This window comes from Cuculus canorus, chromosome 2, assembly GCF_017976375.1.
Source record: "Cuculus canorus isolate bCucCan1 chromosome 2, bCucCan1.pri, whole genome shotgun sequence".
In the NCBI taxonomy this organism is placed as follows: domain Eukaryota; kingdom Metazoa; phylum Chordata; class Aves; order Cuculiformes; family Cuculidae; genus Cuculus; species Cuculus canorus.
This window is the reverse complement of record NC_071402.1, coordinates 19,608,783-19,752,961: the sequence shown is the minus strand read 5'-3', so window position 1 is coordinate 19,752,961 and position 144,179 is coordinate 19,608,783. Positions and strand designations below refer to the sequence as shown.

Here is a 144,179-nt window from a genome sequence, read left to right as displayed (position 1 = left end):
TTGTCAGGAGGAAGATCCAAGCTTGGTGGTATTCAGTTCACTGATGCCATTCAACATGTCGGCTTCATGCCACTGCCTTTCTATACATTTATACTGGAGCTAACATCCCCTACTTTATAATAATTAACAAGCTGAAACTCTACACTTCTAATTTGATCTGGGCAAACTTTGCAGAATCAATATTGTCAAGTTCTATCATAAGAGATCTGTTGTCAGAAGAGAGATAGATTCCTGCAGAGGTCAATATACGAAGTATGTGGAGTACTTTCATACAACTAGAAGTAGTTTGCAAATTCCTAGTGCTGAAATTTTTTTAGAAAGTAAAAAATATTACCTGGAATAATAAAATGGTCATTATCTACTGTTTCTAAATGTCAGTGGTGATACTATTTGCTTTTTAAGAGACGTAAGTTTGACCATTGGAGTCTCACTAATCTGCTCACAGTTTTAAAGTGACTTCACCTTGGCTGTGAACTTGGGTTGTGTTATTCTTGTCGGTTCAGTAATGCAAATTTCATCGGGTCAAAACCCACTTGTATGCTGAAAAGGCATTATTTACAAGACACGTTTTTTTCAGACAGACTTGTATGTTAAAGGTTACTTGGGTTAATTTTTTCTCCTAATTAGACAACTTCATTACTATGTCAACAATGTTGTAGTGTTTTGCTGAGAACTCATGCAAATTTATCTTTAGTAAATTTGTGAATCACTCAAAGTCCTTTCAATTAACGGGTGCTTGCAAACAAAAGCATCCTTCATATAGCCTTTCTCTGCAATTTCCTTACAAAATTCCCAAACACAATGAATCCTCCTTGAATCCTGGGGTTCAACTGTAAAAATCTTAACTTCCAGAGACTCAGTGACTCTGAAGCTACATACAAGAAAACATTCTTTCAGATCTTTCCTCCCCTGTTTCTCATTTTGAGTGGCTCAGGTTTCACTCTCAGTTGTTCACCCTCATGCTTGGAAATGAAAATCCACCACGGACCAGTCAGACTTACCTCCATCCCCAGAAAGGTGATGGAACCTGGAACCTCATCCTGGATGAGGTCAAGGGAGGTTGTCCTTCACCTCTACTCTGCCCTAGCAAGGCTGTGTCTGGAGTACTGCATTCAGTTCTGGGCTCCTCAACTCGCAAAAGACAAGGAACTACTGGAAAGAGTCCAGTGGAGGGCCACGAAGATGATCAGGGGACTGGAGCATCTCTTTTATGAGGAGAGGCTGAGTGCGTTCAGTCCATTTAGCCTGGCAAAGAGAAGACTAAGAGGGGCTTTATCAATGTTTATAAATATCTAAGGGGCAGATGTCAAGAGGATGGAGCCAGACTCTTCTCAACAGTGCCCAGTGACAGGAAAAGGGGCAGTGGACACAAACTGGAACACAGGAAGTTCCACCTTAACATAAGAAAAAGTTCTTTACTGTAAGGGTGATGGAGCATTGGAACAGGCTGCCCAGAGTCTTGATGGAGTCTTCTTCTCTGGAGATATTCAAAACCTGCCTGGACAAGTTCCTGCTCTAGGTGAACCTGCTTTGGGAGGGGGATGTGGATTAGGTGATCTCCAGAGGTCTCTTCCAATCCCTACCATCCTGTGATTCTGTGGTGAAACACTGGAACGGGTTGCTGAGAGAGGTTGTAGATGCCCATCCCTGGAAACATTCAAGGTTGTGTTGGATGAGGCTCTGAGCAGCCTGATCTAGTTGAAGATGTCCTTGCTTACTGTAGAGTGGTTGAACTAGATGACCTTTAGAGGTCCCTTCCAACCCAAACCATTCTACTGTATTGGTGGAGTCGACAGAGCTAAGTTAAGGTTTGGACTTAATGATCTTGAATGTCTTTTCCAACCTAAATGATTCTCTGATTCTTGTTTTATAATTCTTGGAAAAAAGGATATACGTAGGACAGGAATAAGGCTGAATGCGGGAATACAGCTAAATACGGGAATGGGGCTGAATGTGAGGAGAAATGGGACTGGATACTTCTCCCCCCACGCCCCCATCCCCCTTCCCATGGGCTGAGTACAAGACTTATATCAGTATCTGTGGTACAGGATGAGATGTCTGGAAGTAGGCATAGCACCTCCTGCTTATCAGCAAGGCCCTTGCAAGGACAGGAGCCTAATTATTTTCTAAGATGGATTGCAGCCACTGCTCTGACAATCCAACCCTGCAGCTGACCTGTACTCATCATTGTAATATAACTATAATGCTAAAACACACCTCCACACTTCATGCTGCCTGCCTTCTCCCTGCCTCTGAGGCAAACCACTCCCAGAACCATGCCTCTTGGGTATGTGCCGCTAAGTTTTGGCACGCGAAGAGAGAATTCTTTCTCCCCCAGCCAGCAGGGCCTGATGTAGTGACTTCAGTCACTCGAACTCCACCAGAACTCCACCCCAAAGCTGCAAGTCACTATATTTTAGAAAAAAGAGAAAAGCTGGTGAAGGGGAAAATGTGATTGAAACTTTTGGGATCAGCTGACAAGCTGGACCCCATCTTCCTCCCTTATCCCTGGATTCTATCAGGGTAAGAACTTTTTGTTAAGCATGCTAAATATACCTCTTAACATCAAGCTAATTAACATCAAGCCATTTATTAGTATATCTCTCTGTATTTTAAGATATATATATATATATTCTATCTACATGTTATCTCTACTTACATCTCGATGTTATTGCTACACATATGTCATTTCTTGTTGTGTTCTTGTCTGCACTTGGTCATATACAGGGTTTCTAAATGTATTTTCACACACAGTATCTTCTCCGCAGCTCCTACCAAACCTTACTAAGTCACAAACTGTTAGTCTTATTAAAATTGACTTGTTCGTATATATACAAGTCTCAGAAATTTTATTGAGAGATTTAAAGGGATTTTCATACTACAACAAGCTAGACTAGATTGATTTTCTTCGTGATATTATTGAATCTATAAGTGAAACCGTAAGTATAGCAAGCTGGATTATGTTATATTGATTATACTGGCATTATCGCTCATGAATTACTGTGTGTGGAGCAAGAAGGATAACAGTGATTTGTCTTGCATCATTGCTCATTAATTATTCTGACAGGCTGGACAATATATACATTTTCGTTCCTCATCGCACTGTCAGTTAAAAGGTTAAACAGAACAGTAAACTCTCCTTTTGAAGTCTCTCGCATACTCTCAAATTTTCCAGCTTGCAATGTCCATCAATGTGTCACAGTAGGAAGGGAGGATAGATCGAAATTTTAAAAAATTGTTTTAAAAAATGAGTTCTTATTTTCCTGAAATACATTGGATTTGTAATATTATTTCCAGGAAAATATGAAGTTACAAAGCTAATTATGTCTTTACAACCACAAAGGCTGAATCCCTTGGCTAACTTCTGCTCATGTGTCATGAGTGAGTTTCTTCATTACAGGAACTTTGCAAATGTAATTACTCGGAACTGTTCTTCCCATTTCTTCAAACATGTAATTTTACATGTAATTTTTAGTGCAGTTCAATTTAGAAAGAAATACTTTAGTTCTGTTTTCTAAAATACAATAAAAGAAATCTGGCTCACAGTATCTGAGTAAATTTCAAATTGTCCACAATGCGTTTCCTCCCTGGAGGCAATTATGGTGCTGAACCTATAGCTAAAATTGTTTTGTTTTCCACAATGGTTCAGGAAGTAATTGCTTCAATTCTCACATCAAGCTGACATGTCATGTAGAAAAATATCTCCAGTAGCTTAAAATCCTGTATTATTCCTTACTCTCCTTTGAAGATCTTGTGTAATTCACATTTTTCTTTGAGGGAAAATGTGAGGTTTATGGATGCACAAACAGAAAGTCTGATATTGTTGCACTTTTAGCCAGAAAGACTTTTATTCTATTTTAGGAAAATAACAAACTAAGAACTGTCACCAATGACTCTGCTTAAGGGCCTCCTGATCCTTATGAGATCAGGATCAATGTGTTTCATCAATAACTGGTGACAGCTGTATACCATTAGATTTGGATATAGAAATGGCAGCTTCCAGTACAGCAATAAGAAGCTGTTACCCTTTGTTAAGGGGTAATACATGATAGAACTTAATGAAAAATATTGTTTATCTCCAGTTTAAAATTTAGAGACTCCTCTGATTGGTTCCATTTCCCTGCATAAGTGAACTGCTGGCAGCAAGATCTGCTTCTCCTCAAAGCTAAGCAGACCAGAAACCAAAACCCTGGGATTTTAGGGAAATGGCAGAACCTAGTGTTAAAATTGGTGAGCTAAGAAGACACAGTAAGCAGAAAGTTGGTGGGTCAGTCTTCCTAGGGCTACATTTTTAGTAAGAACTGCTGTAGTTCACCTAGCCCATATGGTAATTCAGGTCTCTGTGAGGCGGCTGAGTCCAGCTGTCCAACAAGAGCCCCCATTGCTTCCTTCCAGTCTTCCAGTACATTTTCACATAATTTTTTTGTTTAGAAGAAATAACCATTTTCTGACTGATGGAAGCATCAGTGAAGTGTTTCCAAACACATTTAATACATAGCAAAAAAGTCACAACAGCTACCAATTACATTTTCACAGGTTTCTTATTTTTCTGGTAGACTGCACTTCTTCCATAAAACAAAAAGCATTTTAGAGGGGCATCTCCTCAGCTGTGATCCATTCTGCACAGCAATATCTTTGTTGACTTGAGGTCAGTAAAATATTTCTATTTTCCTTTCCTGTATTTCCATAGCTCCTAAATTTGACTCTGGGGCTTTCTTCCTTTTCAGAACTTTTTTTTCTAAAATACTCTAAAACTCTAATTTGTTGTTTGGGATTTTTTTGTCTTGATGTGGAAACTGCTGTCTGTTCAATAACTCTGTCTCTTTCCTCTCCTGCATTTTTGAACTAAAATCTTGAGTGTGAAAGCATAGAGGATGTCTACTGTAGACTCTTTACTTTGCCTTGACCCTGATTTTTGTCTTTTCCCTATTTGATCTGAGTGAATCACAAGCACCTGTATTTCCTCAGTAACAGATGTTGATGTAGATGGACAAGAAGAAAACTGCAAGGTATATTCTGGAGACTTCTCTGGAGTTACTTTCAATTTATTCAAATACCTCCTTTTTGTATCCAAACAACCTATTACCCTAATCCACTTGTTGCTGCATGATAAGCAGCATGAAATAAACTTGCTGGGAACTTTAAGTAGCAACTGAAATTTCTCTGAAAGTAATAGATCACTTCTGTCTGAAATTACTCTTCTCAGATCATTTATTCTGTAAAGTTAATGATATGTGTGCTGTAACTGGCTCACTAAGTAAGTTTTGAGTTCCCTATGATTAGTGTGCTTATTCTCATTGGCAGAATGAAGTTATACAAGGGATATACAAGTTATACAATTTCTAGAGCATTCTGGAAACTTCTTGGTGCAGCCATGACCTGCTGAGAGATTCACCCTGGTTCCTCCTTTTCCCGATGCAAGCAATGGTATTTGCGGTTCTGAGTTAGGTAACATTCACGAGAGCACTCTTGTGCCAGGACTGATGGCCTCTTCAGAGCCCTTGTCTCGACTGATGGACACGTTGGTCTTGGCGAATTCATTGTGAGTTAGGACAAGGACTCTTGGAACATTACAGATGCTGAAAGGAACCCACACACACCCTTCTTGCCAAAGCCTTCACAGGGCCAGCCTGCTTATTCACCACAATTTCATGTCCCAAGCAACCCTGGGACAGCTCTAATGAAAAAGTGCAGGGAGATTTGACAATAAAAAAAGCTCAAGACCATTCCTACTCCATCACTACAGACTCCCAGCAAAGCTGAAGATTCACAGAAATTCATATGTGTGAAGGTTACTGGCTCTGCTCCATCTCTGTGCAGCTTTTCAGGAAGCCATGGCACGGCAGCACTGTGCCCAGCTGCACATCTACACATAGCTGTATCTTTATTTTAAAAACTTTAATCCTGGACTTTTAAATCTTTTTTGTAGCTCCCATAGTTTTTGTCTGCTGTTTGGTGTTCAAATACCAGATAAACAGGTCTGCTTCCAGTTTTTGCTTTAACTTCAAACATAATAAAAACGGAACGTAAAATAAAATGGTTATTTCTTTTGTCCAGGGACTGGGAAAACTGACACTTCCTGTGAGAGACAGTGCCTTTCCCAAACTGATTCATTCATTGTGAGTGAGGAAACCTTCCCAGCCCTGCAGGGACAAGTGGGACATCCTTGGTCTGCAGCACCATCAGCAGGGAGAGGGGAAGTCTGACAGATACCTACTGCACTTTTATTTTTGAAAGATGAGAGATGTGATACCTAAATCTACTGTATCTCTATTCACACGCATTTTTTATCTCAGCCTTGAATAAATTGCCTCAGAGCCTCCTGGATTTATGGGTCTGCTTCTATGAAGCTGTCGTGTGAAGCAAGATTAAACCTTCGGGAACCTCCTGCATTTCACGCCCATACAAATTGCAGAGGATGCATGTTTCAATGGGTTACAGGTACTTAGAAAACGTGCACAGCCTCCATGAGTCTTAGCTGTATGTATTGCACACTTTAAAATTATTTCGACTGTGATAAAATGATCTGACCATTAATGCTGTGTTGTCAAGGAGATTATTTGCCCTTTCTTGGAGGGAGTTTACTGTGTGAAAGCAAAAACCTGGGGATAACAATTCATTCTAAAGGAGAGCCCACGCATAATCATTGATACCATACAAAGAGCAGCATACAATTCCTTGTTTCTACCTTCATGGAAATCAGTTATCCTAGTCAGTATGTTTTCCAGTGCTCAAACCAGATGGAGTTTGAACTCTGACAAAATGCTCTATTTATGGCTGTCAGGGAGCAAAAGAAAGGGAAGAAAATTCCAACTGTATATTACTGCAGTGGCAATAGCAGAGACCAATTTATGAGAATTATGTGTTATGAGAGGAGATCAGCTAGAAAAAAAATATATTTCTGATACCTATGAGTAACAGGACAGGAATTATTTCTTGTATCTCTTTGCATAGTCAGTCTGATCCAATGTCTGTTGGTTCAATAGCGAAAAAGGTGTGATAATCCTGGCAACAGTCAACTTTCCCAGTTTCTATATATTCTGGTCCACTGGCTGGATCCCTGTATACTGAGAGTCTGGCTAACTACAAGTGTGTGCTTCACAGTGGAGATATGTTCATATGAAACAAGATGCATCATCATGGCCCTACTGTGAAATATTATCATTTATCATCCATGTCAGGGGATTTCGTACTTTCTTCTCTGACTTGTCTTTTTAGTCTCACATAGCCACTACATTGCCATTTCTCAGTCTATTCGTGGTGATGACCTTCCTTCATTCAAAGTAAAATCTCTTAAAAGTGCCCTCAACATTTACTGTAGAAGTAAAAACAAAAATATAGCTATGATAGTATAGATCGAAATAATAATCCATTTCATTTATTTCAGTATTATCTCAAGAGTCTGACAGACAGTGTGACCCTGAGGGGCAAGAAAACAGAGAGGAGAAGTGAAGTGGACAGCCACCCATAAGCTCAGTATCCTCACCTTGTCTTGGTGGGAGTTTGCACCCTCCAGCAGAGAAACAGTTTGTAGGAGTGCCCATTCTGCCCTGCTGTTCATGTGGGACACATGGGCCCCTCCGAATTTTTAACTGCCGCAGCTAGTGGGCCGGGGAATGTGAGCCCTCTCAGGTAAAGCTAGGCTGGGAGTATCTCAGCTTTGCCTTGTGGCAGCCACTGTTTTGGCATAGTTCACTGGCAGGTGTCACTGCTCATCGCAGGTGTGTTGGAACTAGATGATCTGTAAGGTTCCCTTCCAACTATTCTATGATTCTATGATAGTTATCTACTGCTTGCTTCAGCTGATGCGTAAGGAGATGAGAAAGTGATTCTGAGATACAGATTGCTCTTTCCACTGAAATTGTGGATTGCTATATCAAGGATGTAAACACGCATTGCAGGCAGGTGAAACAGGCACACGAGGCTTAAAGACACAAGACGTGGCCTCTAAATCAGAAGCAGGCATTCATTTTGAAAGACAGATATTCCACTGGAATGATATAAAACTAATTGAAATAATTGACAATCATATTAGAGCTCTCCAATCAACAAATGTCGTCCAGCAGTCTCTTTTTTCAGAAAAGCCGCTCTTTTGTTACTTCACCAAGAGTAAACACCACGGAGTTGGTCTTCACAGGTGCTTGTCGATACAAAGGGCTGTTGCTGCATGTCCACGTCTTGTCACACCAACTGTGTAACAAAGCTCTGAAATGGCCTGTAATTTAAAAAATATTTCTGAAATTATTCCATACACATAATAATTGCTATCCTAGAAAAGAGCATGACTGAAAAATGGTGCTCAACCAGAAATGCACCTGTACAGCTTGCTGCACTGGGAACACTCACTGAGATCAGCTGTCATCTTCAGATGGTTGTTTCCATCCACTGACTATACCTAGGGTTCATGTTTCAGGCTAAATCACAGAATTCATTTGCCACCCTTCTTTTGCCAAGCTGCTAAGCAGAAAACTTATTTTAAATGCAGGGCTTTGTTTTTAAGTGTTGGTTTCCTATGATATATTACAGTTAATAATATCTAATGCTAAGTTTTTTCAACTAAAAATACTTTATACAGGACTTGGACTTGCTGTTATTGCCTCAGGAGTATTTGAGGGATGTAAAATGTGATCCATCTGATCTGATGGAGTTCATGCTTTTTTGCTTTTATGCACAGGTCACACACCTACTCTTAATAATAGTCTCAAATAATAATGATTCCCAAATGATACCCAGCATGCACTCACACAGGCACACAGGCACGAAGAAGCACTCTATTCACTGCATATTGTTAATGCTCATCCTTCTGTTCTGAATTCGTTTTGTTTTCACACATTTTCTGATATATATGTCACAGCCAAATAGCTTATTTGTATTGAAAGAGTTCATAAAGTGCCTGTTGCTAGGGTAACTGTACCTTTTTCAGCTAAATTTGCAAGGACAGATGCTTCCTGCCTCCTTGGTTCTTCATAAGCAGTTTAAAAATGAGGACTCGCCTCCACTGCCCACAAAGGTATCTGCATGGCATTGAATTATATCTTCATTGCATCAAAGTATATATTCAGCCAGCCTAATTTTTAAAGTTAATTTTAAATATATGGGGCTTCAGGACATTAGATATTCAATTGATATTGCTTTTATGCTCATTCTGTGTTTTATATTGTTGTGGTCTGTGTGCTTTCACGCTGTTCCCTCCACACAGCTGTATGATCCTTCCCCTGGCCACCATTTTATCACAAGTTGTATATACCGTATCTCCTCCAATTCACATGCAATTCTAGGTCATGTGGCGGCTTTCCGAGGCTTCCTACAATTTCGATAAGCCAATTTCATCAAAAAAGTTAAGAGTGAATTAAAGGACTATATATCTTTACTTAATGACCATAGCAATGGTGTGAAATGCAAAGAAAGGCCGTCTTGGACAAACACTTTCTGTGGTTGCAAATGGACAAACACCTTCTGTGTATTCCAATGGCCATGGCAGCTAATAGACTGACTGAAAAACTGAACACCTGAAAGGTGAAAAATAAAAACTATTTTAATCTATTATGGTTTTGTGTCTTTGTGCTGCCCAGGTTTGTGGGTGTGAGGTGGCTAAATAAAGTTTGTGAAAGGTCTTTGAAACTGGCTATAATAGCTTTGTTTCTTTATACGTTGAACGTAGAAACATATGCCCAACTCATGCTCCACCACTGCATTTTTGCTACTGCTTCATCTCATGTGCTGTCTGAGCAAGCAGTGGAGCCACAAATTCTCACCTTTTCATAGCAACGCTTATTCTGAGATGATACTTTGTATTTGTTGAGTTTAAGTCCTGAATTCTGAATGTATGAACTGTGTTTCACATTTTATGTTGTATTAGGTAAAGGTAGATTTTCTCTGGCAAGTTGAATGTAATTTTCCATGACACTTACATCTTATTATCAATATCTTTAACAACTACTTGGATGAGGGGATCGAGTGCACCCTTAGGAAGTTTGTGGATGACACTAGACTGTGTCCATGCTTTGGACCAGCCACCATGTGGCAGCAGGCTGTCTCATTCTTGAGAGTGAGCAGCCCTGCAGGTCTTTCTCTGTAATCATCTGTGGTGAGACATGCACATGGGGAGATGGAAATAGCAACCAGCACCTGATCTGGAAGGTCTTATTGGCTTTGTTCTGCACAGCAGACTGTTCAGCAGATGCTCTTTTCTTTGGTTCATCCACAACCTCATCTCCTCCTCCCAGGGTTGCTGTCAAACCCCACTCTCAAGTCCAAGTTGGTTTGCTTGTCTCGACCCCACCAGCCTTGTTTCTTTAGTTTCTGGCTTATGTGGCTTTCTTAATCCTCCCAATTCCCTAAAATATGCCCATTGACCATATCTCCTTCCTTGTTGCTTGTCCCCCACATCTTTTCCTCTCAGGTTTCTTTTGTGGTTGTCATCCTTTCCTGCTGCAGCTCAAAGGCTTGCACAGGAGGCAGCAAGGATCTTCCCGAATAGCCAGGCTGTCTCTTATAGCCACGTTAGTGGCTGATGTCTGAGTGACAGCGTCCGTGGCTGAGCAAGGTTACAGGAGTGGGTGCTGCTGGGTTACACCTCTGGAACAGCTGGGCACCATGCCTAGCAAACCCCTGGGGTTGCATGCTGCTAGCCGTGCCTGTACAGATGCACTGTCAGACTTTTATGGATTCTACTGCTCAGCCTGGACTACAGGCACAGGATTAACATTTCTTTCAAACTGTAACAACCTTTCCCACAGATACCTGTGTCCTTGCTCATTGTTTCTTGTTTCCTGCTTCCATATTTTACTCCACTCCTGTTTTTCTCCCTCTCCTCAAGAATAATATTAAGCCTGTTAGACTCCATGTGTGAAGTAAGGATCTGCAGTGTGAAGCATCCATTCTGTGTTATGTCATGCATTCCAAACCTGTTCTTGATGACTGCTTATTTCCCAGTAAAGCCATTTATTTTCCCATGTTATTGGCCAATAACAGAAATGGTTATTTATATTCCCTCATGGCTTAGTTCATTGTACATACTCACTATGCGAATATGAAGCAATGTCAGGGAGACAGAGTTAATGATTCTCTGTTACAGCTCAGTTTGTATTTATGGGGAGTTGATTTTAGCCTGTGGTGCTAACATAAATTTTTCTGGTAACAAGTCATTACTAATACACGACAACTGAGCCTGGCAGTTCACCTGGAAAATAAAATCAAAAGATTACAAGAGACAAAAGAAGAACAGCCCCGCCATACTCTTAAATCTACATACACTGTAAAATTACTGGAACAGCGGCTGGGGACTGTGGTGCACTCTTTCATTTCAATGACTGAGCATTGGATCATACAGCCCAACTTCACTTTCTGTCCAGTTTAGAGTGTCTTATTTCCTTGTACTTATCTTCTCTGTTGATAGGTTAAGAGAAAGCTGCATCTGAGCCACAGCCACCCCACTGCGCTACTGATCCTTTGAAAAAAAAAAGAAGGTAGAGCACTATAATCAGCTAAACCTCCACAGGGGATGATATTATGCTGAAGTCAATCCAGCAGGTCTTTCCTTTCCACTGTTTTCACTTTCTTAAGTTTTGTAACTGAATAGGTAACAACTCCGTGTATGTAGATCGTGTCATATCTCAGGGGGGATGGAACATGACAGACCTTTCCCTTCCCTTTCCTGATCCGTCCTGCGGTGCAGATTGCAGCTGGAGGAGCAGAAGCACGTCTCTGGCTTGATGCACACTGCTGTGAATCTGACTTTGACAACGAAGCCTATGATCTTCCCTGTTAAGATGGTTGTGAAAGATGTCCGCAAAATCTAACAGGCCTTTAGAGCTAAGGGCAAGGGAAAAATACAGGGAAGGATGTGTATTGTACCACAGACAATCTTAGATGGGTTTACAGAAGAAGAAGGATGAGCAGGGAAATCAGTGGGAAGGAACGTTAAAATCGTGCTATGCATTAAAAAAATGTGGGTTTAAATTCTTTTAAAATAATGTTTCAACTCTTAATTATTAATTCCATAATAATAATATGTAGAAATGCATCTAATAAATCTAAATAATGTGGTCTTGCATATCTCTCAATTGAGTTTTTCCTTTGGTTAAAGGATAAGAATATTGCCGTGATGTTATACAGTGAATTAAAGCTATTTTCAGATGTAAGCTACATTCTCGCTGCTCATTCACAATACAATTAAATCAGAAACGAATGAAGCTCAGAAGGAGCAAACTTACTATTTTTTTGTACCTTTGCGTTCTATGCAACAGAAGAATAAAAGAAAACCAAATAGAATCTCCAGGAAGGAAGCAACAATTGTTCAGCTTTGTCTCACAGGATTACTGTTTGCACAGATTTTATTTGATTCAGACCCATTTGCTTATCTCTATTTAATAACATAAGTGATTTGTTCCTCCGATTGTCTGTTATTGTTGTGCTTTTTTTAATTAGCTGTTTCAGATGGATAAGTTATTGCATTGTCCTTAAGACTGCATGTCTCATTGTATTTACCAAAGCTACACTTATGAAATCAAGTGAGCAGTTCTCTGAACAGCAGAAATAAAGTAGCCGGTTCGTTGCAGAAATGCATCTTTTAGTTAAATTCTCTGGTGTCTAACAAGGCACAAATTCTCATCCAAATTTCTCCCCTATGTTATGGTATGTATAATTGTTCTCTACTTCATGGGCTTTCTGATACCCTTGTTCAGAATTCACTCAGCTCCAGACACATCTTTTACACCAGGCTTCTGTCTATTATGACTCACTTGTTTTAGTATTTGTCAGCCTTGACATGTTTGAGACTGCTAATATTTCTGTCAAATTTATTTGAAATCCATTAAAGCTTCTAAGAGGTACTCAGGCTGAACAAAGAAAGAGTCGAAAAGGCACGAGCTTCACTCCTTTCTCATACCAGAATGAAAATCAGTGGGCCAGAGTCTGAACTGTTCCACTTCAGTACAGGCCCAAGACGAGGCAAAAGAAAGCACCATACTGTCACTTCTTGCTTCTTTTGCCATGGATTCACCCTATTTCTGTAAACAACTGCTCTCTGGCACTGCTCTCCTGCATTTCCAAATCTACTGTTTGCTCTGCTTATTAAATATAGAAGAGTAAGTGATTTTCTGATTACTGTTGCGTTAAAGATCAAATATGCACAGAGAGATTAACTGGAATGAAAACAAACAGTTGGTTTCAAAATTTTCAAGAAGCTCAGAAGTTATGAAGAAATAGATTTACATTTTCAACGATGGAACATTACTCTTTTTAGAATTATTAGAAATACTTCCACATTTTGAAATTACAAAATACAACATTTTTTTCTTCCCAACAAAAGTACTTTACTAGGATTGAAATTAATTTGAAAGTTGTTTTACTGATCCTGGCTGTATTTGCTTCTACACAAAATGTTTTAAAAGATGTCTTTACTCAGCTATGGCAGTAGCTCTGTGGTCTTCCAGCAATGTCCTCATTGTTATTCAGTGTCATGTCCAAGAATCACAGGATCATGGAATAACAGGATGTTGAGGCTTTGGAGCGTGTCCAGAGAAGAGCAACGAATCTGGTGAGGGGGCTGGAGAACAAGTCTTATGAGGAGTGGCTGAGAGAGCTGGGATTGTTTAGCCTGGGGAAGAGGAGGCTGAGGGGAGACCTTATTTCTCGCTACAACTACCTGAAAGGAGATCGTAGAGAGGAAAGTGTTGGCCTCTTCTCCCAAGTGACAGCGGACAGGACAAGGGGAATGGCCTCAAGCTCCACCAGGGAAGGTTCAAGCTGGACATCAAGAAAATCTTTTTCACGGAAAGGGTCATTGGGCACTGGCAGAGGCTGCCCAGGGAGGTGGTTGAGTCACCTTCCCTGTAGATGTTTCAGGGACAGGTGGATGAGGTGCTCAGGGGCATGGTTTAGGGATTGTTAGGAATGGTTGGACTAGATGATCCAGTGGGTCCTTTCCAATCTACTGATTCTATGATTCTATGTTGTTCAGCTATTTTTTCAGCAAGGCTTGTCAACTGCTTTGCAAAACCAAATGAGTAAACCTCGATGAAGGATTGACCCTGGCTAGAGTCCAGACACCCATCAAAGCCTATCTCAGCACAGTCTTCACTGTGGGTTGCAGGGGAACCCCTTCTCCAGTGCCTGGAGCTCCTTCTCTCCCTCCTCCTTCAGCAGTTTTGGTGTCTGCAGAGTTTTCTCTCACATCTCTGTTCTGACTACTGTTTTGGCTGTGCAGCAAATTTTCCCTTCTCTTAAATATGCTATCTCAGACATGCTACCACCATTGCTGATTGGCTCAACCTTGGCTACCAGTCGGTCTGTCTTGGAGCCATCTGGCATTGATTCTATCAGACACAGAGGAAGCTTCTAGCATCTTCTCGCTGAAGTCACCCCTGTAGCCACTACACATCAAAAACTTGCCATGCAAACCCAATGCAGCCTCCTTCCCAACTACCAGATTAGCATTTTAAACCTGCTGAGCATTTCAGTATGGATGTGCCAAACTGTCTGTTTGAAAATCCTTGAAATCATGCAGATTAGGGGTGAGCTATATTTTGTTATGTCAAAATGGAGAATTTTTTACTTTTTCGTGAAAAAATCTCTGACTTTTATACAACAAACTAAGCTGTGCTATAAGTGCTTTTGAAAGGTTAGGTTGTTCAGCTGGGGTACAGGAACAATGATGCATGACTCCATTTGGATGGTTTCAAGGAGCACAATCTGTGTGCATGGATCAGCATGGTTATAATTTATAGGATTTTCAATTCATGTCGCTTTTTTGGTTCTAACACCATTAAGTTGTGTCTGATGGAAGCCCAGTGTTGGGAGGTTCTCATCCAAGCTGACTGAACTGCAACAGGAGCTTTCTTGTAATCCAGCCTCTTCCTAAGGACACATTGTCTGGGACAGGACACAGTAGACTGTTTTTTCAACACTGATTTTGTATAGAAAGCAGTTCTTCAGATCTCTCTGTGTTACCATGCAAAATTTGGGTTAGAAGGAAACTTTAGCACTCACCTAATACAAGCTCCTTCTGAAAAGCAGTCTGATTTCAAAATTAGATCTAGTTGTTCAGGAGGCCAGATGAGTTTTTCAGCCCTTCTAGGTTGGAGGTGCCAGACTTCCTCCATTCTCTGTCCCCATCCTCAGCCTCTCCCAGGGTAAACAATCGTTTCCTATGTTCAGCTGGACTTTCACATGCTGCAAGCTATGACTTTTGCTTTGTCTCCTTGTTCTGCATGTCCGTGACAGCTGTCTACCTCTCTATAGCACCTCTCCCACTGGGTAACTGAAAGCTCCAGCTAGTCTCCCATATGAGCCTTCTCTTCCAGCCTGAGCATTCCTTTTAGTTTCTCCTCATAGCCCACATGCACTCATCTGCAAACCATCTTGGTGATTTTCTGCTGGACATCCTTCAGTTTACCTCTCTTGTAGTGGAGGCTCAAACCAGGACACTGTTACTCACATGGGTACATGTGTGTTGAAGAGAAGAAAATAACTGCCTTCAGTTGGTACCTATGATCTCCTTAGTACCCAGCTCAGTACTCAGAACTCTCATGTAGGGAAACTTGGGGATAAAGTACTGCTCCTCTGCTCGCATTTGTTTCTCTTTTTCCTTCCTTCACCATTTCCATCTACAAGATTTACAGAGATCAGAGAAAAATAGTAAAATAGACTGGTGTTTTCACACATGCTTTGCAAACTGTGTATAAATGTACAGGACTGTTCCTCCAGATTCAGCTGTCAAGGGTAGTGGGCCTCCGTTTGTTAGGTGTCTGTGTTTAAGACAAGAGGATCATGACATACTTAGAATTTCTGGACTCATTTGCCACTGATGAGGAATTTCCAATGTTCGACTAACATCAGATGATTCTAACCCAATTGCCCAGCTACTCTTTGTGTTCAAGCATAATTTTAGTAAATTGACTCATCCTTTTCCTTTCAAGGCTTGCCATAATGACTTGAAACATTTACCTGATCCAGTTATGCATGTGCTGTGTGCCCATAAAGCAGTTTTAGGACCCAATAAATTTTTGCAGGAATGTACACTTGGAATAAATCATCCCAAGAATCATTGGTATTCTTCCTTGGTTAATGCAGTTGTTTGGGTATCAGTAAATCCTTCATCCTAAACCTAGATATTCCTACTGACTTCTATTGTGTGCTGAGTTTGGACATCTAATCTCCTTATTTCTCTTTACAGGGAAGTATAAAGATGAGCTATTACTTGCAAAACCTTCCAAAGATAAAATGCTTCGGAAGGCATTTGTCACACCATTACTGTATTGTTACTATGAGAAGTGCCGCTGGATCTTGAGCTTGGGCTGAACATGAAGACAAGAATGACATACTGGGGCAAAATCCTTTGAGCTCTTCTCCAAATAGGGATCCTAAGTGTGATGTCTGGAATGCCCCGAAAACACTCTACTGGCAGACATACAGTGAGAGAGGAGAGAGATATAAATGCATTGATACTTAATTCTTGGTTGTTTTTTTCAAGCCCCTTTAGATGTGCCTAAAAAAAGATTTCCAGATTCTCTCCTAACTGTGTTTTTAAAATTCAGATTTTTAGCCTTTTGTTTTCCTTCAGTTATGTCCTTTCTGTCACCATCTTATCACTGGTTTTCTTTTTCAAATCCTTTGGTGTTTTTTTTCTACCATAAATCTGATGCACTGCTGAAAATGTAAAATAAAAAAGGATCCGTCAAGCTTTTTTCTTCAAAACCAACAGGTGCTTTCTTCTTTATTTTTCTTTCTGTGACTTTCTGTTCTCAAAGGTATGTGTCTTTAGTTTTTATTTTGTCTTTTCTCCCATTTTATTGAAAGGTGTGAGTTAAAATTTAAAACCACAGTGTTGTTTTGCAAGAGGTGGGTGAGTACTGTTGGTTTTCCCGCTCTGTATCCTGATTTTCAGATGCATATGAATACATATGAAGGAAAATGGAACTTAATTTTACAAGCAGATAAGACATTATTCAAAACATAAACATTATGACTTACCTCCTTGGGCCTTAAAAAGACAATCTTACTACGCCACGTGTATACAGTGTTTACTGATTTCTGAAGGAACTATTAAAAAAGGACGACCAGCTGCTTATCTATGCAACAATGAACTTTAAGGACATGTTGAATTAAGCTTAAATTTCATTGGTGGCTACTAACCTCGTCTCAGTTGTAATAAAAGAAATTAGATCCCCCCCAAAGAGCATAAAATGGCACAAATAGAGTGCTTTGCTACCATATTTGACGAGTGCATATTTTAGACATCATAAGTCATGCCTTGTTCTTAGTGTGGCTCATTAGTGTCCGATTAATCCCTTCAACAAATTGCTCCTGACTAAAAAGATTTTTCTTGCATAAAGATGCTTCTCTTGTCAACTGTGCAAAGCATTTATTGAAATGTAGTATGATACAATGCTTTCAGTGTAAAAGCTATAAAATCCAAATTAATAAGCAACTTTCATGCTCTCTTTGTACATCATTAGAGTGTTAAAGACTATGACCACCTTCCATAAAATGCTTGTAACTTACTTGCAGAAATATCCCTTTGTTTTAGTGACCAATACTATTATGTAATGCTGAGGTCAGCTGAATGCTAGAGTCAAATGTACAGGCATCATTTAGTAGTGCTAGAACCCTTTTTTTAAGCATTTGGTACGGTAGGACTACATAACTAATAGCTCTTTTAATTGCCTCTAGCAAATATGAGTATATTACTGAAATTCTAAGCATCTTCTTTAGTCTAAAAGAGTGTTAAATGACCATAGGAGCTCACAGCATTTATTTCCACACAAAGCACAACCGAACACATTTATAGAAATGTTATCAATTAGCTGGTTTTCTGGTGAAAAAATACAATCTATATATTACTCAGTACATTAAAGATATTAAAAGGAAATATTTTCTGTTACATTTTAAGGTAGTTCTTTATATAATTGATGTCCTGGGGCAGGTTTTTTCGTTTTTTTCACAGTCATAAAATGACTGCTTCTTTATGTTTCTAATATACTTGTTATTGGGAATCACAATATCATTTTGATACCAACTGTCTGTCTTTTTTTTTTGTTGATTAAAAACACTGTTCAAATGAACATAGCCCTATTAAGATCAACTGATGGATGGTCTTTGTGCTTTAAATTTTCTCCTGTAACTGAAAGGCCAGTGTTCAAGCAAATGTTAGAAGTACTTTTGAATATATTGATTGCATTCTTAGACAGCAAGTCTTTTAATGACCATATTGAGACAACACACTTGGGCTGGAAGAGGTGGGGTAAGAAATGTGATCTACAAAATACCAGTTAGTCTTGATTATAAACTTCATATATAACTTGCATAGATGTCCATCCCATGGTGCTGTGGTAGAGCAGAGTGCTCAGTAAAGGTCCTGTGGTATTTGCAGAGATCTTTCTGAACTTCCCTTTTTGGATGCTTTCCAGCTGACTGGGAAAGGGATTGAATTTCTCAAGAATGAAACTCACAGCCCAGGGAACCTCAGTTTTTAGAGTAACATACTAGTAATTTCCCATGATTAGCAGAGTTTAGGGATTTGTTCTTGATTTGAACAGTAAGGCACAAATGTTATGACTGGACTTTTCACCAGATAACAAGCACATTTTTCCAGTTACTGGAGTCATGAGGGTAGTCAATCTTTCCTTTCACCTGAGGATTTCAAATCCCATTAAAAGCCTGAGTCTGTGTGTCCCACTTTTCTGCTTTAGGAAAGCACATGGCAAATGAACACAAGTATACGCAGGGATGACAGTCACGGAATCAGAGGACATCCAGACCATCCTACTGCTCCTAGACAAAATCCATCACCTCTGTGACAGGTTGCTTTTTACTTGTCCCCAGTGCTGAAGCCTCTAGCTTCCCCAGGCAGCCTATTCTAAAGCCTCTTGATTTACTGAATGATTATTCACAATTGCATGATATTTACTGGTAAATTACACAATATTTACTGGTAAAAGATTTTTCTACCCTGAATCTTCCATGTTGCTGTTTCAGATGGATGTGGAAAATAGATTATTCAATTTTATTTTACAGCCTCAGTCTTCTCTTCTGAAGGGCAGATGACTTATATTTTTTTGTTATTTTCTCAAAGGTCCTCCTGTAATAGATCTTTCCTCTAGCTCTTCTCTGAGTTGTATCTTCATCTTAGAAGGTGCCACAAAGGCACAGCCCAGTGAGGGATGAGTTCATATATCACATTGGATATGCTCCTGCTGATACACTCCAGGTGAAAGTTTGATTTTGCTAGATTCTTACTAGCCATTTGTGCTGATGGATGTATGGCTTGAGATCAGATAAGCTGCTTCTACAGAATTATCCTTCTGCCAATCATTCCACATTGATTTTCTGTACCTGGTTGCTCCTGTCAAAGTGCACGACTTTGTATTTCTCCCTATTGAACTGCACACCCTCTTTCTTCAGGTCACTTTATTGTGATGATTTTTACTTAGCTGATAGTGCCTTAAGAAGTAAAGTCCAAGTAAATGTAGATCATTCAGTAAATCAAAAAGCTCAATGAAAACAGTCTTCCTCATTCATTCTTTTACGTGATCTCTACACTTACTCTGGAAAAGCTCCTTTCTCTTCATCAGGTTCTTGTAGCAGTTTCTCTCTGCCCAAGTTGATAGAGATTAGTGAAGAAGAGTAGACCCCTTTAAAGTCCTTGCTGTCTCCTTTGCCACATGATCCCAGATTTGTCTCAACACATCATGTTATCCAGTGACCTTGTTGACAGACAAGAGATAAATCAAGTTTCCTGTGTAAAACAACTGATTGCTTAAATCCATTTATCTTACTTTTTTGTGGCAGTTGTCTTTTGTGAAAAATTAAGTTAAAATTTCTGTATTATTTCCCTTGAGTCAACAGCCAACATCAGTCCAACACAAAGATTAAATGAAAACAAAGATGATACAAAACCCCTTGCCTTTGAAACAGGATTTGCACTCTCATGCAGACTAAAAGCCTGTAAATCAAATAGATTTTTTTAGATACATGTAGGAATCCCCAAGTTGTCATTAGTCTTAAATTCCTAAGGTGTTGAAGAAAAGACTCCTAGGATTTTAGCAGTATTTCACTGGAGGTATTTTTTAGTGTCAGGCAGCCAAAACTTAGTTGGAAAGAAGGATCTTTGCCTTGGATAATGAGACTTCTCTCACAGATGAAGTGTCTGGTCCCCTCATAATCTTTACTCATAAAAGGCTTTTCCAAGTGCAGATTTGTCCAACAAATCAAATGCTTTACCACAAGCTCACTATATTAGCATAAAACCACAGCTATGTGATGCAGCAGATGCAGAAGAATAAATTATAGTTGACTACAGTCCTTACAATAGTTAACCATGTCAAGTGTGAATCCAAACCAAATTTGGAGCTGATTGTGCCAGTAGTTATTATAGTTACAAACTTTGAAAGCCACCTTTGGATGGTACTGAAGTTACATCACTAATGGTGACTTTTTTTTCTCTACAAACTGCAGCCTTGGAGACATTTGTACAGTGCTCAGTGCTTTCTCAGAGGTGGATACAGAGTAAAGAATACGAGTCACTTATGACTTTTTATGAACCCTGAGTACAGACAGGTAATAGAGTATGAAATTGCCATTTCTACAGAGCTGTTTTTCAGAACAGAAACAGCCAGATAGGGAACCAATCAGAGTTAGGGAAACAGAAGTAAGAATAATTTATAACTAGTGGGGTAAAGTGTTTATAATGATTCATTGTTTCATGTCAGCATGTGCTAATATCATGTGCTAACATTATGAGACAGTTTTTTAAGAGATTTGTTGTGGCTCAAGTGAGCAGAGATGCATTTTAATTGAGACAAATGGGAAAAAAATATTGGACAAGAATATTGTTTGCTAAGCGGTATACAGCACAGGATGTATCAACATGATGCCTCTCCCTCTCCCTCCTACTCAATGGCTATACTGACAGAAATGTATTAGCAAAAGTCAGCACATTTCAGGGGCTTGTTTTTCTACCTATTGTTGTTGACTTGCTAACTGCTTCTGTCCTCATTTGTACATGTAATGTCAATTGATGCCTGGACCAACAGGTATGTGTATAAAATGGAGTAACAGATACGCACTAAAAGTTTCACAGTAATCTCTGGTCCATCTGCTCTGAAAATTTCTCCGGCACAGCTGCTGGGCTTGCATGTATTAATGCTGAACTGCTTTTGAAACTAGCCAATGTATTTTGACGGCTGCATTAACACATCATTGACTGGGAGAAAAAGCTGGTCTTTTCACTGATTCCCAGATTCAGTATCTCATCTCTGACTGATGATCGCATTAAAAGGATAATTTGAATGTATCAGGTAATGTACATCATATGATATTTGAGCAAAATCCATGACACCAGATGCTTTAATTACATAGAACATATGTTTACAGTCTTGAAATCCCTTCTGCAATTACTGCAGAATTTACAGAAGCATTGTAGGTTGGGGAAGTAGTATATGGAAAGAAGAGGGAAGCGTTTGATGTAAGATCTCAATGAATACTATCAAAATCCTCTGAATGCCTCCTGTAGATATACTTCCCTATAGCCATACAGTGACACCTCTATAGTTTATTAGAATGCAACACTTGGCAAAAATCCATAAAAAGTAAACTACTGGTTGAGACAAGAGGGTCTATCGCATCTCTGGTACAGACCAAGACCAGGTGCAGAGGAATGGGGCAAGCATCAAATAATACTTTTCTTCTACATCTTCCTCACTTCCCATGTTCACTTCAAAGTCATGCGAGCTTGTCAATATTCTCCAGCTTCTTTTCATCCTATATCCCCATCCTTTACCTCTCACATTGCAAACACACATATTCTCAGATGCAAGAGTTCCTCAGCCCCAACTCGGACCGTCCACTCCGCCTACATAAGCTAGCAGAATACATGGAAACATGAGGAACATGACTTCATGGTGGGATGGTGTCGCTGAAAGGCATTAGTCACTCCAAAAGAGAAATCAGTCTATGCAGATGCCGAAAACTTCTGATTCAGCTCAAGACACTGAAGGGTTTATCCAGGCTATCAACTGACTTAGTTTCCTGGTTTGAACTCTAGTTCAAGGTCCTGCTGGGTTTGATCCCTGCTGATCTAAATTGGTGATATTTCATTCCCGGGTTTCTGGTGTGTTTTTATGCTTTAAGGTTTAGCACCTGGGGCTATTTCCACTGTAGCCACATAGCTTTTAAAGCATAGATTGCTAAGGGGGAATCTGTCCAGTGTGAGGGATAAAATGATGTGGAGTGTGAAGGGGGCCGGAAGGAATACTTTTTATGACACCCACGCATTATACTAGCTCTGGCTGCCTTCTCCTTTCAGCTGTGTCCACAATAACAGGATCAGATCAAAAGCAGAATCTCAATGAGACCCATTTACAATTCTATTCATATGCTGCTGGTCAGGTAACCAGTAACCTGAATTTTCCCAGAGGCCACTGCTAGGCCACTGGCAACAAATCCTATTCTTTTCACCCCTATTTCTTCATCTGTTAAACAGGAATAATGGCATTTGCTGTACTTCATTAAGTATTTTGAGGTCTACAGATGAAAAGCATCTGATCACAATTGAGGCGTGAACAGGCAAATGGAAAAAAACGACTGGAAAACTTAACTGAGTGGCTTCAAACCTCTGAAATATTTTGTGTCTAATTTCCAGATATGATTTAGGTGGTATTCTCTTTTTGTCACCACCTGTTGTTTCAGCATGTTTAAAATCCCAGTTTCGCAAACATTACACTGTGTGCCTATGCTAATCTGTCTCTCTTTAAAACTAAAATTGGGTTTGGAATCAAACCTGCCTTTCCCCAGTTGTGCAACATTTTATATTTGTTTTAACCCATCCTGAGCAAAGAGCAAAACCAATTTCTCTAAATTAAGAAAAAAGGGATTTTTAAAGCACATTCAATCATCAACCTTTTAACGCACTAGTACAATGGGAAACAGTGGGTTGAAAGACTGTGGTGGGGAGTTTACAAGGGCTCTTCACAGACCGCTGCAGAAGAATTTGCTATCATTTCTCTCACTGAGCCATTAAGATTGCCTGCTACTGAGACAGTGAAGCTTTGCACCCGTCTCCAGGTGGGCTCGTGAATACTGCTATTGCATCTATAGGGCTTTGGTCAGCACATCTCAAAGCAGTTATTTCCACCAGCCTTTGATTTTTTTTGTGTTTTTACACAAGGTGACTGAAGAAGGAAGAGTTTCTTCAGCCAGAGGAGACTCTTCATTGAGGAAATGGTGGTGGATTAGTTACATATTGTGTGTGTGCATGCGTGTGTGACTAATCTCATTAAGAAGCAATTTGTGCTCTGATGTTTTTATTGTTGCTGTGCTACAATTCAGAAAAGAGCTCAAAGGACTCAATAGTCATGACAGCAATAGCAATAGAGGTTTTGAACAGAATTGTCTATAAAGTAAAGAAACCCTGTCTTTCCTGCTGTTTTGAAAAGCTGGAATATGTTTCTTTCTGTAAATTCTGAAGGGACTCATGGCTCCCTGCAAAGCTGGAGGCAAATGTAAATTATCCTCCCTTGCAGGAGGACAGGAACAAGGGAGAAGTCAGAATTTTAGAAATTGGTGTATTTTTGTTGCCAGTCTATCTTCTCTGCATTTACCAGAGTGGGTCAATATAATCGATACAAGAGAGCTGTCTGAGAGCAAAGAAGGAAAGCAGCGTGAAGCAGAAAACCCGTAGGGCTTTACAAATCCCTCTTTCACCTCCTGCTGCTGTCTCCACGCTCAACACATTGTAACTCCTCCTGGAAAGCGATGATGCTGAAGTCTGCCTGGACTAGACCAGCGTGGTCCTGTGAAGTGCCTTAGCCAGCTGGCAGTGCAGGAGGGCTTTGCTTTCCCCGCCGCTACTGCCTCCTCCTTCTCTGTAGCGGGGAAAGCTCTTGTCTCCACATGATGTGTTTTTATGAATGCCTCAAACCAGCTATGAGAAAACAGCTTTTTAACCTGTGCGGATGAGCTGGAGCCTTAGAGGGATTAACTGAATTTACAAAGAAGTGCTTTCAAGGGAGTGGAGGACTATTCAGGAATGGGATTGTGACTACGTGGAGAATGTGTTCTGGAGCTACAGCTCACCCACGCTCTGCTCCACTCACTCTTTTGTAGGAGACAGTGACAAACATGTGCTGAGACTGAGTGCTGGGCAGAAGAAACGGTGGGCTTGTGAAGATGGAGAATGGCACAGGGGACCAGCAAAATCAAACCGGACTGCCAGTATCAAGCCAGGAGATCGTTACAGTTGAATACCAAGTGGTTACCATCCTCTTGGTCCTCCTCATCTGTGGACTGGGCATCGTGGGCAACGTCATGGTGATTTTGGTAGTCCTCAGAACCAAACACATGAGAACTCCCACTAACTGCTATCTGGTGAGTCTGGCTGTGGCAGACCTCATGGTCCTTGTCGCTGCAGGACTACCCAATATCACGGAAAGTCTGTATAGATCCTGGGTGTATGGCTACGTGGGGTGTCTCTGCATCACTTATCTCCAGTACCTAGGGATCAATGCTTCCTCTTTTTCCATCACTGCCTTCACCGTTGAGAGATACATAGCCATCTGCCACCCAATCAAAGCTCAATTCCTATGCACTTTTTCAAGAGCCAAAAAGATCATTATTTTTGTCTGGGCTTTCACCTCTATATACTGTATGCTCTGGTTTTTCTTGCTAGACCTTAATACGGTAGTCTACAAAGACACTACTGTAGTGTCCTGTGGCTACAAGGTGTCCAGGAGCTATTACTCTCCTATCTACATGATGGACTTCAGTATATTTTATGTTGTGCCAATGGTATTGGCAACGGTCCTCTATGGCCTGATTGCTAGAATACTGTTCCTGAATCCCATCCCTTCGGACCCAAAAGAAAACTCTAAGACACGGAGGAACGATGTGCCTCACCAAAGCAAGCCTGTGAATTCCAAGATGACTAACAGGAGTTTCAATAGCACTATTGCATCTCGAAGGCAGGTAGGAACAGCAGTTTAAACTTTCAGAAACCTAAAAGCCACTTGTTTTAGAGATCATTTGTCTAAACCTGTAGAAGAAGGTAAAATGTATTCTCTTTTTGCTAAGTAGTCAAGCTAAAATTCTGGGATACATATGCACATAGATATAAATATGGTTTTGTTCTTGCCTATCCTTTTTACCTACTGCAATAAAACAGTATTGCATTTCCTATATAATAAAGAAATTAGGAAATTTCAATGAAGAACAAAACATTCTTAGCTATTGTTCCTTTATTTTTTATTAGTAATCATGCCAAATATACAAGTGACTGGAGTTCTTTTTTGAGATCTGAAAAGAAAGAATTAGCCTGCAGCTTTAGGAGACTTGAAGTTCTGTCCTGACTAAGGCACTGCGCCACTTTGCAAATGCAGTCAAGTTGTTACTTTTCCTGTCTCTAATTCTCCTGTGACAAGCTTCCTTAAGAAAGTCTGTATTTAAATGTTTTGTAAATGCTAAGTGTCTTTGTTATTCTGTGTCTCATGAAATATTTTTTCATGTTGATGGCTAAAAGATGAGGCATAGGTTTAACTAACTTCTTTTTATATTTCTAAATATGTATGCTGCAATGTGTAATTATACCAGTAGAATACAGTTAGTAAATTAAATTATGGCTGGTTGCAATGAATGATGCTGTCTCATACTCGCACAGCATGCAGCAGATAGCACAGGGAGGTGAGGGCTGAGAAAAGCAGGGTACATCACTTCTCAGCTGGCTCTTGGGAGCAGGCTCCAGTTGAGTTGGGCAGCTGGATGTGAGTGTTGGGAAGCAATGCTCCATATTGATCAACTCGGCTCATACCCCTTGGCAGCCACTATATGGCACCCTGGAGGGCCACTTCGCCAAGTGGGATGCTTCTACCTCCCTGCACTGCATGGTTCCCTCAGGAAGCAAAGCTGAGCTGTGCACCTTCTCAAACAAGCCCAGTGCCCCTCTTGGGTGACGAGTTGAGCTCTGTATTCTTCTTACTTTATGTAGATAGCTGCTGTTTTAATGAGATGGACTGTTTTCCCTTATTACAGAGATGGCAATGGCTGCAAAGCTTAACTGAACTGCCTGCTAAAGTGCCGAGTGCTCACAGAACGCTAGAACCATACTTTGAAATGCCTGACTGAAACAAGTAGACTAGATTATATTTAATTATGTGTCTCCAATTACAGTTAATAGTCAGATTAAAGTGTTTAATTTTATTTTTCTTTGTCCATGAATTAGTAGAAGAAGATAATCTGTTTTTCAAGTTCTCACTCAGAATATACGCTTACGTGTGCACAGTATCACTTGGAGATAATACAAATCTTACACTGAGCATTGCTGAATGTGAATTCTATTAAGTTGTAGAACCAACGAGTGAGGATTATAATGGGATGTCTTTTATGTCTTGTAATGCCAGCCAGACTTTTTCTAAAAGCCTAGGTAACCTGATTGTTTAAAGTAGCATCATCATAAGTTAAGCTAGCATTTGCATATAGTAAAACATAGGAAGGAAAGTAAGGATAGCGTGGCATTACTAGTAATATTTTTCATATAATGTCAACATGCAAAATATAGCCAGTGGTGTAAAATGTGAAAATGTAAGTCCATATTTAAAAAAAAAAAAAAAACAAACCAAAACTCAACAGTTAGTAAGACATACAAGTGAAAATTTCCTGCTATGCTGGCAAAGGTAGGTATAGCTGAGGGTACAGTTTGCCCTCATAGTGAGTTCTGCTATCAAGTAAAACTGTCTGTATACCTTCACAGAACTGTGCCTGCACTACAGTGAAAGTGTTGCACACTGTGTCTAGCATGTGATCTATAGAAAAACTGACTGTGAATGTGGTGTACAATTCATACTGCTGTGGCAGTTATCGTATTTATCCAAGAACATTTCTACAAAGTAAAACTTGTGCATGTTCCTGTGGTGGATTGGTTAATGCTGGCAGTCTAACACCCACTTAGCTGATTGCTCATTGCCCCCTCAGCACGACAGGGTGGAAAATGGCAAGAACAGGAGAAAGAAGGCTCATGGGTCAAGATCAGGAAGATAACTTATCAGTCATTGTCATGGGCAATGCAGACTCAGCTTGGGGAAAATTAACTTCATTTAGTGCCAATATATTGCCCCTTGTTATAGCTACAAGCTAAACTCAGTCCTTTCTGTAAGACAACTGGCAGCGCAGGGCCAAGGAGAGTCACAGTCAGGTTGCAGAGGTTTGTCTACGTCAGTCCTTCCATCTTATTCTTCTCCTTTGTTTTAGTGTGGGTCCTCCATGAGCTGCAGTCCCTTCGGCTAGTGCCTGCTTTGCCAGGGAACAACTCCTTCCTAGCTTTGGTGTTCCCTGTGCTATTTCTCAGTCTTTTGTTCTCTTCTCCCCTTTCTCTCTTTCTTTCCAGTGTTTTTGGCTTGTCTGAAACATATTCTCACAAAGGCACCACCAGCTTGGCTGATGGACTCAGCTGTGTCCTCTTCTGTGAACAAACACAGACAGAATGCAGGAACAACCACAAAGCACTGATGAAATGCAAACAGTGAATTTATTTTAATTACCCTCCAAACTGGAGAATTTCTGAAAAAAAAAACCAAAAACAGGGCAGAAGGATGTAAGTGAGGACACAGGCACCACAGAGCTCAGTCATTGCTAGACAGTGTGGTTTTGAACCTGCTGTTTTCGCCTGTATATTAAGGATTCACACAGGTGTATTTCTCTACTGTGCTTTGATCTTTCCCGGAGCAGGACAGGATTCTCAAGAATGTTTGATAGGGTTGCCTCTGAGTTTATCATAGGCAGATGTTATCTAAATACAAAGGATCTACGTGTCAAGCATATGAGACTTAACAATGATTAGTATGATATATGTCACTCCGATGCAAGTGATGGGAATGTGTTTAGAATCCTCCTCACGAATCTTCTGTTGTAGTCCTACACTGTGGTGGGTTTTTTGGAGCTGTATGGAACTGTTTGTGTTCAGCACAGGGCAGCTCTAGGACTCTTCTCATGTTTTTATAATGCACCAGAATGAAACAGTAAGTTAGACAGGTTTCTTTAACCTTTATGAAGGCTTAACTCAGGCATTTCATAACCAGTTTTATGATGATTAATTCAACGTGGCAGTACGTGAATCCATTTCCCCACTTAGTCTGACCTGGATTGCTTTACCAATCTGCATTTAGCTTGACCCAGACTGCTAGGTCTTTAATTTTTGTGGGACTTACCACTATCTCATCTATACTTGGAAAGCCTTCCATTCTTAAACGAGTTCAAAACATACTTTTTAGCTGAGTAAGAAAGCAATTTCTCCTCTGCCTTGTCATACAGTGGTTGTGTTTTAGTTGAAAAGCACTATTTGAAGCTGTTTCGTATTCATGCAAGAAATAGACTATATCATCTGGTTGTTTTTTAGACTTTTTTTTAATCTATATTATTGTGTAGCTGTATATATATAGCTGTATATGTACTGTCAGCTCTGTGTTTCTATGTCTGCTTCCAAGAATTAGTCTTCTACATACAATCAATATTTTCTATTGTGAGTCATACAGTTATGCAATTTCAATTGTTTTCTTCAAAAATGGCAATATATAACACAGGTTACTGGTGTGAGAGTCAGCACAGAATTAGAAGCTGGTGGACTGAAAATGCAAAGACCAACTCGGAAACTATCCTGAATTCAAAAGCTAGGATGCTTCCTCACACCTGGCACCAATGGAAAGAGCAGGGCAGGAGGGAGTCAACCCTGATATAGCATCTAGAATAACTCTGTGCTCAGGAAGGAAGGAAATATACAGTGAAATAAGAGTTTCCTTACAACTATGGAAGACAGATACTTAAGAAGAGAAAACATGGCTGGGGGAAAGCTCAGCAGTGAGATAAACAGGAGACGGGGCAGATAGCTACTGCTGAAAGACAGTAATGAACCATGTTCAGTTTCATTAGAACAGATATTTTCAGCCTCTGATGTAAACAGCACTGAAGGGGGAAAAGTGGTCAGGTGGTCAGAGGACTTCTGTTTTCTTTACAAAACAGAACAGCAATTTAAAACATTCTATGATTTAGAAAGAAGGCTTGAAATACATTTTAGAACAGTAAGTCAAGCCTATTTAAAATGCTTTTCATGTTAGATGCCTGGGGGTGAGTTACAGTACATCTCCAATGAACAAAAATCAGGTCTTCCAGGTAGAAAGTGGTCCTCTGCTTACTCATTCCATTCTCTGCCTTCACCCTCCCACCCACACAATTTAGAAGTCACTGAACTGTGTTAGTTCTAGGAAATATTTTTTCATTCCAATGTTTGGAAAGTTATAGCAACAAAATCTGTTTACTAAAGGATCAATACCGCCATATTGACAACCACCAACAGACAAAGCCTTCAAATTACTCTTCAAATTACTCCCTGAAGTTCTCATTCAAAGCACTGTGAGACAAAAAAACCAAACCAAAACAAAAAAAAATGAAACAAAAAAAACCCCAGACCACAGAGAGTCAAAAAAAAAAAGGCAAACCAACAAAATAAGCTTTCTTTTCTCATAGACTATCTCCATTTCCAACAGTTTTCTGTTTTGCTGAACAACATCTGTTACCACTGGACAACAACTGATATTGTGATGTGTTTGTTTACATTGCAAACTTAAGTTCTACCAAGGAAAGGAGAAAGGAGCACCAACACATACCCATAGGATGTGTCGAACTCCATTATTACATCCACTTCTGAAGAGCTATATCAATCCCACCTGTGCACGGTTTGTTCTGGTTTACAGAACTGTATTGGAGAGCAGGCTGAAACAGCTGCATTTTAAAGGTTTTCAAGAAGCAAGCTAGTTTTATTTGACAGTCAGGCACTCCTTCATACAAGGGGGTACACTTCCATCTCACTTTGTGCTTTCCATCAGGCTAGTGGTGTCCCAGAAGGAACAGAAATCAGTTCATTCTGCTTCTTTGTCAGAGGCTGACTGCAGAGCTTTTGATCAGCCACTACAAGTCAGCAGACAACACCTGACTTTCTCCTGAGGAAAGATCTCTTCCAGAAGGCAGCAAGATCTCAGTACACTCCATGTTCAGACTAAACAATTTGTGCTTAAGGCTGTGTGTTGTTAAGCCCTAAGGAATTAACTAATGTTACACTCGGTTTTAGTAAAACATGCAGGTAAACCTTCAAGTATGTGTTTAGTTTGTGACCAAAGAAAAATCTTAAACATCTATTAGGTCTGATGGCACTGATGATAACTGTGTCGAATATGCTTTCAGCTATGCTTTGCAAAAGAAAATAACCTCGCCAGACTGAAGTTCATATATTGCTGAACAATACTGTTGGAAAGCATTTGACTGACAATAGAGGGGCTCAGACATAAATAGTGATGAGTCCTCTGGCCACGGTGGGAACAAAGTCAGCAGTGCCAGAGTATCTTCTAAGAGCTGCTGGCATTTGCACATAAGCCATGCTCTGAGATAGGTGAAAAGACACTGCCTTCAGAGACAACTTTGGGAGGTTTTACCAACAAGCAAATATCTGAACTCAGGGCCTCACAGTGGGTCTCAAAGGCTCAGTCTCTACTGGTGAGATGGATCAGGCAACTGAATTTATGCCTGATAATAGAGACCTTGTGCAAGATTTGTGATTTTTGGTAGCTTTGGAAGGATATGCACTGCAGCTCGTTTAAGATTATGGTGAATTCTCTTCATTGTCCTGCACTGAGTGAACCATCAAGAGGTGCCACCAAAGAGATACCATCCACGGCCACATGATTCTCCCTCTTCTCTTGCACTAACTGTAGTCTTTGTGGAAGCCTATGTGTACTTGTGTTGAATAATTGATCTGAGCAAACCAAAGAACAACTCTACAGAGAAATGTTTAGTTTTCAGTTGGAGCAGCAGTCTGACCTGACCCACAGCCTCGTATCTGTGGCCAGCACAGATTTTTTAAACACTTTCAAACTTACAGACTGAATGATCTCAGGTCAGGACACTTTGTGCTGTGACCATGGTATTTTTTATTGGTGTTAAGAGCCAGTCCTATTGTCAGATCACAACCTCAGTAAATCGAACATGGCAATAGTACAAGCTAATGGTATTAGAAGGAAAATGTATATGAAGCTGCCAGTATGCATAAATTGAGCTACTACTTTGCACACTGTATACATATATGTCTTTGAGGAATATAGGAAGCAGTCACTTGATGAGCAGCAGCCTTTTTTTCACCTCTGTAAAGTATTGATTGTGTGACTCCAAGATATCCCCTTCCAGACAGTAAGATGAATTTACTCCTAGTTCAACCAAGGGTTTTCAGACTGACAGTTGCACCGTGGTAAGTAATTCTCTGAGCAATTGTTCATTAAAGACATGCTCAGAAGAAATGTAAGTTTCTGATCTTCTGGTAGCAAAGTATTTTGATGCCTGTATAGACAATTATCCTGTCACACACTGACTACCTGAGATGATGCAACACACATGTTAGTTGGGCTCAGTTACATTGTTAACCAAAGATCCATAAATCGTTACTTTCCTCCTTTGAATGTGGATTATTTTCAATGATGAACAATTATTCTCAGTTGAATGGATTTCCTCTGTTTGGAGGCACAGGCTGGAGTCAAGCTGGAGGGAGGAGAGGCAGCAGGTGAGGAGTCTTGAGTGTTCCTCAGCAAGAGCAGGTCAGTACATGGTCACCTCACTCTTTGCAGCTGTGTTCATAAAACTGCTCCTTTTAGAAGTGGTGTGGAAATAAGGAAAAAACAACCTTTTAGACACTTGAGGTATTCAGATTTGCATTTTGCTCTATTGTAATGATTGTTTGTGCACAGGGAATGAGAAAAGCAGTCTAGAATCACAAGGAAATGTATCAGTTGAGACAAAAAAAGGAGATAATATTTCTCAGTCTCATTTTCTAATTCTACTGATCATAGCTACAGGGAAATAAAGAGTTGAGGGTGAAGGCAGGAGAATCATAGGCTAAAATTGTAGCCTTTGAATATGATAGATAGATAGATAGATAGATAGATAGATAGATAGATAGATAGACATCAATTTGTAAAGTAACTTTGCTCTTTATCCCATTCTTTATCATAATATCTATAACAAAACAACAAATTCGGTTATATGTCTGTGTGACTTTCTAGATACAAGAAAATACAAGCAATGAGAATGTAGGCTTTCTATGCAATGAAATATTAATCAGAAGACTCACAATTTCAAACTAAAACACACATCTAAAACTAGCACGTATTTATGAGTTATTTCAGTGGAGTTATCTGTCTGTCCACCTGGAAACAACTGAAGATTTTATCAATCTACATCTATTCTTCAAGCAATGAAACTAAAAACCACGCAGCCAGACTATAACCTGTGGTTACAGAAGCTGCTGTTTCATTGAAGTATAACTTTAGGTACCCAGAAAGGAATAAAGCAACCGTAAAAAAAAGTTATTTAAACTAATTTGTCGATGTGCAACAACAACTATTATTTACAAATAGATAAAAAAACACAATCAAAAAGAAACAGTTGTAGCTCACAAAAATCGGTACTGATGGTTTCCAGTTCATGCAGGCACGGTTAACCAGGTCATCGCCTGATTTACATGAAGCTATGCCACTGTATACTGTTCCACTGTCACATCTCACTGTACGTTCTATATTGGTTATTAACATCTTTCAAACTTCTTTTAATGTGGAGACTAGGGGACAAGCTATGTCGTAGAATTATTTACAAAAGAAAGACTCTTTCTAGAGTTGAGGGCTTTTTCCTAATTTTTAGTTATTTCTTGTTCACTTCTTTTCAGTTATCCTGTCATCACCAAAAGTTGTTTTTTATTTTATTCAAAAAAACATACACATTACATGAAATTTCTTATCATAAACATGTTTTATTGATAATTTCTTTTTTCCTGGCTTTCTAAACTTTATTTGATGTTTCAGAATAAACATCAAATAATAAAGATTTAATTAAATATTAAGGATTTGAGGAACAGGAATAAATCTAATTTCTAATTATTTTTTTTGTGTTACTCTTGGCTTTTGAAAATGCTTTTAGGGTGGCTGTTAAAGCATATAACCTAGATAGGCTTCAAGTTTGATTACTCAGCAGACTATACTAGTCTAAAGGATAAGATCTTATATGGTTGGAAAAAATGGCTTTCAACACCTTTTTTTTTCCCATTTGACTTGAAACCTCCTTCCAGCTTGAGAAGCTGCAAATTCTCAGGTCTGTAACAATTAGCTACTGCTATGTCACCAAGAAAAAGTCAATTAGCAAAACCTAGGAGGAATTTGTAGCTATTTTTTTTCTTTTTTTTTCTCTTTTTTTCTTTTTCTTTTTTTTTCTTCTAATCGTAGATAACTTTTCTGAAATAAATATTGATCAGAAATTCCAAGCTCAAGAACCTATCTGTAGTTTAGCTTTGGCCCTACAGATGTAGGAATGTACATGTTCCTTGCAAGATGACTACTAACCTTCTGCCCTTCTTCCATCTACCTCTGTGTCCCCCCAGGTTACCAAGATGCTGGCCGTGGTGGTAGTCCTATTTGCGTTTCTGTGGATGCCCTACCGCACACTTGTGGTGGTCAATTCCTTTCTCTCCAGTCCCTTCCAGGAAAACTGGTTCCTGCTGTTTTGCAGAATCTGTATTTATTTAAACAGTGCCATCAATCCTGTAATCTACAATCTCATGTCTCAGAAATTCAGAGCATCCTTTAGGAAACTCTGCAACTGCCAGCAGAAAGAGGATAAGAAACCGGTCAACTACAGCATGGCCCTGAATTATAATGTCATCAAAGAGTCTGATCATTTCAGCACTGAACTAGAAGATATTACTGTCACCAACACTTATCTGTCCTCTGCAAAATTGTCCCTTGGTGATACCTGCTTGTCATCTGAGGTAACGGTGCATTTTAATGTTTGGTGTATAGTCCTCATGATCCAGAGCATATTCACTTGTACGGGTGTGTGATGGGGTAGCTTTCAGCTGGAGCAATGCAATGAAGGACCAGGAAAGGTTGGAGATGACAGATCATGCACCACCAAGAAGAGCAGTGTCGCATTATGGCAGGAAGGGAATACTGCCTGGCTCTAGAAAGTGATGCTCTCAAAGTGCCTTGTGCCAGGCATGGTGTGACTGGGAGGATCTTGGGTCTGGAGATGGATAAGGAGAAACTTGCAGAGTAAGCCTTACTCCTTGAGTAGTAGAAGGCAACGGTAGACCATCACAGAGTGGCACTTGGGCACAGTGCTTCACATACATGTCTAGCAGGAGGGTAGGCATTAGTGTCTGAACTCAATGATTCCTCCTGGGCCATGATCTGGTTGCCTGTGGGAATGCAATGGGGCATTTTCTTATGCCTCAGACCCCAGCTCCAGCTTGGGGTTAGTTAGCCCACTGTCACCATGTGGCTGGAGTGAAGAGAAGATATGGGTCTCCCCCACACCAGCACTCTGTTCTTACAGTTCTAAAATCCACTTTCATTTCCATGCTATCTGCATAATCTCTGTATGTAGCTCAACTTTCTACTCAGCTGTATTCTACATGATGATGCATGTTACTCTTTTCACCATGCTTTTTTACCTAATACCACCCAAATACTGTTCATAAGCTTGTGTACCTTAGATCTTACAATCTGGGAGACAATGTTTTTTTCTTTTGCTTCTCTCCTTACTTCAGGCCTGAAGCCCACCTTGTTCTGAGTATGAAGTCACACAAAACCTTTGGATGGTCTGTTCCCACCAACCTGTATGAAACGAAAAGGCATGTCTGCTCACAGAATTGCAGGTGTTACCATATCTGTCCACACATCTGCCTGCATCCTACAAGAAAAAGCAGCCTTTTTGTGAGTGAAAAGAACATACTACTGCGTCTAACTGAATGAAGCATTTAATACAACATAACTTTAAGCAGGTGAGTTAGCTGCAGTGGAATACCTAAATGCTCTGCCTCATGCATTGGCCAAAGAATGGTCTGCTCTCTCAGAAAGAGCAAGGCTGCCCAGGACATCTCCATGGACGCAGACTGGGGCAGTGGATGATGCTCCAGTGAAGGTTGGAGGCAAGAAGAGGAGCTGCCCTCCTGCATGGCTGCTGTGTGTCCCAAGAACATTCACAATGCACTGGGCAGTGCCAGCGGAGCCTGTAAGGCAGCAGCCAGAACCACTGCTGATTACGGCAATTACCTGTCATTTTCTCCCTCAGCCCAAAGCGGTGCAAATCCAATTGCAGCCATCATAGCACTCTTCAGTAAGTAGGTATCTGATGGCAAAGAGCATAACACCTTTTTTTTTTTTTTTTTTTTCACTTTTTAGCCTTGAATAGCATGAAATAGGAAGACCAGTCAATGAATTCACAGCAGGGAATAAACAAATTTAAATGTCAATAGGAAACGTTATAAAAATCTAAGCTCTCACAGTAAGCTAGTTTATAGATGTACAGCTTTACACATAAACCTCAGCTAATACTGAATCCTGTCTGAACTTGACAGGTATTGAAGAGTACTGGACAGGCTTTTAGTAGTTATTTTTATGTTAGTTCAATGGTAATTGTGCCTGAGACCGCTACAAGGAGTTTATAGCTTCAGTATATATTATGTCTAGGGTAAAGAGGAGAATTCAGTGAAAAATGTAACTTCTTTCAGTTTTTGGCTCAAAAGACATCCATTAGAATACTTCAGGACATTACAAAGTGTTTTGAAAGACTGATTGGTTTTATATTTGACTGAAAAGAGAAAATACTGCGAAAGCTTTGCTACTCCTTCTTGTTTTTTCTAGTTCATTGTAATGTTCCCTTTACATTGTGACCTTCAGCACTGGTTTTGATAACCTGAAGCCAGAGACAAAAAAAAAATATGTTACAAAAAGGCAGTTTCTAGTCTGTACTCACCCTGCTTGCTCTGGCCACAGCTGAGGTTAACCATGCCCATGGCTCATCCTTGTTCCTGTACAAAGTCACCATGGCTTCTCATTTGCTAACACAGCTGCTTGCATGCTCTTCCTGCACAACTGGTGACAAGCAGCCTAGGGACACAGTCTCTCAGAATTCCAGCTGCAGTACAAACCCAGTGTATCACTTTGGCTTTGCTCTAGACCAGCTTATGCTCTTGCTAGAATTATATTTTCCCATTCTTGTTCAGCAGTAACAGAAACTTGTGAAGATGCCTATACATTGTTTTCTGTTATGAAATTTTTTGCTCAGCTTTTGTACTTTAAAAAGCTGTAAAAACTCTAATGGTTCTCGTGTAAGTCCTATCCAGTGTGGGATAAAAGAGTTGGCTTCACTAGAATTGTAAGGCTTTCCTATCTAGTGTTTCTTTGCATGTACAGCTGCTTTGCCATTTTAAAACACTTTCCCTTACATTCAGCGATATCTGCAAATTTAGAGAACCAAAAATACTCTGATAGCTCCTAGATTTAAATTTCAATGCAAACCTATGTGTGCTGAATAAAAAAACCTATTTCCATAGAATCATAGAATGGTTTGGGTTGAAAGGGTCCTTAAAGATTATCTTGTTCCAACTCCCCTGCCATGGGCAGGGACACGTCCCACTAGATCAGGTCTCTCAAGTTCCCATCCAACCTGGCCTTGAACACTTCCAGGGATGAGGCATCCACAACTTCCCTGGGCAGCCTGTTCTACTGCCTCACCACTCTGATCATGAAGAATTTGTCCCTAATGTCTAATGTAAATCTTCCCCCTTCCAATTTAAAGCCATCAGCACTTTCTTTTTCATTTTGGCAAGCAGAAGGAGTGACATCATGGAGGTATCCGTCTTCTTGAGACTTTTACCTCAGATTATGGGGAGTCCATGTTAAAAGCAGGCAAAGCACCACACTGGAGCCAGGCTGTGCTTTGGAGCCTCCGCTCTGATGCACAGGAGCTGGCAGAGCTTTGACTGGAGCAGAGCTGGCAGCTAAACCCACGCAGACTGTTTTGCAATATTTTCTATATCTTCTGCATGTGACCCCACACAACTGGCAGGGAAATGTCCAAACTCTGCTGCTTTCATAATAATAATAAGGAAAAAAAATGAAATTACAAAGTCACATGGCATTCAAGCAGGCAAAGCTGACCAAGGTTCAAGAGTCAAAAGAGAGGAAAACCTATATTATTCTAGAGGGAATACCTAGCAGTCATATCTCATAAATACAATACTATAGCAGTGACATACACTTTAAATAAACCTTTCCTTTATAGAGCTTGATATGAAGTTACAGAGTTCTGTGGCATTTTGCTGCCCACACTTACTTAAAGATAGAGTTTGCCACCGTAAGGGGAAGTCAAGGAGAAGTACCACAACCTGTGTAACCCTGCCTCCAAAGTAACTGTCACAGTAAAACGAAGCCACCAGGGTCATCTTATGCAGGCATTTATATTTACTTAGATAAGAAACCTGTTCAAAATAAATGTAGATTCCTGTATCTGACTGAGCAAAACCTTTGTATGCAGTCAGCCAGCATCTCTTGCAGCTGATCAGAATAGATCCCTGTATGGATAATGGGGGGAGAGGGTGCAGAGGTGACTGCTGGTGGAGCCACCATGTGGAAATCATTTTGCTCTTCAAATGTTGCCATCGGTTAGGCATATATACAGCTCTTTCAAACTAGCCTTACCTCTCAGACTTTCTAAAGCACTGCCAGAACTAGGTCCTTTTCTTACTTAAAAAGCGAGTAGACTTCCAGGACAAGGAGCAGGCAAAGAGAGTGCACTCCACTAAAACCTGGTTATGCTGTTTGGAGCACAACTGGGTGGGCTAAGAACTGAGCCAAGTATTTGTGTAATAACGGTAACACAAACATGCATTTTTATCTTTAACCTTTTCACAGTACAGACTGAACTATAGCTCTTATAGACTGACAATATAAGAACTCATTCTCTCCTTTTATTGCCTTTTTGCTCAAAAAGTAACTTTCTGCTTTCTCAGCCTCTGTCTCCATACCTTTCTGTTTTTTTCTGGATGCTCAGGTGAGGTATTTGAGCCCATATTCTTGGCGAGTTTTCATCAAGGGCTAAAATTCATGTAGGTGATTTTGTATGCAGCATCACTTGGAATAAAAATGAAAAGGAATGATTTCATGCTGATACTTATTTGAGCAAACAGTGATGATTATGCCTGCAAAGCTGTGTGCACAAATGCAATGTATAAAATTGCATATGTAAGCAAAGGTGTGATTTTAACTTAATTTGCCATAGTTATGTCTTTATAGTATTTATTAAATCCATGGTAATTTTATACTAATTACTACAGCTAATACCATGGAACTTTGCTAAATATCATGCTAATGTGATTTTAGATCTATTTCTGTGTTTTTCCCTCTGTTTATAGCAGCAACTAACCTTTTTTCTTGTACCTAGATGTTGTGGATTAGATATATGGGCATGTGTTTTTTAAATATTTATGTGATTTTAGGATAATAAACTCTTTTTGCCAGATGAGGAAGTGACCGGATGTCAGCTACTGAATGCAGTAATATAACTATTTATCTTGGTATACTCATTTTGTGTATAACAAACTCCTCTGCAATATTTAGTTTTAAAGAATTGTCTGTGTGGTAGTAATATTGAGATCCATGTCTCCTCATTTAATGACTTTGATGTAAGAGATTGCATTCTTATTGCATTTTTTTTGGAACATTACCCAGCATATAAGAGAAGAGATGTTGCTGTAGCATCTGACTTTGGGAGCTACACTTCCAGTGTGAAATACTTCAGTGTTGGTAAAACTCACAGCTGAGAAAGGTTAGGCGTCTTTAAAACACGCCTTGGTTCAGATTAATGCATGACCTCTTTGAGGTCAGAGTTCAGGATATATCAAAGCAGCTCCAACATGTTGTGAAGGGGGTTATGATGCTCCTGTGGGAATGAATGGCACAAGTCAAATGGTAGTGCTCTCAACAACTTCCCTTAAAAAACAATGATCCTATACAAGTGACTAAAGAACAGATCAGGAGCTGCCATAGCACGTACAAGATGAAACACTGGATTAGCCACCTGGTCTTTGCAAGTAAACAAATATTTCTTGTTGGGTTTTTTTACAAAGCTACTCTTAACAAAAAATGAGAGCTGCACATTGGTATGATTGAAAAAAATATATTGTTGCAAGACTAGTAAAAGCTAAATTGTTCTTTCAACAATGTTGCATATGCTTATTTATTTCTCTGGATTCCATTGTATATAGTTGTTTTATTTGTCACAAATTGCAGTGAAATTTCAAGATGATCTTTTGGTGTTTTGTTATCTCTTCTTTAGACAGAATTGTTTATTTAGTGTTTTGTTCCTTTCAATAAGAGATTGATTTTTCCTGATTATTTCATTACTGCTGGGATATAGTCATACAGCAAATGCCAGCTGAAGAGACTGGAACTTCAGGGTCCCTTAACTTGGGGATTGAATTCACACAAACTATTCAAGAGCAAACTATTCAAGGTTTAGAAGGAACCTCTTTTTCACTTACCCAGATAATTCTGATCTCATTCTGTAACTGCATGTTGTTTATAAATTTGTTTATTAATAAGATTGTGAAGTTGCTGATAAATATAGTCAAAAAAAATAAGAACAATTTATCTTTAAAAGAAGTATTTTGTAATTCTTTGGCACTTGTAGAGATTAATTTGTGATGGATCTTTGTTGCTACTCTAATAAAATCTCTAGCAAGGTAATGATATACAGCTTTCATTTTTTTTAACAAGTACTCGACAACCTACCTTTTGTCTTACTGTCCTTGGTAATGGACAAATAATGTAACAACATCTTATATTATCTCAAAGGAATGAGTACCCTGACAAAGCAAGCACTGTTTCCTGAAGGAAGAACAGTTTGCCAGTAGTCTAACAGTAGCACTGCTTAAATGGGAATGGTTTCATGTGAACCCTTGTCTATTTATGCCTTTTGCAATGGACAGCATTAAACAAAACAAAACAAAACAAAAAAAAAACACAAAAAAAAGGAAGAAAGAAATAATTTTGGGAGTTGTGGCAAAGACACGGAAACACTGTTCTTTGGCCTCCACTACTGATTTAGTCTCCCACTTGCTTTTCTGGTGATGGCAGCCGTTTGCACTTGGACCCAGCTTCAAGAGCATGAGAGGAAGTACTCAGTATGCTCTGGTTTTCCACCACATAATGCATAGGAAATTCCCTCCCCTGGGCATATTTCCTATAGGCTAAAGGAAAGCCAGATGCAGGTCTCTCATTTCTTGGGTAAATGCTGTATCACTAGTACTAAAGTAGATGGCTCATTCTCCCCTAAGATCTTGCTGACTTTTGTGAATCCCAGGTAGTACGTTCCTTAATCCTTTCATGCATCAACTGAAAAATGTGGTGTCTGACTAAAGTCATCTACATGGAGATGAATAACCACATATATTAGTACATGCTGAGAGTGGAACTGCTGGAGAATAGTTCTGCTGAGACATGGCACTGTGGATCCTGATGAGCAAGCTGATCACTGTGCAGCAATGAGCTCTTGCAGCAAAGATCACCAGCCTCTCAGTTTGCAGTAGGCATAGCTGGTTTTGTCATGGCATCATTTTCTCTTACAGCATTAGATTTACCACACATAATAGTTTCACCCCTGACTGGCACTGCTGTCTCAAATTAGTTACCATCAAGTGACTAGAGACCACTAGAGAAAAGGAAGCTGAGAGAAGACCTTGTCACTATCTACAACTATTAGAAAGGAGGTTGGAGAGAAGTGGGTGCTGGTCTCTTCTCCCAAGTGACAGGTGATAGGGCAAAGAGTGTCTGGAGGAACTACAGGCAGCAATTCAGGATAGCAGAGCAGTTTCATAAGCCATTGATTTACATTTGTCATACAGCAAAGGACATTTATAAGAAAATTATGGAAAGATTTATGATTTTGTGAAAGGCAGGCTATACTGTGTTTGGGTAGACATTGTCATTCAGGAGGACAGTGAGCAGAAATTACAGGGGTCAGTGAGTTATTCAACACCTAAGATGCATGTTTAGAGTTGACATGGACAAAGATAGCTCTGTTATGTGGACACCCCTTAAAAAATTGACACTTTATAGTGTAAACATTACATTTTTAAAATTGGAGCCTATCCAATTAAGAGAGCGAGCAACGCTGCCGGAAGATACAATGGACTTGTGGAAGAGGCGGGTGGCAATGTCTCCACTGCATTGAGAATAGGTTAGTCTAGTTTTTTAGAGGTCCTGTCTAGTAACAAGTTGCACATCAAAGAAACTTCAAAACCTGCCTATAACAACAACTCTCTGGACTGAGGTAGTGATCAAAATTCAGGACTGCCATTTCAGTGAGATTAATCCCCTTCCCTTTGAACCCCATAGGTCAGTCTTACAACTCCAGTTGCTGCCACTGAAAAAAGAAAAAAAAAGAAAAAAAAAAAAAGCCTACTGCTTGTATCCCGTTTTCTGCAAAGAAAACCACAGCACAACTCCTTCCTGACCAGGTATATCAGCTCTCAAGATCCTGACCTCTGCCTGAGACCCCTCACTTCATAGGGGGCATCACAGCTGCCTACAGCAAATCAGACCCTTTGCAGAGAACACAGCCCTCTTACTCCCACTCCCCCATGACAGTTGGTATCAGTACACTGCAGCATACCTGGATAAAAGAGGCGTTGCGAGCTACCAGAAATGGTAGCACCACTTGTGAGACATAGAATCATAGAATCACAGAATCATAGAATAGTTTAGGTTGGAAGGGCCCTTAAAGATTATCTGGTTCCAACACTGCAAGTAATAGTTAAGAGAGAGAAAACTCTGTTCTATGTTAAAATGTAATCCTAAACCTGGAATAGGAGGTCCTTCTCTGCTTTTTCCTTGTTAACAGAACATAGCAGACTTTTCAAGCCTGATGGGATCTTAGTCCTAAACATTAAATTCCTTCTGAGGGCAAATATCACAATAAGAGAAGATACTGGGATGAATTCTCTCTTCCCACTTAATGAGAGCTGTCAGAAGACAGATTTTTCCCAATATGGCTTTTGCAAAAAAGCTCGGCTTCTGTCAGTATTTCAGAAATCTAATCTCTAAGACTGTGCCAGAAGCAGCACGTTTCATGAATGTATTAGATACACAGCAGGAAATAAAAGACTGCATGAAAAAATGTCTCAAATGGGAAATAAGTTCTTTCAATTCCTTCTGTTTCAGTACTCAGAAGACACTCTTTGAAGTGATATCTCTCAGCAAACCCAAGTGAACAGACTGCTATGTAGGAAAACTGCTGTCAGAGAGGCAGCTAGATGCAAATTTATAATGTATATTTTGTAAGGCTAACCACTAAAACCTATGTTTATTGACAGTGGGTGTAATCTGCATAAACTGACATCCATAAGAGAAAAGAACAAGTAACCTCTGAGCTCTGCAGCAGGGATTCCGTTTCCAGACTTTAGAGTGAAGATGGGTTTTTTTTTATTTAGTCTGTTGCCAGAATGATTTTCTTCTTTATTTCTCCCACCCCCAAATGATGTTTTCCAACACAGCCATACCCTTTTGCTCCAGGCCGTTTATCTCCTAACCATGCTGTTCAAGGTGAAAAGCCAGTTAGAGGGTTTAGGGATGGGAGAGAGTTGGAGTTTGATTTTTAAGTTTCGTTGGTTTCTTTAGTCACTAATTAAAAATACTGGAACTCTCAGAGCACATAAAATCTTGTACAAGCCCCATGTCCCTTCTGCTCTCTGGAGCATCACTCCTTTGTGCAACTGCTCTTTTAAGAGACTAACCTTGTACAAGGTGGGTAGATGCCCCTGGAAAATCATATGCCTCATTTTCGTGATATATTTTACCTTCTTGATTTCATCATTAGTAAGGGTATTGCAAGGGCAGTATCCTGCTGTGTGTGCTCTCTACCAGTACAGTTGTCAGTGAGTCTTTATGGGAATCTGTGTTGTCTTTTACAGAATGACTAAGGGATTTAAAATGAATTTTTTATGACATGAAGAGAGACTGCCACATGAACTATTTCCTGCCATCATGACTAGAAGGTGTATCAATCTAATCCATCATTGCTACAGCCTTCGGAATGTCATTTTTCATATTCCGTATTTGATGAAATTAACTGAAAATTAACAGAAAATTAATTGAAAATTAGAAGCATGTTTTACTGATCAGGAATGGAAGGGTAAGGCGAAAACACCTTCTGCTTCTGCATCTGTTACAAGCAATTCCAATAATAAATATATCAAAAATTGGTTTGAGATTTTCTGAGTTTTAGAACTTGGTTGAAAGATACAGCATTAATTACTTGTGCAGAGAGCAACTATTCCTACAGTTGATCCAGCTAGTAGTGGAAATGAAAGAAAGCAGTGAAAGGTTTGTGTAGCACAGCATTCTTTCAGGATTAATAGTTTCGGAAATGCAAAGGGTTGGAACAAGGGAAACAATAAGACTGCACTATACTACGTCTCTTTCAATAATGTCACGTGAAATCAGAAGAAAAATCTTGATAAGAAGTATTTTTTAATTTGAATTTTATATCAGGAACATGGTTCAGAACTTACCATCTGCAATGCCAGAACCTGTACTTGCCTTCAGTTGCAGTGCAGTGGTGAATTCTCCCACACAACTAAATGGATGTAGGGAGTGTTACACCTGATAGTAGGTGGTTTTAGCTTCAAGACCTAAACCATTACTCGCTACTAGAGAATAACTTCCAGTGAGTAATAAAACAAGAAGAAAACTACATGAGTAGAATCATTTGAATGTGGGAAACATTAAATAAATTGGAAGAGTGGTCAAAGGCAAATCTTAAGATTTAATAAACAGAACTACTCTACTTGTAACATGCTGTCGAGGAGTGTGTTGTGGTTTGAGTTAAATTAGAGTCAGTTTTGTGACTCTAACTCAGTCTTGCCTAAGTAACTTCATTTTCTGAAAGCTACCTGCACGCTTTTCAGACAGGTTCTCTCTAGAATTGATAATGCAGGACATTGGTATGCAGAAAGCAATGCTTATACTTATTCCTATAGTAAACAAGACCATTCTCAAGCTGGTGAAAAAGCGCCACACCTGCAAGGAGGGGCAGACAAGACAGGTGACCCTAAACTGACCAACAGAGTATACCATTCCAACTACATTACACTGTGAGATATCAGAAGGGTCTCACCCTCTTCCGCGATATCCAACATCCAGTGATGACCTTGTCTGTCTGGTTGCTCCTGATCCATGCATTCCTGAATCCAGTTCCTGAGTCCAGCTCCCTCCCAGCTGTGGACCCATTCCCTTGTGTCTGCTTCACAGTATTTGTGGTGACATATAGTCATCAAGGGATGGGGCGGAGGCACGATCTCATATATTTGTATATACTTTATTACTTCCTAATGATTTGCTGTTGTTGTTGTAGTTGTTGTTGCTGTTAGTATTATTTCTTTAAAGTTGTAATTTTAGTTTTCAACCCACAGATCTTTTTCCTCTCATTTTCCTTTCCCCTTTCCTTGGGTTTGGGGGGAAGGTATCTAGGAGCCCAACTGCACAGTTTTAGCTGCTAAAATTAGCTTGATTGGGGCTAAACAATGACAGAGTGATAGTAACTATACAGGTGTAACAGCCATTTTCTCAGTGAAGGCAGTGTTCGAAGTAGTGTTCTGACAATTAATATCAATAGGCTGAAGATTTCATCCCCAAGGTCTGCCTATTTATCAGTTATTTATTTGTCCACTTTGCTGTCCTTTCAATTTTTTTATGATCACAGTTTTCTTTGTATTTATAATTTTCTTGTTCTAGAGTAAATGTTATTAAGCCTTAGAATATTATGGCACGTCATTCAGTGTAAACATAACCTGCAGCATCCTCAATCTGTCATCCCTTTAATAGCCTCACCTTGGAAGAAAGTGCCGATTAAAAATCAAGGTGGCCTCACTGATTCTCAGAGAAGACATTGAAATCCCTGAGCAATTAGGTGTATTGTATGTTACTGTAGGTAGAAGAGAAGGGTACCATAGAAAGATAACTAGTACAAAGCAGGTAAGGTACCTGCTTCATTTACTAGCTTTACAAACAGAAGATGATGTGGGGGATCCCTAACCACCCCTGAGCACTAATGGAGCTCCAGAGATCACACCCCAGATTCCCCCACAGAAAAGAAGAGTCTTCATTAGACCAAGTCCAGCCTGTATTTGAAACAAAAGCCTCTTTAAATGTGGAGTTTTGAAGGCCCTTGATGTACACAGGTCTCACTGAATGCCAACTGGAATTTCTGGTGTCCTTTCTAGAACTTTCAGCATTATGATGAGGTTTCCTGTAACAAATTCAACCTTGAGAGATGAATCTCCTACAGCAAACACTACTGTAGATTTCTCTACAATACAGTCAATATATTTAATTCTTCGTGATGTATCAAAGCGTATCAGGCCTCTTTAGAAGAGGAAATAACCCGTCAACTCTGTCATTTTCAAATCAAAATTTTGCCTTAATTGCAAAATATCATCTTACTGTGTTGGAACTAGAAACTATTCCTAACTGGATGAGTAATCAAAGCGGCAAAATGCTTGTGGTTGGGTGGCTAATCAGTGCCGCAGACTGGTTGCTTAGAGCTAGACATGCTTTCATGTTCAGCTGAATAATTAAAATTAAATGTGTTTCTGTGGAAAATGAGATACTCAAGGCCCAATTTGCAAAATATTTAAGTATGAGCAGCTTAAAGACTCTGTCAAGCTTGAGAGGAAGAATTGAAGAGCCCCAAAAGTATCTAGGCTTTGAACTAAGTTTTTCTTTCCCCCGTCAGAAGTTTAGCTTTTTCAAAGTAACCAAAATCGATCAGGTGCTCCACTCATAGTAAATAGCAAAGTAATGAAGGACTTGGTAATTTTTATCATCATTGCCTGGTACTTATTAAGTGCTTTTCAATTTTGAGCCTTTTGCAAGTACTGATTTATCATCAGAATACTCTTGGGAGTCAGGCATTAAGGTTGTGCTGTGGGCAGAGCTCTAAATGTGTCTTCCTTTTAGCATATATATAACCCTCTGATCATCCACCTTTAAGTAGAAGAACTTTAAGTAACATAGTCAGATCCAAAAATCAAGTAAAATTTAAACTCAGATGTAGATATCCAAAATGTGTGACTCCCAGGACTGAACAGGAAAATATATACATATACCATTTAACATTTCCACATAATCTAAGCAACTTCATAGGCTGTATGGAGCCAAATCATATTAGGATACAGCGCTAAAATACCCAAACTGGTGGCAAATGCCATTCAGATACAGTAATTTCAGGTAGATTCTTTTTGCAGAACTGCCTATAGACTAACATGGATGACACATCACAGATACGCCTATGGTACCTTAAATTCCAGACCTGGTTATTTGAAGTTAGCTTGCCTATCTATGCCTGGTACTTGTCTTTGTGTTTATGTCTTTGACATAAACACAGTAATATGAGTAAAAAACCCTTCCTCTCAGAATTTTAGGAGGTGATCTCCATATTCTTACTCTAATGCAGTACTAATCCCCTATTCCTTTGCTGTGTGCAGCATGCTGATGTTGAAAAAATTTCCAAGTCAGCTTGGTCAACCAAGCTAAATTAAAACACTTCCCCTTCAAATTCCCATCCCTGAGAGAAAAATGTCCCACTGATTAGTATTTCTGAAAGGCAGGAAAAGCTGACTTTAGACCAAGCATTGCCAAAGCTAAATATGTGGAGCTATAGGTACACGAAGAAACATAGATATTGGATTTATCTTCATTAAATAGAGGGAGTAAACCACCCACATATATGGCAGAATCACACAGGATTTTTCCATGGCAGTATCATTTGACTTTCAATGGAATAAGAGTGACAGGCCTTATGGGTTTATGAATGATTATCAAGGTAGCAGAATTTACAACTGGGAACGCAAACTTAAATCCAGACTAGTTATAAGGATCCCTCCATAGGGAACTGTGGTTGGTTACTTTGCAACAGTTCAGCAGTTTCAAGACACAGCTTTTTCACTGCTTTCTCTTTGTTGGTTATCTTTGACTCCTGTAAGAAGGTCCAGAAGAAATAGGAGAAACTGGATACAATGCCTATCTTTTACCAGAAGGGAAGAAGGCAGCTTTGGAAATTATAGATCTACACAGCTAACAAAACAGGAGCCAAAACGTTTTTGTTAGAAGTCAATAATGAACAAAAAGAGCTACGTTTGTATCTAAAATTCAGAAGGGTTTTTTACACTATCTGGAATGCTCTTCTGTGTGAGTGGTGTTGAAGTTGCAACATGTAGTGGGAGGGCAAACTTGGAAGAAGAAAACCACAGATTTTTCATAACTTTTGGTTTAAAATACACTCTGTTATCTGGCACTGTTATTTAGGACAATCACTTGCCTGGTAGTTTTCTTTTAAACTGGAATTTTTGTTATTAAATGTATTCTCTTTTCACTTTGAAGGGATTTATCATCCTTTCCTTCACACTACAACAGCCAGAAAACAAAACCAATTAAGAGATGTCTTTCTTCTCTTTGTAATAATGGAATAATAGAACATATGTAATTTATAATATATTGTTTATATATATCATTTGTAATATAGAATCATAGAATATTTTAGGTCCCTTCCAATCCAAACTATTCTATGATTCTATGGATAAGGGAGGGAACATCAAATAAAAGAAGCAGCTCAGCTTTAGAACTGATCTTACACAATTACTCTTAAATATAAAATCCCTTCATCTACACAGCCTTTCAGGTGCCCTACAAACACGAAATGCTATGTCATGTTGCACAACAGTTGCTTCACCCACCACTGAAGCGTAGGTCTCTTGGTGGTGGTGGCTGTGACACTGTTGTCTCAGTATGAGACTGATGCTCACAAGCGTCCCCAAGCTGCTGGGCACTACTTTTTTGGTAGCCATCAGGAGTCACACCACTGACATGCATCCCCATGTAGCAGCTGGGCACTGACTCCTTGGGATCCACTGGCTTGGGAGGCAGAGAGCTGGGGTGGTCAAGCTGGGATCCTCAAGTTTCTCCGGCCCCTGAGTGCTGACTTACATACAACAGCACTAAAATCATGCCTGTACTGATTCTATCATTGCATTTCTTCACTGGTGAGAATAAACACAAAGGAGTGACATGAGTTCAGCATTTCAAGCTGCAGTGCAGGTTTTGTTTGTCATGGTGTCCAACCTTGCACTGGACACTGGGGAAATGGTCCTAAAAAATTTCTTGTCATCTCTGGATGTGTTAAGACAGTTCTATGATTTGCAGTTGGCCTGTGACTCTTATGCACTTCAGAGCCAAAATAGGGTCACCAGGCAGGACAGAGATGCACGGGCAATGGGAGCTTCAGGGAAGACCAGGTTTAAGGCAGTTCAATGCATCATCCAAGATCTGCAGGGGAAAGCAGACAGTTTCCAGAAATGAAGTGGTAGAAAACAGATACAAGCAGCAGGGAACAGAAAACTGGGTCAGGAACTGAAAAGGCAGAGGTTTAATTCATTTCAGCCCTAGATAATTAGCCATGATAATTCAGAGTGTTATTTGTGATGTTTTCCTGTCAACACTGCTGAAAATGAGCCTGAACAAACCCATTCTCTCTCACTCAGTAAATAAAAGCAAGTCATCTAAATTAACAAAGGGTACTTGGGCACTTTGGCATGCTTTTTCATTTCATTACGTTTAGCCAAGCACTAATGAAAGCAGATATGTTCTTGTTCTCTAGTCCTTATCTCATCTGAAAATCCTACTGCATTTCAGATGTGCCAGCATATACAAAGTGGGGACAGAGTTATATCTACATGATAGCACTTCTGCCCATGTAAGTCTCCTTTACATACTCAGTGTTACAGAGCATGTGTTTATCCCTGCCCAGCTGGCTGTATTCACTCCTGTATGCGCACCAACATATGGGCACAAATGGTGCATCTAATGCAGGAAGATCCATTTCTCAGGCCAGACAGGTCCTCAGAGTGTCTTATCAGATGTTGAGTTTTTATGGTTATAGGCTGATATTCAAAGGCTGTTGTAGGTAATCTGCATCATTATCCTTTTTAAAGCTCTCCTTCAGTATAAACACATATTGTTCAGAACCTCGGTGTCCTTTCCCTCCTCACGCACTTTCATGCTGTCTCTGCAAGGCAGTCACACCCAGGACTGGACACAGACTGTGCCTCTTTGTTTTAAAGGATTTATTTAATAATATGCACAGCCTTGCAAACAAATTATTCCACCAATATTAAGAAAATCAGTCTTGTTTCCTAGCAATTTCTTTGCAGGACTTCCTAATACTGGTCTGAAAAAAAAGGTAGTTCTGACTGATGCCTTTGTCTCAGTTGTGTTATTTCTAGACTTTCTTTTCTGTTCCAAATAATTTATTTTAATGATGTTCATAGACATCTCATTTTGCAGAGTTCTTCATGTCTCTGTTGAATTGAATAAAACTCCATCAATGTAGAAAATCAGGCAAAAAATAAACTAACTTTTCATTTAGTAAGAGTATACAATCCTAAATATAACTGAAAGCATAATCAAGGTGAGAGCATCTTTAACACTTCTTGAAAAGTATTTATCTCCCAAAAATTCAATGAGCAACAATTGCAAATGGCACTGAAAAGCCATCTCATACCAAAAGATCAAAGACTTAACTCATGGAGAATGAATGGTTAGTGTGCAACATGCTAGGTGTAGTCTTTCTGTCACTGAGCATACTACAGAAAAAATGTCAATTTTCTTTTGGGGATAGAAAGATAGGAAAAGGAGGCAGAGAATAAGCTGTGTGAGATCCATCTTTTTTGATAGAGCAAGAGGAAAAATCTGTCAACTTGAGCCTTTCAAAGAGTCACAGAAAGAGAGGCAATAGGTTTTATTACTACAGTTGTGATACTTCTAGGATATCCTCTCTTTTATGCTTCTTCTTAGGTCCGTTTTTCCTTCCTTCTTCCCTCAGGTCTTTCTTGTACCCTGCCACAGGTGCAAACCTCCCCATGTAGACAAAGTTATTTGGATGAATACTGAGCTGAAATTGAGCTCTCATGAGCTGGTTTGCTGCCAGTGAAGACACGTGAAAACCACAAAAATTATGCCTTGGTTTTGGCTGTCTTCAATATTTTGTTCTGCTCTGGCAGCAGAAAAAGAAAAAAAAATCTGTCCTGCTGGAGAATTGCCTTTCTGAATAAACCCACACGTGCTCATCTTTTGGTGAGGGTGTCAGAGGGCAGGACGGAGCCAAGAGGTACGTTTCTGGCTCCACAGAATGGCAGCAGGGTCGGGTCAGACCTGTGCATGGAGCCCAGTACATTGAAAAAGAGAACTTTCCAGAAGAACTGTATTTGCAGCTTTCTAACAGAATGCAAAAAAAAAAGTTTTAAAAGCACTGTTCAACTTATCTCACAGCAGACCTTAGCTGTGAGCTTCCAAGTCTTTCTAGAACAACACTATTTTTTTTCAGCTACTTAACTGAGGAGTAATCAGAAAGAAACACCTAAACCCCAAAAGGAGAGCCAGGTGGGATGGACGTCTCCAGCTCCCATTCACGGCATAAATTTTGTACATGTTCAGTTATGGTGGAGTTAAGTATTCTCCACAAGAATAGTTGTTTCACTAAGAAATGTTTAATACTGTAAATCAAATGTCTTTTAAAATGCAATTTACTGAGAAAGCAAAATACTAATTTGCTTCCCGTGGCATTTGTCAAACAGCCCTTCGCCTTTCTTTCAACTACAGCTGTAGTGACGAGTTCCAGAGCTCATTTGTAAATACTGCTGGCCCATACCCAGTTTCTTGGCTCTCCTTTTGCCTCACCCTAGAAAGACTAAATCTGACTGTAGATGAGTAAGTCTGAATCCTTTCCAGGAAGGAGAAATCTTAACAGCTGCAAAGTGCCCTAATCTGGTATAAAACCCTGTTGCCAGGGTATTTTAGGGAAAAAGTAACTCATACCTTCATTTCTCCAGTTGACTCACTGGTCTGCTTGCTCACACAGCACCTGGAGATTGCTCATCCCAGTCAATGCCAGAGCAGGTTGAAAACCAGCAAACTTTACCATTTTCTCTTGGGATCATTTTGTAATCCTGTGTCAATAGTATCTGAGCCCAAGAGAAAATTCAGCCCAATGGAATTTAGCATGAGAAAGATGGCCAAAGAAGTACATGCCTCCTTTTCTCCCATCTCTCCATTCATGCCACCAGATAAAATTTGATATAGTTCCACATACATGTATTTAAAGCCTATAAACAAGAGAAGAAAAAAAAACAATCTCTGACAAGTGAGACACCAATTTCTTTTTTAGCAGCAAGCACCATATATAAGTGTCTCTGCATAAATAGGAACCAATCTATCCTCTAATTTGAACAACCAATTGGCAAAACTTGAATACAGTATAAATCTGTAATTCATCCTACAAATTAATCCTCAATAAGTGGTAGCTAAGTCATTTCTATTTGTAAACAGAGCTAAGTGTACAGAGGGTTTTACAAAGACACGGATCCCAAACAGCTGATGATGTGAAGGACTGAACTTGCCAATATTTACTGTCTGGCATGCAAGTGAAAACCAGACAAAAGGCCTAGCAGCAAAAAGAAGTGAGATCCATATGGAGAGTATGAATTCAATCAAGTACTTGATGATTTACGTCATAGCCTTGCCAGAAACAGCTTTCTATCCATATTGAATTTTGACCTATATTTTCACACTGCTAACCAGAAGATTTCCAATGGATTTTAAGTCTTTACAGTTTGTTGTGGAGATTACTGGATTATTCCATTCCTGGGCTTCAGGGTCAACATGGTAGCTCAAAAAAATCAGCTGGCTAGTAATGCCACAGGCAGAAAAATTAAGGTTGAGGTCTTCACAGCAGCAACAAAGAACCTCTTTCAGCATCTTTATTCCCATCTAAATTTTTATTGACTGACCAAAGCTTCTTGAATTTTGAGACATCACATCTTAATTGACTTTTTTTCCCCTGACTTGCTGCAGTCCTTGTTAGGTGATTCACAAGAAGTGTCTGCCTTCCAGGTGGAGCCATCCTGTCTTGGTAACAGTAAAATTCAGGACTCAGGAACTCAGTATAGAACGATGTCATGACACTCCACCTAATCAGGAGATGGCACCTGCACAGTGTGGATACAAAGTAGCAGACAGAGGAAAGCCAATGGATGTGATCTATCTGGACTTCTCTAAAGCCTTTGCCATGGTCTTCCACAACAACCTTCTCTCTAAATTGAAGAGGTGTGGATTTGATAGGTGGATGGTAAGGTGGATAAGAAATTGGTTAGAAGGTCATATTTAGTGGTTAATAGCTCAATGTCCAGATGGAGATCCATGACAAGTGGTGTCCCTCAGGGGTCTGTACTGGGACCGGTGCTGTTTAATATCTTTATCAATGATATTGACAGTGAGATCAAGTGCACCCTCAGCAAGCTTGCAGATGACACCAAGCTGAGTGGTGTAGTTGCCACACCAGAAGGATGGGATGTCATCCAGAGGGACCTGGGCCTGTGAGAACTTCATGAGGTTCAACAAGGCCAAGTGCAAGGTCATACAACTGGGTCGGAGCAATCACCTATTTCAATACAGAATAGAGGATGATGTGATTGAGAGCTGCCCTGCAGAGAAGGACTTTAGGGTGCTGATTGACAAGAAGCTCAACATGAGCCGGCAAAGTGCGCTTACAGGACAGAGAGCCAACTGTACTCTGGGCTGAATCAAAAGAAGCGTGGCCAGCAGGTCAAGGGAGGTAATTCTGCCCCTCTATTCCTCTCTTGCGAGACCCCATCTGGAATACTGTGTCCAGTTCTGGAATCCTCAAGGTAAGAAGGATAGGGAACTGTTGGAATGGGTCCAGAGGAGGGCTACAAAGATGATTGGAGGGCTGGAGCAACTCCCATACAAGGACAGTCTGAGAGAGTTGGGGTTGTTCAGCCTGGAGAAGAGAAGGCTCTGAGGAGACCTTATGGTGACCTTCCAGTACCTAAAGGGGGCTACAAGAAAGCTTGGGAGGGACTGTTTACAAAGACTTGTAGTGATAGGACAAGGGGGAATGGCTATAAACTGGAGAGAGGCAGATTTAGACTAGACATAAGGAGGAATTTCTTTATGGTGAGAGTGGTGAGGCACTGGAACAGGTTGCCCAGGGAAGTTGTGGATGCACCTTCCCTGGAGGTGTTCAATACCAGATTTGTTGAGGTCTTGGGCAGCCTGATCTAGTGGGACGTGTCCTTGTCCACCTCTGGGGGTGTTGGATGATGTTTCATGTCCTTCCAACCCAAACTATTCTATGATTTTATGATTTTGCAGGCAGGACAACTAAGAACCTAATGTAAAGGAATACAGGTAGAGAGGGAAGTCATGATGGATACTTGCAGCTGTTTCATCCCATATTCCCTCCCCAAGAGAGAAAAAAAAAAATTGAAACATCAGATGATATATACGTGTCAAAAAGTGCTTGTGAACACAAGTTATTGATAAGCACATCAACAATGGGTTGAAGAAACTGGTTTGGACTAGAACCCATTCCTCACATGGATATCTTCTGCTTTTTCAGGTCTGCAGGCTACAAGAGGTAATAAACAGTACCTCAACTACCAGGATTTTCCTTAGTAAACATGGACTTGTATAGGTAAAGCAAAAGGCACACACGAAGCAAAGCAAAACAAGGATTTCATTCACTACTTCCTATCAGTAGGCAGTGTTCAGCCACCTCCAGGAAAGCAGCATCTTCATTATGCATAACAGTTACTTGGGAAGACAAACGCCATCATTCCAAATGTGTCGTCCCCCTCCCCCCCACCCCTTCTTCCCCCAGCTTTTTGTTGATCAGGATGCCATATGGTATGGAATATCCCTTTGGTCAGTCAGGGTCAGCTGTCCCGGTGTCTTCTCTCAACTTCTTGTGCACCCCCAGCCTACTTACTGGCAGGGCAGTGTAAGAGGCAGAAAAGCCCTTTCCTGTGGAAGCACTGGCAGGTCCTTCATGTTCTCTCAACATAGATAGCTGGAATAATGTCCATACAGCTCCCATCCTGGTGTTGTAACAATCTCAGCATTATCTCCCAGGGAGAGCATTAGCCTCAACAACAGTCAACCACTGCTCACAGGATTTCAGGGAAAGCAACCATCACAGAGCATGTCAGCCAGAAGGAAGAAGACTTCAACCTATTTTTTTCTCACTCAAAGAGAAAACAAATGTTGCTAGAAGAATGCCCAAATCCCACCTCAGTAGTCTTTTGACATGCTCTTGTTGCTATCGATGTATATCCTGAAGAGAGAGCACCAAACATATTTGCTTTGAACTTACCTTTGTGCATGGCTTCCAGTGTGTTTCTTTTCTGGAAAAAAAATCCCAAAAGTTTATTTCTTCCAAAGAAAAGACACAGTGGAAAGGAAAGAATCTTGTATAAAGGGAGGAAGCACGTATTTTGAAGTCCATGAGTAAGACTAATGGCTCTAAAGGAGTCTTTGAATCACTCTGTACTGGTAATTAAAGAAGTTAATGTTGATGTTAATAGAATAATTTTAGAGTCCAAGAAAAAAACCCAAACCCATAAACATCAGGAAACAGTAGCTACAGGGCAGCACCAATATATAAAAATAAATAAGCTCTTTTAATATCTTGTCTGTATTTCAGTCTTAGTAAAAGTCCCGACTTTTTTTCTTTTTAAGTTCTTTTTAAGGGCTTCTTCTCTGAATTTTTAAGCTGGATACTGGCTTGTTTTTTTCTCTTTTTATTTATTCAGCTAGTTTCCTGAAGCACCAGCATGTGAACATCTGAGCACCAGCAGGCTCATATATATCAATGCTCAGGGTTATTAATTTCCCTAAGCAGTACAGTCATTTGTAATCAACTGCCATATGGCTCACTTCTCATCTTCTATGCGTATTTTAAAAAATAAATTTATAAAACACATATGACACTCAATTTATTTAAAATATACCCTCAGCTTTCTTGGAACGTTTTTCTTGGTTGGCAGCGATCCTGTAACCTGTGTCCTCTCAAGTATTTTAATGGGAAAAATTCGAGACAGCTTAAAAAGCAACACATCTTCTTTGACCTGGCTTTTGAAGAGTTGCTTTGAATTTTGGCTCTGTGCTCTCATCACAGGTAGTCTAACCTACACTGCAGCTAAAGGCACATAAGTTTCCTCTGCTAAAATAGAGAAGGAAGAGAGAGTTGCCCTAGGAAGAACACAAAAGCGACATGGTTTAGCCATGGTTCAGAAACATGTACTGTCTCCCAGGAGTCATTAGGATCAGAGTTACCCTTTACTGATCACACTACCCTTAAACTCAACTTCTGACAACGCCTCAATCCATCCTCAACATCATCCAGTCTGTATTCTCTGCCCCTGGAAACGTGTTTAGAGTTTACCTGTGGGGGGAAATCCTCCAGAGGGCAATTCCAAAACCTGCTCCAGGCTGTTGGAGCTTTGAGAGGGATATCCATTTCCTGAAACCCAGGAAAGCTCAGTTGTGCCATAAAGCACACAAAGCAGAGGACCTCAGCCAGCGCTGCAACATGAGGCACAGAGGACTCATGGTTGAGGAGTGCAGTTTTCATCCAGCACATGAGAGATTCCTCCAACTGAATGTCCACGAGCTGAACATGACCTGGCAAATGAGAAGGGAAGTTGGAGCAGTGCCATTTCCTACCTGTGCTGATTGCAAATCCAGCATCGCAAAGATACGGGGCCTGGGGCTGCAGACAGCAGAGGGTACATGCAGAGTGCCGTTGCCCGCTTGCTCACCACAAAGCAACCATGCAGATAAAAGCAGCTGCTTGAGGGACAAGGAGTTGGACAGATCGAGCTTTGGCCTGATCACTTTATTATACATTTTTTATTTCAAACACAACCACGCACATACCTTGCATTTCAGAGGAAAGTCCTGTGCATATGGGCACAGCAGGACATCACCGGTACTCTGAAGCTCAAAATATGTGATTGTCTTGATTTCATGCAGTGTGAATCTCTGCAGAGCAGTAGGACAGTGTGGGCTGGGTTCTTACCAACTGTGACTCTACAGCCAGAGCATTACTGACCTGCGTACCAGAGAGTTCAAGAATTGGGATTTGTACTTGACATAAGCCTGATTTTAACTAAAAAAAGAAGACATGGTTCATGTGGCAACTCCAAGTCGCTTCTTCATAGGCTATAATCTTGCTGGGGGCTGCCAAGCCCAAGAAACACCCGACGTGGTATGATTTAAGCAGCTGTAGTCCCTTTGCATTTGCAGGTTTCTTTTAAAGCACTGTGAAGTACTCACTAGTCTTCTTCGGCCTTGTTGACTTTTGACCAATGCCAGTACTTAGGAGGTGAAGCTCCACTTTCTTGAGTAACCAACTGAAAGTGAAATACTAGTGAGAAGCGCTAATTATCCTCAGTTCTGAATTAATGTTCTCATTGTAAACATTAATCAACTCAAAGTCAAAAAGATGTAGATGATTTGTCATAGCATAAATCATATTTGATATAGAAATGTGTCTCCAAGATTTTACTTTGTGCTCTTTCCTTTCAAAGCAGATATTGCAGTCAGTTAGCCGGTTAACTTACTTCTGCTATCATAAAAAAATAGAAATCTATGACATTAGATAACTAAGCAAGATACTAAAATCTGTGTAGTATCAGATGTGTTCACAGTGAAACGCTGTGCTAACTAGCCCACAGGTCCCTTTCTTTGGGCACCTGAGACCTCCCAGTATGCCACGGAGCCCAAAATCAGAGGCGATGTGAACAGGCATGGTGAACTACCACTTTTTTTCTGTTTCCCAATGGTAGAGACAGCGGTTCAAGCATCTTGCAGGCCAATTTTTGTCTGAAATGGACTGAGTCAGTGACAGATACATTGATGTCCCCATGGCATTGACACATCAGGTTCAAACTTCGAGGCTACTGCATGTTTTTCAAAGCACAAAGCAAAGATTTCTAAGAACGGAGAGAAAAAGGTTTCTGATGTACTTCCCAGAAAAAGAGTGAAACAACAATAAAGCAGCCTGAGTTCTAGGGGTTTTGCTTTCAAGCAAAAGGTAGATTTTATCACAGATGTCACATTGGATCTGAAGAGGTTCAGAACTGCACTGCTAACAGCAGCCAAGACTTAATTTAAATATCTTGTTAGCCATTAGACTTCTGAATTTTTCAGACAGCAATGAGCAACTGGAGTTATATCAGGCAAGAAAAGGCACAAAAGGAGTAATGTTAATCACACCAGCATCTGGGCAGTTTTACCGATGTCTCACCGTTTTCAAATGCAAATAAAATGGGAACAGAGGAAGTCTTGAGCACACACATTCTCTTTCTGATTGATCCAACTGCTCTGAACGGAGTATTGCTTATATTTCTAGGAGACGTTAAAAGGTAACCTATATATATTTTAACTTGCCAAAGCAAGCCTGTTCTGCACGTTCCCATGTTTTGACTCTTTTTCAGAATTACATTGCAACTCAAGAAAATGTATTCACAGCATCAGGGGTTTTTTTCTGTTTAGGTGGTCGTTGGCCCCTGATCAAATCAAGAGCCAGTGGTCCTGGTCACTTTACAACTAGATGTATCCATCTTGGACCTCATGTCCATATTTTAGATACTGCATGTGCAAGTCTAATTCAGTTATTCAGGAAATTCCTGTAAATCATTCGATTTTAAACTACCACTAGGTACTCCATATTTATCAGAGGGAGCACATGGAACAGGGAGAATGAAGAGCTTTGAAAGGAAAAAGTCATTAAAGGCCAATCAGTGGCAATTTCAGTGACAAATTGAATTAGTTTTCAGTGCATCTTATTTCTTTTGCCAGTAAACCCTCCTTGTTTCAAGAAAAATAAATGCTTATTACTCCTGCATCATCTTTCCAACTTGAGGCATCTGCTCAGATTCATAACTGATGTTTTCAAATAAAACCTTTATGACACCACAACACATTTACATCAGACTTGGAGGTGGTTACATTTTAATGTGGGACCATATGCACAGGAATACTTGTCACAAAACCAGCGGAAAAGGAAAAGCAAAAATAGAATGCACATTAAAAGGAGTCTTTGAATTAATAATCAAGACTTTATAACATTCAAGAACTTATCCCCAAGTGTAAATCCATGTTTTAGCATATGGTACTGCTGGCTTCTTAACAGAGCCTGATGGTCAGCCAGCGCATTCCTGGAAAAGCTTCAGGTTAACGGAGAATCCACGCTTTGCTGTCAATAAAGTTAAAAAAAGACAATCCTCCCCAGAACACACTGCATCTTCCCCAATATTTCAGAGCAGTATAAATACACGTGTGTCCATATACAGGTGTAGCTGAAAATATAAAATATACATACACACACACACAACTTTTGCACATCCAGAATGCAAGTAATGCATTAACAAAAGATAGTGGATAATGTATATTCACCATAGCACAATGGAACTGACACTCAGATGATCCATTTGTTAAATTTGAGCTTCTTGTCTTGTCCTTGACAATTCCCTGTAGGTGCCAAATTAATTTTATTGCAAAAACACACTGGAATGGTTTATAAGGGATATTTTGCCTAGATCAGTAAAGACTATGATAAATATTTTCCAGGTCTACATCTGATATTGTTAATTACATAATCAGAATAATCAGATTTTAATTGATGCCCAGCCACCTCATCATAGTAAACATCTTTGTTAAAAGTCATTTTTCCAGAAGTAGTTTAACCTTTTTAAAGTGGGGGAAAAAAAAATTACGCCAGTAGACACTTCCCCAAGCAAAACAGTACTAAACCTTGATTTTGAAACTGACCAAAATACTTGGTTGATACTTGGTTTTTCTACTTCAAAAACTGCAGCTAATTTTTCTTTCAGCCTTGCTGAGCTTTATGCATAGCACTAATGCAGATGACTTGCATGGGAAAGAGGGTGAACAAATCTCACCAGATTTCCAGAAAGCTCTTATCAATGGCACGTGGGACTGACTCCACAAAATTCTAAACCAAATTTGCAAAAGAAATCCTGCTCATCTAAGTGCAGTTGTCAGTATCTGAAGCAGCTCATATTTTGGTATACAAGATCACATTCCTTTTGGGACAAGAGGAACAAGTTCTTACTTCAATTTAGTTATGTGTATCTGCCCTACACAGCAAGAAGGTGCAATAATGCATGAAAAAATTTGGACCACTGATTCAGTTATCAGAGAGGTGACTGTGCACATTTTACTCTCCCACAGAATGAGGAAACTCTTGAAAGGAGAATCCAAAGTTGACAACTGCCAATGTGTTTATAGCAATTTAATTCATAAGCAAGCATGTAAGTTTGGGATATTATGACAGACAGTTTAACTCAAAAAACCCCGAACCTATCTAAAGTACTTTATGTGACAGAATCAGAGAGGATAATTCAAGTAAAAATTGTTATTACATGCTAATGTGTGATCGACTGCAGGCTTCAAGTTCATCTAATCTGCAGAATAAGAATAGAAAACATAAATTGACAGAAGGCAAGGAAATTCAAAACTTATAGTGGTAATAATGTCTAGCAATGAAAGAATGCATAGCAAACAAATAAAATATAAGCTTCAACCTTATCTGTTACTCTCACAAGATCTGCTGTTTCACTACTGAAGAATCACTTTTTGACACAGGTCATACATACAGACAAAATCCTTCCTGTGCAATAGTGCATGCCTTGGCAACAGACATGGACCTTGCAGTGCAGACACCCACTGGAACTTCATCTTAACAGAAACTCCTTAACAAGTCCTATTTTAAGGAATTTGTTTCTATTTTTCCAATTTGTTTCAGCAGCAGAGGAAGGACGCATATTTGAAAAGAACAGAACTCCTTAAAATAATTTTTAAAACTTTTTATTAATAAATTTAACATTTTTCCATTCATTTAAACTTGTAGAAGAATACATGATACATTCCAAATATGCAGCTAAGAAAAAAAATGAAGAAGAATATAAGAAATAAATAATCCAAGTCCATACTAGAGAAATATTTTCTCAGAAATCCTGTAAACAGATTGTGATTGGGACCTCTCAGAAAGTACTGTGTCTTCAAATGCAAGATTTCAAGAAATAAAATCCTACAAAAATTGATGTACAGTTCTCAGAAAACCATCTCCTTCAAATATCCACATACAGTACTTTGTATAGGCCTACACTGAAATATGCTAAACAAATAAGCCTTAAAATTAAGTGAACACAGAAACACAAATGCTGATTATAAGTGCCTGCCTGTGGCTTGCAGCCATTTAATTATAGTAGCTTGCTGTGCAACAGCATGAAAAGTTCCTCAAGGCAACAAATCTTTTAAATAATATAATGTCCTTAACTCTCATAGAAAGCAAAGTAAGAGAGACTGTCTGACAAATCCTTTGTCATCATGACTGCAAATAGATGAGTAACATGGAACAAAGGATGAATTTCTTCCCCCTGCTCAGTTGTTCCCAGGTGCAAGCAAGAACTCCCTTGAAACATTTGGGTAGAAAATATTTGGGTAGAACTTGAGTTTTAGTCATTACATTTTACAATACAGCCCTGAAGAAGTAACCATTTTTCTTGACTTTGCTTCCTCTGCTGCAGGAGACAGAAGAAACTTGTTTCCAGATATCTAACTCACAGCAAGGAGAATTTGACAAAGAAAAGCTGAAATTCTCATCTATACAGAAGCTTCCTACAAGAGACTTGAGGGGACAAAAGCATGTTGCCTATGAATGCTTAACTCTCTCTTTATTCCTCCATTCCCCAAACATCACAACATGTTCTTAACTATGTGTTCCCAGTGATCAAGTCTCAGGTTACTAAGTAATATTCATATCACTATTCAATATTCACATAAATCTGAAAGCACTTCCTTTATGCTGTAATCAACTACATAAAGTCATTTCTAAAGGACTTCTGCATGAATTCTACCATCTTGTTTGACATTATTACCCAACAACGAAAATTTACATGTAAAACAGCCACAAAACAGCAATACATTCACTGAGCCTTTTAAAAAAGAACCAAAATATTTTCAAGACAGTTTTAAAAACACAGAATGAAAAAGGAAGGTTTGCAAATAAAGTCTGTTTTAACTTACCCAGGTAAAGGCAAGGAAAAACTTTTCAATATTGGATATGCAATATAATACTGCTGTAAGGAGGAGGAAAATCAGGTTCCTTGAAAAGCTACTGAATGTATAGGGGTTTTTGCAAGCCACAACTGCTTGTTTTGCTCTTCTCAGTATATTATTTAATCATTTCACCAATACATGTCTGGAGAATTTACAAGAAAGTCAAAACAATTACAACTAGGAAACTGTCCATAAAAAGGGAACACTTATTTCCTCTCAACAGATAATTACAGAGGTCTGAAATAATATTAAAAGAGATGCAAACTATTAGGCCACTCGTTGTGTTTGTGTCTGTCTCAGTAGTTTGATACCACAGATTATAGCAGGTTTCCTGCCAGTACACAACACACTTTTTAGGCACTCTGCTATGGAGTTGTAAGAACCTATGAAAAAAAATAAACCAATCAACCCAAAGTGGAACTGTTACAACCGATCCTTTTTTTGGTTTAACTGTATTGACAATGTCAATTTAAAATAAGAAAAAACAATCTTCAGAAACAATTTTTCCATAAAATTAATCAGTTTGTAAACAGAAGCATCCCCATGCTCTGTGTACTCTTACATGGTATGTATCACGTTTGGACTTGTGCATTACAGACAGAATGGTTAACTGATAACATAATATTTACAGTGATATCTGAGACTGAAGCAGCACTTCTGAATTTCCCATCTCAGGTTACAATACAGGCGCTTTTTCTGTTAGCCACTTTCTAATGGTAAATCAGTCACTTGAGATGAAGTAAAACATCAAGTGAAAATGACACAACTGTGAGAGTATAACTTGACCTTGACTAATTCACCCTTAATTTGCTTCAAGAAAAGCCTACTAAAAGCTATTCTAATGTCTCTTAAAATATGAACAAACTTCACTGCAAGCATAAGGCCCAAATCAATAATCTAAAATCTGCATCTACAATGAAATTGCTCCACTTGAATTAATTACCTGCATAAGAGACATAATACACCATTCATTCCATTCACATGTCACTCAAATACTACTGAATATCAAAATATTAAAATCATTTTTTGGCCAACAGCATATGAATTTGGGATTTTTTTTTTTCTTTATGATACACACTTTTTTACTTTGCATATTATATGTTTGTAACTCCAGGCTTTATTTTCTTTATTTGACTACTTCTTTCGTAAGTAAACATTGGCATTTAAAACCAGAAGTCAGCTCCCAAGACTCAGAAGTATGGCAAACATTGGTTTAGAAAAAATATTTCATAAATCTATTCACTATGTAACAGCAGCCTCTGACAATCAATTTGAGAAAGCTGTAAGCGCAGAAGATATTTTCCCATTGCTCTGGAAAAGCTTACTTCAGTAATAGCAAAGTTGAAAAAACTGTCTATCTTACAGACAAATTCTACTGAAAAATTTTGATCCCCCTGTAAAATATCTTTCTAAACTTCAGCAAAATGTACCGAACTTCTCAGATCATTCACCCAGCCATTTCTTAAATAAACTGGTACAACAAGCAACAGCAGAATATACCAAATAATTAATTTCCAGAGTTCACCTTTATTAAAAACAAGGTTTTTGTTGTGAGAACAAATAATCTCTCACTTGTAGCCTGAAAGCCTAAGATAGGATCATTGGACTCTAGGGTTGCTACTAGCTGCTTAGCAACCTGTCCTACTTGTCTTCCTTCCTTCCTGTTGTAGAGAACCGTGGACAGAGGAGCCGGCTGACGATAGATGAAAACTCGTCGCAAGCACTCACAAAGAGCAGCATAGGAGTAATCAGGAGCACAAGCCATGAACTTCTTGTCTTGCTTTGATGCTTGGACATAACCTGCATAGCCCAAAAAGAAGCAGAAGGGAGAAGTAATATATTGGTTTCAACAGCACTCTAACTAAGATAAAATCAACTTTAGCTTAAATATAATATGCAACTAGTAACAAAAAAGAAAGAGAGAGATACACTGTTGTTAAATAAGCTGATAGTTCCTGGAGATATGCATTATCAATTTAAAAACAATATACAACTGTTCCGTACGTATTCCTAACCAATGTTTTGGATGCATGCATTATGTATAGCTAGATACTGTTCTCACACCTATCCCACTCTCCACCACACAAAGTCTTCTACTCTCTCAGCAGGATCACAAGACACGGACACACATTTTGGCCCAGTATTAGTTGTCTAAGAAGAACAAGCCTCATCTGTCCTCTCATTCCCTAGCCTGCAGTTACATTTACAACTTAAGATTTCTGAGTCTACTTAATCTTGAACAGACACTTAAAACTTGCCTTCTCTTTAGAACTGACTGAAAAAAATCAGTTAGTTTCAACACTCCATAATCTTTGTTAATATTCACTGAGAAAGATTCACCTCTTCCTTTACAGAACTCTATTAGTACAAAAACCCTATTTCGGATTGATTTCCTTTCACACTTTTGTAAAGAGACTTGAGACACAATCTCTGCAAAATGATCTTAAGCGTTTCTGACAAGTTATTTGCTTTATTTCCATTGAACAATGCCTGACAATGGTTATAACTGGAAAAGAGCACCTTGAAGAAGAGCAAGCATGCTAGAGTTTACCTTTTTTTTTGGCTCTCTCTTTTTCCCTATTATCATAGGATTGAGGTCAAAGTACGTGCACTGGGGCTGGTTGAGATGGGGGCAATTTTCTTCACAGCAGACCATAAGGTGCTGTGTTTTGAATTTGTGACTAAACCAGTATTGATAACACACATTGTTCTGCCTATTGCTCAGCAGTGCTTGCACAATATCATGGCCTTCTTTTTTTCCAACTCTGCCTGCCCCCTAGTAAGCTGGGGATGCACAAGAAGTTGACAGGGGACACAACCAGGACAGAAGACCCAAACTGACCAAGAGCTCTACCCATGAGCTTTCTTGCTTTTGCTCTTCCTGTTCTCACCCCTGTCCCACTGGGAGTGGGGATGGGGAATGGGAAGGGAGCAAGCAGCCGTGGGGTCCACCAGGGCTAACACGCAGCCGTACAGTCACACTACAACAAGGCATTTTCATAACTTGAGAGTGTTTTGGTTGTTTGGGGATTTTTGAAATGTTAGCCCTAAGACTTTTAAATTTACAAATGCTTGCTTCTGTCCTCAAAACTTGATCTCTGTTCAAATCAAACTTGTCAGTTTTCACCACAAAACAATTAGTAAAAATGTGTGTATCTATCAATATGACTGCTGTACTGGGAAATATCAGGACAGCCAGAAAAACTTTACAAGTATAACTTTCATCTACATCTTTAAACACTGGCACTAAAAATAAAAGCAGGATTTAACTATAGGCTTGCATGTAAAAGAAGTGTTTGAGCCAAGCAGCTTGTATTTAAATGTGATTTCACAAAAAGAAAATTGTAGGCCCTATTCTTTTTTAAACACAAATCTAGAAAATGTCACTGTCCTCTTATTTTTCTGGTCTACAGATACAACCCTGTTAGGAGCAGGGGATTTCTACAGCAAGACTAATGAGCAATCAGTGAAATAAACATGCTTCTTCAGTAAATTGTGGTAAGAACGGGCAAGATCATGCAACTGCTCCTTCAACCAGCAGCAAATCATTAGAAATTAGCAGCCAAAGGTCAGTTCAAAACCAATTGCTTTCTTCTAACAAAGTTGTGAGGATAGGTGTATATATATAACGAAAAACTTGGTTCTTTCTTTTTCCCTTTGGTGCTTCCTTAGGTTTCATTCCAAGACTTGAACTGAAAAATATTTATTTTTCAATTTTCGCCTTTGTATATAGCTTGACAAAAACTAATTCCAAACATTCAAGCAGAGGAAGAAGGAAAGACCATTGCTTACACGAATACTGTAGGTTTTGGAAAATCAGCCTTTTAATCTAAAAAATACTAATTTTTACTACTAGCTCTTGCAAAATATTTCTAAATTTGGTTATAGATAAACAAGCTGATGATTTACATCACCACTGGCACATAAAAGATGAACTAGATTGGTATAAGATGTAGACTTCAATATAATACTGTAAAATGATAGTACAATAAGGAGAAAGAAGTAGTGGAACCATGTTTTTTATGACCTTACGTACAGAAAGCACACAGACACCTTAATTTCCTCATTGTTATTTTCAAAACAACAAAAAAAATTCTTAAAACAGTACCACAAAGTCAGCATAGAAACTTGAAACTAACAGTAATTTGAAAAAACATCTTAATCCTTATCATCTGCTTTTTTTCCCAGCATGAGATTTGAAATGAGTAAACACAGAACAAATTGTGAAATTATTCTCTTCCGTTAGATGATTTGTAAAGATGCTTATATCTTAATTTGATCTTAAGTTAAAATTATTTAGGCTATTAAAAATTCATTCATGTTACAAAACTAAATAAATTGAAAAAACTCATTAAAAAAACAGTTTAGGAGTATTGGGATAGAAAAGTCTCAGACAGATGAGTGTGACACAGAAGTTAATTTCCTACCTAAAGCATTAAAAGTTGCAATGTGCTCCCACATGTTCTCTGGTTGATCACAGTGAGGCTGCCAGAGAAGGGCATCAACATCATGCCTCAGGCAGAAGCATGGCATTTCTCTGGGATCCACAACAACTGAGAAAAGATACTGGTTGCTTCCAAGATTAATCTGAAAACAAAACAATGAAATACAAAATATTGATCCAAAGCATAAATAGCAGATTCTGTCACAGGTACTGTCAAAGTTACACCATCAACAGCTTGATTTTTGGTAGCTGACAAAATGTTTCAATACATTATGCTGCATCCCACTGATTAACAGACACAGTTAGTTAATATGTTTCAAGTAGATGCAATTAAGTTTCTTGGGATAGTATTTAGTGAAACATTATGTCCAGTAGACAAGCAAACCAAATGTGTTTTGTGTAGAAATGGTTTTCTAGTATAGAAGATCCTAATCTACAAATTCTGACATTCAGAAAACATTACTTAAGGAGAATCACATCTGGTTTTCTGCAGTGCCAAGAGGGAATAGAATATTGCCTCTTTGCAGTTGAAGTTAGTAAGGACTGGAAGAAAGATTAGTTAGAATACTAAAATTAGGAATGTCAACAATTTCTTTACTCACAATCAAACAATTACTAATTCCAGATTAGTACACTCTTCATCAAATGCGTCTAGACAACCAAAAACATTCAATAACCACTTCTATTCACCAGGAATGATCAAATATACAAGACAGACAAGACAGGCATACCCTGCTATCTGAATTAACAACACCAAGAATAAACAATAAACCAGAACATATCTTCTATGTAAAGCCTTCCAAAGGAAGTCAATAGCAATACTTTTATTGTAGCACTATGAGTAGCAAATGCTCAAAGAGGAAAGAATAATCTGTTCCCTTAAGGTCTATCAAGTAAGGAATTCTCCAGAATTCCTGTTTATTCTCAACAGCTGATCTACATTGTTCATGTTACCAGATGAACAAATACATCTGAAGTATTTTTTTATATTCAGAACTTATGTCTGCAACAGCAAAATGCAGGATTACACCCTAAGACATAGTACAATATTTTAGTCCTCAATGAGCATTTCAGACACTGACATTTGTTGACTAATTGTTCTCTAACAGTTGCCACAAGCCTTGACATTGTGCAAGCCTTGTTTTTACATTAAAATGACCATGAAGAACACATATTGGTTGATAATTTCTGTTGCTACTGTGATTTTACATTATGAAAGAAATTTATGTGGTTTCAAGACTTTGCAGAGATTTTTGTTCTGATAATACAATCCAACTTGACATCACAACCAGTATTTAAAAATATTTGTTATAATTTGCAGCACTTACTACATGAGTGACTTTCAAGGTATCTCCATCAAATCTGCACAAACTAGCGCTATCTTCAAGAAAAGCATCACATTCTTCCAATTCTTGTGCATTACAAGGTGGTTTTTCCTTCTCAGGGTTTGGATTCTGAAATAAAAAGACAATGAACTACACTGAAAATACGAGCTAATGAATATGTGTGTGTATACACACACACACACACACATACATAAATATCCTATTTCATAACAAGGAAGTTCAATAGAACAGGAAGAATCATTTGAATATCCTTACAGGCTTAAGATCAAGCTATATGCTTACCCAAAATAAACAGCATCATTTCTGCCGTGGAGGACAGCACAAAGGGCAGGTACAACAAAATTGATTTCAGTTTAAGGAAAGATACATAACACACTAAAACATGAACAATAAATTCCCTTCTGTAAGTAGCAAAAGTATACAATCCTGAAAACCTATGCAGGTTTAATGAACTTACATTAGTGTAAGTTTTTTTCCAATTGCCATTGGAAATGCTGCTATAAAGTCGATTAATTAGTTTTCTAAGTAGCTCTAAGTACATGCCCCCTTTTAGCTTCGCTAATAATTATTTAAAATTAATGCTGTTACGCATATTTTTCAATGCTCTCAAAACAAGAAAAAAGCAGATGTGTTTTTTGACATGCTACAAGTCAAAGAAAGGAAAATCCACTACTTTTACTACTAATTCAAAAGCAAGACATAACACTACTGCATAAAGAAACAGCTTACTTCAGCTAGTGACATCTTCCTTGGATCATTCTTAAAACAACCAAGCTACATTACTTTTGTAATATACAGAGAGAACTAACTTCCTGGTAACAGAAAGGGACCTTTACTAAACAGAAGGCAAAAATATACACTTCCATGCTAAGTACAAATTAATGTTGCTTCTTGCACAGCAAAGACACCATCTTGACGGCCAATATAATCTGAAAGTTGCAGTCAAACAGAATGTGTAAGGAAAGATTAGACAGGGCACTAAGACTCAATTCATCTGACAGGGAGGAGTTCTCATGCATGTTTCTTCATCCATTTCATTTGATTAAGAATGTTTATTTTTGTTCAGTCCACAAAGTGAAGGAGATCAATGCAATTTTTGTAAATGTTAAGATATCTTAAGTTCAAAGAAATCAAACACGAAGAGATAGCAAAGAAATGTACATAAATGACAGAAAACAGAACTATTAAGTATCATACACTGCAGACTAACACACAAGACTTAGAACAGGGTAACTATCTCTTTAGAGACTAGACTTTGGGGTTCACCTCTACAAAAAAAAACAAACAAAAAACCCCAAATACTTAGCATTTATGTAATTCAAGTTACCTAAGAAAAGATTTTCGTTTTCACACTATCATTATTTCACATAAGCTGAAAAGTTGTGATGAAAGAAAAAAAAAATCATCAATTTAAGGTCAATATGAGTTACAAAAGAAAAGAAATTTGAGTAAAACTCTGCTCAAATGATGGACTACAATATTCTGCCCGTAGATAGTGTGGGGGAGAGGAGGGAAATCAATTTAAGCACTCCATAGAATTTATTTTAATAACACTTCTCAGCCTTAATAAAAACATAATAATCCGAAACTAATATATCGAGATCCATAGGGAGTCACACTTCACAGGTTTTAGATGAGATGCACTTTCTAATTAAAACAAAAGGGAAAGTATCAAGCAAACAGCAGTTAAAAATTACATTTTATTTGATTTTCCACAGACTCCCAGTATAAAAATGACAGAAAGTTTATGGGCTGCCAATCTACCGATAAACAAGAAATAGACATTCTTCAAAATCACTTAAATCAACTGCTTCAAAACAAACTACCATGTGGCAACCAGTGGGAACAAAATTTATGTCAATGTTAAATCAGACTTCTGTTTTGGTGCACAGACACTATCATGTAAGCTAAATTCAGTCCCCCCTGAGGATGATATTACTGTTCAAAGTATATTCACAACTCTAGTGTCATTAGTTTGTCAACAGTTCCAGTTAAAAATGAACATAGAGTTAGGATTTGAAATAGTAAATGAACTGATGAGCTAATGAGTCAATTAAGTGCAAATTAGGATACCAAGAAAAGACAACATGCAAGTGTACAAGAATTATAAATATTTTACTTTTCAACTCCTTACCATTACTTCAGAGGTAAGATGCATCAGGCTTTCACTTATTTCAGAGAACCGGGAAGAGTCCACAATGAATTCCCCTCTGGTGTCACCAATTATTAGCTCTGGCCACTGGGGTCCTTCATTTTTCTTAATGAGAGTAATTTCCAAGCTAAAATGCCAATAGAAGACAAAAAGTAGTACATGAAAACACTGCACTCATTTCTCAGATTAGTCACCTACATTTAGCTCTAAATGTAGATTTAAGCACTTTTCCTCTAGAAACTGAATAAGTAAAGAAACTCACATAATAGAAAACATTAGCACTTAATTTATAAAATAAACTATTCTAATGGAAAATATTCTAAAGAAAAACAGACCAAGGACACGTGCATAAGAGCAAAGAGCATACATTCATGTAAGTGCCCTCAGAATTTTCACTTTAAATGCAGTTTCCCCTGAAGCAGTCTTATTAAAATCTTTTAAATACCATAGGAGATCACCTGCAAAGAAATCTATTTGAAGAGTGACAGAATTTTACTACAGAGGTTTACTTGAAACCTAATAGGACTTAATATGATTCTGTAACCTGTAAAGAAAAAAACCCAAAACCCGAACTTAAGACAACGTGGCATAACCATTAGGAATAGCCAACTAAATAATGAGAAAATAAGAGACAGCCTGATGCACCAACAGAGCAATTCCATTTAATTACTGTCTTAGACCAACATATGGATATAACAATAAATCCAGAGTTAGTTTTATCATATTCATTTTTTTAGATATGGAGTCTACAATGACTGATGAACAGGAAAACCTTCTAAATTACTAACTACTGCATCATAGCAATAACTATTCAGAGAATTCCGAATTAGTTTCTGAAGAAATTACATTGGTATTAGAAATAACATACTTACACAGAAAACACTCAGAGCAAGCCTTATACTTTTAATCAACAGATTTAATGTGGTACTGCAGTACCAACATTAAGAATCGAGTGCAACTTATTACATTGAAATACGTAATTAGTATTTCCCATTAAAATTAGTATTTCCCTGAGACTCATGCAGTATTACTCACTTGAACGAGTAATAAAAATAGTTACCCTGTTGAGTTACTTTTCACTATGATATCTAATAATCAAAACCTGAAAACTCACATTTTAGTGTACAGAAGCAGACACAATTAATTCCCACCACCCTTGTTCCATGTCTAGGAGGGATACTGTTCTCACTAATATATTAGAAACTTCATGACAGAGTTTTTCTTCACCAAAGAAATTCCTGATCCTTAACCCTAGTAAACAGATCTAAGTATTTTGTTGCTCTCATGTACTGCCTTTGGCTGGGATTGAGCTAATTTTTTTCATATTAGCTTGTGTGATGCCATGTTTGGATTTGGTTTTGATCAGATAAAAGAAAAATATGCTTAGTAACATAGGCAAATTTATATTTTATATTTTATCACAGAGGATTTGCAAAAACTTTCCCAGTAACAAAAAATTGTTTTTATCTTATTTAAAGGAAATACTTTTATTTCCACTGAAATAACTCCTTCTCACATTTTTTACACATGATGACACCATTTAAGAGAATTACCCTTTAAGCAGCCATTTAACCAAACCTGCTTGTTTCAAGAAACAGCGAGCAAAAGCAGTAAATGTTCAAATATCTGTTACATACTGACAGACCTTGTTGCTTTTCTTCTACTTTTGGAAGATCCAAGACAAATTCCATCATGAATTGCATATGAACAATAAAACTTGAAACATAGTTTTACTTATTGACTCATTTCCTTGCATTCCACTTCCTCCACCAGCCTGTACCATCTTTCCCCACCATTTATATTACAGATATATAATTTGTTTGGTTCAGGATTTATCCTATAGTTCAGCATTCACTGAATGGTCAACACAAGGTTCTTCCAGTCTGTTACATGCCACAGGGCTTGTGACAGACCCAACCCCCAGAAGCAGAATGTGACTCAGTGAACAAATCTGTACAATGGAGGATTGCAGGTGGACATGTGCATGGGTAATGTGCCCATGACGCTCAGGGAATAATGCAAAGAAGCCAGCCTTGCCTCAACATAAAGAGCAGCCTCTGTTCTAGACAAAAACCTATCAACAGCTGAGTGGATCAAATGGTGGTGTGTTTTTCCTTGAGTTCATTAAAAGAGTGTCATCATCTCCCTGAGTTAACCAGACCAACATCAGGAGTACATATGCGGCTCAGACAACTAATAAAAGCCTTTGGAACAGAGAGCAATGGGGTGGAGCTGGCATCAGCCCACATATTCCTCCCTGGCAGGTGAGGATGCCCAGCTTTGTGATGGGAAGCATATTATAGGGACTGGTAATGGTAATTACATCAGTTTTGTGACTAAACCATGTCCTGCAATTGCTATATTTTGCTAAGTGTAACTTACAGTTGTATCAAGTTTTCAATGTATTTTGTATCACTCTGCTAAATCAGAAATCATGTGTAACTTCAACTATTTTCTAATGAGTAAATTCGATCACTACATCCTCATGCATGGAAAATGTTAATCTGGTTAGAGAGTACTGGACTCGTGACAGAGCAATACATAACAGCTGCAGCTCATAGTCTTGTTTTTGTTGAAGGTAACCAACCAGCGCTACCTTCTACATACAATATCTTCTATATATTAGAAGTAGCACCATAGGTAGCCAGCTAAAAAAAGATTAACTTTTCATCCCATTAACTTTTCATGCCATAGCCAGCTACTGCAAATAGAGCCTCTGAACAAGTTAAAGGAAAAAAAATATAATACTGTAGCAGACACTGAAAAACAACTGATTTAAGTTCATTTTTATTTAAGTATGGACAATTCTACTACTCTGAGCTTTTTTTTGTGATTATGCATTAATTATAATAGCTGTGAAATTAACTAAGGCTACAATATCTACCAAGTGTATAGATGACTAGCACTCGTTTGAATACTTTCACTGTATTAATGAAATAGTTGGGTGCATAGATTCACAGAAATTACAAAGAGAACACTTGAAGAATCTGGAAAATTCTATCTTGCAAAAAGATCTTTCTATATATGTATATATAATCTCAAAATCTGATAACTGTGGACTTCTGCACAAATCCTTACTTGAGCATTTAGGAGACTAATAGGAGACTTCCAAATAAAGAAAACCACCCCTAGATTAAACTAATGATGTGCTGAGTTACAGACTGTAGAGCATATGAACTTTTCAAAGTTCAGAAGGATGATCACAAAGCTCTTAGAGCAGAAAAAGTTTAGTCTGTTCCAGACTTTCAACCCCAACTTCCTCAGACAGGGAAACAGAAACCCACCAGTGCAACTGATGAAAAAAGCTATCAAAATTCCAAGGTACTTTTACAGGTAAGATAGACCTACAGTACAAAGAAGAACAAGATCAATAAAGTGTGGATCAACTACTTGTTTTTCATAAAGCACATACTTAATTTCATTCATCACAACTTAAGTTTTACTTTGAACTTTTTAGATGGTGCCTCACTTATGGCTGTTCTGACCAGGTAGCACAAGTGGAAGTACAACTTCAAAAGATGAGGAAAGACTTTCGGTCATTCTCGTACGTGGAAGGATCAAGAGGAGCATGCTTTGCGGTATCTAAGCATTCAACAGCTCTCTCAGTTCATGTCCTAGAAGGCAGGATAAAACTGTGCAGATAAGTGTTCACTGCACCTGTCAACTGCAACTAAGGAAATGGCTTGTGACACAAGTTTCTAGCTTCAAGTCTTAAGTAGAAAACTCAGAAGGGTACATTTCCAAACACATAAGGATTTCATGCTCCCTTTTACATGTGCAGAAATATATCTGGAAATTAATCCAAATATTTACGTTACCTTCCAGGTATGAAACATTTTAATTGATTTTTATTTTTATATTTATTGATTTATTTATTTTTATTTTTATAACCGCAAATACTGTAGACAATTTATAACAAATCCCTACAATGGTTGAACACATCTTGTCACTGAGATCAGTTTAGGGATCTGAAGGGCCCTCCGGAGGCTTGACTAACAATATAGAGACTGAGTAGAAAGCCAAATTAAGTTGCAAGTCTTTACCAGTGAAACAAAATTCTAGAACGATGAAGTTCCAAACCGAAACAAAACTAAAAGACAGTTTGATATCTGAGGAGCTCTGAATACTCCTCCCCTCTTTCCATTCTTTGTTGGTTTGGGGTTTTTTTTTTCAGAAAGAGAGACAACTAAAATTTACTTCTCAAATAAAACAATGAACATTTCTATCTGAGGTCTACAGAAGTTAACAGATTAACTTCATATCACACACATAGTGTAAAACGGATTAGGAAAACAGAATAAGGAATTTATAAGTCAAACCTGAAGAACTTGTGTTACATTATTACAAAATAAATCTTCTGCTTCTGGAAAGCAGAAGAGAAATTATTAACATAAAACAGCAGGGTAAAAGTCAGGCTAATGAATCCTAAAATTTAGTGGGGAAAAAAAAAAGTGTTGAACCGATTAAGTTTTACTTTGCTTCCAAATCTATTTTTAACATTATGATACCTGGGGGAAGGGGTTTCTGTCTGTTTGGAAATTTTTTTTTTCTTTAGAACTTCAAAATACTACTGAATTTACTTACTGAATTTATCACCAAAGTTTCATAGCTATAAAATACATTGTTGCCATGAAAATCATTTAACAGTTTACCTATTATGTTTCCCACTTCGAACAACTAGAAGTGAATGGCAAAGATTATTTTCAAATACAATATTAAAAAACTGACAGGCATACAGACACACGTGGGTTAACCTCCAGTAGCTCATACTACCAGACATTGTTTCAGAAAGGCAACTGACAACATTAAAGTAGGACATTAACTCTGGCTACACAGGCAAAGGATATGAAAATAGTGTGATGAGTGTAACAGTATGAGCATCAGTGGATCCTCATTTGCATAGAGCTCTGCTTCACAACCCTACAGTAGAAACTGATTTCCTGGTCTCCTACAGGTATAGTTGTGAGTACAGGAGTTACACATAGTACTTTTTTTCTGAAACAGAAGAACTTATGGTTTGGAAAGGCAGTTCTACATTGTAGAAAATAGCTGATCATATAGCTTATAAGCAAGTAGCTGTAAGAGATGGGGATTACCTTCACAAATAGCTAAAGAAAAACTGTTGTGAGATAGTGTTGCAAAACCCAATGAATGGTTCTCAGAAGACAGATTCCTTAAAGGAATCTGATGCAGAGTGTAGCATTAAATAAGTCCATTCCCAGATAGGCCAGAAGTCACAGTTACAGTATAGGTTTAGAGAAATCAATTCCTATCAACAGGAAAACTAAAAATCATAATACAACACCTTTTATTCTCTCTAATTATCCATGTGCAGCTTTCATGGTCCACAGATGAATAAAGTTTTCCTTCCATCAAAGGAGGCTGATCTTTCAGTGTAACACATATGTAATCAGGGGAAAAGCGTACTTTTATGTCATCCTTAGTGATGTCTTGAGGAATGTGAACTGTTATTGTCAAATCATCTTCAGTCTGCTGCCAGTAATAGAGAACGTCTACAATTGGAAACATGCAGAAGAACACAAATTCGATTACAAATGCTGTCCTGGATTCCACAGCATGTAATCCTGGGAGATATGCAATAGAAGTTTGTGGAAGAGTGGAAATTAAATTTTACTCCGAACCATTTACATAATATATATTGTGACTATAAAATGGAAAAACATTTTTTTAGCAATCAAGGTCATTTGTATCCCCTATCTGGAAAGCAATTTATATTCATGTCTATATGAAAATATGCTGATAGAGTTATACAAAGGGCATAAACTATTACTCTAAGTTTACTGTAGCATTAAAAAAAAGGTAAACAAAATGTGCACCAGAACAGTAACGCTTAACAATTTGGTTGTAGAGACATCAGGTACAGCAGTACTGACAAGCTACTGCATGCTCAGATGTATATTCCATTCAGAGATATGAACATTTTTTTCTTACCTATTTTGCCAGAAGCTACAATGACTATTCAACAGAAATTATTTTAAATAACCTAGTAGTCTTCATCTGCCTCAGCTGATGGAGGTGAAATAAAACTGCCTGCCCAGAGGTAATGGTTGACTGCTGCTCCTGGGTCTAGAATCTGGCTGACATCTATCTTGACTATTAAATTGCTGCAAGAAATGGCCTTTTAAAAGAAATTTTTATACAAAAGCAAGGGTATGACAGCATGACTGGGTAGTGCACAGTTGGTCACAGAAAACAAAAATACAGATACATTCATTTTCTAAAGAGCAATCTTGTACATGTTACCTTCCTATTTAGACAAAAAGTGAAGATATGGGGTTTATGGATAGACCCTTTACAAGCTCTCAAGTTGTCACAGCACAACACAGGATTTAGCTGATCTAAGCTTCCTGTCAGCAACTGTGACTCTGGAAGGACTCTTGAACTGTACATTATTATCACTATTTTCCTGTTTACAACAGATCAGTCACAGGTGCTACAAATATACTTCCCAGAAACCACTAGTATATGACAACCTTCCAAATTCTAAACTTTGACACAGATTCTATCTGATATTGAAAGTCTTATTTTAGAAGAAAACTGAATGAGAGCAAAGAATTACCTTAGACTTCCAATCTCTCTCTTCAAGAGAGCCTTCTCTCAAGCCCTCAAAAATGTGCAGAGAAGACTATGAAAGAATAAATTAAAAGCCAAATACTGATGTGCAATATAACTACCTTAATATTTCTTTAGCTATTTTCGGAAACTCCTAAAAAGTTCTGTTGCTGGCACATCTTGATTTTTATGTTACATCTATATGCCTGCGATTTTCTATAATCATACAACTAATCGTAAAGCCTACATTACGTTTAGCAAAAGACAAATAATCTTTTAAGGAGGTATTAGAATTCTCTCTAAACTAGAAGTTGAGATGTCGATGCTTTCTCTACCATTAGATTTTCACACCATGAGAAGTTTTCTAAAAGGTATTCCTGCAAACAGTAATCCATCTTACAGATTTTTGGGCTTTGGCAAGACCGTATATGCACATACACACATGAAATGGGCTATGCTAAGGGTGATACTGTGCTCTTTCCTGTGTTTCTTTAATCACATGCAAAACAAAACACAAAAAAAGTCTTAAAAATCATTAAAACACTGAACTAGCAAATTCAGTGACAACTGCACAGACATTGCAATATGGTGCTCAGTGCACTGAAGAACTTCTTTACAAGAATTATTCATATAGGCTATTCTTAATACAATTCCATATAACATGTCAGTTTATAAGATTAATATATTTCAGAAAACCGATCTTTTTGTATTGTTTCCCAAGAAGATTTTCGCACCATTGTCAAAGACTGCTAAATATGTAACCAATGTCTCATTCAGGAGCAAAAATAGAATGTGAAATAATACAATATAACTACATAAACATACATATTATAGGGTTCCATGATATATAAGATAAAATAAATTTCATTAATAGGTTTTTACTTAATTCTGTTCTGAAGAAAAGAAGTATAGATATGTTTTGTTGAGTTTGTTACTTTTTCTGAACTGTTTTCCCACAATCTTTTACAAGATTCTCATTCTTTAAAAAGATGAAGCTTGGTTTGTGTGTTTGTTTTTTAATTTAGAAAGCCAGAACCAAATTATAGATCGGAGAGCTTTCTGATGAACAACTATTTGGCGTGGTCACTGTGTGCCACGCTGCCTTCTCCCTCACCAGGAAGACTGGCTTCTTAATTCTGGTAATTCAGCCAGATGCCTAAATTTGGGTGCTACCACAGCAATTCAACTGCTAGCAAATACTTAGTATAGTTCTGTTTGCAAAATATTCTTTTCCTTACGACAACAAAATTATTCAAGTGTCTCCCAGTCAAAAAAATGCTTCTCATGTAGGTTTATGCAGAATACAACTTCCCATGGCAAAAACAAACAAAAAAAGCCAATCTGTCCCTAAAAAAAAAATAGAAAAATCGGTAGACAGATATTAAGACAAACATTTACTGATAGTTTCCAAACAGATGCTAAACTGACAAGCTATTTTCTAAGCCAAAAGAGAGAGCAACAGAATCTGCCAAATGTCTTACCTTTCTTTTCATTTTCTGCTTTTGTGTCATCATTTTCTTCTGATTTGTCGTCTTCATCTTGCATAAATTTGAATGGTTTATAGGAAACAATCATTAGACCATCCCCACTTGGCTCTATTGCTGCATAATGGGGGACTGATTTTCCTTGTAAAACTCTCCTTTTAAAGATTTCATATCTATGTTCACCTATAAAATTTAAAAAAAAAAAAATTAGCTGTAGTATTTTTCTAGAAGACAATGAGTCTCATTACACATAAAAATGGTAAGCAATCCTACCAGTTAAATCACAGTACTGCACTTCAGAAAGAAATTTACCTTCTGTTAAATATGTAGACCCTAAAATTAATCTGATAGTCCCCCTTTTCTTTATGTCTTTGTTGATCGCAGCTAGCCCAACAATTCACAAAATCACTCATAGCCTCTGTACAAACAAGTTTCCAAATACTTTTTGAGCTGCTGTAAAAACTTGGTAAGGAATGAAACAGCTAAAAGCAGCCCTTTATTCATAAAGGAAAATTACTATCTTCCTCAACTTTCATAAAACACTGCCCCTTAAAAGGGAGGTCCCAGATGTCAGTTCTTGGCGTGAAAGACCATGTATTCCCAGACACACGCATACTGATGACTCAAAACACCAGTAAAGTGACAGGTTCTAGCACAATGTTTGTTCTTTTTCTATTAGAATCTAACTGCCCACACAGTCCTCGGTAATTGATCAACTTCTGAAAAATAACAGCTTGTACAAATGCATTTTTAGAAAAAAACCCTAACAACTTGATAAAATTTTTGCATGTGACAAAATTATCCCCAGGAACGGTTTAGTTTAACATTTTTGCTTTGTGTCTTCATTAAAATAAATCCCTGTACTTGTACCTGCAACTTTACTTGAAAGAAACCGGCTACTCATTAACAGAGGCTACTCATTAACAGAGACATGAGACAAGACCAGCACCGCAAAATGCCTTCCTGTTTGACTTCAATGTTAAACTCAGAGAAACATCAGTCACAGGAGAATACAGATAATAATGGAAGCCAGGTATAATTTGGCAAACAAGTTAACCAACCGAGAGGACCTTAGCAAGAAGTGGAATAAAGAATAATAACCAGACTATAATGTAATTCTGATACTTACTGGTGTTAAAGCCTCCCCTTTTTCGAAGAAGTTTAGCTTGGGCTAGGGGAGGGGTATTAATTGAAGAGATTCAACTATTCTATAACTAAAACAGAGTATATATATATCTATACAATCAGAAGACTCCAGGCAACAGGATACATCTTAGAAATGTTGCTTAGATACATGAACAAAAAGAGCATATCTTTGTTGTAGTGTGTAGTTAGCCACCCATTGAACAAGCTGTTACTTAGCTGACCAAAGTTAACTGTGCACTGATACATATCACATTTGTTTGCAAGTCTCTCTCAGCATTTGCTCACTGGTTAGAAGGCTCTACAACCTCACAACTGGCAACTGGTTGTTGTGCAACCAAACCTCTTGTAGGGCATTTTCAATCAATCATCAACACTACTAAAATTTTTAATTAAGTCTTTATGAACTTTTTGATAGTCACTGCTATTACTGCTTGCATTCAGGTGTATTTTCATGCTTCCAGTCTTCATTGTCTGATAATACAATAATGGTAGGTGTCATCACTTTGTCTAGCCAACCAGACATAGGAGAGACTCTCACAGTTGTTGGTGTCAAGAGACATAACTCTGTTCTAGGCCTTTGTTTTTTTTACAAGATTTTGGTAATTTGACTGATAGCTTGTTGATTAACTACTTATTTTTACTACAATCTTATTTAATAAACTGTACCCACAGGCAGGGTTTCAAGAAAAGTTAAGCACAGCAATTGCCTACTGATGAAAGGAGATGTAAAGTATTGTAATTCTTCAAAACAGCTTTTATGTTCAAGACTGGTTCATACATCACTGATTTGTGAGATGTTTATTTAGAAGAAATCAAACCATTTCTCTCTTCATAATTAAAGGTTGCTTTGAATCTTGATATTTACATCTCTGCCAACTATACCTACAAAATTTTGCCTGATCCTTGAAAATCCCAGAGAACTGGCAAAATTTTTTGAAAGATTTTTAAATCCGTTCTTGTGGAAAAAGTTTTATTCCATGAACATTTGTCTGAAGTTATAAAAAACACTGTAAAAAAAGAAATGGTTTATGAAAATATAGAGTATTACATAATATAGCATAAGTTCTAGGCTGGCAATATTACTGATTTAATTTTTCTTACAAGATATAACCAGTAATGTTCAGAGTTTTCTTTCTCTTGTTGAGTTGGCCACAAAAGCATATGGCAATCTCACATGGCCTTCTGGCTCTCTTAGAAGTATTTGCGCATCACCCAGGTTTCAACAGCAGACAACATGCACCACACGTGTATAAAACTTTACTTCTTCATCTCTTCCAAATGTTTGTCAGAATTTAAGTCTACAACTGATAACTTGATCTCAAAACGTAAGAAAAAATTTCCTATGTAAAATCCAAGCTAAAGTTCTGGGGACAGGAAACATAAGAACCTGAGGAACAATAAACTTCTAAGACAAAAGAATAAAAGCATGATTCAAGGCCCGGTTGGAGGGGGCCTTGGGCAGCCTGATTTAGTGGGATGTCCCTGCCCATGGCAGGGGAGTTGAAACTAGAAGATCTTTAAGGTCCCTTACAACACTAACTATTCTATGATTCCACAATTTAAGAAACAAACAAACATTACTCACCAGTAATATACATATAAACACTTACCCTCTTTGCTTATCTCTGCAATTGTAATCCATTCCAAGGTAATATGAAATCCACTTCCTTTTGTATCCAATTCATCTTTTTCTACCCTAAGCAGCAACACGGCTACTGTATGTGTACCACATCTTAAAAATGAAACACTGTGTGCTATAATAAATGGACTTCCTAGTTCTTCATTGAACACAATCTAGAAGACAAAACTGGAGTCAGTTAAACCTGGAATTCTGGCATTTTCTCAGAAAGCAGTGAAAGGCAAATGTCAAATCAGCTAAAGTTTGCTTCCCACAAACCCCTCTACCAATATGAATCCACAAATGTCATATATTCCTCATTCCCCCCTCCTCGGCTATTAAGCCGTTGCTCTGAAATGCTTTTAATTATTATTGTTTATATTATAAAATCATTATAGGGGCCCATTACAAAAAGCATGAAGAGCCATAAAACTGCCTGCATTATGGCTGTTTACTACTACAATAAGTAGAGGTACAACAACAGATGTACAGAACAGGATCCATAAACACAGCACACCAACTGGAGAAAACGGTCTCACACTCAAAAGGAAATGTAGGCATTTCACCAAGGCTCTCATTACTACTTCTAGACACCCCAAAATCCTGAAAATTTTTGTAGACCTTGACATGTGCAAACAAGAAGCTAAAGTCCAGTGTATTGCTGCCAGTGTTTAATCATCAATCAGTACTGAGGGCAGGGAAAGGTCTCATTATTTGGCTAATGTCTACAAAAATACATTTGATTTTTCTTCTCTATAAAGTTTTAAGAAGTGGAGGAAGAAACAAAAATGTACCACTAAATGAAGGAGTATAATATTCATGTTTAGGAGGAGTAAGAGTTACAAGGTTTTCAATGTATGCCGTTTGGAAAAGTCCATCCATATTTGGATGAGACTTGGTAGACAGAATATGTAAATATTGCTGTCATACTGAAAGGCTAATAAACACCACTGTAGACATGAAATAATTTCATACAGAAGGACTGCATATCTTGTAGCTTGAGACATTTCGCAGTTAGCACCTATAGCTGGAAGCTTTACTACAGAAACTATATATTTCAGCATTTACCGAAAAAGTACCCATTCAGCAAAACCCCCATGAAGATAAAAAGAAAATGAATCCGAAGAGCAGAGAAGAAATAAAATATTCCTTATTTGCTAGAACATTAGCATATGAAAACAAATGAATAAATGACAAGGAATTCAGTTTGCAGTGGTTGACTAAGTACAGTCTCAATCCAACTGTTGCTACTGAAACCTGATAAGACTTGAGGAGTTACGGGGTTGGAACACTAACATGACTGTAAACCACTGGGTGCTCCAAACACTCAAAAAGTGAATTTAAATGATGCCAACTATTTGAAGAACAGGATAAACAATTTCCTAGTTACTGAACTTTCAAAATATGCAGGGAAAGTTGCTGATCAACCACACAATCTTCCACGTCAGTACATACACTTCAGCTCCTGCCAATAATAAAAACTCCTTATTTGCTTAGGCAACTGCCCAGTAATAGAGATAAGAGATGTAAAATGTGGGAGTTCTATACCAGATTAGTCTTTCATCAATAACGAAGAACTAACCACAGACTATAAGAGTCAGTAGCTCAGGTAGAAATGTAACATTTATATTTGTTGTGTCCAAGCAGAATAATTGATACCATCACTAGTGCAGTAAGATCACTTCAATGTGGATACAAAAAATGCTCCATATCAAGACTCTTTAAAAGAATTAATTATGTAAACAATTTAATCATGAGAAACATAAAACCATACTTCAGCTACAAACAACAATTTCAAGTAAAAATATTAGCTCTGGAAAATTAATGATGCTTAAGTGCATAGTATAAAGATTTTCCCTATCACAGAGACGGAAATATTGGACACAACAATATTGCTTCCATTATACCTGCTCTGCAGGTAAATCGCAGGGTTACTTATCAAAGCTTTATAATCAGCAGTTTTGTTTAAGTTTTATTCCAGTCTCTGTGGATACATTAAGACAGGGAAAACTAAATGGTTAATATTTCAAGCACAATTACACGTGCACAGACAAACACCACATAAACCAGAAATCTCCTAACTTAAAAATTAAAGTAGCTCTTTAGCTTTGTTGACAATAATTTTAGACTTTAAAAAAAATATGCATTACTCCGTAGACCAGTAGAAATAGCTAACAATAAAAGATGGGAGAGAAAAAGTGCCCTATACATACACATATAAATAGAGAAGGGAAATGGGAAACAGTTTTAAGAAAAAGTTCAGCTAAACAAGCACTTAGTCACCTACACAGAAACACTCGCTTTTACTTAGACAGACTTCTCCAGTGAAAAAGCTGTTCCGTTTCAAACACTTGAATTTTTGATATTTTGCACATAAAGAAACCATTAATTTAGTCATTAGTACAGAAGTCAATGTTTTTTATATTTGAACACAATCCTGTATCAGTGACACAGAGTTATGATTTATAGCTTAATTCTTCACATTACATACGTGCAATTTTCACAAGAAATGCAAGAAGAATTATTTTATAGATGCACAATTCTTAAACTTTACTGCAAGACTTACCTCCCACTTTTCAGATGCACTGTTTCCACGCTTGCCTGATTTAATTAAATACAGTCTTCCTGTACCATCAGAAAGAGTAACCCATGAGGAAGATGAGAAGTGTATTGAGGCACAAAGGCGATTATCATAAGCCGTCAAGTCTGTAGGTAGCCTGAAAACTTCTCTTGGTTTTTGTAGAGCAGAGTCCTAGAAGCAAACAGTCACACACTAAGACTTTATGAAGTATTTATCAATTTCAGTAAGTATTACAGACAAATGAAGAATAACAAATCTTGGCAGCAATTCACCTGTTTCTTTCTGCAATTCAGCATATTTGGAAAAAAATGGGTAGCAAGCATTCTTCCCACATATGTGGAAATGGTGGTGGAATTTCATCATTCAGTTGGTTTCTATTTAGTGAAAACATGAATGTTCTATAATTCATATTTCTGTGCTTAATTTTTTTTTGTTCCATTTTACTGCACTAATTACATTTTGCATTAAAAAAGGCTTTCCACTTTTTTTTCCCCTGGCATTCCCATATAATTAATCACTTCTCTCAACTAATTCTAGTCTCAGTAAATATGTAGAGATTTTAAAAGAAATGAAAGCCACAGAATTATACTTCAACTAGTTCATAAAGACTCACTTTGAAATTAGAAATCATTTTAGCTTATTCTCTTACACAATTGGCATGTTCAAGATGATATATAATTTCTCAGCTTCCCTAGAGCAGTTATTTTATTCAGTAAGTTGGAGAAGTAACAATTGTGACTAGCTAGCAAAGAAAAGCTGTATTAATTCATATTGTGTTTGCAAATACTTTTTCCACCACATTATGATTATACCATGCATCAGGATAATTCTAGTTAGCATACTAGTGGCACAGTGCAATCTTATTTTTTGGGGTTTTTTAAGCCAAATTACAAACATAGATAATTCTCAAGCACGAATAAAGACACTGTAGTCGAAGTGCACAGATGACACAATTCTCCAGTGAACAGTAAACATAAGGATTTTTTAAACATAATACCTAGCACTAAATTTTTACAAAAAACCAAATTCCTCGCCCCCCCGTATTTCTCGCTGTATAAACTTTACATAATCAGCCTGATTAGTATTGAAAAATGAATGTCAGATTAACAATGTAATCTATATTTGTAGTAACTGTTCTCAGAACTCCTGCTTTAGTTCTTCATTTCTTGCTGATTCTAATAGAATAAACTGATTTTGTGCAGTAAATTTGATTTTTAACTTTCGTCATTAAGTGCAACGGCATGTCTTCCAAGATTTCTTTTAGGGATTATTCTCTATCTTGTGCCTTCACTCTTACAAACAGCTGAATAAGGCTTTGTAACTCCCCGTTCACTATTTGGCTTGCAAATGGCAGCAAAACCTCTGCCAGTTGAGGTCTACGATTTACCTCCCTTTGGTAAGTTGACATAATCTCTGAATATCCAAGGCTTGTTAGAAAAAAAAAAAAAAAAAGATTATATCTTTATGATTTGAAAAGAACTTGGCATCACAGCTTAAAAATGGTCCGGAAATTCTTTAGCAGCAATACAGCCCGATCAGCTAATTACTAAGCAAATCAGGCTGCAGCATTAAGAGCACAAACTGTTCTAACAGATAAACATAATATGCATACTGGAGATTCAGCAACATCACAGTCGCATCTCTACTTTATAATCTTCCAAATAACTTAAACAGAACTCAACCACATGAAGTTTTTCAACTGAACTAAGTAGCTGCTAAATAAACCAGGCTGGCAGTCTGTCACAAGTGGGGTTTCCCAGGGATTGATACCAGGCTCCATGCCATTCAACACTTCATAAATTACCTGGATGGCGGGATTGAAAGCACCCTCACCACATTTGCTCATGATGCTAAACTAGGTGATGAGGTAGATGTGTCACAAGGGAGAGCCATCTTGCACAGAGACCCAGACAGCCTGGAAGAACACTGTCAAATGTAAAAAGGCAGGTCCAAGGTCCTGCATGTGGGAAGGAATAACAAGAGCCCAGTACCGACCAGGATCCATGTGCTAGGTAGCCGCCTTGCTGAAAGGGGCCTGGGGGTCCTGGCAGACAAGCTGAACTTAAGTCAGCAGTGCGCTGCTGCAGCAAAAATGGCAAACTGGATCCCACTCTACTCATTGCTTGTCAGGCTGCACCCGGAATATTGTGTCCAGTTCTAGTCCCCACAACAGAAGAAAAGAGACATGGGCAGGCTGGAAAGGGTCTGAAGGAAGGCAATGGAGATGATCAAAAGGCTGGAGAACCTGCCCCATGGGGAAGACTGAAGGAGTTAGGTCTTGTCTCCCTGGAGAAGATTCAGGGGGGATCTCATGATTGTTCCAGTACTTCAGGGACAGCTACAAAGAGGACAGAGGCACTCCTTCACAAGAAGTCACAGAGAGAAGACAAAGGGCAACGGGTAAAAATTGCACCAGGAGAGGTTTCATCTCAAAGTAAGAGAATTTTTTTTATAATGAGAACAATCAATGACTGGAACAGTCTTGCCAGAGACACGGTAAAGTCCCAATCGCTGGAGGTTTTCAAGACACAAGTGAACAGGATGCAAGCTAGGCTTTTTTTCCCATGGAAGGCTGGACAGTATGATCTTTTGAGGTCCCTTCTAACCTGGGCTGTTCCATGATTCTAAAACAAATGATGGACACTAAGAATACATTAAAAAAAAAAAATCCACCACCTTGACCCTTATACTGATTCACAGATTTCAGGATCTGATAGGGTCTCCAAAGAAGTCTTCAGTAATAACAATCAACTACTGTTTCTGTTCTGTATCTTAAAGAAGTATTTATCATGAAGTTATGATCCTTTACCTTCATCTCTCAAAGTCTTATATATATCATAAATAAAACAAACCATAATACAACAGGTTTCATAGATATTTTGAGTCTAGTGTTCCTACATACATTTGGAGAAATAAACAATCATGTCCAGAGAAAAAGGAGCCTGACTGGCCTTTACAGATCAATGTTTCCTTTTTTAAACCCAATCTATATTTTTAATTCAAGAACAAATAGACAACATTGAGAACATAACTAATGGTCATAGAGCCAACTAAACTATTCTCAGTTTTATTTTACCAGGCTTATTTCCTGTAGGTTAATCTACAATTATTTAAGAAGCCCCACAAATCAGAAAACTCTACTTAACAATAACTAAATTTTTCCCTTGTTAATAACAATCAGCATTATTGTAACTAAAATGAAAAGATATTTATGTAGAAATACATTTTTAAAATGTATTTTTAAAAGACCAGAATTTGAAAGAAAAACACCACAGGAACAGTTTTGGAGATATTTACAAGTATGCAAAAGGCTGCACATACAAACAGAAGCATATTTTTGTACTGAAAACCTTGGGAGGTGGCAGAATAAGCATTTGTTTATGCTGTGCCACATAAAGTGTACATTTCTCTTACTACTGACTAAAATAGTATCTCATTACACGCCCTGGAATTTCAGACACAAATTATTATAATATCTTCTAAACATCTCCTGTCCCCCTTATCTTCATTCAGTAATGAAGAGCTTGGTGAGGGAAATCATATACATATCTACTTCTAGTAAAAGAAACTCACTCATTCTAGTCTATGAAATACAGCAGTCAAAAATATACATACAAAGCACCATTTTTAAAAGAGTTCTTGCACTTGTGCACGTTTGCAATATATAAAGAGCACATTTGTGCATGCAAAGCACACTGTGGCCTCATTTGTAGATTATCCTCTATTTGAGTGGATTTCGAATCTTTCATATTTTCCAGACACTATTAAAATCAGATGTGCATTTAAAACATGCTTGAAGTTAAGCAAGATAAATTGGATTTGGGCAAGTATCACTCTAATAAAGCAACAGAAAAAGGACCAGACGAGAAACAGACGAGAAACTGCTTGCCTTTGGGGCCTACTTGTATTTGTACCAGAGATTACTGTGTACTATGAAAGGGCACAAGGGCTATTATGAAATCTGCAATGGAAGATTTAAATTTGATTTTTAATTATTGGAAGCATTCAGGGTCATTTTGTAGATTCAGTTGCATCACTATGCTCTTTGTACTATTCCATTAATTTATTACACCTTTCGGAGGGCAGAATGAGAGAACTAAAAACCAAAACAAACCAAAAACCTAAACCACTCCCAAACCCCAACAAAACAAATTAAAATACCACAAAGGCTAGATGCAAAGAGTTTTGACTTCCTCTTCTTTAACTTAATTTTAAGGTTTCACTGAAAGGCAGTATCTCTACAATAAAAATGTTCCACCGTAATTAGCAAGCTACATGACTACCATGCCTATGGGGAAAAAAAAAAAAACACCAAAATCCCAGTTATCACAGAAAAAAGAAGGATCGGCCCACTTAACAGTGATTTATGGGGCCATACTATCTTACATTACAGTAGACCACACCTTTTCAGCCTTCAACGTGAACCTTAACAATTAGCTTCAATAGTTTTGGATGTAATAAAAAAAAAAAAAAATTATCAACTATCAACCATTTAATCTCCTAGGGCTCATATCAGATTTATTAGCACTGAGAAGGAATGTCAGGACTCAATACATCTCCTGAAAAATAATCTTCATTACACATTACAAAGCCTCCCTCTCAATAGTCAAGAAAAGATATGGTCTTATAACTTTTCATTCACTAACTTCAGGCATTTATTAGAACATACTCTAATCCCAGTCTGACAATGAAAAGGATGGACTTACTTGAAGCTGAAAAAAACTGTCCTCAGAACCTCTGCATCAGATTTGCTTTTTGACTTACTGTTTCTCTGTCCACCTGCTGGTTAACAGCAGTTAATAGCAGCTTCCTAATTCAGAAATATGATGGGATGCTGAGATACTAAAGTCATGTTTTATACTACTAAGAATTGGGAAAAACAGCTATAGTCATTTTAACAGAAGTCAGATGTACTCACTGTAATTAGGTTTCAATGACAGTAACTAAAAAACACACGCAGCTTCTCATCAGAACCAGTTCATCTCCCTTCACTTGTCCACAAAGATTCTCCCTTTGTTTAACTACTTTTCACTTCCAAGTCTCTCTCATCTCTTCCACTGGTCTTTAATTTTAACTCTGACCATACCTACGCTTAGTGACAGCGTACTCTGCTTCCTTTTGGCCTCCATCGTTCTGCTTGTCTATTCCACATTTCATCTTCACTATTACAACAACCTCATTCCTTTCAGCAGTTTGTTTGTCTCACCTGTCTATGACAATAACCCTGATTTTGAGCATTTAAGCAGCCCAGGTTTGAGATTTATATAGAAATTCTGAGCAGATAGTTCCTCCGCAGGCAAAACCAGGCAAACCAAGCCTGGGTGCATAGTAGTTGCTCAGGATAAGGAGCCAGTGCACAGGTACAAGAGATAAAATGTAAAATGCAACCTTAAAAAAATCCCTCTGTTACTGATTCTCCAGACTCCACAGAGTCAAGACACAGTATAAGTAAGCGTGTCTTACCTTACATAGTTAAGTAGTGAAATTTTATTTATGTTCTCTGGCACATCTGTAAGATTTAAATTTTTTTAAGTTAAGAAATTATATTGTTCTAAAGCCATAAACAGTATGACATACTGTATACACAAGTAATATTTCATAAGGGATTTAAAATAAGAATGAATCTTCCAAAGAAAAGACAGAGAATGAAAAAACACATCAAAAAAGAAAGAAAAAATTAAAAGGTTTAAGTTATAACACAATTTCCATTAAGTAGCCATAATGCGTACAAAACTTTGTTAAATTAAAATATCTAAGCATTGGACACGTCTCTCTAACTGAGGAAAAATGTCCACACCCAGCATTCTGAGTAACAAAGAGACAGTATTTAGAACCTTGATACAGAAGTCTAAAAGATTTTGCTGTTCTTTACTTTACCCACTTCCTCAATCTGGCTTGCTTCAAGGAGAATTCTCATTGTTTCTGGTGCCACTAACAGTTGTTCTGAATTTAAGTTAACTGAAAGTTATGGAAACAGCATTCCATAGCTAATCCTTATTGCAATTCAGAGGAAAACATAAATACCATTAAGGATTTCAATTAGGTGTGAGAAGAGTTACAGTTGCTACAATGTCTCAATTCCATTATTTGTATGTAAAAAAAAAAAAGTTGTCTTTGCTAAAACAGCTGAAGGCCAAGAAATCAAGTCCAAATATTGAACTGCTGGAGAAGAAAACACTGACTTATTTTCCAGCTATATCCCAGTGCTACAAACATCAAGCAATTAAAAAAGTCAAGTCAGATGCAAGAAAAATCCACAACCCCAAAAATCCCAACTCAGTAACCCTGTCACTACACTGCCCGTTAAGTCTTTAAAGCACAGTATCAATGCTGGCTTAGTGAATGAAAAAAGAATCGATAGCTGCAATAGAACACTGTTAAAGCTTTTATACAGTATTCCCACCTAAGTTAGGTTAACAACTTTCTCAACCTGCTATAAAAATCCCCACTTGAGTACATATCCATCAACTTAGAAAAACTGCACACATTGAACATCTCATTTTTTCTATTATGTTTGATTTTGAGCAGGTGGCAAGATATTACCTACATTTTTTGCCCCCACAGATGACATCTTTTTCAATACTTGAGTTGCAGGGATAATTTGTGATTTATGGATAACTAACACATCACCGTACTAGAAATAAAGTTGCAATAGAAATGGGAAGCAGAACTAGAAATAATTAAGTGCTAAAAACCCTATGTTTTCATTCACTTTGGATTTAGGATAGGCACGTTAACTTGCTTCATCTTCTGTTTTAAAGATAACTGACATTAATTTAAATTGTGGTCATTGCTAACTTCTAAGCCATACTTGGCTGAAAACAATATTGTTTCTAATATACATTTGACTAATACACGGCCAGGCACACCTGTCATGAGACACCTTGTTGATGTTTCTGAATAGACATTTCCTTTTATACAATAGGCAAACACGTTTCCTTTGTCAAACAGCACCGCATTGTGTATTAGGACACAGGATGGCAGCTTTTCATTTCACAGTTCTGTAGAACTAAAACTTGTGACAAGATATTAATAGGGATTCCAATGGACCCATCAGTTCTAGGGAAGAATACCTATTATTTCAATGTGCTCCAGATGAAAATGCAAATTTCTACCTGCTGTAAAATCCTTTATATAGTTTATCAGCTAAGAAAGAAACTTACATGCTTTAGTGCCCTTGTAACAAAGGAGCATGTTCAGTGTCTGTGCTGTACTGGCAGTGGGGAGTTGCAGGGGTGGCCTCTGTGGGGAGAGGTGAGGGCTGCCCCATGATGCGCACAGCCACTTCCAAGTGGCTCCAGTGGATTCACCACTGGGCACCATTGAGCCTGTCAGTCAAGACAATGGTGCAGAGCAGAGATTCACCTGCAGCCCTTGCAGAAGACCACGGTGAAGCAAGTTGTTCCCCTGTAGCCCACAGAGGACCCACTGGGGCAGATATCCACACTGCAACCTGCTGAAAGCCCACACTGGAGTAAGCTCCTGGGAGGAGCTGTTTCCCATCATCCTACTCTATCTTTAAATTCCCCAGGTCAAGTTTATTTTGCCTGTGATGGTAATTGGTAAGCAATCTTCCTGTTTTTATCCACAAGCTTTTCTGTCTTATTTTCTCCCCATTCTGTTGAGGAGGAGGAGAAAGAGTGTCTGGGTGGGCGTCTGGCAGTCAGTCAAGGTTAACCAACCACAAGGAAAAAACACAAAAAATCAGATTGTGACAAGCCACTGTTCACAGAAGGCTTGCCTTGACAAGCTTCTTTCTTTTAGATGCTCCAACTGGGAATCCAGATCTCAAAGGATTTGGAAGAAGTCCCAGGAAATTATTGTCTCAGCAAGAGTCTGCCAAAGGCTCCAACTGCCTATATGTTCCATGAAAAGCAAAGGAACAGCTCCAGTTCTCAGCTTTCCATCCTCTGGAAATCTGCACATCCCAGAAAATTTAAGACTACCATTTCAGGATTTCTCCCACCTTAGCCTTGGTCTAGTAATTTCCACTCCCAGAACCTCGTGCAGCACAAGTGACACTCTCTAAAAAAAAAAAATAATCACTCATCGCCCTGTATTCTCTTTCGTCCCACGGGGTTACAAGTCAAATTCCTTCATAAAAGGAATTTTTTTCCTTTCCAAATCTGAAACTACATGTAGTCAGTTATAGCAATGAAATAAGTTTAGGTCAGTACTCTGTGGACTGCAGAGCATTGTTCTGTGGAGTCTAGAGAGACCAGTATGAAGGGACTCCATAAACAGTAAACATCTCAGCAGTATACAGTAATCATTCCAAATAATTTGATTAACAAAAGGTTAAACACTTCCTTCTCTGCTCAACTCACTTAAAGATTCCTATTATTTAACACTCGCACAGTCTAATTAATCTTATGCCAACCATGATTCCAAAAGTCAGATATTACAGTAAATGGAAGAAGCTGTCACATGAAAACACATGAATGAAACAGGAACAGCTATAGAAAGAAGAAAAGTATTAATATGTTTCACTGTTTTATGTAAAAATCAAACAGCAGCCCTGAGTAATTTCCTGCCAAGGCAAATCTTACTATGAGAATGGAGTATCTACATGTTATTACCTTTTTCAACATAAAACATTAACCAAACCATCTATTACGAATGAAGCATCACTATTTAAAATAGCTAACAGCTACATAAAATTACAAACTGTTTTTTCCTTCCACATACATGAACATTTAAGAAGCTATACTTGATGACTCAAAAGAACCGAGTTAAGTCATGAAAACAATCCTGCTTTGCAGTGAAATGCCATAAGCATATTTATTACTCAACAGGATACAAGTAAAAATCTTCAGAGATAATCTTACTCTAAATTATACATTCAAAGCTAAGACAACACTGTGACAGCTGCAAAAGGAACTCCTTAATGACCAAGCACTACAAGTGCACAGACCAGAAACAGTGTCCATAAAGCCATGTCCTTTCCCCTCCAGAATGATGAATGACTTTGTAGTGGAAACCAGCGCAACCATGCAATAAAATGTCTCAAAAGAAATAGGAAGTTTGACTACTTAAGAACATCAGCGTCAAAGCAGAGAATTGACATGTTTTTCAGATTTGGTCTAGCTCATTCACACTCTATTTCAAGTTTGTGTAACACTATCAGGATCTTCTTGGCTCCAAAGAGTGATGTCCAGCTTAACCTATCAGCGTATAAAGGCTTTCATCTCTAATTCTAGTGCAAACAGCTTTTTTCTCTCCTGATATCTATGATGACTGGATTTTCAAATTAGCAAATAAATAAACATCAAGTGAAGTAGAGGAGAAACAGATAGCAATAAAAAAGAAGTGTCTACTCCTTTCTTTAGCTTGTGACCATATGCCCATCTTCACCGAAATGGAAGCAGATGCAATACTATTTCAATATTAACACAATACTATTAATGAAAAGATGCCAGAAACCTAGTTAAAATCCTTTCATCCTTCCTGCTGAACTCCATTTTTGTTAACTTACCTGTCTTTCTGGCAGTAGGCTCCCCCAGTTTTTACATTTTCCATATTTCCTCTCTTATCTACCCCCTACCTTTTCAAATTCAGTAAAAAAAAAAAAAATGTTTGTTCTTACCAGAGTCACTGCCAGATTCATAACCCTTCCAAACTGATCGACATAGTAGACATTATCCTGGTACCAGGAATCAAGGTGAAGATAATTATACATGCCAAAAGCACGCATGTGGTCAAGGGTATATTGATCATCACGCAGTTTCACTTCTGCTACAGCTGGGGAAAAAAAACCAAAAAATATTTTAGGAATTATTTATTTATAATTTAGTAATTCAAAGTTCAAACTAACAATTGAAAATCATCCTTCAATCCTTAACCTTAGGTCCGATTTACTTGAAAAAAAAATACATCTTGTATAAATAGTTTAAAATTCCACCATAAACTTGAAAGCAGGTCATCCCCACTGAAGGCCACAGCAGTCATTCACTACGATCATGTAATAACTATCATCATTTAGAGTGGCCTATACTGTCTCTGCCCAACAGGTGTTGAGACAAAATTTGTCTATAACTCTCACAAGATGAAACAGACATACAATAAATAAATAAAACCTACATTTAAGTCAGCTTGAGAAGAGCATGAATCATTCCCAAGATATACATGGTATTACAGTATGGGAAAAAAATTCTGCTCTACAGTAATTCCAAGAGAACAGCCAAAAGAGATAGCCCATCTAACTACATGGATTTTACAGTTTTAAATTCTGAAGTATGCTATCAATATATGGACATCACAAAAAAACCCGATGCTCCTAGCACTCCCACCAAGGTTGAAATCTTGAGAAACGTCCAAGACATCATCAAAATTTCAGACTAAACATTTTCTAACTAAAAGAGGTTGCAAAGAATGGCTGTTTGTTCAAATGGTATCTTCCTCAAGGCAAGAAGCATGCCACTTCGAGTCATCCACTTCGGCAAGATTTTTCTACACAGAAAACATATCCTCAGCTACCACTTATCTCAACTGGGGTTATCTTTCTAAGACTAGCCAAGTTTTGATTAAACTAGATGCAGCTCTTTCTATTCCATATCTATAAAAAGATCAACAAGCTGTAGTCTCAACATCTCAAAATTCAGAAAATCCTCAAGCTTTAGCAAAGACGTTAGCAGAGCTCTAGTCCATTCTTCTGCAAATACATTCAGACTAGAACTCCAGTTCACTCTCCAGTAGTCATAGTAGCATTCTTAGCTTCTATCCAGGAGGTTTATTGCAAACATCACACATAAAGCAAAATCATTTAGGAAGTCACAAGTAAACTCTGTCAGCCTATGATGATTAGCCTTCAAACCCAGAGTATGGGGAAAGTGCCTCAAGGTTAATCATTCTCATAGCAACAGTTATTTTAGTTCTTGCTTTTTCAGTTTCCACTTTCTTCTCTTTTCTGCTCCAAAACAGAGCAAAGCTATTTCCAGTGTTTCAGTTCCATCCATCTCCATAACAGGGACCGTTCACAACTCTATGCAGCAGTCCTCTCAGACTTCTTACACTCTTCTTTAGCATCTACTTAAAAAGTACTGAAGAAGCAGTAGTTTATTGTACTCTGTCAGAACACTGATTACTGCAAACAGTAGTTCATTTGGCAGTGCGGTCAGTCCCACTACATCACTATCACAATACCATCAAACCAGATAAGTCACGAGATGGCTCAGAACTGACTCCATTCATGATGCTGGCTATTAACACAAAAGTGCCTACAGGAAACTGTGCAAGATTATAATGTTTGATTAATAACAAAATCCAGTCAAACTACACAAAATGCTTCTGAAATCACAGTGTAATTAGCAATTATTCTCATAATCAAAGTTGATATTTGCACGCCAAGAGCATTAATTCCACTCAGCTCAAACCGTTATTCATATTCACCACATAGGAGGGCTTTCCACACCTCTACAAGTAACAAATTACTGTTTGCCAAGCCATGGCCCTTCGAAACAAACTAGAATATCAACAAAGGAATGAGAAGAAAATACACCTGTCATAACAGTGAAAGACTGCTACCCATTCCAATTTCTACTTTAACCAATTAGAATATTTTACAGTAAATTACTCTGTAAAAGATATTAGAAGGATGTGCTGTGAAAACGTGTTTCAAAGCTGTTTGTAAAATCAAGCTTTATCACAGAGACATTTTTCCCAGCACGAAAGATGATGTGAATATTCTGTAAACAATTAAAGACAAAACCAAACATAACCCAAGATTCTTATTTTCTGTAAAACCAAGTAAATATCATCTAATTCCTTTATCTCTACATTAACTGATCTTCTGAAACTAAGATACACACGTGGAATAATGTAAAGCTTTTTCAGCACACTAAAACCTAAAATTTTATCATTTTGTAAAGCTTCCTTTCTCCACTTCTCTCCCCTGGTCCCCCAGACATGTTGCTACTGTCAGAATTGTAACACACACACACACACAAATATTGAAAATAGTCAAAACTAGACACTTCCTAAAGCAAATGTATAACCTTTCAAGAAAATTCTTGGAAAAATATACTATTGATTAGCTAACTGTAAGGTGATAAGCTTCATAAAAGCTGGAAGAACATGAATAATTTCTCTGACCTTGAGTTTTTCAGCCTGTAGTCCTGACAAATCCTGAATAATAAGGCATCAGGAATCCAACCTAGGGGGTTCAGGATTCAAATCCCTTGCATAATTGCAACATGCAATTACTTCTTTATAAACAGAAGTCAGCAACTACACAATTTATAGGCGATTTTAAACCAGGAAATCAAACAAATGCATACTGTAATGTCATGTAACACTTCAAATAAGGTTATCAACTGCTTGCAGAATGTATCCTGTATGTATAGCTCCCTGACAAGACGTAGTAATTAGAGAACCTATTCTATCCTCACTTAATTGAAACCCATGCTGTGATGAAGTGAAATCTGTGTACAAATGCTATCTGCTATCACATACCATGTGCTCAGATAGTTTATAGGAGATTTTACACTAGGATGAAGTTCATTCCTTCCTTTCTACAGCCTTCCAGGTTCAAGTTTTCTTGACGGTCCTTAGAAAAATGAGAAAACCAACAGAGCTGAGTGCAAAAAAATGAAGGAAAAAAGAGAGGAGAAAGGAAGACATTTAAAAGGTAAATTCAGAAAGAAAAAGGTTAAAATAAACTGGAAAAAGAAGAAATAATTCAACAGATCATCACCTCATTTAGTCACACAGTTTTGAGAGATTTTGTTTGGCTGTGTGGTCAGGATTTTTTCCTGATTTTTTGTTGTTGTTTGGTTTGTGGTTGGGGGCGTGGGTTTGGTGAGGTTTTTTAGGACTAATTCAATAGCTTCAACTTTTTGTGTTCAATTAATAAGCAGCAGTTAATGACAGCTATGTTCAACAGAAGGATACACAGTCTCCTTCAAGTTTCTGATAAATAAATATGCACTGCTAAAACACAGGAACACTGATTCTGTACTGTCACACCAGAAAAGAAAGCAAATATACAGAATGTATAAATTTAATCTCAGCCTCCACTCTTATTTCCCAACAACTCTAGTTAGGTGTGACATTTCAAAGGAAATTATGCTGCTTTTCCAGAATTGTATGTATCTGCAGCTCCATGCTTAAAAAAAAGCAATTTGACTCATAATACACCAAAGACAATTAAGCAAAGATTTTTCATTCACATCACCTTCACTTAAAATCGAAACTACTAAATACAAAACAACTCAAAGGAAATAACAAGACTAAGATATCACTAACCTATCTGGATCTTATTATAATTATTATTCTGCACGTAAAAAAAAAAATCTCCTCTGAATAAAGAGCGCAATCAAGGGACTTACACTTTAAATGAACAGTGAAGTTGTAACTTCTGCCATCAGACACTATAAAGCAAAACTGGGGGAGAGGGGTAGAGAAAAAAGGGTGAGAACTCCCCAATTTTTACGTGTTTCACTGAATACATCAAAACAACCTTACAATACTGGAAAGTATGTAAAATAACTTTATCAACATATTATTTCGGGGCATAGAACGTTACATGCTTGTATGTCATATGTTGTTATGCAGTGCCACCCAGTGGAAGCACTTTAGTATTTCATACACATTTATCTACCAGTTTACATTAATTTGTCTTCTAGAATCAACATCCGACGATTCTTATAACTCTCCATTAATTCATTTTCTTTTAATATTAACAAATATATTTTTGTTGTTAATGGCAGCAGCATCTCATCACTGTTGTTAAGTAAAAGTACAAGGCTTGTTTATTCCACTGCAATAAGTATGCTAATAGACCAAACACAAAAATTTACTATTTAATAAATGCATAGCTTGCTGAAAACATAGACTGACAGATACCACAGTGAGGTATTTTTGCCTGATCAAATTACACAAGTGTGAAAAGTAAACGGGATCTACAACACACCAAAATAAACAAAATTAACAACATACAAAAACTAGCAAGGCATTTGTGAAAGTATCACTAAAGCAATGCCTTGATTTATAAGCTGACTTGTGGTAGCTGCAACAATTATTTTCTTTAACAACAGTTAAAAGGCAGAACTCACCTCTACCTTATCATTTTCATTCCCAAGAAAGTTAAGTACAACCCAAGAAAAAATACACATGCCTGAGACCTAAACCTAGATTTATGAGCTACAGCTGTAAATGTCTGAAAAGCTGTGGCTCACAGAGCCACAATAATAATTTCCCATACATTTTTACTTCAAAGACTTTTCCATATTTAATTTTTCAAATGGAAATGGGAAACACAAAAGGAAATCTCTACACATGTTCAAAACATACCAGTGCCTTTGGCTCCATAAAGAGACACAAACGCATGTTTTCCATGCAGCATTACTAAGGGGTGACTACTTTTAACTAAAACACAGTGAGTGTGCAATTGCTCTTCACTGAAGGACAGGTCTTCTAGTCTAAACAGTTACTTATTAAAATCATTTTTCAAGAAAACTGATAAAACATAAATGCGTGTGATCAAACGAATGTATTCTCTGCATATTCTCCCATTTTGCAACAGGACCTCCATGTTGGAGTGAATGTTTACTACACCTTTGAGATGTTATTATATCGTGTGTATAATGGTTCTGCCAAATAGGCAAGATGGAGAGGAAAGACATGAGGGATACCCACAACCGAATAAATACAGGCCTCTAAAAAAAAAAAACAGGAATAAAGTTACATCTGACCAGTGGAAGTCAAGAGCAAGGCTCTTATTCCTTTAAAAATGTCATGCATCTTAGACACGGTCCTTGCTGGAGACAAGGATCTGTCCCACAGGCACTGCTTTGGGCTCTGCAGAGGTCAGATCAGGGCAGGGCAGAAGGGGCGACAGCAAACAAGATGCTTTCCTCCCTCCCAAAGCTTCAGTGATCTAAAAGAAAGGCATTAGAAAGTTCAATGCAAAGGAAGCATTTGAAAATAAATTAACAAAATAAACTAAGGAAAATAAGAAAAATAGACAAAATTTAGGATGAAGCCTTGGGAATTAAAGACACAAGAGCATGGGACACGTCACCAGGATGAGAGATAAGAGAAATGACTATGAAAGTTTAAATCAACCAGGACAGAACGGGTAGGAGTAAGGAAGAAATAAAAGAACACGCAAATCAGAGTACTTTTAAAAGGAAATATAAGATAGCAGAAACACTCTTCTTCACTGTGACCATACATTTAAGAAATTCACTAGAAAACTCTGCTTATCCACAAATCTAATGCTTTAAATTTCTTTCTGCTTCAGCTGCACATCTGACCACAGAAAATTCTTGGCAAGTTTGACAGTTAAAGGCAAATTAGAACTGAATATTAAGTTTTACAAGATCGTCAGAAAATTAAGCTCTCTGTAGGCCACACAAGCATGACAACCACCACAAGATGTCCAACAATACCCTGTGCTGCTATCCACCAGTAGCAGAACCTTTCATCAATTCCATGTGTCAAGTCATTTTACAGCAGTGAAATTCATAAAAATTGATAAATATAAACCCAGATGAAAACACTGACATAGCAGATTAATATTCTGATGCTTAATACACAAGTTTATAATAAGACTGCATAAATACTTCAACTACAGCAGAGCTGACTCTGTTCTATGTTGGAATGAGTATCTATTTCTACTACTGTCATGTATTCCAAGTACTGTTAACTGTACACTTTCACCTTACTATCATGAAATTTGGGGTGCCACAAAGGCAGAACTCCAAATCCCAGGACATTTGACAAGCACTCCTGAAATAGTTTCCTGGAAAACAAACAAAAAATTCAATAGCTTTGTATGTTAACCTTCCAGATTCTACTACCACATTTTTGTACACAGTAGTGAAAAAAAGAAAAAAAAAATAAACACAAATTACTCATGCTGACTGTGTTCCTAAACATTTGACTTCCTTTTCAGCTATTGTACTTTACTCGCTGCCACTCTGAGGTAATGAAAACCAAACTCTTCACTCAGTGGCAAATATTACTATAATAATCCACAGCGTACCAAGTTCTTCATCACATTCCCAAAACTTCTAAGCTGCTCACAAATTTCTGGAAACCCTTGGCCTTCTCACAGTAGTAATTTCTTCTCTTGCCCAGTGATTTGAAAAAGCCATGACCTAAACACCATCCATGGTCTCTACAGCTCAACCCATTATTCTTGCACAATATAAAAGTCAAGTTATGGAAGAAAGCCCTTCATCTAACACATACGCAGACCACTGACACCAGGAAATACAAAGTTCAGGAACAGAACATTTCTGTACCACAAGGAAACTGCCTTTAAGTAAGCAGAACAAAAGCAGCTAAGACAGTGAGCCACACGTATGGCCTCAGAGCAGGTGGAAATATGGACAAACAAAACATCTAGAAGACAGATAATGGGCCTGGCTTGGTTTATATTTAAGGTCACTGATTTTAAAAAAACAACAAAAAAAATACGGCTTTCCACTCTCCAGTGGAGTGATATCTCTCTATATATACACACACATATAGAACAGAGTAAGTGACTTAGCAGTAATGATTTAGTAGGACAAATAAACTGTAATGGTATGTGTCAGGGTCTTTATGCTGTGGCAAGTGGGCAAAGAAAAGAACACAGGCACACAGACTGATCTTCTATCACACAAGTTACTGTAACTATTACATAAAATACCTGGATGGATAAGAATTGACCAGATCCATTAGCAATTTCATCATTCAAATGTTTTAACAAAAATCTGTAATCCTCATTCAGAAGTTTCACAACTGACTATCTAAGAACCGCGTACCTTGTTTGACCATAAGGATCATCAAATAATGGACAAACTAAGGGACTGTGCCTTTGCTATGCTATTACCATCTATGTCACAGCTGTAGCACGCTCCTAACATGCTCACTTACACTTGGACTATCTTTAAGAAGGTGATGCTACATCAATCATACAGCAAAAATGTCAAACTATGTAATCAATTGTTATTCTTAATAGATTTTCAGAGTTCCATCACAGATACACCCAGTATCACTTAACTCATTCACTCAACTTTCAATACATAATTTGCATACAACTTCCATCTTATTGGTGACAATTCACCATAGCAAACGTGCCTTTCTGATCCACCATTAATACAGCACATCCAGCACAAAATTAAAGTTAACACATAACAAATAACTCTGTAGACAGGTATATCGGTCAGTAAGTACACAAAGACAGAGATCAGTCCACTCAAATTGTATATTAAAGCCCTAGCTTTACAAAAAAAGGAAACTAATTCACCCACCTTACAAAAGGTCTAAGTTTTACTACTCAATAAAGGTAGAGTGCTGAGAGATTTCAGGGGGCATGGCTGAGGTTGTAGGTACACTCCCAACACTACTTTATGTTCATGTTCTTTTCAGTGAATCGAGAACTCAGTGGATTGATGGGCCAATACTTCAAGTGCTAATAATGCTTAACAGAAAAAGCGGAGCACAGAATGAATGATCTGAATATCCACTTCTGAACTGTGGGCAAAGTAAGAAGAAAAAGTATTTAATTTGCTGAAGTCTGTAAAGAATACTAAGTTCACACAGAGCTCTCAAAACTGTGTAGTCATTCAAACACCATCACTTTCTACTATCTTGGCTGTCATCTGGCCCTACCTCCTGTGCACAAGCCAAGATCAGATTTAGCACACAGATTTTCTTATCCATTGAAGGAAGGAATAAATCATTATGTTAAGGGAACGAATTAGCTTAAGCAATAACAAAAATAATAAAAATAAACTTAAGTGAATCTTGGCCAGCTTACAATTAGAAAGAATGCGATTGTAACAAAAGTTTAGCTTGTCTACTAGTTGAAGCAATCAACAAATAAGTTAAAGAAATTTATCTCTGACTGATGCTCCAAGCCAAGGAAAAGGCTGAAACAAAGAACAAACCTGAGCTCACTGAGAAGACACAATGATGAAGGAGATACAATAAAGAGCATCAAAGGATTCTGAAGACACAAAGAAACCGTGATGTCCATACGAGAGTGGGTTATAAGATATGATAATGAGTTGTCGGAATATAATGAATATGCGACACATTTCCTGGAATCTATATGGATATGTATGTTTAACTACTATTACCAGGAATTTAAACAGTATTTCCTAAAATCTATATGAATATGTAAGTTTAACCACTATAAAACCCCTGCAACCAGCCTCAATGGATACACATTAGACGATATGATTCCGTGTCCCCGACATCGCGTTAAAGGAACAGCTGCTTAATAATCAAATTGGCATTGACTGTTGACTTGGGCTTTTTTCACTTAGAAACTAAGTTCATACGCGCGGGGAAAGAGGGCTTTAATACAACGATTTGACAACAGTCAAAGGCTTCGGTCCACCACGACCCCACGGGGCCGGTGGAGGGAACGAACGGGCCCCCCTGCAGCCGCTCAGAAAGAAAAGGATGGAGAGGAAACGTCAGGCTCCAGGCGGCTCCGTTCCAGGCCCCCAGCGAGGCCTCCCCGGCCTCAGGGCGCCGGGCCGAGGGGACCCGCGGCAGGACGGCAGCAATGCGGGCAGAAGGGAGGCCCGGCAGGCGCCCCGCACCCGGCCCCAGCCCCGCTCCTCACCCGCGTCGAGCCCCAGCTGGTAGCACGCCAGCGGCTCCAGGGACAGCTTGTAGCCCTCGAACTTAGGGTCCAAGAGCAGGCGCTTGGCCTTCAGCGAGCAGTGGGCAGCACCCGCCATGGTGCGCCCCCACCAAGACCTCGAGACGCGGCAGCACCAAAGGAGGTGCGGAGGGCGCCGCGGAGCATCACGGGAAGGGGCGCGCAGGAAGCTGCAGGCCGGGGCGAGCCCCGGGGCACGCTGGGAGCTGTAGTCCAGGCCCTAGCACGGCTCTGGGGCATGCTGGGAGCTGTAGTCCAAGGTCTAGACCAGTACTGTGACCCGGGGCACGCTGGGAGATGTAGTTCAGGGCCGAGAGCCACCCTGATCCTGGGGCGCGCTGGGAGCTGTAGTCCAGGGCCGAGAGCCACCCCGGGGCACGCTGGGAGTTGCAGTCCAGGCCCGACCAAAGCCTCGAGGCACGCTGGGAGCTGTAGTCCAGGGACGAGAATGGGCTTGGGCCCCGGGGCACGCTGGGAGCTGTAGTTCAGGCTCGAGAGCCTCCTTGACCCTGGGGCGCGCTGGGAGCTGCAGTCCAGCGCTAAGCACCGCCCCGAGCCCCGGGGCACGCTGGGAGTTGTAGTCCAGGGACGAGAACGAGCTTGGGCCCCGAGGCACGTTCGGAGCTGTAGTTCAGGAACGAGAGCCTCCCTGAGCCTGGGGCGCGCTGGGGGCTGCAGTCCAGTGCTGAGCACTGCCCCGAGCCCCTGGACACGCTGGGCGCTGTAGTCCAGAACCGAGCCTCGAGGCACGCTGGGAGCTGTAGTCCAGGCCCTATCGCGGCCCCGAGGCATGCTGAGAGCTGTAGTCCAAGGCCCGCATCAGGCCTGAGCCCCCGGGCACGCTGGGCGCTGTAGTCCAGGCCCGAGCCCCGCCCCGAGCCCCGGGAGTCGCAGTCGCCGAACGGGCGGCGCCTTCCCCGACTCCGGTTCCCGGCGGTGCGTCGCCGCCCTTCCTTTCGGGCCCCTCCGGGCTGCGGGGAGGCCGCGTCCCGGTGCTTGGTCGCGGGCGGCGCCTCAGTGCCCCCGACTCCTTCTTTCGCTGTGTCGGGGCCCAGCACGCGTCGAAACTCTCTGCTCTTCTCCGTAGGTGCGCGGAAATCCTAGGGTTCCAAAATGAATAAGGATGCCCAGATGAGAGCCACCATTAACCAAAAGCTGATAGAAACAGGAGAGCGAGAACGGTGAGTGCGCGTCCTCCCCCGCGCCCAGGAGGGACTCGAGCTGTTCTCAAACGGGAACCGTGCCGAGCAGTAACCCGGGGTAAAGGTACCTTGGAATTCTTAGGAAATCTGCGTGTGAAAGTCTCGTGTTATATAAAGCTATACGAGCAACTGCATCTAGTGGAAAGAGCCTATGCCCGTGGGGGGGGATTGGAACTAGATGATCTTTAAAGCCCTTTCCAACACAAACCCTTCTGTGATTCTAGAGATAGATATATAAAACCCCCAGAACTTATTTTGGTTTTGCCTTTTGATGAGTTTCATTTTAGTTTTACACTTGAAAATAGAAACTGGGAAAATAAAGGATAGGGTGATTGGCTTATGAACCTCAGAGCTTTTTCTTAATAGGGTACATTGTGTTGAAGACCTCTTGATTTGCATAAAAATCACCATTAAATGCAGTTGTATCTTTTTATTTCCTGATAAAGAGAATGAGACATTTTTTTCCTTTTTGCTTTTAAGTTCTTCTTGTGTTCCCATCTTTTCAGATTTTTGGGAGCACGATACATAGTGGAAAACAAAACAACACTTGTGCAAGTCATTGTAGAGATTCCAATAAAGGCAAAAAGTAAATTGTGCAGTGTAGGGTGGCAGCTAGATTTGGCCTTATGTTGTCTATTTATTCTGTTCTATCTGACTTGTATTTCCACATCACAAGCATGCATTTCCCTGCATGTAACACCATGCACCAGAAGCGCTATTTCCTTCATTGTTCAAGGCCAGTATGAGAAGGAGTCTTCTTCCTTAGGCCATCACATAGTCCTGTTCCTACTGTAACCTTTTGTAGACTAACAGTGTCTGTGCTCTAATTTTCTGGCTATGACCATCCCCTTGGAAACTGCACAGAGCTCCAGCAGAGCAAGCAATTTCTTGGAATCATATTGGGACCTGTTTTTTTTCTAATTTAAGAAGAAGAGATTGACAGGATGTCAAAAGCTATATTGTAAAAAAAAAACTTTGAGAGCTGTACTATGAGTAGAAACAGAGCACTCTGATTTCTTCCAGTACCTTAAGAGGGCCTAGAAGAAGGCTGAGAAGGGGCTGTTTACAAAGGCTTATAGTGATAGGACTAGGGACAATGGGTATAGATAGGTATAAACTGGAGAGGAGCAGACTTAGACTAGACATTAGGAACAATTTCTTAATGATAAGAGTGGTAAGGCACTGGCACAGGTTGCCCAGGGAAGTTGTGAATGTCCCATCCCTGGAGGTGTCCGAGGCCAAGTTGGATGGGGCCTTGGGCAGCCTGATCTAGTCGGATGTGTCCCTGCTCATGGTAGGGGAGTTGGAACTGGATGATCTTTAAGGTCCCTTCCAACCCAAACTATTCTATGATTCTATGATTCTTGAATTAAGAAATATCCAGAAGTAGTGAATTTTGCCTGTATTGTTACTCTGCTTTTTGTCTTCAGTTCATCTTCTCTCTATGCAATTCTCTGAGTAAAAAGGATTAGACCTACAAAATTCAGCTTCTTGCTGCAATCCTTTCGTGAATGTAAATAGAATTTTGCTATTTAGGATGGTACAAGATAAGCACAATAGCTGATGGAATAAAGGATAAAGATGTTAAAGCTTTTTGTATGATAAATTACTTTTGTTTTTCCTTCCATTTTTCAGTATTAGTTTCCACTTTTTTTATCTAGCTTTCAATGATCTCTTTTGCTACATCGAGTAGAAGTATCATTGTGCAGGCTGTTGTGTGTCTTCTCTGCTTGATGCCTGAATCCTTGTGGCTTATGCTTATAACTGTTAACCACGCTTAGGAAGATAAGACACAAAATCCCTTTGTCTTCACCCAAGATGAGGTAAAGCGTAACTGGAGAGAGAAGCCTGCAGTTGAAGACAATATTACAGAATTCTCCTTTCAGAAAGGAGCGGGGGAGGTTTTATTTATTTTGAAGGCCCGGTTTCAGGTGAAATATTCTAACTTTGAAAGTTAGTATACACTTACAAACGGAGTACACTTGGACAGTTCAAGTGGTTCAAGGACTTCTGCCTTTTCTTTGTGGCTGCAGCCTCAATGCTGCCTGAAGAAATACTATGAATTAACTCATGAGCTTCTAGCTCCTCGTAGTCCAACATGGTAAACTGAAATTGGTACTTGTTCAGGTTATGATTCACATAATGTTCAGCTAGTTCTGCTGCTGATCTGAGAGTTCTGCTATAAGTAGGCTTAACTTTCACACTGAGGCATGTTTAAGCTTTCAGGAATGTTTGCTGTTCCTAACAAATTTGTATATTGTCTTAACAGCCTTAAGGAGTTGCTGAGAGCCAAATTAATTGAATGCGGCTGGAAGGATCAGTTGAAGGCACATTGCAAAGGTAACAGTGGTCAAATAACTAATATCCTTTGTAATCAACTGAGGTTCTGGCCCAGTGAGAGTTTCGAATAAAGGCTTTTCTGCCTCAGAGTCAATTTAAATGAGACTTGGGCAAGAGGAAGCTATCCCTGGCAATTTGTTTTGCATGCAAAAAAGCATCTTGCCATTTTGGCAAAAAAAATCTTGGAACTTCTCTGATCTGAACCTTATTAAGCTTCTGAGAAAAGTATTGGAATTGATTGCCTAAATATTCACACTAATAACAGCTTTTTGTTTTGAGAGAAATTACTACTTTACCACAGGAAAATAAAAACCAAGAAAATGGAGCAAATACAGTGTTACACAACTTAAAACCTTAAGAACTTTGTTGTCTCCATATGGGAAAGAAGTGCATTTGTACTCTTTCTGAATACAATTTTTGAAAATAAGATCATCTACTTAGGTGGGAGAAAACAAGCAGATGAACTTTTAATTACCCAAAATCTTTAGGTGTGAGTTAAATATTTAGCATTATTACAATTTACTGACTTGTAAATTATATGAAGCCATTAGAAATAGTATTTAAGCATCCAGGAATATTACCCCATGATGAAATTTCCCTGAAGCAAATAATAACTTCCTTGAATTTTAATTCTGATTTGATCCTTTGTGCCTGGCAAATCGATACTCACGACAAAGTTTTTCTTTTTGTAGGTCTGAGTGTGTTAAATTGTTTTCATGGGTGGATTTGCAGAGAAGGCCAAAATGATTCATGCTTGCGGTTGTTTGCCTGATGCTACTGCCAGAGATCACCCATTTCAATAGTACAGACAGCAAAAGGGATGTTTATCTGTCTTCTCAACTATACACTTCATACTTTGCTAAAGCAAAGTTTTGTAAAATTATTTACTTTGAACTGTAGCTGCAGCTGCTCTGTATGCAAATGTGAATTAATTTGTTCCTGTTAAGGACCTAATAACCTTCAAAAGAAAGGACAGAGGGATTTTGGGGGGTTGGGTTTGTTGTTTTTGTGGTTTTGTTGAGATGGGGTTTGGGGTTGATAGCTTCTTCTAGAGCCTCTTGGCATTGTACATTAGGGCCAATAACTGAGCAATCCAGGATTAATTTTTACAGGGAATTCTGCCAAGAAAAACAGTTTACAAATAGTTCATGTGGTGTCAGTTCAGTAAACATATTTAGTGTCTTGAGGATGATGATTATGTACTGACACACAGTTAAAAACATTCATGTTCAGACAAAATACTTAGGTTTCTGCTACTGGATTGACGTTTCTTAGCATTGACTTCTACATCAAGGCACTATTAAGTAGACAATTGTTTAAGTAATGGTATTTATTAATCATACAGTATATATTTGTAATACCATTTGTTTTGCTGTAGATGTATACCTTCCTTTCGATATCTTTTTTACTTTGTTCACTATATATAGCAATATTGTTTAAACCAGTTAGGAAGATTAGTAAGTGTTTACTGTCTCTGTTCTCTCCCTTGTTGTATGTTCCAAAATCTTTTTCCAATGGCTTCTCTTTCTCACCATTATGTCAATAATGTGTTTGAAGAGATAAGTGGACCAACCTGTGAACTGCTACAACACTCCAGTAATATGTACATCGGGTAGTGCTCAGATAAAGCTGAAATTTTCTAACATTTGATTTTTAAAATACGAGCTGATCAAGATACATCAGTAGTGACAGGTTCCCATCTTTAAACCTATGGTATTAATAGAGGCTAAATGTGCTTTACAATGCAGTGTAGGTACTGAGTTAATAACCAACATTTAGGTCACAAACTTCCCCACATTTAAGTCATCTTCCCTGATGACCTGTGCGCTCAGGGTTTTGTCTCTTAGTCATTGGCACAGGTTTTGTCTTGTAATGAATGGATTAAAAAAATAAAATATCTGTCTTCGTCTTGTCCAGATGTCATTAAAGAAAAAGGATTAGAGCATGTTACTGTTGATGATTTGGTGGCAGAAATCACACCCAAGGGCAGAGGTAAGAGAACGCAAACATGGATGTGGTATTATGTCAGTAAGCATATATGCTTTATTTCATTAATATTTTGGACTTGTCTGTTGGATTCAAGGAAAAACATTAAAAGCTAGGTTACATTATTTAGTCATGAGTCTGTATTAATCTTCATAAATGACTTAATGTGGTCCCAAGAACACTTAAGGCATGCAGCAGAGATGTTTTAAAATTGTGATTCATTTTAAGGTGGAAAATCTGAACTAACAGTAGTAGGGTAGTGGCAAGTGGGAAAAGGAAAGGACATGGCATACAGATACAGTAAAATGCAATCTCTTAAGAAAATACTATAGTCGTCTTTATAAAGGTCTCTAATAAGCTTTGACCTTCAAAATAGCTTGCTGAAGACCCTTACTCTGAAGTCATAGCTGAGATGTTTTTTGGTCTTAAATTTTTGAAGAAAAAAAAAAAGTAGGATAACAAAACTAGTTTCTGGTGATATAATCCTGTTTACTGTTGAAAAATCCTTTTCCTCAAATTTTCCAATTCTCTTGACTGTGGCTCAGTAAAAAACTACCAATAGCAGCAGTGTTCTCAATGTCAATAGACTTCAGTTTTAGCCTATTTGAAATAGGAAAAATTTAGATGTGCTGTAGGAAAATCAAGTACCTTCATTTACTTTATGTATTAACAGAATTGCAAGAAAAAAAAAAACCTGAAGAATAGAAATAGCTATTCTAAAAGGTTGGTATTGGTATATTTCCCATTTTATCTTTTTTACTTCTTTCATTTTTATTTGTGTTTCAGCCTTGGTACCTGACAGTGTAAAGAAAGAACTCTTGCAAAGAATAAGAACCTTCCTTGCCCAGCATGCCAGTCTTTAACTTTGACGTTCATCTGACATACAGTATTTCTGTTTCTGTATTATGTCAGTCATGTCAGGATTTTTTTTTTTTTTGTATGATAAGTTGAAGTTTCTTTGTACTGCATTGATTTCTTAAACTTGATGTTATTTTAATAAAAAATTTTGTGGATGTGGCGTTCGAAGGCTCTTTTCTCTATCAGTGCACTATAGTATGGTGTAACCTATTGCAGTTTTTAATAATCCAAATTTTATACAGTTGTGCAAACCTGATCAGCTTTTCAAAAAAATAAGCACGATTAACAAGTATGTTAACTAGAAATGCAGAAGGGAGAAAAAAAAGTTTGTGGAAAATGGCCCATGACATGCTACTGAGCATATCCTTTCTACTTTTCCCTGATTAATATCTGGACAGAATAAAGAAGTTAAGACTGTGGAATGTTGTTCATATTCATCCGGGGGATGATGTGATTGAGAGCAGCTCTGCAGAAGAGGACTTGGGGGTGCTGGTCGATGAGAAGCTCAACATGAGCCGGCAGTGTGCACTCGCAGCCCAGAAGGCCAACCGTATCCTGGACTGTATCAAAAGAAGTGTGGCCAGCAGGTCAAGGGAAGTGATTCTGGACCTCTATTCCTCTCTTGTGAGACCTCATCTGGAGTATTGTGTCCAGTTCTGGAATCCTCAACAGAAGAAGGATATGGAACTGTTGGAACGGGTCTAGAAGAGGGCTACAAAGATGATCATAGGGCTGGAGCACCTCCCATGCAAGGACAGGCTGAGAGAGGTGGAGTTGTTCAGCCTGGAGAAGACAAGGCTCCAGGGAGACCTTATAGCGACCTTCCAGTACCTGAAGGGGGCCTACAAGAAAGCTGGGGAGGGGCTGTTTACAAAGGCTTGTAGTGATAGAGGCAATGGGTATAAACTGGAGAGGGACAGATTTAAATTAGACATAAGGAAGAATTTCTTCCTCATGGGAGTGGTGAGGCACTGGCACAGGTTGCCCAGGGAAGTTGTGGATGCCCCATCCCTGGAGGTGTTCAAGGCCAGGTTGGGTGGGGCCTTGGGCAGCCTGATCCAGTGGGACATGTCCCTGCTGGACTAGATTATCTTTAAGGTCCCTTCCAATCCAAACTGTTCTATGATTCTATGATCTGAGTGCTTCTTTGCTAGAGAGTGAGTGGTCTGAAGTGTCTTGAGTTTTTGCAAATATTCACTCAGTAATTCATAACAAGATGAATTCTTCAAAGAAAGGCAGTCATATCTTTCATCAAGAATTCTCCACGTTAATTAGAGTCACTATTCTGATCCATGACTACTGCCCATATTGCTGGTAATTTTTCATTATGTGGATATTTGGGGCCTTTTGAAAATTTGCCAACGTAAGTCTACTAAGATGATATAGTCTAAATTCTTGTACCTGGAACCGCAATGTCACCCAGGTCTATAAATAGCTGTGAAAATAGTTGAATAGAGAAGATCAGGAAAGAAGGGAAACAGTTGTATTTTTTGCCATCTTCAGTTTGTGGCATTCAACAGGTGATGGAGGAGATCCATAAGCAGAAAATAAGCAATTAGATACTGGTGTGGCTTGGCTACTATGAAAAATTAATTGACTCAGCATAAATATTCATGCTCCCAATTAAAAGAGTATCCTAAACCCAGTCTCTAAGGGTGGCATTGAGGTCTTGCCTGCCTCAGCGGGTTTGGGTGGGGAGGGTGGTTGCTGCTCCCGCTCTGCTCCCCAGCCCCGTGCCCCTCAGCTTTTCACTGGGAAAAGAATGGTCTCTGCTACCCTGGGGGAGGGCTCCCATGGCAGTTGGGGCTGTGCTGGCCACCACTGGCCTGGGGATGGCTCAGCAATGTAGTCCACCCACACTGCGTGGGGAAGCAGGCGGCATCATGGAGTCATCTAGGCTTGAAAATACCTTTCAGATCATCGAGGCCAACTGTAGACCTGTAACTGCCAAGCCCACCACCAAATGAGGTCCTTAAACACCACATCTTTTAAATAACTCCAGGGATCATAGAAACTGTGAATGGTTTGAGTTCGAAGGAACCTTAAGGATCATCAATTCCAACTCCCCTGTGATAACAGGGACACCTCCCACTAGATCAGGTTGCCCAAGGCCCCCTCCAACCTGGCCTTGAACGCCTCCAGGACGGGGCATCCACAACTTCCCTGGGCAACCTGTGACAGTGCCTCACCACCCTCATCACAGATTTTCCTTCTTAAGTTTAAATCTGCCCTTCTCCAGTTTATAGCCATTCCCCCTCATCCTATGACTACATGCCCTTGTAAAAAGTCCCTCTCCAGCTTTCCTGTAGCCTCCTTCAGCTACTGGATGGCTGCTATAAGGTCGTCCCAGGGCCTTGTCTTCTCCAGGCTGAACAACCCCAACGCTCTCAGCCTGAGAGTTAACGACTCCCCTGGACAGCATGTTCCTTTTAGGAAAATGAAACTACCTTTTAGGTAGTTTTAAAGAGCAATAAGGACTCCCCTCAGACTCCTTTTTGCCAGACTAAAAACCCCAGTTCCCACAGCTGCTCCTCGTAAGACTTGTCCTCCGGCCCCTTCACCAGCTTCATTGCTCTTCTCTGCACATGCTGCAGAAGTTCAATGTCTTTATTGTACTAAGGGGCCCAAAACTGAACACAGTATTCAAGGTGTGGCCACACCAGCGCTGAGTACAATCTGAAGTTAAAGGCTTGACAAACAGCTCTTTCACATGATTCCAAAAATAAGCTGTAAGATTCTGCCCAAACTGGCTTAAAATGCAAGAACAGTCATAGGCCCAGCAGGAAGAGGAGTGACTGCCTTCCAGACACACACTAGTAGCTCCAACATCAGGGTAACACATGCTGCTCTCCAATGTCAGCAGCTGATTGCCGTGTGTTTCTGCAGTGAGTTCTGTTAATCACATCAGTGCAGCCTCCATTCAGTATCTAAGAGAAAATCACGTTTGACAACATGTGCAGATCCAAACTACACTGGAGCAGACAGATCAGAGGTATTGTGATAGATCTTCAAAGAATGAAGTTAGGTTTGGCTTGATATCAGCAATGGGAGATGGTTTCTTGGGAAATATATAGGTGATCTTCGTGGCCTCGTAATTTTAACTGCAGGCTTCTTTCTCAGGTGCAGAGGACGGCTTTGTTGCGCAAACTATAAAATAAAAGCAGTTTGTAAATTGACATTGAAGTAATGGGTCAGATAACACCCATAGTAAATTACTATAGCTCTGTATGTGCACTAATCCAAATTTTATGTGACAGTGAATTGAATAGTCCTACTGCCGTCAATGAAAGACCAATAGAGAAACATAAGCTCAGCCTCTCCCTTAGTCAGGCCCTGAGGGCTCTGAAATACACAATGAACTAAAACTGGTTATATTCTAATTTGTTCGATAATTATTTCCCCATGAATACTCCTCCCCATTGACATAGGCCAGTGGGGGAAAAAAAAAAGTTATAAAACAGTAACATCACCAAGAAATTCTGCTGAGATGTCACACTTACATATCAGATAGAACTTTATCATTCTGCCACTGCACATTTTTAATCTTTTTCTTTCCATTATCTTTTTTCCCGTTCTTTTCTTTCCCCATTCTTCTTTATTCTCATTTACTGCCATAATCTGTCAGTGTGTACCTTTATCACTTGGAAAACAAGTATGTCTGAAGTCTGCTTAAATCCAGTAAGAGCCCATCAGTGTTATTGAAGAATCCTTGCTGCTTCTCAGTTCTGCTCTCTGGAGGGTCCTCTGGGGGGACAGCTCTGCAGTACCTAGCCTGTGTCCCCATCTTTTCTTTCACATAACAGAATATGTTTAATTGCAGTGATTGTAACACCTTGATAGTTGGGTTTAACTTACTTAAAGATCGAGTTTTCACAGGAGCAATCAAAAATATCCAATGCTTTTACCTGCTGGCTTTCTTTGAATTTCTAAATGTTTGCAACTGCAATCAGAATTGTTTTACACTTTGCCTGTTTTTCTCAGCTATTCAGTTTCTAAAAGAAACAGCTGTGGCTGCAGAGCCAAATTTGTAATGACTGGAGCCCAAAATGCAGAAAAATAAAATCCTTTTCTCATAAGTAATTAATACTTCACCCCTGTTGTGTAATGAACAAGTTAATCAGCATTCTGCTTAGAATGCAAAAAGGCCTAATCTTGCTTTAGTGCGTTCCATATTTACCATAGTGCTTTCCATTCCAACCATATTATTCTTAAAAGTGTTCTTTATGCTTACCTTATAACTGGTGAAGTGGTTTAGTAGTAGATCATAAAAAATATGCCTGTAAGAAATCTCTGGTGATTTCTGTTTGTTGGTGTACTAGCAAAGAGGTTATCTATTATTTCAGTCATTGCTCGAGAGGTAAATTACCAAGAATCTGTGGCTGGCAGCCTGTGGGTGACTACTGACAAGGGCAGAACAACGTGACCTCTTCTGTGGGCTGGCTCCCATCAATCGCCTGTGTGTAAAGTCAGCACAGGTTCAAGTTTTTATATCTAGTACAGACGGCAAAAGCAATGCATAATTCCCTGGAAAACAATGACACTGGAGTTCATAGTGAAAGGCTCATCATTTGCTTCCATGGGACCTTTGAAGCATACACGAACAAGAGATGAGCATAACCCCAGTCTTAGCATTGTATAGTGCATCAGTGAGACTGACGCTCATGATGTATGCCTTGCAGTTTTGAAAGGAGAAAGCAAAAAACAGAGTACTAAAAAGAGAAAAGGGAGTTATTGAGGTCCAGCAATGCTGGTTAAGCTTTTAAAATCTCCCAGTGTTAATTTATTGAAAAAAAAAGCTGATAGATAGAAAATATGGTTGTGGTATACGAGAACTTCCTCAGGGAGAAAATGGAAAACCAAGGGCACTTTAATCTAAGACAGAAAAGCTTAAAGAACTCAGACAAATTCAATTTTTAAACAAGATGGCATATGCAAAAAGTACAGCTGCTTAATCACTGGATCAAACTATGAAGAAATATGGTGGATCCTTCATTTTTCAATGCTTTTCTGAGTAAAAGACGCTTTTCTGGATGAGCTGCCTTAGCTCGGAGCTACTCAAACTTTCCAGAAATGCAGTACTCGCCTATAAGTATTCCCCGGAGCTGGCAGCAGCAGCTCAGTTTCTTCTAGCTGTGAAAGGAACACCAGAATAGATACTCTGTGTTTATACTTCTGCTGTCTTGCAAAAAGAACACAGGCATCCCCAAAAGTTTAAGGCCCAGAGCTGTTCACTGACTTGTGTACATGTCCTCTACTTTTTAACTCTTCCGTTCCAGAAAAGCTGAGCAGCATCTTCAATGCTATTTTCTAACACTTTCCAGGGTGAATGAGTCATAAGGACTACAGTTTCCATACAGAAAAATGTTGCTTTAGTCAAACACAAGCAGCAGTTATTAAACTCAGCACAGGTGTAACTGGATGTCTTGCAATGCCCTCAGAACCTACAACAGAAGTGGCAGGAACAGTTAAGCATAAAAAAATTTTCAATTGTGTATTGAAAAATGCTCCTATCTAGCTAACCTGTTTGTTAGCCTTTTCATGTGCGTTTCAATCTGAGATAAGCTTCTGCCCAAATCCTGGATCAGTTTGCTAACATTTCAGTATGTCATATTAGATTTCAAAATACCTTCTTGCACAATTTTTGCAAGGGCATGTTTCATCCAATAGTCAACAGCTGAAAAAGAACTATTCTTCCTCTGTTGAATAAAGATCAGAAAGAGAATTATCTATGCCTTTTATTTGCCTACTGACTGCTGCAATGATAAAGATAACTTAAAATATTTCCTCACTATCACAAGTTAAAGTTGAAAAAATAATGGAAAAATATATTTCTTTCACTTCCTTTTACCTTCTTTGATTTTTGTCTCCTCTAGACTATATATATGAGGTCACGTTATATCAAAACCAATTGTGTCTCCCCCCCCCCCCCCCATTAAAACTGGATCTAGATGTTCCAAGCCAACTTCTACTGAGACAATAAAGTTTGTCTGAAGCTGGCACTGATTTTAGTCAGATTTTCGGAGCTCAACACAACAGACCCTTGGGCTTGGCACATAGGTGCTCAGATAAGAACTTGAGTTTCGAAGTTTCTGAGCTACAAATATATGTCTTTTTCTCTGAATTGATTTGTTTTAAAATGGGAAAAGGGAGGATTCATGATTAATTTAAACAGGTTGTTTTTCCTGTTAAGTTCTTTTTTCAGTTTTAGAATAATACTTCCTGAAATGAGACTATCGGATCTGGCAAAGGGCATGAAAAAAAGAAAAGCAACTCACATTTTACCGATAGAAAGAAATTCTTCTAACAAATGCTAAAGTATGAAGGAACAAACAACAGCTTCATTATTCTCTTTCCACCCCAAAAAAAAGAAAAAAAAAACTGAAGGAAAAGCCTTTGCTTTCCTAAATGCTTTCCCCAACAAAACTTCATCGCTTTATCTTTCCATGCTCTGCACTCTCCTGTTTTCATCAAAGCAAATCATACATACACACATGCACACACAAGTGTATCCACATATATAGCTATTTTGATAAAGCAGCATGCTAGATACTCAAGTATTTAGAGGATTTGAATTCAGATGTTAACACTGTGCCTAGGGTCCATCTTCTATTAACTTGAACTTAGTGCATAGAGTTCTTTTTCACTTAAGGAACAGAAGAAAGACTGCATGTAAATCAAGCAGGGATATTTCATGGCTAAATACTACAGGATGGAAAGGAAGATTTTGTTTCAGTAATGAAGTGATAAATTGGTTGTATAAACAATAGGTCTTATCATCCTGCCCCTAATTTGCAGTTGCAGTTTATCAGGATTATAAGAAATACAAAGCATAAGCTTTCTTCTCATAAAAACATGAGGAATTTTTTTTCCTGACAATTCTAATACTACTCTCTAGTTTAGTTCATGCACCTGTTCATTAAAATCACCAGTCAAGAACAAAGCAAATATGGTTCACAATCCTCTATGATATATTTTAAGTGGACTTTAAAGCACCAATATCCACATTTGCTATCTAAGTTGCTCATCTGTAACCAAATTGCAGTTACAGAAGTTCTTGAGTATTGTACCTGTCAATACATTTATTGATCCAAATTTAAGCCTATTCACAATCCTGTCTGTGTACATGCTGGAGTTGCCCTGTGGTCTGCAGCTAAAGGTAGGCAGAGGCATCCAGCTGGCACCTGGAGGAAGCTGGGATCTAGGAGCCAGAAGAGAATGTTTTAATCCCCTTGAGATCCGAATCCTAAGCATACTTTTTTTTGCTTTTTGAGGCAATTTACTTCCGGTCGAAGTGCAGCAGCAGGCGCTGCTTTCTTTAGGATGTGGCTGAATGAAGAGAAAATAACTGGGATAACTTGTATATAGAGCCTAATAGTTAAACCACACATTCATGACCCAAATATCTGGTAGATTCTTTGCTTGGGAAAGAGAAAGATGGGTTGGTCACTTCCTTCCTGATCTTCCAAAATGTAAGTAAGCCCTCGCTGTAAATATTTTGCCTCCTGGGAGAATGGCCTTATTGATAAGCTACAGTCTTTTCTATCAGAAGTCGTAGAGGGAAACAGAACTCTAATACTTCTGTTCAGTTGTGCTACTCTGAAAAAAATAATTGAGAGCAAAAGGAAGCCTGGCTCTGTAGCCTCTTCATTAGCTCACTCACCTGGCATGGACAGGCAGCCAAACCTACACAGTCACTGCTACTGTTTGTCCTATTTTGGTCACTGCTTCCAAAAAATTTACTTTGGGTATGCAACTTGTTAAGAGTTTTGAATATGTTTTTTAATGTATTCTTTGTTTGTTAAAAGTCAGTTTGTTGAATTTTCCTACAGAGGCCTCTCACCAAGATGACTGGTCTGGAAATTTCCTTTACAAGGCATATCAAGCATTTATGGGCATGAGGGAAGGAATTCAAGGTATGCTGGCAGAGGCAGTGGACAGCAGAGCTTCAGCCTGGAAGACCTTTAGAGAGAAAAGAGGCTTTCATGACTAGTTGCCTACTCACTGGGAAAAGGGGACAGATTTTCCTACACACAAGGGCACACAGTTACCTGAACTTAGGCAAAGTCTTCGCGCAGTTCTTAGATTTTACCAAAACAGTTACTCAGCAACACAACAAATGAATGGAAAACGTATCTAAAGATGGAACTGTCCCTGCTCATCTGGAATTTCAAGACAGGTAATGATGAAATTTCAAAGAGCAGAATATGAATTCATAGAAGCAGTACAGAAATTTACCTCTGAATTTGATAGTAAAAACCTACAATTTTCCTGTGGTTGAAACTATTAAAACTCTACTTTGATCTGAATCAAACACTTGTCAAGGGTAAAATCTCTTCTGCAAATGTAAAACTTTACTTACTGCACAGTTCAAGAAGACCATAACTGAGGAAAAGTACCCTTACATCTTACCCTTAAAGCTATTCGTAGCTTTAACAAATGACTTAATAGTGAGAGAGCACACAAATAAGTGCAGCACATACATCATAGGAAGAGAATTCATATTGAGAGAAACTGTATCCCTTTTATATGAAATAGAATGAAGTTATTAAATGGAAACATTGATATGTCAGAATGGCATCTATCCGGTAGCTCAGACACAATCCGCTATAAAGTAATAGAAATTGGTTTAGATGCAATTAAGTGACACTAGCAAACTTACAAATTCTCAGGTGATGTCACTGGCGTGTTTAATCCTTAATATCTGTAAAAGAAAAGAAAAGCATTAGTTTAAAAAAAATAGTCCCCTAACAAACTTCCTACTACATTTACTGTTGCAGTACTACATTCACTGTGGCAAAGAAATAGCTAAGATTTAAGATCTCTTTGGGAAAAAAAAATGATCCAAAGGAATCTGAGTTAAAAAATTAAGAGTTTACTGTTAACAATTTTTTACAACAGAGAAGTATTTATTCCTGCAAACATTTCTTTTAGAAATTAAGTTATGTTTATATTTTTTCTTAAATTTTAAGTTGCATAATTATGTTTTTATGAAGACAGTTATTCTTCATTAGCAGTCTGCCAGTTTCTGGGATTTTTTTTTCCATTAATGCAACAGCCACATACAGGTCTCTTGTGCTTTTAGGGGGATAGCGTGGGTGACCCACTCTGGTAGTTTTTATATTAAGTGTGGGTGTTTACATGCATATTTCAAAATCGTTACATTTCAGTGTGGTATATTGAGTACATAAACTGTAATGCCACAAACTGAGTGTGTTTTCAAACGAAATGCTACTAGCTATGTTTTGCTTTTATGTGTGAATGCAGGTGAAGATTATTTTCCAGTTTTTGCCTCTTTAGACAGAAAACTATACTGAAAGATGTAATTCTGCTACAGAAATGGTTTTTAAATAGTGCTTAAAATAAAAACCAGCATTGTATATGTTGAGTAGCTTTTATTGAATGCAGGTCCTGCAGGTATAAGGGTGTCAGTCCCCACCTGAAAGCCACTGTCATATGGTAAGCTGGACATTTATGGAGAGTTTTGCTTATTTCTCTTCTTCTATAATTATTGCTGTATCCTGATTGTCAAGATGGATGACTTCCTGAAGTCTACCAGGGTCAACTAAATTAGGCAGAAGATACATAACCTGAAGTGACACAGAACTAGGGATTACTGAAAAAATTTTCTACATGTCAGTTGTCAGGAAATGTAAAAACACAGATTAGCTCTACTGGCAGAACAGGACACCTTTAAGGGAAGATGTTTAAGAAGAAGGGAAAGAACTTTGGTTTGGTTTGGAGCTGAAGGCACTCTATGTCAATGTGTTCCTAGAAGTGGGCTAGGCCTCCCAGCGAGAAGGGGACAAAGCATCCCTTTACCCCACCTACTGAGCCCATGGAATGTAACGCAACTGGAAGTGCACACAGAGCTCTGGAAAATGTTACACTACATTACTTAACATCTCCCTCCTCCTCTTCTGCCCATCAACAGTGAATCAATACATCTACTCAGAGGCCAGCCAGCTGACAGCACGGGCTCTTTATGAAGCATCTGGGAGAACGAACGGAGATGCTGCCAAGCCACCAGGCAAGACTTTTATGTCTTGTGTTAAGTGTGATCTGTGCTGAACAGCCATGTCCACAATCACCTGTTTGTTGATCTTTCCCCACCCCAAAGGCAAGGTCAGGCAAGGAGCTGGAGCCAGCTCCAAATTAGCAAGACTGAAGTCCGTAATGACATTAAAATCAGTCCTTGGAAAGTAATAGTATATGCATAAATAAGTGGGAAACACATCCCATAACACTCTGGTCTCGCTGCCCCGGATCGACGATCTCGCACGTTGCCCAGCCCCTGATAAACAGCGCTTGCTCTATAAAACCCCAAAACGAGTCTAGAGAGTTTATTTGGTTTATTTCTTTCTAGTGGACAGGAACGGTTGGCCTTGATGACCTCAAAGATCTTTTCGAGCCTAGCGATTCTACGAGTTGCTGGCATTTTCGGTAAGATATCCCACGCTCTCACCCCGAGGGGGTAAGGCAGCGACGGCCGGCGATGAGGACGGCTCCGCGGGCGCCAAACACCACCCCGGCACCGCGGTTAACCGCGGAGGCTTTGGGCTCAACGGGGCGGGGCTTTGGGCGGGCTTTGGGGGCGGGGCTTTGGGGCGGGGCCGGGCGCGAGCGCGGGTCGGCGGCACGAGGGGAAGAGGCGCGGCCGGAAGGGGCGGGTCTGTCTCCCGGGTGACAGGAGGCCAAGATGGCGGCGCTGGAGGTGGCGGCGCGGCGAAGCGCGCCCGGCTTTGAATGAGGGGCGGCCGGAGGCTGCGGGAGCGGCCGCCTCGGCCCCTGGCGCCCCGCGCCCCCCGGGCAGCCCTTCTCTCCCTCGGGGCAGGTGAGCAGGGAGGGGCTTCCGCCTCGCCTCGGGCGGGGGCCTCGTGGCGCTGCCTCGGTGGCGGCCCCGCCCCGCTCCCTTCTCCTCCGCGCTCGGGACGCCCCGGGCGCAGCGGCCGCCGCCGCGCCTCACCCTCCCCCCCGGCCTTCAGGCTGTGCCAGGGGAGGTTCAGATGGGACATTAGGGAAACAGCTGCCGAGGGAGGTGGTGGAGTTACCATCCCTGGAGGGGTTTAAAAGACGAGTGGATGAATTGCTAAGGGTATAATTTAATAGTGGGCAGGTATAGTTTGGCTTGATGATCTCAAAAATCTTTTCCGACCTAGCGATTCCATGATTTTCGCTCAGCGGTGGCGGCCCTGACCCCTTTTGGGGTGGAGGGGTGGTAATCTCCTGCTCTGGGAAAACCATGAGGGGACTCACAATGGGTAGTCAGTGTTCGGGCACTGGGAGGCCTGGCACCCTGTGGAAAAGGACGGGTGGGGTGTGAAGCTTTTTTTCCCGTGTTTGTAGGACTCTGCGGGACTTTACTGTTTGGGGTTACCTAGTCTGAAGTATTTCTTTGTTCATACTGACTGATAAATTGCGTAAAAGTTAACGTGAAGGTTAATTTGTACATCCTTAGAGATTTGAGAATGGCTTAGCAGGTCACTGAAAACTTAAGTGCTACCATCTTGCTTCCATGCTGTCTGTAACAACACAGGAACCTGGGCTGTGCTTGTAGAATGGTGGGGCGCTATTTCATGGTCATGAATTCACAATGTAAGTGCCTTAGTTGTGCATCTAGTGAAAAATAGTATAGCTTGCTGCTTTGTTGTTCTTCTGAATTGTCTAGAAATACAAACGTGTCCTGTAGAGATTTCTTTAAGCTGTCTTGCACAGCATGTTTTGTAGTCTGTCTTGATTGTAAACAGCTGGTGCTTGTGGAGACAGCAGATGTTGGAAGATGATTTTGTGGTCATAACAGTGAGAGTGTGTTAATTTGTCACCTCTGGACATCTGTGTAGATACAGGTGTCTTAAGTCCAGGGTGGCTAGTAGGGACTGGAAGAGAACTGGGGTCTCTTAAACTCTAGTTCTGTGTCTGACAGCTTCTTTGGTATGCAAATTCAGGTACATGAATTAGTGCATTACATAAAGGATTTCTTGTAAATGTTAATGAAATTGTAGTGTAGTATTGTGGGATTGCATGACTTCAGTCTCTCTTCTCCATGCTGGTTTTTGGAGGGCAGTAGCGTATGTAGATAAGGAATTGCCAAAGAATGACTGATTAGTTAGTGGATATACTTTCTATTTTAACTAACTTTGCCTTGAAAATAGAACTTACTCTAATTCTGAACAGAAGACTTTGCAAGTTCAAATTAACAAGATTGGTACTATATTGAGTTTCTTGGAGAGGAAGGGATGAGATGAGGTGGTATTATTATGGAAGAAGTTTTATGGTTCTAGGAGTAGCATGTTTTAAAAAGGCTGAAACTTTATATGTTGTATATAGTGTGTTGGGTCTCTAGGAGTAACTTGGGAATCCCCAGCATGCCTCAGTGTTTTACTGCCTTTAATTAGAGAGACAACTGTTCCTTCTTGAATTTTCTGCAGCTCCTAATAGCTGTGAAATCTCCTGCTAGGTTTGAACACCTTAGATGATTTAACTCCCTAAAATTACAGGCAGAGTAGTCTTCACTCCGAGCTACCTCACAACTGCTTAGTTAGGGTGCTTGCACTGAAGGTTGGAGCATTAGTGTTGAAACTCCAGTGCCTATTATGGACATCTCTGACCACCTACCTATAGTCAGATAGAGATGTTTGCAAATCTTCCCTTTGGATTCTACTCTTCTCTCTAATGCCATAGTAGCATGGCTTCAAGGCTCAGTCTTGCTGCCATTTAATCTATCCATGTATGTTTCTATATAAAATGGTTAAAAAAACCCTAACCAAATGAAAAATGAGCACAGAAATCAATCAGGAAGAGAGGAGTGGAATCTCCTTGTTATAGAGAGTCATTGTTCTCCTCGAAATGCAGGAGATGCTGCTTGTGTCTTTCAGTACCTGGCTGAGTGCTCTTCATGCAGAATGTCTTTGCACATCTTGTAATGTATGCAGTTTGGAAAAGGATTTTTGTGCTTGAAAATAGACAGTTTTTTTCACTCTGTCTTTTAATCTTCATATGATTCCATCTCCCTGTAAACCTTTTTGGTCATCTTCAAATTGATGTGGCCACTGTACTTCTGTAAAATTTCTCATAAAATGAACTTGTCAGAAATCCTGTCCTTGCCACTGAAACTTTGGACTAAGCATATGGTACTTGGTAGTTTTTTTTCAGCTTTTCTAGTGGAAACACACTGGTTCAGTGGTGCTTTTGTGGAGTTTTAGTGCTAACACGTGTAAGCACTCAAGGACATGTTAGTCTTGTACTAGGAAGTAGACTTCTCATTTCACTTTAGGAGGGTGAGGCTTTCTTTGTGGCTACTTATGTAAATACGCAGTTGGCGGGCAGCCTTTCGGTTTCAGACAAGTTATTTTTAGTCTTTATTTAGATGCCATCCTTTGGCTCTTTAGCTAGCTATATTTAATAGAAGTTAAAGTCACTGTTTCCAAGATGTCTTCATGTATTCATTCCAGAGTCACGGATGAGCTGATGTGAAAGAAAATGTAATCAATTCACAAAACACTGGTAATTCTAAGCAGAAGTTCCATTCAGAAGATGGTGCTAGCTAAAGAAAACAGCATGTTACAGCATTGTAATGGACCAGAGCCCTACAGTATAAGTGCTCTATGAGTGTTTTGACCTTTTTCAGTGTCAGTAGGAGATGAGTTCGCTAGGAGAAAACAAGTCTGTAAAGCAATTTTAATGTCACAAAGTGACTTTACTTTAGGATCATCTCTGTCTCATTAAATATTGTTTAAATGCTGTTTGTGAGTGCAGTTAACTGTGAAAGAGGAAGTGCTTCTCGAGATGACAACATGCTCCTTCTACAGAGGTGGCTACTCTTGCTTGTTGCACCATAGTTGACTAACTCAGCTGTACTATGCGTGCTGCACAGATGATTTGCTTGCTAGTGTCACAAAGATGCCAGGAGTTTTAATCAGGCCACTGCTGCAAGCTGAAAGCATTATAAAAATGTGTCAGTTATACTTCTGAACTTTCCCTCCCTTCACTAGATTTCCTTTATGGATCCATAAAATGTTTTCAGGAGTAAGTTGCCTCATTGTTTTGACTTGGCTCTAAGGTGTTTGATGCTGCCATACTTTAATCCCTTTTGTGTTTATCTTCCATGTGAGCAACTGCTATGACTTTTTACCAAGTGGAAGGCAGTATGAGCTATGCAAGTCAAACTCAAGCGAAACTTGGTGTCTGTTACAAAACAGTTGCAGGGATTACTAGAATTAAATTAATTAGGATTCATGTACTGCTTTATTTGCTTATTTATATGTGTTGTAATGGAACTTCAAGGCTCAGTTGACAGTAAGTCTGATAAGTGTAATAAATTAGAAGCTATACTGTGGTGGGACCACAGCTGGAATGCTGTGTCTGACTCTGGAGCCCTCAGCACAGGAAAGATATCGACCTGTTGGAGTGGATCCAGAGGAGGGCCATAAAATGATTAAAGACCTGGAACACCTGCCCTGTGAAGAGAAGCTGAGAGAGCTGGGGTTGTTCAGCTTGCAGAAGTCTCTGAGGAGACCTTATAGGCCTTTCAATACTTAAAGGGGGCTTATAAGAAAGATCGGGAAAAACTTTTTAGCAGGACCTGTAGCAATAGGACAAGGGTAGTGGTTTTAATCTAAAAGAGAAGTTTAGACTAGATATTAGGAAGAAATTTTTTGCACTGTTGGTGGTGAAACACTGCAACAGGTTGCCCAGAGAGGTGGTAGATGCCCCATCCCTGGGAACATTCAAGGTCAGGTTGGATGGGGCTCTGAAACCTGCTAGTTGAAGATGTTCCTTCTCACTGCAGAGGGGTTGGACTTGTTGACCTGTAAAAGTTCCTTTCAACCCTAACCATTCTATGATTCTATGTCAATATGGGAGAAAAAAGGCTTTATCACAGTTTACAAATGGGAAGCTGAGGCATGAGGCATGGTAAGCATAAGGGTGTACTGGGCTGAATAACTCTATCACATTTTCTGTATTCTGGTCCAGTGTTTCACCTTTTAGCCTCCATCGGTTAAGAAATATTCTAGGATACTTGTTGGAGCACTGACACTTCGTATTATGTCCCTGTGCTGTCCTTTGTCATAGTCAGCTGCTGATATAATTGTAGTTCCTTCTGGGACTGATTATCAGGGAAAAGCTTAAGAAAAAGAAAAGAAGAAAGTTGTGGCCCTGCCATCTAGCGTTACACTGCTCAGTATTTGCTCCAATTCCTTAGATAAGGAAGATACATGCCCGTGCTTCCTTGTGGTGTATGAGAAAGACAGATGGCAAGAAAACACTTTGTTTCAATTAACAAGTTTAGTGTAATGGTATCAGGTGAATTAAGTTTGCAGTGAACTCAAGAAATATTAAGGTTCGATTAATATACATATATATCCATACAACTGCTTCAGAATATTTTTTTTTTGAGAAAATTAATCATTAACTTTAGAACAAAGAAATAAACCAACCTAATGAAAACAATGCTTAAAGGTGCACAAAAACAACAGCAAAAGTCACCAAACAAAACTTAAAACCTTTAGCTTTCCTTTAACTTTTCTTTTTGGGTAGTGCAGTTCTTGGCGCTTGAAGCATTTGCATTGTTGCTGTTTCAGACACTCGGGCAAATGTTTGACTTGTCCTAATCTTGAACCAATAATTGGTTCAGGATTCTATTTTAAACAGCTTTTAGTATATTGCTAAAATTAATGCATTTATACTGCTTCATATCTTAATTATCATAGATAGACTGATGAAAGTACTTTTCAAAGGTGGAGGATTACTATGGCTAGCTAGTAGGATATTGTTGCTAAAGCTCTGGTTGTGCATCCGACAATTTGTAGTGTACAAAGCTTAAGTTATTTGTGAGGACTACAATCAAAGTTAAGAGAAGAGGCAGTACTTACTGCCTTGAAGGGGTGTAGTGCTGCCACAGTTGAAGTGAAGCTAAGCTTTAACATAAATATGTTATGGGATTTTGTGTGTGGCTTACCATAACTCTGCAATTTTTGAATGACACACAAAAAGTGGAAAGGCACAAGTTATATGATTGTCACGGGGAATGACGGTAACTATTGAACCCTGCCACGCAGGCACACTGGTGATATTGGAAGTGTAGTCACCCATGTACAGGAATGACCTAGGAAAAATGGATCAGCTTCTGGTGGCTAATCTTGTCAACGGGGTACTTTGCAAGCTTGTCAGCCAGACCGTGTAGGTTCTGTTCTTTCAGTTGTTTAATGTCTATGTTGAAAAGTCAATACAGTATACAATTTGATATATTAAAGAATGGAGATCGATTTAAAAACTGGGGTTATATGTACACTTTTCTGTATACATACACATATCTGTGTATGTGTCGCACTTGAATGTTGTTTTTTTTTTTTAGTTTTGCACTTAGCTAGTAAACTTCCCAGTCCTTTGAACTTGGGCACAGATAGTATAGAGTCTGCAGAAGTTTTTGAGTAATAATTGCTTGCTAACCTTTTCAATAAGTAGTTTGCTTTTTAATTTAGGATCTATCTTGGCTGTCCAGTGGGGCAGTTATATAGCAGGGGAAATGGCTTTGCTCTTTCTAACGTTGAGTACTTTTCTGCTCCTTCCCTCCTGCCTCCCACGCCAATAGAAGAGTGAATTCTGGTAGAGTGGAGTGAGCTTCTAAACAAGCATCCTTTCAGAAAAGACATACTTTTATTCTCATTTCAGCAGTTCACCTGCTCTTCATACCTCAAATGCCAGGTCGATGGTTCTAGCTGTCTCTTTTAAAAGTAAGAGTTTCTTTCACCAATTCACTGTTGTTTTGTAATAATTTCTACCTTTAGAATAGAGAACTGTCCATCCAGTTGGTATCCATTCATTTTTCACTAACTTCCACAGTTTCTGAGTTTTTCAAATTCTTGATTGATGCATTCTCTTGTCACCTAGCTATTGTCAAAATTGCTTATTCTGGAAGTTGAGGAAGTGCTTGAGCACAGTATAAAATAATAGTCCTGTCTTTAAACCTACAAGCTAAATGTGTTGGATGGTGTTTGCTATTCTTGCTTCTTTGTGGGAAGTTTGACTGTTCCCTGTTACTGTCAGATGAAAAGCTGTTTTAATACCCACTGTTGTATAAGGTTCTCTACATTTTTAAGTCTCTCATGACGTGAAACTAAGGTACCACTAGTGTTAAAGGAGGAGTTAAATGAGCTACACCTTGATATTGTGGTCTCTAATTTGGCAGTTTTAAAGGCTTAAGCCTTCCATTTTACAGTAAAATGGCCTGTTTATTTAATAGCTGCCTTGTATGTTTTTTCAGTAGCAGAAATTTCTTATCTGGACTATGTGTGAAGCAGTATTTCCAGTACTGTATTACTACAGTGTTTAGTACTAGTTAACATTATCTAGCAAATGAGCACCAATAAAAAAATAAATCTAGGCTCCACGAAGCTCAAAAATCCCATGATGTACTTTTTAATAAAATCCTCAGGGCAGTATTGGAGCAGCCTACCTAACGATCCACCTTCCTGACTCTTCCTAACTTAAAGCCTGGAATATAAAAAGTGATTTAAATGCCATAGCATATTTGAAATCAAGCTGTCCTTCCATGGAATACTCATGGCCTGAGGAAAATGTCACAGGGCTGCCTTCTCTTCTCGCCAGGAGGTAGGTTAAACTTGCAACATAAAATGTTGTTACAAGTGTAGATGTATATAATGAAAAGCTATTTGTGAAGCCTAATGTCTTCTTTACTCTTTACCTGTAGAAGACAGAAAAGGATTCCTTGAATTAAAGCGGATTATTCTGAGCCAATCTGTACTTATTTGAGGGGATCTGTTGGAATAATGTGCTATACTGAGTATAAATTCTGCAGATTATCAAATTGAAACTGGTAACAGCTTCCAACATAAGTGGCTTCAGCCAAAGATTAATAGGAACATTGATAGATCTAGTGGTTAACTTGTGATATAGTGTACACAGGATGAACAGTGTCTTTCTTTGCTCATAATTGTTTAGCGACACTGGTTCTAAAATAAATGTTTGTTCTCATTATACATTTCCATTAAAATGGAAACTAAACATAACTGGCCGATTTGGGGGTTTGATTTAACTAAATTTATGATTTGCATATGCAAGACTTACTCAAGCAAGTGTGAGCTTTTTATCAGTGATCACTCTGTTCTCCTTGCATTGTGATGGTTGGTGCCATTTTTAGTGTAAAACAGATCAGCTGTACAGTCACAGCAGTTGATTGCCCGCACTTGCCTTTGAAAGTATCTTTAACTCTGACTTTACCTATGCTTATTTGCTGTTTCTTTAAAGGATGTATACATTAGGTACTTGTGTTATTTATATCAATGAAATGTCTTGATAGTAGGAAGGTATAGTCTTTGCTGCAGGTACCTCCTCTCTTTTCTTGGATTAATATGGTATCATAGAATGCAACTAAGGAAATTGACTTCAAGAATGATGTAAAGATGTATAATCCTCTTCATCTTAACTTTTTTTCTTTTGCAGGAAGGGTTTCTCACCATGGCCATAACACAGTTTCGACTCTTTAAAATCTGTACTTGCCTGGCAGCAGTGCTGTCTTTCATTAAAAAGTTAATATGCAGGTAAACATGCCTTATTCAATTTGATTATCTTTTTTTTTTTTTTTTTTTTTTAGATTAAAGATTTTTGCATTTCTTTCCTTCTCCCTGCACCTACCCACCACTTTTTCCAGTTCTGGTTTTACAAATTGCAAAACAGTCGAGGTGGATAAAAACTAAGTCAAATTCATTCTTTAATCTGCATATTCCGTCAGAGTTCAAAATGTCTGCGTAGTGGAGTTGTGAGTATATTTTGTGGTATGATAGCTCTAATGAGCAGTGTTTTCTAAGCAGCTGTTACAGGGATCTAAAATTGCTATTTAAAATTATGCTGTGTCAAACTTCAAGGAAAATAGTTCTCCACATTTTCTGGAAGTACTTGGCAAGTGACATGTTGTTTTTTAAGAGGTTCACTTAATGGCAGCATCCACGCAGTCATCAGTCAGTAGGCTTTCATTATAAATGTAAATGATTCTTATCCTGCTTTGTCAAGAAACAGTTACCTGAGACTTTGGATTCTTCTGCCTGTTGAAGTTTCCTTTAAAAGTTTGGAGAACAGTGGTTAAAGTTCAAGGGAACTGCCATTTTTTTTTAATGAACATGACTTATTTTGCTTACTATTCTAAGCCATGCTTAGTGTTCTTTTGAGTTGTAGACCCATGAATGCAGCAGTATAATACCTAGAGTCATTAAAAAAAACCCTCGAGTTATGTTTGTTTTTAATATTAGAGTTCAAAAGTACAGGAGCAGGGTACCTGAGGCAGATCGTCTCAGCATTGTGCTGGCATCTGAACTACCGTTGCTTCTTTGCATTCCTGTAGAAAGCGATTTTACATGAACAAATAGCAATATAGGGAAATGCATTCTCCTTTTGTGTGTGATGCTGGTGAGGTTAAAATGTAGGTAGAATGTGTTAGACACACAATAACTGTTTATTTCCTGTTCACCTACACTTATTCTAAGAGTAATAGGAAGCTCTCAACTGGTTGGTAGACTCACTACGTATGGATGTAGTGAAGCTTTAAAAATATATATTTTCATGCTGCGTACAACTATATAAATATCGTCCTTGGTTCTGTGATTTGAATTCCAAATTAAATTAAGAGTACTTGCTGTTCAAGTTCTAGAAGTCAAAACATTGAATTGATGATAGCTTCTATATTATCTGGAGCTTTCATGTCTCTAAGTGCTAAGATAGCTTTTATAAGCAGGTAATTGTTTAGTAGGTGTATTGACAGTATTTTCTTCCAGTTTTCAACTTTTGAATGAACTGAATCCTTGAAATGAACAACTGAGAGCCTGCTTGGTAGTAAAAAGTAGCAGAATTTCTGTGAATAACAATTAGTTGAAAAAATGAAAATTTAAATTCTTTCATATGGACAAGTCAGTGGATCAAATTAGTTCAGTCCATTAACTACAGATGTTTCTCCTGTCTGATGCCAGCTGCAAATTATAGCTTGATAAATTTTGTTTTCCTGTTATGCACCCTGGCATACGAGTATTCCTGATAACCAGCAAATGTGATTTAATTAAGTGTGCATTTTAATTCAATGAGTATGATCTAGTTCTTATTTAGATTATATAGTTTTCAATGGTTTTTCATTTAAACAAGTGCCTATAGAGATCGTACATCTTCCTAGTTGGCATAAAGTCTGCATATAGTACTAGTCATCTCTTTAAGCAGTTAAAACTGTTTAATGTTTTAACTTAAGCAGTTAAAACTGTTTTTCATAAGCAGAAGTCTGCCTGACTCCACTGTTTCCAGGAAACAAAAGGTAAAAATATACAAAGAGATGAAACTTCATTTTGTTCAAAATCTCTGGTTGTCTTCTCTAGCTGAGAAGTGTGGATGCTGCTAATTATAATGTAAGGAGAAACAAGCCCAGGAATTATAGAGGCATTTGGCATTCAGAGTAGCAATCAATATCTGAGGATGGTTGTGAAGCAGCTGTTGCTATGAGCATCTTGTTCCCTTTGCAGAAAAAGTGGAGGTATGTAGCCCTCCTCAGTGCTGCAGTGTGTGGCATATTCTTACCTATGTTATATGACAGAAGCTACTTCCTCCCACCTTCACCCTTATCAGTGTAATCATTTTGGCTAGATGAATGCTTGTTATAACCTCCTTACTGGAGTCTCCTTCATACAAATAGGAAAATATATGTAATTGTATAAGTGATGGTTTAGAACAGTGTAAATATAGTTATGTTGTACAGATCTGAAGGAGTTTGTTTCCAAGCTTTGGTTTCCTTTAGGGGCATCAGCTAAGTCCAGTCATCCAGAACCAGAAGTCTCACATATGTTTGAGGGTACAGTGTTTTCACTTTCCTTTACCCCTAAACTGTCGCTTTTCAGCTTAAAGGGACAGCTTCTAAGGGGGCTAGAGTTAATAGTATAAAGCTTGAAAGTTTGATGATGGTGCCTGATCGTAAGAAAAAAAACTATTGGGCTTAAAGTAGGAAAAATATATCTAATCACTCACCAGCATGAAGTAGAGGTGATACTGCAGGCAGTTCAGCTATTCTGAGTTGATGGTGGAACATTTTCTGATAGTAAAACTAATGGATGCTAGCTCCAAATAGCATTTTCCTGGTTGTATTCTCATCAGTAGTAATAAATGAAACTTAACCGTTCCAAGCTGCATAAGGTCAATTATGTGACTGTCTTGGTATGGGAGCTTGTGCTCCTTGGAGAAAATGTGAGTAAGCCTGAATTTCTTTCTCTTATGATGTAAGGTTTTAAAAGATAGTGAATGTGAGCTAAGAATATTTAAAGTATTAATGTGATCTTTGAATACTGTCATTAAGTAAATATCTAGGTGGTTTATGTGCAGTAGTTTTTCTTCAGTTAAAATTTGAGTGCACCCCTCAGCAAGTTTGCTGATTACACCAAGCTGTGTGGTACAGTTAACACCCTGGAGGGAAGGAATGCCATCCTGAGGGACCTTGACAGGCACGAGAGGTGGGCCTTGCCAACCTCATGAAGTTCAGCAAGGCCAAGTGCAAGGTTGTACACTCAGGTCAGGGCAATCTCAAGTACAAATACAGACTGGGCAGAGAATGGATTGAGGGTAGCCCTGAAAGAAGGACGTGGGGCTGCTGGTGGATGAGAAACTCAACATGAGCTTTCAGTGCGTGATTGCAGCCCAGAAAGTCAACTGTATCCTGGGCTTCATTAAAAACGTGTGACCAGCAGGCTAAGGGGGGTGATTCTACTACTATACTCTGAGCAGACTTTGAAGGAAAAACTGCTTTAGCAGTTCAGAAGTGATTTGTTAGATGTGGCTAAGCAGAAAGATTTCTCAGTTTACAGTAGAAATGGTTATCTTTGAACAAACATAGGTCAATAGTGTTTGCTTCATAAGCACTGGCAATCTAAAAGTTGTAACTGACTATGCAAGTAGCTGACTATGCAAATAACTGAGTTCGTTTGTCCATTTCATGTTTATTAGATTTGCTTCTTTATTTCCACTGCAGTTTTAAAAGTAAATTGTACGTTGAAATTCTTGTGAGGACTGCTTTAAGTGCATAATCAAATTTCTTTGTTCAGCAGAATTTTACCAGAAGTAGGTAATACTAAGGTAGCACTTAATGTTTTATCCATGACTGTTTTCAGTAGTGCTGTTCTCAGACTTCCTTTTTGTTTTTTTTTAAACTTAGTGCTCATGTTTTCAGAGCTTGGAGGAATCCTACATTTTTCTTTCAGGTCTGGAAGAGGACGAAAATTAAGTGGAGACCAGATAACTTTGCCAACCACAGTGGATTATTCATCTGTTCCTAAACAGGTAATTGTTTAAGTGGTAGATGACTTAATAGATAAACCCTTGACAAAGTGATTATACCAGTTGTACACCAGGATTGGTATGTACCTTAGAAAGATACAATATTATTGTATTATGTTATATCATATTAAGTATATATCTGAGTGAGATGCAAGGTACAGGTTTTTACTTGTAGATAATGTTAACTTGTAATATGTACTTCTGTTCAGCCAGAAGTAGAAGACTGGTCTTCATGGGATGAAGATGCACCCACCAGTGTGAAGATTGAAGGTGGCAATGGTAATGTGGCTGCTCAGCAAAATCCTTTGGAACAAATGGAACCTGATTATTTCAAAGATATGACACCAACTATAAGAAAAACTCAAAAAGTAGGTATTATACCTTCACCTATACTTATGGCTTTAAAATAGGCTGCAAGTAAACTGGCAAGTTATAGAAGATGCTTCTGACGAAATTAAGCTGTCCTATTGAAATGAGAATAGATGTTGATGACTAGTCTAACGTGTCCAACTAAAAATACTGTCTCTTTGAGGTTTTACCAAATGTGATGCTAGTTCATGATTACATCTTTAGTTTTACTATTATTGGAAACTTATGAAGAATTTCATAATCTGAAGGCTCTGGGAAGTATAATGTGAGAACCTTCGAGTTGCTTTAATTCTGAAAGTGTAACCTGCACTAGGATACTTATACCCTTCCATTATTTGAAGGGAGACATTCCATGTCCTACTCTACTGAATCCTGAGGTTGTAGCACTGCTGTTTCAGAAAACAATTGTTCCTTGTTTCACCAAGTTATACTGGGGAGGCTGGAATTGGGGAACTGATTTTTCCAAGTAGCTTAGTCTTCAAATACCCATTTTTATTATGGAGATAACACAGAAGTGCCACAAATGAGAACACACTGTATCAACACTGTAAATAAATGCCAGTTAAATTTGTGGTAATTGCAAGTCTTGTTTCTGTGTTGTTTCTGTGTTTCTGTGTGGACCTGGGTCCTTGGAGGGCTTTAAATCAACTGGAAAACCATTTTCACAATGACAGCAGTAAAACACTAGAACAGCTTATCAACGCGGTTGTGCAGGGTCCATCTCTGGAAGTTTTGAAGACTCAAGCAGATAAGTCCTGAGTACCTTCATAGGCCTTTGAGCTGACAGTGCTTTGAGGAGGAGATTGGATTACAGACCTCCTGAGGCCCCTTCCAATCTAAATCTTCCTAGGGTCCTATGAACTGGACATGATGCTGGGATCAGTTTTCTGTGCGTTCAGGATCTGCATTATGCTGTGGACTAAATTCTTTTAAGGATTTTGAACTTCTGAACTCTGAAGGCAGCAGAGGAGGGCTGGGGAAAAGCTAGACTTCTCCCTTGTGTCTAATGACGTTTTTTACTAATAGTTTGAGCTTCAGGTGCAGAACAAAACTTGCAAACAGTCCATGCTGTTTGAATACTCTGTACTGGGTTTAGTTTAAATGTATCTCTAGACACCACTGCAGGCACTGTAAAGAACATTCCTGCTAACTTAGCTTTGCCAACATTCTTAAATATGGATTTGATTTTGTATTTCCATCAAATCTGGGCTCAATATGAACCCCAGTATCTGAGGTGGCATCTACTTGTGTTACTACTCATATCTACAACGTTTGGGGATGGAACTTCAGGCGGAGTCTGTTATTGACATAGGTGGTCTAGTCCTATTTCCTTTCTTGTGTTAGTACTAGGATTTGTAGAGTCAGTGCAACTGTCAATTTACCTCTTTTGGAGGTAGCAGAGATATAAAGTAGGCTAAACGAAGTAAGTGAGTAAGTTCATGTCTTGAGGTCAAGACAAGAAAGGGATCGTAGAGGCCATGTTAAATTTGGTAATAAGCCTTTTAAGAGAACCATTAGTGCATGATTTTCAACCAAAACCATACGGAGCTTTCCCAGTTGTGTATTGCATTTCAGCTATTGAAACTTAAATTGTCTGCTCAGATATGCTATTGAAGTAGCTATGAAAGCTCATGCTCTGAAGCAGTAAAGCTGTGCAGACAGCATTGTCCTCAAGGGCAGTGTCTTATAGTGACCTATCACGGAAGCAGGATTTCTCCAAGGACTGTGTAATGTAATTGATAGCTTATGTGAGTACTGGGAGATGTGGCTGTTTGATCTGTAACTCTTCGTGCCCTTTCTCTGTCTTCATGCAATTATATGTTTCCATGTAACTTAAAAAAGCTAATGGGAGTGGAGGGAGTTCTTGTCTGCTGCAGTTTAGCTTCTCTCACTTATCAGTTTCTTTGGCTGTACAGCTTCCAGGACTCGAGCAGGTTTGAGAAGCAGTGCAGTGTTCTGTAGCTGTATTTTCATAGGCACAGTTATGTGATCACCAAGAAATCTGTGCCATGCTTTGACTTACCACTCTTTGTTCCTTTTTTTTTTTTTTAATATTTTCAGATAGTCATTAAAAAACGAGAGCCTTTAAATTTTGGGATTCCAGAGGGAAACACAGGATTCTCTAGCAGATTAGCAGCTACACAAGATATCCCTTTTATTCACCAGTCTGTAAGTATGCTCTTGATCTCGTATTTACAACAGTTAAATGACTGTACTGTACAAAAAAGATTGTCTGCCTAAGGTATGCATTGTGAGGAGGAAAAGGAGTAGTTGTGAAGTAATGTAAATTGCTTAAAAATTGAGTATTTGCTTCAAAGCGAAGAAGTAGTAAATCTAATTTTAACTAGTTTGCTTTACTGAGAAACTGAATAGATCAGTGATAAACAGGTAAGAAGCTTGCAGGCGCTGGAATACTTGCTAGTCTTCTAAAGCAACAGACTATGTTTTTTGGTTAGTTTTTTTTTTTTTTTTTTGGATTCTGCACAGTGAGTTCCTAAGAGAAGGGTAGACTTTTATTGATTTGTTTTTCCTTGAAAGCCTCTGGGTTACTTTTGCTTTATTATCTTGGACTAATTTTTAACTTACTCTTTTCCCCTTCCTTTCTGTAGGGATTGTGTTCTAACAGTATCCTAGCTTTTGCTCTTAGCCTTTGAAAAAGTAGTCTTGTAGCTTAAAAGCCTGGCTGCTTAGGAGGAGATGCTCTCATTCTCTCTTCTTCTTTGCCTTCCTTAACAGTGTATCTGCTTTGATTAACATAGTGCACAAAACGGTCTAGGCAGAGAACAGTAAAGGATGGGCATACCACTTTCTTTAGACTATCCGTAATGAAAATAATTCAGGAAAGGACTTGTAGTGAGTAAAAGCAGCACACAAACGATTTTTGGACACACCAACATGTTGGTTTGTGGGTGCAACTTCCAGAAATCTTTCATGCTATCTACTCAATAATCTGCTCATTTTCTTCTTCCTAAAAATGCACACCAGTACTCCCTTCCTTCCTTTGTTACTGACTAGTAGAATACAAAAAATCCTCCAACAATTAACTGGAAAAGGTCAGTATTAGAGCAGCAGGAAGTGTATAGACAATAAGCTGAGAAGTACTGTCATACCTCTGATATTTCTGTATGTCTGAAGCATCAAGGATAAAAATGTTTTATCTATTTTTCTGTGTGCTAAGAACTTCTCTTCTTTTGTTTCAGCCTGAACTTGGAGACTTGGATACTTGGCAAGAAAATACTAATGCCTGGGAAGAAGAGGAAGATGCTGCCTGGCAGGCAGAAGAAGTTCTTAGGTAACTGAAAATAATGTAGCACCATGTAAACTTTTACGTGTAAAAGAATCAAATATAGGTTTGTTTGTTGTAACATCTTCCTGATAAGAATTGTTTAACAGTTCTTAGTGTTTACAACAAATGATTTTTATGTATCTAATCTCTCTGTAAGTTGTACTTGGCAGAGTACATTTTGGATCTGATCAGTTTAGTAGATGAGATAGGGAGGGAAATCTGAGAATCGCTGGAACATTGGAACAACACATTAACCCCCTTCCAAAAAAAACAACTCTTCCTCCCACTGAAACCCAACCCAACATGTACAAATGACATGTATCAACTTGATAAAATTAATACCACTGAATGTCCTTATGAAAAGGATCATAATCACGTGTTCTTAAGTAAAAATAGTTCAGGATAGAAAGTGAAGTTATAAGAATGTTCTTGGAATCCCTGTAGGAGCTGTGCTTTTCTAGCTAATTTAACTAAACTAGCTTGAATGTAGAATCGGTGTCTTAAACAAAGTTAGTGTACTTTGTCTGTGTCATTTGTGGGTTTTTTTTCCTCTTAAGCACACAGGAAGGAATATGAAGGGTAAAGAGATGCAGATTGAGTTTAAGCTAATCACGTGCAGTGATTGGAATTGGCAGTGGCTTATGTTAGCCTGTTTCATTTCAAGGTTTTATCAAACTTTAACTGCTTGCTACATCATCAGACAACCTGCCTCATACAGCTCCAGCTTTCTAAACTGCTTTCAGTTTTCTCACAAAATCACAAATACATTACTTCAGTGGGACAATAGTGACTCTAAAATAAGGACATGATACAGAGCTGTGAACCTTTAAAGGAAAAAGTTATTTTTTCTGAAAAAGTTCTAGCGAATGATTTATTGTAATATTTGGGAAAAACTTGCATTTTTCCAACTAGTAGAGTAAGACAAGAGGGAAGTAAGCAGCACATTTTTGATGCATTAATGATAGATAACAAATGCAACCAATTTTAATTGTCATCTTGCTCTGCAACAGATTAAGATGTGAGAATAGAGTTGTGCTGCAAAAATTTTTGTGAACTTCATCAGATACTTCTGTGTGTATGTTCTGGTCGATGTCTTGGGTTTTATTTTGTTTTGTTTTTTTTAAAAAACTGAATCCTGAAACTGTTTAAGGTCCTGAGGTCTTGTCTTTCGCTAATGTATCACAGAAGTACAAGCTTTGTGGTACAAAAGATGTGCCTTTGAGCCATTTTTGTTCTAAGGATAGTACCCTTTCTGTAAAGAATGTTGGTAGGCTCAGTAAGATCATCTCTAAAGTGCAGTCTGCTGAGACTTAATCTGTGATGCAGCAGACAAAGAAAATGAAGACAATGAGAAATACTGTTTTTTTGGAGCTGAGAAATGGAACAACTATTCTGCTAACTGCGGAAACTGCATTGTACTTTATTTAACCCTTAGCACATTCCCTTACAGGTGTATTTATGAGTACTAAAAGAAGTACTCAAACTTTCTAAAGCAGGGACTTTTCTAATACAAATTAGCTTTTAAAAATAATCTAGTGTGTGCATGTGCCATCTTATTTCTGGAGTGTAAAATTTGTGTAGTGAATATTGCCAGGATGGTCAAAAGGATATTGTCTGACAATTGTCAATTTCATACTCTCGAATACTTAGTAAGAAAGATGCCTTATGTGGGAATAGCAATGGGCTTTTCCCACAAACTCCCGTTTTTCGAAGTGTCAGCTTATTTGCTTGAAGCTGTTGTAAATATTTCAGCCTGGCATCTTTACTATTGAAAGATTTCAGCTCCAGTGGTAACCTCCCTGGCCCCCCTAAAAAGTATCAAACTGTACTTGTTTTAGAAGGGATATGTACGTGTCCAAATATTGCAAGTAAATAGAAGGAACGTGATCAGAACTGTAACTCTCTGTATTACATACCGCTTGGCCAGCTATGAATGGCCAGCTCAGTACAACTGATCATTGTGTAAGCTGTATCCCAACTGCGTGAAGTAAAACCTTTGTTTTATTCATGACACATCAAATTATAATGTTTTTTTTGTAATTCAGGAAAGTGCTGGTTGATTTTTAGCAAGATTGATGGAAATACCTTCTGGGTTTACAGTTTCACTTTGCAGTAGACATCTGTAGTGTAATTACATCTGACTTCAACATAAAACTGAAGTATAGTACTTGACAGGTGGGGCTCTGTTTTCAATTAATTGTAAAAAGGAAGTGATCTGGAATCTGTTCTTAATGGTAGAAGAGTGCATCTTGGTCTACAAAATGATCTCAGGATTTCAGACTGCTAAATGGGGGACAAAGTCCCCCTTATCCTCTAGGGTGTTGTTAATGCTGACTGTACTGCAGCAGAACTTATTGGGAATGAAATGAGTGTGTAGAAAAAAGATCTCCCTTAGCTAGCTGTGTCTGGGTACCTGTTGGTGCTCAGTTATTCAGAAATGTCTTTAGGCTGGAATAACTTTTGTGTAGTAGTGAAGTACTGATCAGTCATGCAAAAATGGGCTGTGGCCTGCTAAATAGGAATGAAGAGCATATCCTGTGGCCTTCTCTCTGGTGACTTAATGTGTATGTGTAACAGTTGAAATAAGCATGTATTTTAAGCCAGATGCTTCCTGGAATCAAAGTATTCTGAAAGATAGTGCTGAGGAGTGACCTACTAGTGCCTGAGAAGTTCCTATGGTGTGGGGTTTTTTTTCATACTCCCCAGCACTGAAATTTTTGAGTCAGTGATGAATCAGGTTGGTGGATTTTAAGCTGGATTTTCAGTTAACTGAGGTTAGTTAGAACTTGCTTTCTTCTGCAGATTGTAGATCTGCAGATTTGCACCTTTAGACTTTCTTATACCAGTGAAATCTTTTTACCAGTGGAAACAGTTAAGCTGTGTGCTGGTGCATTTTTATTTGTCAGCCAAAGACCAGATATTGCAGTTATTTGGGGTTGTTTGTTTTTGGGTTTTTTTAAACATAAATTTTGTTAGGAATTCCAAGCAAGATTGAAATCAAGAATAAATATATTCCTGGTTTAAAAAATTTACATCACTCCATCCAAACTCTGCTGAACTCCTTGCTTTGGAACCCAGAGAAAGTACATCAAATAAGGCTGCAGTTTATCACAGGCTCTGTGTTTGTTGAGAAACGAAACCTTTCTGAGCCTGCAAGGTGGTAACTTAATATTGAAAACATGCTGGAAATTTGGAATAGAGATCCAAATAGAATGTTTTGAATAATGACCAAGTAAAAGAGCAGTGGAAAGGTAATAACTTCGTGGTAAGCTACTTACTTATATATTTCAGTGATTTCAGTTCTTCTGTCTGAAGTGATGTGAAGGGTTGGAAGGGACCTTAAAGATCATCTCGTTCCAACCCCCCTGCCATGGGCAGGGACATCCCACTAAATCAGGCTGCCCAAGACTCCATCCGACCTGACTTTGAACACCTCCAGGGATGGGGCATCCACAACTTCCCTGGGCAACCTGTGCCAGTGTCTCAGCATTCATGGTGAAGAGATTCTTCCTAATGACCAGTCTAAATTTGCCTCTCTCCAGTTTATACCCTCCCCCCCTGGTCCTATCCCCACAAGCCTTTATAAATAGCCCCTCTCCAGCTTTCCTGTCGGCCCCCTTCAGGTACTGGAAGGTTGCTATAAGATCTCCTCTGAGCCTTGTCTTCTCCAGGCTGAACAAACCCAACTCTCTCAGCCTGTCCTCGTAGGGAAGGTGCTCCAGCCCTCTGATCATCTTCGTAGCCCTCCTCTGGACCCATTCCAACAGCTCTATATCCTTCTTACATTGAGGATTCCAGAACTGGACACAGTATTCCAGATGAGGTCCAAGTATGGACCCCTGAGGGACACCACTTGTCGCAGATCTCCATCTGGACTTTGAGCCATTGACCACTACTCTCTAAATATGACCATCCAACCAGTTTCTTATCTACGTTGCCAATCGCCCATCAAATCCATCTCTCTAATTTAGAGAGAAGGATGTTGTGGGGGACTGTGAAAGGCTTTACAGAAGTCCAGATAGATGACATCCGTTGGTTTACCCATGTCCACTGCTGCAGTTACCCCATCATAGAAAGCCACTAAGTTGGTCATACAGGATTTGCCCCTGGTGAAGCCATGCTGGCTGCCATTACTCACCTCCCCATCCTCCGTGTGCTTTAGCATAGATTCTAGGAGGATCTGTTCCATGATCTTCCCAGGCACAGAGGTGAGGCTAACAGATCAGTAGTTCTCAGGGTCGTCTTTTCTACGCTTTTTGAAAATGGGCACAAAGTTACCCTTCTTCCAGTCGCCAGGGGCTCCTGACTGCCATGACTTTTCAAATATCATGGAGGGTGGCTTGGCAACCACATCTGCCAATTCCCTCAGGACTCTGCGATGCATCTCATCAGGTCCCATAGACTTGTGGTTCAGGTCCTCAGGTGGTTCCTGATGTGAATGACTAATTTAATTCATCCATGACAGAAAGGAGAACAGTTTAATAGAGCATAGGAAAACTTCCAGCCATTGATAATCAATCAAGGGAAACCACGAAGGTGTTGAGTAAGTGCAATGCTTCTCCAAAAATAACTTCTAGTCAAATACTTCTAAATTTTGTGTGTCAAGGTTGTCCGCAGTAGGAAGCTACCAGAGAAAGTTGTTTGAGGTGATGATAGTTTTTGATACTGTATGTTTTACACACTGAAGTGGATGCACATAGATCGTTTAGATATGTTGGCAGTTAACTCCCTACTGTCCTGTCAGCCGGAATTCTGTATTCTCTTTTAATAAGCACTTCTTTATTCACTCTGAATCTGTGCTGAATTTCACCTTTTCAAGTTAATGGATCTTCTTTTTTACTTTTAAATATTTTTGTCTTGCAAGCAACTTAGCAAATTTTTCATATATAATAAACTGAAGCAGGAGTGACCTTGTGCCATTCTGTTTCTACTTATGCAGTACAGGAGGGAGTTGCAGTGTACCACTTGGGGTATCTATCGTTGTTGCTTCTTTGCAACTCAGTGATGGGAGGGAATAAAATAAGTGGATTTTTGTGTTTTGTTTTTCCTGCAACCTAGTCAGCTATGTATTTGTTGAAGTTGGAAGCCTATTTCCGTAGACAGATTCTTTGAGCTATCAAATAGTGATGTCTGGGGTTTTGTAGCAATAATAAGAAATAGTGCTGTAAGGATACACTATTGAGTATTTTGGAATTATTTTTTTCTTTCCTTACTTTACAAAGATGATAATTACTGATGCTTCTGTCAGTGGTCTAGTGAAACTGTTTTGGTCTCAATCTGAAATGATGGGTAATCTTGCTATTCAAAACATTATAGTTCTTTTTTTTTTTTCCCCCTCTAAGTATAACTCTAGGCCTTAACTGTTGTACACTCTCACTGATTTCACTTACTCTGAATCTTTGAGAACTGAGTGGGTTTTAGATTATAAAATAATTGAGCAAATATTACTGCTTAAGTCTAGATAAATCTGAAGAAGGTCAATAAAGGCACAATAAAACAATAACTGTTCTGAGCCTAACTGCAGTAGACTGAGGCTCTCTTTTTGTTATTTAGAATAACCTGTGCTGAAAATCGGATTCCTGTTATTTAGGAATTCATGTTTTCTTTAATTGCAGACAACAGAAGATAGCAGAAAGGGAAAAAAGAGCAGCAGAACAACAACGAAAGAAAATGGAGAAAGAAGCCCAAAGGCTAATGAAAAAGGAGCAAAATAAAATTGGTGTAAAACTGTCCTAACAGAAATCAGGCATCAGTGGCAGTGCCAGTGAAAAAAAAAATTTCAGCTCTACAACATGCATATTGGTATTGATTTAAGTATTTCTAGGACTTCAACGCACTGCTTGGTTCCAATGCATTCTTCAGGTCATCTTGGAAACCAGGGTTCTCTCACAGTATCTTGAACTAAGTAAGTGGTTCTTGAAGGAGAAGAAAACTCCACAGAAAATCATGCCTTGATGGAATGATGTTTCCTGCAATAGTTTTATTCCAGCACCCTTCTTCACAGCAAAGGTGATTGCGCAAGGATATTGATTGGAAGACACTCTTAATGAACAGCTCAAGCCTAAGGAAAAGAATGTAAATATTCAATGGTGGGAATTACTGTATTGTCTGTGCTTACCTGAAACATGTAATTAAACAGTTTTAAAGAACGTTTTGCTTCCTGCCTGATAGAGAATGTCTGCTTTTATCTTTTTATAAAAGTATTTCTAAATACATTAACATTTTTCTATGGGAGTTCATATTGACCTGTGCAGAAAAAAATGGGTTGTTACAGATGACCTGCAACTCTCAACGTACTCCTGGTAGAGTATGCTGTGGTAGACCACAAGTTACAGCTGAACACTCAAGTGGGTTTCTTGTCACTTGCAGCTTCCAGTGCTGCTATGACACATTTACATGCAACACTGCAGTGGCTGTCAGCAGAGGCATCACTACACAGGAGTGCTGCACACTGATCCTTTTGAAGGCTGTCATTGTGAACATAGGGGAGTGATTTGAACACTGATGTTGGTAAATGTGTATTTCTAGCAGAAATTATTTTACTTCCTACAGTTAGGAAAAAAAATCCTCGCACCTTATTCTTGTTGCATAGGTGGTATAATTAAAAAACTGTCCTGTTAATAAATCTAGTGTGAAAACTCCCAGTTCAGTTAACAGCATTCTTCAAATTCTATTTTTTACACTTATTGTATGTATTTACATTGGAATTTCTCTGCGGGAAAGTGTACCAGGTAAATGAGCAATAGAAGACAACAGTGCTGTAATGAAGAAGAAAACTTCATGTCTACTGGAAGAAAAAGTGGATTGGAGGAGAGGAGTCCATTTGGTTCTTATGTCCCACTAAGAGCTTCAGTGAATACCTTCTCCATATTCTGTTATGTGATGCTCTTATCCTGGAATTCATAGGTTGTATGGATTTCTTATCTTGTGACAGATGAGTGAGGACAGGAAATTCAGAGTCTTCTTCCATTTGCATACAGGGCACAGTGAAGCTTTAAAAGAATGGGAAGGGGTAGGGGGCTGTCTGACTGTGTCATCAAAACCATAATTTGTAATTAAGTTGATAAGTAGATTCTGACACAAGGTTTGCTTGAATGATAAGTAATTGAGAAAGCAAGACAGTAAGAATTACCTTTAATGGCCTTAGTCATGGAGAAGAGTTTTTGTAAATGTTTATTATACTTATGTTGCTTAAAATCTCACAGAAGTCAACTAATGGGACAGCAATTTACAGATGTAAAAAGCTCTTGAGGAATCCTAAATTTTTAAAAGCATTTTAGAAGGCAACAATATGCACTTCTGAGCATATTTTTTGCACATGTTCTGGCTAGAGTAACATGGATAAGTACAATCTGTGTAGACTAGACAGTGGTAGGGCAAACAAATCTGCTCCTAATATGCATCTCTTAAGTATCTGATGAGTGGGAGGTAAGGAGAAAGTCTGCATACAAGCTTTAATAACAGTCCATGTCTGTCCTTTAACCACACTGATAAAGCGAGGCGATGCAAGTCATAGTTCTTTCAGTATTACTGACACAGATCAGGGAAAGCTAGTATCTGTTGCCTACTTAAGGTAAAACCTGGTGGAGGCTACATCTCATCTTTCTAAAACATGAGTTTAGTGCTTACTGTTGCCACTTCTGAGACAATGCAAAATAGATGCAAATAAAAATTACTTATTAAAGATAACAGAACATGAGGTAGGTAGTTTGCAGTTAGAAACAAAGCCCCTGAAGGTGCAATTGGGGCTTTTTGAGTGTTCAGCCATTTTACAAGCTGTTAGGTGCTGCCACTTTCTTGCATGTCAGCCCCCCTGCACCGCTTTTCTGTCTCCTGCGTACCAACATAGTTTTGTTGTTCTTACATCCACCTGCCTGTACTTGAGCATGGCTCCTTTAGGTATTAATCCCATCTCCTCTATCAAGTGCTGAGCTAATGCCAGTAAGGATTCTGTGCTCTTGCGTGTAGTATCTTGCATGTTAAAACCCCACTGGTATCTGTTTCATCTTTTTACTCTGCTATATCTTCTTTCCTCTTATATCTTGATTTTTATCCTCAACAACTGTGAAAACATTTTTAATAAACCTTTTGTTTAGCTGCTACTCTGACATTATCTTCCATCAGTTTGTGTTCCTGGAGGGTTCTTGTACACCCACTGGTTTTGCTGCTTTCCCTCCTGCTGCCATTCCTCCTTTTCTTTCTCCATATGCAGCTTGCTAGTTTTCAGTAAAGAAAAATGACAACAACAAAAAGACATGGCCAATGATTGCCTTCACTGTTATTTTTCAATATGGAGGATTAACTTGCCAGGAGGACTGAAAAAATCATCCTTGACTATGCCATAGTTGTTCACGTTTGCAGTGTCCCATGTTCATTTGTCTGAAGGGTTTTGGAGCAAAATGTTCATTTTTTTCTTGTATAGCACATACACAAAACACTGCTTTTATTTTAGTATGTTTCTAGAGGTTGGGATTTAGAAGTAGTAGTTGATTGGGGGAGAAAAGGAAGGAGAGATGAGTAATCAGAAGTTAAGAACAGCCTTAGAATCAAAATGTTTTGGGTTGGAAGGGACCTTAAAGATCATCTAGATCTACCCCCCTGCCATGAGCAGGGACACCTTCCACTAAATCTGGTTACTCAAGGCCCCATCCAACCTGGCCTTGAACACTCCAGGGATGGGGCAGCCACAACTTCTCTGGGCAACCTGTTCCTGTGCCTCACCACCCTCACAACAAAAATATTCTTCCTACTATATAACCTGAATGTGTTGTCTTTCAGCTTAAAATCGTTGCTCCTCATCCTATCACTGCCTGATAAAAGAGTCCCTCCCCAGCTTTCCTGTGGGTCCCCTTTAAGTCCCTTGTGGTCTACCTGGAGCCTTCACTTCTCTAGACTAAACAATCCCAACTCTTTCAGCCTGTACTCTTATGCCAAACCTTGTGAGAAGGTGGACATAAGTAAGGGTGCAGGTGAATCTCAGGGGGATGTGGGCAGTGCCTTTGCCTCAACATTTGCAGCACTTTAGGGGCATGTCAGATACCTCTAGGCTGAATATTAGAGAAAGGCTTTTTTGTTTCTGGGATAGAAAGGAAGGCGCTTCGGGAACAATCAACAGGTATTGCTTTGGTCCAGGAAGGAGCTACCTTGGTTCCTGTGCTATCCTGTAAGCCCCCACCTGCGAGGCTTTGCACTGTGGTATGGGTGCGGACATGAACATTTTTTAAACTCAGGAAGAAAGGACAGGAGTTTATGTTGAACTCTTTGAAGGCTGATGGTCCTCCCCTTGCTACTCCATACTGCACCACTGGGATCCAGGTAAGATGTGACTAAGACAGAAGCCAAAATATTAAAGGGAAAAAAAAGTAAGAAGGTATGTCTGCAGCAAGAACTGGCACATGTTCTATGGACCAGGGAACAAAGGCCAGTCCCCAGATTCTGGGACTGGAGCATTTATTGCAGCACTTCAGGCCTCTTCTTACAAAGGCCACCTTGAGCTGTCTCCATCCTTGCAATATGGAGGAAAACAGGTGGTGGTTTGGAATTCTGTCCCCTCTTGCTGGCCATAGTTAAATGCCTAAAGAGAGCTGAGAGGACATAATGATTTGTAAGGGCAGGGACAACTTTGACGTTATTCTGATGTTAGCACCGTATGTCTTGAACAGCATGTTTTAAAACACTGAGGCTAAATGCAGCCAGCTTGAAAAAACTTGAAATGAGTTCAGCTGATTGAAATTTTAAATGTCAAGTGTAGATTTCTGCTGCTTTGTTGCTTGCTTGCTGCAAAAGAAACCTGTATAGTTGCAGGTGAATGTATCCTAGAACTGAAGATCACTTTTTCCTCTAAATTATGCTCCATTTCACCACCACTCAAAGTGAAGACTACTTAAACAATAATGAGTGTAAAAGACAAATCCAGATTTTTAATAAATCTGGTAACATTGGGTATAAAATATTGCTCTCTTGGCCTTGAACACACATACCTTGAAGTAGGAATAAGACATTTTCTGTGAAGTGTTCCAGGAATATTGAAATTCCATGTTGTGTAAAATTTAGATTAGCAACCCACTCCCCCAAAATATGAATTTTGGCCTTTGTGTCCATGCAATTAAATTAAAGCAAAAAGCTTTTGAAAGTGACTGTTGGGCAATAAGTACTGCAGTAGTGCTGTAACACAAGCCAGCTGGCCTGTAGGAACTAGGAAGGCAGGAAAGCATGGAAGAGAAAGTTAGTAGCAAAGAAAGCAAGACATTCTTGTGGACGTCTTTGTGAACTCATGGGGACTATGTGACATCAAATTGTTAGATTCCTTCTCTTTAATATACCACTTAATCAACCCTCCTGAATCTTTATTGTGAACACAAGTAATTCAGAACTCAGGCATCACTGGGACAGAAAGGTCTCCGAGTTGTCTCATTAAGCATTGGTGTGCATTACCCTCAAGCACTGCAAATGCTCCCTGCATGCTGGCCAATTATTTCTCCTCCTTGTGGCTCACTATAATAACCCCCTTCTCCCCACAGCTGCAGAGCAATGCATGGCATTGTCTGGCTTCACTAGACCTCTTCTGCTCTGGGTCGTACAGGGAAATGTACTTGCTTTGCTGGAGAGGAAAATAGGAGGCCAGTGAGGTTTAAATGGTCAGAGGTGTTGTTGAAAGTTTGAATGGAGCCCTATTGTTTCATCTCTTGGGTCATGTTGCCCTCTTCTGATCTATGCACAGATCTCAAGGTTTGGATGTGGAGAATTTGTGGTTTGATGATCACAGTGGCATCTCAGTGTGCACACCCAGACTGCATGACACTTGGCTGGGTTAAACAAGGCTTTCTGGACTTCTGTTAAATGCCAGGAAGACCATACTCTCCTGCCAGTGAAGATATGTGAAGTTACAAGTTTCTACAAGGCTGTATTGGGTTAAAGATTAGGTCATTTGCACCTGTTGATGCAGCATTGGTGGGGCAGAGCCAGTGG

The 144,179-nt window shown here is 38.9% G+C and overlaps 4 protein-coding genes across 8 annotated transcripts; 3 read left to right on the top strand and 1 right to left on the bottom strand.

The window, feature by feature from the left end:
• The first annotated feature begins 23,835 nt into the window (after positions 1–23,835).
• TRHR (thyrotropin releasing hormone receptor) lies at positions 23,836–39,470 on the top strand. Its single transcript, XM_054059122.1, has 3 exons — positions 23,836–24,963; positions 33,452–33,838; positions 34,619–39,470. Exons 1-3 carry the CDS (start codon positions 24,169–24,171, stop codon positions 34,622–34,624), a joined length of 1,188 nt encoding a protein of 395 aa, XP_053915097.1. The 5' UTR covers positions 23,836–24,168; the 3' UTR covers positions 34,625–39,470.
• A 20,189-nt stretch (positions 39,471–59,659) lies between these two features.
• Positions 59,660–101,014, bottom strand: NUDCD1 (NudC domain containing 1). Of its 3 annotated transcripts, none has more exons than XM_054059259.1 (11): positions 100,821–100,940; positions 94,706–94,799; positions 91,842–91,996; positions 82,241–82,426; positions 79,667–79,850; positions 76,908–77,093; positions 74,159–74,366; positions 68,836–68,980; positions 66,684–66,809; positions 65,339–65,498; positions 59,660–62,711 (listed from the first exon to the last, which is right to left on the bottom strand). In XM_054059259.1, the coding sequence occupies exons 3-11, from the start codon at positions 91,947–91,949 to the stop codon at positions 62,419–62,421; spliced, it is 1,596 nt and encodes a 531-aa protein (XP_053915234.1). In that variant the 5' UTR covers positions 91,950–91,996; positions 94,706–94,799; positions 100,821–100,940; the 3' UTR covers positions 59,660–62,418. The 3 variants fall into 3 exon arrangements, with proteins under 3 accessions (XP_053915234.1, XP_053915233.1, XP_053915232.1); XM_054059258.1 differs by lacking the exon at positions 100,821–100,940 and adding an exon at positions 95,581–95,599; XM_054059257.1 differs by lacking the exon at positions 94,706–94,799 and having other exon boundaries at positions 100,821–101,014.
• Positions 101,015–101,644: 630 nt separating this feature from the next.
• Positions 101,645–109,316, top strand: ENY2 (ENY2 transcription and export complex 2 subunit). The gene is made up of 5 exons (XM_009562037.2): positions 101,645–101,795; positions 101,947–102,040; positions 104,331–104,401; positions 106,319–106,393; positions 107,174–109,316. The coding sequence occupies exons 2-5, from the start codon at positions 101,973–101,975 to the stop codon at positions 107,248–107,250; spliced, it is 291 nt and encodes a 96-aa protein (XP_009560332.1). The 5' UTR covers positions 101,645–101,795; positions 101,947–101,972; the 3' UTR covers positions 107,251–109,316.
• Positions 109,317–117,908: 8,592 nt separating this feature from the next.
• Positions 117,909–139,360, top strand: EBAG9 (estrogen receptor binding site associated antigen 9). Of its 3 annotated transcripts, XM_054059322.1 has the most exons (8): positions 117,909–118,076; positions 124,677–124,852; positions 125,705–125,802; positions 129,481–129,559; positions 129,766–129,924; positions 131,987–132,094; positions 133,126–133,217; positions 138,827–139,360. In XM_054059322.1, exons 3-8 carry the CDS (start codon positions 125,720–125,722, stop codon positions 138,945–138,947), a joined length of 642 nt encoding a protein of 213 aa, XP_053915297.1. In that variant the 5' UTR covers positions 117,909–118,076; positions 124,677–124,852; positions 125,705–125,719; the 3' UTR covers positions 138,948–139,360. The 3 variants fall into 3 exon arrangements, with proteins under 3 accessions (XP_053915297.1, XP_053915298.1, XP_053915299.1); XM_054059323.1 differs by lacking the exon at positions 124,677–124,852; XM_054059324.1 differs by lacking the exons at positions 117,909–118,076; positions 124,677–124,852 and having other exon boundaries at positions 129,435–129,559.
• Positions 139,361–144,179: the final 4,819 nt, after the last annotated feature.

Excerpts from the sequence above, each read along its gene's own strand:
- TRHR (XM_054059122.1), top strand. The coding sequence starts at position 24,169 with ATGGAGAATGGCACAGGGGACCAGCAAAATCAAACCGGACTGCCAGTA. Across the intron at positions 24,964-33,451 it reads CTATTGCATCTCGAAGGCAG|GTTACCAAGATGCTGGCCGT; the intron begins GTAGGAACAGCA and ends GTGTCCCCCCAG.
- ENY2 (XM_009562037.2), top strand. The coding sequence starts at position 101,973 with ATGAATAAGGATGCCCAGATGAGAGCCACCATTAACCAAAAGCTGATA. Across the intron at positions 102,041-104,330 it reads GAAACAGGAGAGCGAGAACG|CCTTAAGGAGTTGCTGAGAG; the intron begins GTGAGTGCGCGT and ends TTGTCTTAACAG. Across the intron at positions 106,394-107,173 it reads AATCACACCCAAGGGCAGAG|CCTTGGTACCTGACAGTGTA; the intron begins GTAAGAGAACGC and ends TTTGTGTTTCAG.
- EBAG9 (XM_054059323.1), top strand. The coding sequence starts at position 125,720 with ATGGCCATAACACAGTTTCGACTCTTTAAAATCTGTACTTGCCTGGCA. Across the intron at positions 125,803-129,480 it reads ATTAAAAAGTTAATATGCAG|GTCTGGAAGAGGACGAAAAT; the intron begins GTAAACATGCCT and ends TTTTTCTTTCAG. Across the intron at positions 129,560-129,765 it reads ATTCATCTGTTCCTAAACAG|CCAGAAGTAGAAGACTGGTC; the intron begins GTAATTGTTTAA and ends ACTTCTGTTCAG.
- NUDCD1 (XM_054059257.1), bottom strand. The coding sequence starts at position 100,938 with ATGGCGGGTGCTGCCCACTGCTCGCTGAAGGCCAAGCGCCTGCTCTTG. Across the intron at positions 82,427-91,841 it reads TGAATCTGGCAGTGACTCTG|GACTCTGCTCTACAAAAACC; the intron begins GTAAGAACAAAC and ends GTTTGCTTCTAG. Across the intron at positions 77,094-79,666 it reads TGCAGAGATAAGCAAAGAGG|GTGAACATAGATATGAAATC; the intron begins GTAAGTGTTTAT and ends TAAATTTTATAG.